General features: G+C 57.3%; 3 protein-coding genes and 1 non-coding gene across 7 annotated transcripts; 3 read left to right on the forward strand and 1 right to left on the reverse strand.

Annotated features, from left to right (window-relative positions):
- Positions 3,862 to 49,903, forward strand: TIMP2 (TIMP metallopeptidase inhibitor 2). Of its 4 annotated transcripts, none has more exon segments than NM_001145985.1 (5): positions 3,862 to 4,008; positions 36,392 to 36,492; positions 38,674 to 38,782; positions 45,343 to 45,467; positions 47,073 to 47,376. In NM_001145985.1, coding segments are annotated over 5 exon segments (666 nt in total). In that variant the 5' UTR covers positions 3,862 to 3,875; the 3' UTR covers positions 47,271 to 47,376.
- On the forward strand, positions 21,866 to 23,866 carry CEP295NL (CEP295 N-terminal like). Its single transcript, XM_021066520.1, has one exon. The coding sequence runs from the start codon at positions 22,026 to 22,028 to the stop codon at positions 23,685 to 23,687; it is 1,662 nt and encodes a 553-aa protein (XP_020922179.1). The 5' UTR covers positions 21,866 to 22,025; the 3' UTR covers positions 23,688 to 23,866.
- On the reverse strand, positions 29,637 to 29,708 carry TRNAE-UUC. Its single transcript has one exon. It is a non-coding gene; the product is annotated as a tRNA-Glu (tRNA).
- Positions 58,244 to 97,599, forward strand: USP36 (ubiquitin specific peptidase 36). The gene is given in 22 exon segments (XM_021066521.1): positions 58,244 to 58,363; positions 60,919 to 61,079; positions 63,026 to 63,263; positions 63,672 to 63,893; positions 69,881 to 69,991; positions 70,693 to 70,795; positions 74,548 to 74,615; positions 74,901 to 74,971; positions 75,534 to 75,616; positions 76,900 to 77,011; positions 81,034 to 81,174; positions 82,017 to 82,117; positions 83,678 to 83,816; positions 86,554 to 87,216; positions 87,755 to 87,885; positions 89,618 to 89,814; positions 89,817 to 90,216; positions 90,559 to 90,758; positions 93,478 to 93,579; positions 94,257 to 94,372; positions 94,727 to 94,878; positions 95,308 to 97,599. Coding segments are annotated over 19 exon segments (3,321 nt in total). The 5' UTR covers positions 58,244 to 58,363; positions 60,919 to 61,079; positions 63,026 to 63,034; the 3' UTR covers positions 94,859 to 94,878; positions 95,308 to 97,599.

The following is a 105,122-nucleotide window of genomic DNA, read 5'->3' on the forward strand; positions in this document are numbered from 1 at the left end:
CCCCGCCCGAGAAGCTCGGGATGGATGCCAAGATTGGGCGTCACTGTCCGCCTGCTGTGGCCTGAATCTGCTGCCCAGAGTTGACAGGGGGCCCATCGTGACCCAGAGGCCCGCTGCCCGCTCCCCTCTGCCACGCATCACTTGAACGCACCCCCAGCCTCAAAAGCCACGTGCTCCCAGGGCCCCAGACCTGCCCTAGACACACCCACTCTCTCGGGTCCAGATTCTTGAGTTTTGGGGCCGATGGCAGCTCCTGGCTCCTAGGACCCTGCCTGCAGAGTGTGGGGGCTTCAGCTCCACTCCAGCTGTCTCTAGGGAGCAGACAGTCCCTGCTCAGGAGGAAATGGATCTTATCCAAACCAGGCAAGCGGATCTAGTGAGAGGGGGCGTCCACCCACCCTCCTGCAGGGGACGATGCCTGGTTCAGCAGGGCCTCCGGCCAAGGCTGCTGAGGTCATTCTGACTCTGTTTACCTGAGAGGAGGGAAAGAGGTGGCGCTGGCATTTCCTCCTGGCCCTGGACGATGACTGCGCTGCCAAGCCTGGCCTGGACCTGTTTGCTGGGTGTGCTCCCGGCGGGGTGGGACCGGCAGCCCGCTCTGCTGGGCTGTGCCTTGAGAAAGTCCCTCTGGGAGGGAGGCAGGAGAGTTCCTGGTGGGAAGCAGCGGCCCCTCGGGTGGGATCTGCCGGTCCTAGAAGGCCCCTCCCCGACTGGCCTGGCAGGTGCGGCCTCCTCCAGTCCACCCCTGCAGGAGCCACAGTCAGAAGCCAAGGTCCATTCGGCTGTGGTCAGAATACACACGGGGTGCTGGTTGGGGTCTCCTGTGTGGCTCCCCCATTAACCTGTCCCCTAATATCAAGGTTGGGGAGGCTGGTGAGGAGGAAAGCTGCGGAGGGAGCTGTCAGCCCTGGGGTCCTCTTCTTTCTGGGCACGGGGCGTCCTCTTCGGGCAGAGGGCAGAGCTGCGGCCCCCTCCTGGCCCTCGTTCAGCACTCATCACGTGTGGCTGAACCCTCTTGGCGGTGGTGCAGGCAGCCTGGGAACGGCATCCATTGACCCTCAGCCAGATCATAATCTGCTTCCTGTTCTCTACGGATTCCTAATCCGAAGCCTCAGGTCCCATGGTTTTGAGATGGGAAGATTCTAACTGGGAGCCCAGGCAGAGGCTGATGGGGAGGAATGAGAGGCCAGGGGAAGGAGGCTGGGCGCCCAGGAGCCAAGGCCACCACGAGCACCGGACAGCTGTAAAATGCTGGGCTTGGGGTGGGGTGAGCATTTTTTTTTTCTTGCTTTTTTTAGGGCCGAATCTGTGGCACATGGAGTTTCCCAGGCTAGGGGTCCAGTCGGAGACGCAGCTGCCCGCCTACACCACAGCCACAGCAACGCCAAATCGGAGCCACGTCTGCCACCTACACCGTAGCCCACGGCAATGCTGGATCCTTAACCCACTGAGCGAGGCCAGGGATCGAACCCACAACCTCATGGTTCCTAGTCGGATTCGTTTCCGCTGCGCCACGATGGGAACTCCCTAACCTTCTACACTTAAAAAAAATTAAAGTATAGGTGGAGTTCCCATTGTGGCTTAGCAGTAACGAACCCAACTAGTATCCATGAGGATGCGGGTTCAATCCCTGGCCTTGCTCAGTGGGTTAAGGATCCAGCATGTCCGTGAGCTGTGGCATAGGTCACGGATGCGGCTCAGATCCTGCATTGCTGTGGCTGGGGTGTAGGCCTGCGGCTCCAGCTCCAATTCGACTCTTAGCCTGGGAACTTCCATATGCCATGGTTCGGCCCTAAAAAGACCAAAAAGATAAATAAATAAATAAAATTATAGTTGATTTACAATGTTTTGTTCTAACATATTTCTCACCCTCATGTATGTTTAACTGTTTATGCGTCTATCTTGCTTGAAAGGCTGAGAGCCCCCGAGTTACCTGTTTCATAAACTCACAAATTGATTTTAGCTTCTGTAAAGTTCAACAGCATTTTGCTCTACTTGTAATAACAAAGAAAGAGAGAGAAGAAACTGAAAAGGCAGCCAACGTGTCATAATTTCCCGAATTCACTGTACTTAAGAAGTTAGCATCAAACACCATTTCACGAATGACACGGCTCTATTTTACAGAAACAAAAGCCGAAAAAGTGACTTTGGATTTGTCAGGGTGCTAAAAATAACTGCTCTGCCTATTTGACTTGGTTCCAAGTTGTCTGTTGCAAAGCACGCATAAACAGAAAGAAACTGTTTTTCCATTCTTTCAATATTTTCCAGTTTCATATCTCGAGTCAGCATCACACAGCTTAGCGGGTGATTATTCTTTAATTATGTCTTTATTCTTCGGTTTACAGCTCTGCAGCTCGATTACAAACATCCTGCGGGCAAGAATGAAGCTCTCTGTGCAACAGTGCCCACCACAGAAGGGGCTCATAGGCAGACGGGGTGGGGGGGGGTGTCACATTTCCTGATGGATGCCTCCTAAGACCCTCTGCCTTTCTTGGAACCCAGAATTGTTTTGGGAAAAGTCCTTCAGCTCCCACGCTTGTGGGCTAAGGGAGGAACCATGAGCAGGGCCCAGAAAATGCCTTCATCCAGTCCTTCAGGCTCCTGGGCTTCTGGGCCCAACCACCCCCCTTGCTGGCTGGTTAAAAATATGGCCAGTTTATGAATCCCGTTTTGGAGTTCCCTTTGTGGCTCAGCGGTAACAAACCCGAGTAGCAGCCATGACGACGCCGGTTTGGTCCCTGGCCCTGTTCAGTGGGTTAAGGATCCAGCCTTGCGTTGTGGTGTATGTGGCAGACCCTACTCAGATCCCCTGTGTGGCTGTGGCTGTGGTGTAGACTGGCAGCTGTAGCTCTAATTTGACCCCTAGCCTGGGAACTTCCCCGTGCCTCGGGTGCGGCCCTAAACAAACAAACAAACAAACAAACAAAACCCTGGTTTGCTCCTGGTAACCACTCTGCCTCTCCCTCTAACTCCGCTGGCTAAGCGCACTTAAAATTCTAAGGCCTCCATTTGAAAAGGAGTCCTTGGTAAGTTTCAGGCCACCCAGCCACAGGGAGCAGGGGGCGGGGGCAGGGCGAGGGGCGGCCGAGAACGACCCCTGTTCCAAAGCGCACATCCTTTTTCTCTTTCAGTCTCTGGCTAGAATCTCAGCGCCCCCCGGGGTGGAAGGGAATCAGGCAGTGTACACCTCCTGTGCCCAGCTGGAGGGGAAGGGCTGGTGGGTGTGCCGCCTGATGCCCTGGAGGGGTGGGCTGCGAGTCCCAGGTGCTGAGTCAGGCTGTGTGGGGCGCTGTCCGCGCCGCAGCACCCCCTCCCCCAACCCCTGGCGATTCGGGAGCCTGCAGGGTGCGGTCCCGGGCGGGGGGAAGCCAGGTGCGCAGCGGCGGGCCGGGGGCCGGGCCGGGCTGGGAACAACAAAAGCCGGGCTTGGGGGAGGGCCGGGAGGCGCGGGAGGCGCGCGGGGAGGGGAGCTCCCGGGGCCGTCATTGGCCGCCCGCCACCGGGGGGCGGAGCCAAGGAGCTAAGTATCGCAATAAAAGGCCGGCTCGGCCCGCGCCCGCGGCGCACACATCCATAGAAGGCAGTGGAGCCGCCGGGACCCAGGCCGCGGCGCGCCCGCCTGCTCGTTCGCCCGCCGCCCGCCGCCCGCCGCCCCCGCCCGCTCTCTCCTCCGCGCCGCGGGCCGCACCCCGCGCCCCTCGCCGCGCCCGCGACCAAGAGCCGAGAAAGTTTGTGCGGCAAGTGCGGGCCAGAGCGGAGGGCGCGCCCGCGGAGCGCCGCCGAGACCCGCGCGGCCCCGGCCGGCGAGAGGGGAGCTCCCCGAGCCCAGGCGGCGGCGGCGAGCCCGAGCCCGCGCCCCCCGCCCCCCGCCCGCCATGGGCGCCGCGGCCCGCAGCCTGCGGCTCGCGCTCGGCCTCCTGCTGCTGCTGGGGACACTGCTCCGCCCGGCCGACGCCTGCAGCTGCTCCCCCGTGCACCCGCAACAGGCGTTTTGCAATGCAGACGTAGGTAAGGACCGCGACCCCGCCCCGGCCCGGTGCCCACCGCCCCCGCGGGCCGCGCGGGACCCCCGAGGTTTCGCCGGCGCCCCGCCCGCCCGGCCGCATCTTGCAGAGGGACCCAGCGCCCGCCTCCTGGGCCTCGGTGCCTTCTAGAATCCTGCAAGTTGACGCCAAAATCGTACTTTCTTTTCCCCCTTCCTTCTCTCCCTTTCTTTTCCTCTCTGCCGAGATGCTTCTCAACCTCAAAATTCCACCGAAATTCCGCTGCAGCTCCAGCCCCAGAAAAGGGAGCCAGGGAACGGATCGGGTTTTGGCAGGCGGAGGGCCCTGGGATGCCAGCGCGGGGGTGGGGAGAGTGGGGGACACGGCGTGGGGGTGGGAGGACTGGGGACCCCGGGAGGAAACTTTCACAGGTGAAATGAAATGGGAGTTGGGCTCCTCTGGGCTTGGAGCTGGGTGGGGAAGGGCTGCACCAGCGGGGCCTCTCCCACCAGCCCCATTTGGGGCTGGTCAGATCAGGCTGGCCAGGACGGAAGCTTCCCTCTCCTGGGCAGGCTCCCCTGGCCTCCGAGGGGTAGGGAGAAAGATGGGCAGAGCTCCAGGGCGGGCTCCTTGCTCCATACCCTGCATCCAGGGACAGGCAGGAGCGTCCTTGAGTGGTGACTGCTTTTTCAGGACATTCACACAAATTGGGGGCTCTGGTGACTGGAGGCTGAGATAGGGCTGTATGGCTGCTTAGAGGCCCCAGCAAGTATCTGTTCCCCTCAGGGCCCCTTGCCCCCCCAGAGATGGGAGCTCTCCAGGGAAGGAGAGCTTGGTTATTTGTTGATCCCCAGAGGGGCAGGAGACAGAAGCAGGGAGAATGCAGCAAAAACGGGAGGAACCACCTGGGCCCCAGCGGTTCCCAGCCAGCTCTGGTGCTCGCAGGCCCCCTGTGCCCTGGTGATGGTCAGGCGGTTTTTCCCGAGGCACGCTGCCTTTAACCAGAAGGACAGATGCACAGCAGGTGGGCCTCTGCGGCTGCTTCCAACAGGTTTTTTTCAGCTTCTAAGTGTCAGCCAGCAGAGCATCTTGTTGCCAGGCCAGGTGTGGTGAGGCTGGGCCACACTCACGTGGGCCGACTCAAAGCCAGGGTCTGTGGGTTTCTCCTCCTGTCAGCCATGCCCCTCTGATCTCCCCACACTCCCCTGCCTCCTCCCCGGCTCCTGGCCACACCCCAGTTGGCCCCTGGAACTGCCACCACCGCCTGGCTTGGGAGGTCTTCAGGCACAACACGTAGCTCAGGCCACCTGCGCGTGGGGCGAGGTGTGTGCTTGCCTTCCGCAGAACTCGAATTGGGGCAAGTCGAGTCTGTCCTCCAGTTTGGAGAAGATTTGCAGGAGGAGGAGAGGCTCCTCCCAGTGGGGGGGCCGGGACTGGCCCTCCCGTGGGATGTCATGTCGCCTGGGGGTCCAGGCCTGGGCAGGCCCCTCGCTGAGAGAGAGGCTGCGGTCGGGGCAGAATCAGGCCCAGGCCCCGAGGGAACCCATGGCTCGGAAGACACTGGGGTCGAGGGGGCCAAGAGGGAAGGGGCTGGGCCTGGGGACCACCTTACACCCCTCAGCTGCGCGGAGACAGTGTCCAGCCAGCCGCTCCCATCCTTGTCCAGCATCAGCCAAGGTTTCTGCTTTGGGTTTGGATCAAGGGCAGCAAAGGTCAGGGTCCAGGAGACTCCGTGAGTCTGCAGGCTCCTTCTTGCTTGGCGCGTCACCCTCTCTTCCACCTGCACCTCCTGACATTTGTGTCCAAATCATTTGCAGCAAAATCATAGCCGAGCCCACACTTTTAACCCCAGCCCAGCCCAGCGGTCCAGCCAGGCCAGCCGAGGCCAGACTCGTGCTGCAGAGCCCAGTACATGAGATTCCTGTGGCTGCTGCAACAAGTGACGGCAGACCGGGAGCCCTAGACCATAGGCACTGATTCTCTCTCAGTCTGCAGGGCCTAAGGGCCAAGGTGAAGGTGCTGGCAGGGGACGTCCCTTTGGAGGCTCTGAGGGGGTCTGTTCCCAGTCTCTCTCCTGGTGGCTCCGGGCCACCCTTGGTGTCCCTTGGCTTATGGACACGTCGCTCCAGTCGCTGCTCCATTCCCTCGTGGCCCTCTTCTCTGCCTGCCCGTGTCTTCTCCTCTTGTACCAGTCATTGGATTCTGGGCCTGCCCTAGTCCCCTGTGACCTCGTCTTGTTCACATCTGCAATCCCCTACTTCCAAATAAGGCCACATCCCCAGGTTCTGGGTGGACGTGAAGTTGAGGGGGATGCTGCCCAGGCTCGTTCCACACGCAGCCCTTCTGTGCTCGTTCCACCCCGGATATGCTGCTGAGACCTCCCAGGGTGTGGGCCCCGGATGGCCGTGGAGCAAGCCCTGCAGAAAAAGCAGTGGCCTTTCCATGCCTGCTTCTCCTTTAGGTGCTGCAGGCTCGGTGATGATTCCCGCTCCGGCCGAGAGCGGCGTTGCCTGGGGTCTGGATCTCTTTGCAGATACCGAAGGTCTGGTTCAGATCTTGGCTTTTGTAATTTTAAAGCCCTCCAGGTGACTGTGCCATCGAGGCAGTGGCCCAGGAGTCTGGGAAAGGCAATGGCCTGTTGCACGTTGGGGTCCTTGAAGACTGGCCTTCTGCAGTGTGCTGGCTCCTTTCATTGTTGGCTGGATGCGGGCTTGTTAAATGGCTTGGTGTCTGCAGGAGGCAGTCGGCCTAGGAAACAGTCATATTTCTGTCTGCCTGTGTGAGGGTTTCTGGGAGGCATCTCCTTAGCTCTCGCAGCCTGTGGGAGTGGAACCCTGGTTGGCAAAAAGAGTTTAAGATTAGGTTGTGAGGTTTAGGGTGAAGGGGGGAGGAGGGGAGCGGGGCTCCTCCTGGAAGGCTCCTTGTCCTTTCCAGGAAAGCGAGGCCAGGCGGGAAGCATTTCAGTTCAGAGCCCTGCTCGATGTGCTGCTGGCCGGCTTCCCTCTCACCTAAGGGAGCCCTTCTTATCTCCTGCTGGCCTCGCAGCTCCAGTCATCTGGCTGGAAACCAGCTCTGGGGCAGAGCCTGGAGGTCCTCAGCCAGCTGAGCCCCTCGGCAGACCTGGGCTGCTTGGGCCGGTCTCTGGCGTCTCCCCTCCGGCCTGGGTGGCGGGGCTCAGAGCCGCCGTCTCCCAAGAGCGCCTTGCTCAGGACGCTCCCGTCTCCAGACGCTGCTTCCGCAGACCCTCCGAGAGTCTCTAGCACCCAGTGGAGCAGGGACCGCAGCCCAGGCCACGTGGTTGCCAGGGCAGACGGGCTGGCCTTGGGCACCCTGTGATGGGGGCCAGAGAGTGGCCTCTGGGGAGAATATCGAGCAGAGCGCTCAGAAATGGCAGCGCCCTCACCAGACACCTGCTGGGACAGGCGGGCAGAGGAGCTTCCTGTAGCTGCGTGAGGCCCCGTGAAAGACACTGTTGGCGACTCCTTTTGCAGAGGAGTGTGCTAATGTAACCCTCTCGCATAATCCGTCTGTGTTGGGTTCATCCCGATTTTCACATCAGACTCGCCTGCGTTTCAACCCACAGCTGTGGAGTGGCCGGCTGCGCCCCAGGGCACGGAAGGGAGCAGCAAGCGTCGTCCCTGCGCCGGGGGTGGGGGGGGGGGTGGGGGGGGGTGGGGGTGAGCACCGTAGACACTGGTGCCAGGCGGTGTGGAAGCGGGTTTAAGACGGTGGCTGAGGGTGGGCCGCAGACCCCCACACGGCCAGCGGCCAGAGCGAGGTCTAAAGTAAGTCGGAGTCCGAGGGCTTCGGGCAGCTCATTCGCAAAGTAACTGAGCCCCAGGTGAAATGCCTTGTGCATCTGAGGAGAGATTCTAGGTTCCGATGGGAGGATGGGGAGGGGGCTGGGGCGGGGGCACTCGAGTTCCTGGGCTTGGTTTTGGGCAGTGTCCCCAGAAGGCCGTGTTCTCCAGGGCAGTGACGACAACCTGGCGAGGGACACCAGAAGATGTGCCAGGGCTTGGGGGCTGCGCTGCGGGCCGGGCACGTGGCTGGAGGGCGCTCTCCCAACGCCCCGGGTTCCTCCCGCTCTGGGATGTGAGGACACAGCACCAGCCTGCCCCGAGACCCGCTCAGTGCTCTGGAGTCTGGAGTGCTGGCCGCTGGTCCTTGAGGCGCGGATGGGCCTGGGTCCTGCCTCTCCTTCGCCATCTCAGCTTGGTTGTCAGGTGCCTCCCACTGGTGCGGGTATAGACGACCCCCAGGCTTATGGAGGGGCACACAGCCCCCTTATCCTGATGCAGAGCCACTGATCCAGGGCCCAGGGGGCCGTGGGAGCAGCAGAGCCCTTTGGGTTCCAGAATGGCTAGGAGATGTGCCTAGAGGACTCTGGAAGCCTGGAGGATGGGAAGAAACAGCGGGACAGGGGAGAAACGCGGAAGGAGATTAAGAGAAGGCAGGAGTTCCCGTCGTGGCGCAGTGGTTAACGAATCCGACTAGGAAACATGAGGTGGTGGGTTCGATCCCTGCCCTTGCTCAGTGGGTTAAGGATCCAGCGTTGCCGTCAGCTGTGGTGTAGGTCGCAGACGTGGCTCAGATCCTGCATTGCTGTGGCTCTGGCGTAGGCCGGTGACTACAGCTCCGATTAGACCCCTAGCCTGGGAACCTCATATGCCGTGGGAGTGGCCCAAGAAATGGCAAAAAGACAAAAAAAAAAAAAAAGAGAGAGAGAAGGCAGAGTCTGGGGGCGGGGTGCAAGTGCCACCGACGCCTCTCCCCTGGCTGGGACTCGGGGACTCGGGGCCTGCCCCGGACAGCCCTCCACCCTGCAGTGCACACACACAGGTGGGGGGTGAAGGGCAGGGGCCTTGTGGTTAGGATGGTCTTTCTGGGACGGGAGAGGCAGCCGTGGGAAAGCAGGGTTGGAGGCACCAAGAACCCCTACCCTACATCAGAGGACGGAGCCGGGGGAGCGCGCATCCCGGCAGCGTTAAGTGTGCCGTTTCCTGGTGGCGGCCGTCGGTGCTCAGGCAGGTGGACGGGCTGCCTGGGAAAGGCCAGTGGGCTCTGGGTACAGAGCAGGCTCGGGGCGGGAGGGCCCGAGGGGAGGCGAGGAGGCTGCGCGCCCGTGGGTGACAGCCGGCCTCGCCCCGGTGGCGTCCGTGCTGGACCTTCGGGGCCCGGGCCGTGGGCACTGGTGTTTCTCCGACTCTCCAGGTGATTCCGCCGCCCGCCACAATGTGCGGTTTGGTGGGAGGAGAGAACATTGTAGAAACCTCCCATGCGGTGCGATTGACAGCTGCGCTTGTGCGTGGTTTGAAACCAACAGACTCTGAGAGCGCCTGGCCAGGCTTCTGTGCCGTTGCTTTGGGGTCCGGAGCCCGTGAGGACCACGGGGACTCGGGTGGGGGGTGGGGGGTGAGATGCCCCAGGATGTTGGGAGGACAGGCAACCGAGGGAGGGGCAGGGAGGAGGACTTCCGGGCTGGGGTTGGGGGGCGGACGGGGCGCTGGTACCTCAGAGCAGAGCCGGGACCCCTGAGGCCCCAGGCAAACTGGAGTCCTGAGCCCTTGGTGCCTCTGTTGCCGCCTGGATGTGCACCTCAAGGGGAAAGTGACAGAGACCCAGGGGAGTCCCACGTTGCAGCCGAAAGAACTGAGCCGCTCCCTGGGTCAGCTGTGACAGTTAGTGTCCTGGGTTAAGCTTCAGAGATACAGCCAGGTGGCCTGAGCGGGTGTTTGCTGTAAAAATCAAGTTGAGGTGTAATCTCAATAAAGAAGGGTCCCGGCCTGGTGTGTCCCAGCCTGGGTGTGTGAAGCTGTGTCCGGAGATGGGCTGGCGGCGGGGGGCGGGGGGGGGGAGGCGCTTGAGTCCTGAGACTGGAAGGAAAGCTGTGTGTGTGAGAGAGAGAGAGAGTGACACGCGTGTGTATACGTCTGTTTTTCTGTGGACAGAGGCCGCGGCTTCCACCAGCTTCTCAAAGGGGCGTGTGTCCCCTGCAAGGTCAGTCACTGCCCCTCGAGGACACATCATGGCCTGGAGAGGAGTCTGGGAGATGTGGTGGGAGGGGGCTTCGGAACCAAGGTGCAGGCAGCCTCGTGCCTGGGTGCCGCAGCCGAGCCGGGGTCCAGTGGTGGGAACCCCGAGGTCTTTGCTGTCCCCTGAGAGCTGTTAGACACGGCGGGGTCGGGGGCAGGGGAAGGAAGGAAGAAGCTGCAGGCAGGAAGGCGGTGTGAGGGCCATTGACCTCCAGGGGAGGGGAGCGGGCACCTGCATGGGGGGAGGGCTCAGGAGGCAGGTGGGAGGGTGACAGGATGGGGGGTGGGAGCCCAGTGCCAGGGGACAGGCATCCCCTAGCAAGGTCTGGTGGTCAGCGGGCTTGCGTGCCCTGCGGCGTTCTGCTGGGATTCGGAGACCCTGGGGACTGGGTGGACTGAGGGCAGGGTCTGGTGTCGGGGGGCCCTTGGGTTCAGAGCAGCGTGGTTGGGGTGGCCACTCTGCAGCCCCGTGGCTCAGTCCAGGGGCGAGACCTTGGGCAGGTGCCCCCTGCCTCCGTTTCTCCATCTCCAAAGAGGAGACCAGAGATTCTGTACCTCGGTCGTGGGCAAGAATCACAGGAAAGGGTGGAGGGAGAATGCCCGGGGCAGGGCCCGCTCGGGGCTGGGGCCGGACGTTAGCTTTTCTGTGCTGGACGCCCTGCTGGACGTGTAACCCTCCCAACCCTGAGGGCTGGCCGTGGTTTTCACACAGGTCCGGGAGCTCGGAGACGCACAGTTGGCTTCTGGTGCCTCCAGGAGGGTGGCCAGAGAGCTAGAAGGGACACGGTGATGGTTCAGGGAAGGGAAAGTGACCGTGACAAATGACAGTCACAGCAGCAGTCATGATCAGGTGCTCAGCGCTTGCTACCGAATTGCACACACTCCTGGAATGAATGTAATTCACAATTATCCCCATGTTACAGATGAGCAGACTGAGGCACAGGCTGATGAAGTAGCTTGCTCGGGGTCACGTGACCCGCAAATAGCCACGTGAGGAGACAGGGTTTTAAAACAAGAGATCTGACCCAGAGAGGAGGCTGAACACAGCAACCAAGACTCGCGTTGGCTTGAAAGGAGCGAAAGGAAGGACCCCTGAGAGCTGCTTGGTCCCGAGGCTTGCCCAGCAGTTGGAGATGAGCTACGTAAATTCAGCTCTATCCTGACAGCAGAATAGGAAGCAGTCATTTTATTAAACAGTATTATAGATTCGTGTTTATGACCTAGAAAAATGTTCAGAGTGCATTAAATTTAAAAGCCTAGCGATAGTCTGTAGGCTTTCACATTTTAAACACTATCCAATGTAATGTTTTAAATGCAGAATAGGTAACTGTACATTGTAACAAAAGTCATCCAGCAAAGACCCAGATTGAGAAACAAGTCAGTGCCACCCCCCAAACCTCCGAACCTCTGTGAACCCCTCCGGCCCCAGTTCCCTCCTTTTCCTTAGGGGAACCACTGTCCTGGCTTTTATGGTGAAAATTCCCTGGCTTTTCTTTATGCGGTTTTACTGCTTCTGTATGTACCTCTGTCTTGTTTTTTTAATTGTGCATACGCACGCACATGTAGGGAAAAGTCTGGAAAGATGTCTCTCAGAACTCTAGGCAGTGGGTGAGACCCAGGGTGATTTTCCTTTTTGTTTACGTGCATTTTGTAAATTTTCTGTGATGAGCCTGTATTCATTGTGTAATGAAAGTTAAAAGGCAGTGGGGGGCAGGTGGGGGTTCCTTCAGGATGGGAGGGGCGGGGAGGAGGCCGCAGGGGCGAGGGTGAGAGGCCTGAGCCTGGACGGTGGGACCACGTCCCAGGCTGCTGCTTTGTTCCTCCGAGAGGCAGATGAGGGAAGGGTTTATTGCTCCTTGAAGACTGATCATTTTTCTTATGCTCTTTATCAGCTCTGTTCACAATGTTTTTCACCTCCTCTTCACCCACTCGAAGTGTGCCGTTGGGTGGTTTTGAGCGCAGCCGCAGAGCTGTGCAGCCGCCCTACCATCTGATTTTGCAGCAGCCCTCAGACCCCTGCGCTGGGGTCGCCTGGCGTTCCCTGGAGGAGACGTGGCTGCTGCGTTTCTGCCTGGTGCTGCAGCAGCAAGGCTGGGCCCTGCAGTAGGAGGCCTGTGATGCAGTCCGTCTCCTAAGACTCTGCCGGCCTTTCAGGGCTTAGCACCCCCCCCTCAGCTCCCATCACCTGTTTTCCTGGGATGTGGCCACACCCGGTGGCAATACAAAGTCTGCAGCTGCTTTTGAGCTACGAGGCAGATTCCTTGGTGGTGGCAACAGAGTCTTGTTTGTTACCATCTGGCTCTTGATGGAAACTTCCCCACCCGGGGCCTGGGTGTCCTGGGGCTGGCTCACCTCTCACCTGGTGGCCTGCTCCCTGCTTTCCAGAAGAAGTGATGCTCGCAGGGTGTCCTTCTCCAAACTGACCCCAGAGATGTGGCGAATCTGGAACCTGTAGGCAGAGTTCCCTAAAAGAGGGAGAGATGGGCTTCAAGGCCACGACCTGGCCTTCGGTTGTGGAATGTTCGGGGTGAGGAGTCCCTGGGAACAGAGTCCCTGGGACCTCACTCGGCCCTTTCTGATCTGTGCTCCCGAGGTCTTGGATAGTTTTTCTGGGAGGCCCCATAGGGTCAGGCGTCTTCGTCCACAGCTCTGCCCCCAGGCTCTGCCCCAGGCTCTGCCAGGGCCCCCGAGGATGGTTGGAGGCTCTGCCTAGAAGGCTCTTCAGCAGCTGACTCCTAACAAGGACAAAATGAGGACATGGACCAGCACCTTAGAGGAAAAAGGAAAAATTGGAAAGTATCGGGAGAAAAAGCCCAGGCTTTGGACACAGCTCGAGCTGGTTCTGAGTCCTGACGGTACCGCTGGCAGTCTCGGCTGCTTCTTCTGTAAAAGCAGGATTAGAGCTCCCATTGTGGCTCAGCGGTAAGGAACCTGACCAGTATCCATGAGGACACAGGTTTGATCTCTGGCCTCGCTTGATGAGTTAAGGATCTGGCATTGCTGTGAGCTGTGGTGTAGGTTGCAGGTGCTGCTCGTATCCTGCGTGGCTGTGGCTGTGGTGTAGGCTGGCAGCTGCAGTCCCCACCTCTAGCCTAGGAACCTCCATACACCGTGGGTGTGGCCCTAAAAAAACAACAACAAAGAAAAAAAAAGGATTGCTCTTCTTGGGCTGTGCCAGAGCAGATCTGAGTGAGTTTCTGGTGAATGAGTCAGGTCTGCAAAGGCAAGGGAAGGACCCCGTGGAGGCCAGCCTCGCCCACCCCATCTGGAGTTCTGAGACCCTGTGTGATGCTTCTGTGACATTTTGTGGCCTCTGTCCCCAGAGAAGAAAGTCACGCATGTGCAACCGGGACATAACCTCCCCTGACCTTCCCGGGCGCCTCTGTTTTCCGTGCTCCTCCTGCAGCGGGTGGAACTTGGCCTGGCTTCCCTCTGTGGCCCCGCTCTCTCGTGCGGCCCCCCGCCTTTGGCCCAGATCAGGAGTCGAGGGCGTGCGCAGGGGTTTCGGTGCAGCCCACATGTCTCTGTGCTCAGGGCTCCTGGCGCTGAACAGAAACTGCTCCAACCGGCTGCTCCCCTCCTCCGGGCCCCGCCCCTGGTCACTCCAGGGAGTGGAGAAGTCACTGTGCTGAGCGGGTGGACCCTCCTAGGCCACTGTGTCCTCGCCTGGGTCCCCTGGCATGGGAAGGAGTGGAGAGCGAGGACAGGGGCGGGAAGGATGCCAGGAGCGCGTGAGCCGTGGCGACGTGCAGGAAGGAGCCTCTGGGGCTGCGTGTTGGGAGTGTTGGCACACACGCAGTGACCCTGGGACACGGCAGACTCGCCTCACCACCAGGCTCCGACGCCAGGAAGGTCACCTAACCCGGCTGCCCATGGTCTCGCGGCTGCGGGTGTCCCCTTTGCAGAAGGACTCTTGACCCTGTGGCCGGGCGGCTTTGGGGACACTAAGAGTTGTCTCCCGGGGCTTTTCGCTGCAGCCCTTAAGCATTTAACTCCACTGTCCGAAGCCCCTGGGGGAGGAGGACTGGCCCAGTCTGCCCAGGTAGGACGCAGGCATCCTGGGCGGGGTGGCTTTGGAGCAGGGCCATGATGGGACGTGCACTCCCGGTCCCCGATTCTCAGTTGTGACATTCTGGGCCCCTTGGTCCCGTTGGCTCCAGAACAGGGAACTGGAAAATAGGTCTGAGGGGCTGTTTGTTTCCTGCCACCGGTTCTGGAAGGCAGGGTAAAGCTCCAGGCAGGGAGTCACCAGTTGCCTGGGGCTTTTCAGTGCAAAAGGACTTCACCTCTTCCTGCTCCTGGGAGGTGGGCGGCGGGTCAGGCAGGCGTCTCTGCCTCTCTGGATGGGGAGCAGTCAGTAACCGGCCCTAGGTCATTGCCGCCAAGGGCCGGCGCTGGTCCCAGGAGTCGGATCGTGGCTCACGTCTCCAGAAATGGGTCGGACGTCACAGCTTCGGCCTGTCTGTGGCCCTGTTCTGTGTGGTCCTTAGAAGAGCTGACTCTAGGTAGGTGTGTTTAAGGAGTTCCCTGGCACCTGGCAAGTTAAGGATCCGGTGTTGTCACAGCTGTGGCTCTGGCCTTCGCAGTGGCACGGGTTCAGCCCTTGACCCAGGAACTTCTTCATGCTGTGGGTGCAGCCAAAAAAAAAAAAAATATAGGTTTGTTTTGTCTTAACCTGAGCAGTTTTGAAGCTTTTAGAAGGGCATTTTAAAAATCACCTTCTGTTAAGAAACTCTAAATCTAGGGATTTTTCTGTAAGAAATAAAGAAGAAGGCACGTGGCATCTTGTCACCAGGGTACCCACGTCCGTCTTGTTTATCTCGGGGACATGTTAGAAACACTTAGCTACAGCGGCAGGGCGGCGGTCAAAGAAATCACAGCCTTGGATGCCCAGTGGTTCCAGTGGGTGTAGAATTTGTTACTGAAATGTAGAATGTTCAGATACGGGAGGGAAATTAGACTTTCTTTTGCAAGTGTGTGTGTTCTACTTTTTCTGTGTTGAACTTGAGTGATACATGTCATTTTTAAAGTCAGAGTGTGCTGAAGTATGGGTCTGATTGTGGTCAACAGTGAGATGAGCCCAGACTTTTATTTTATTTTATTTTGTCTTTTTGTCTTTTTAGGGCCGCACCCGCAGCATATGGAGGTTCCCAGGCTGGCGGTCGAATTGGAGCTACAGCTGCCGGCCTACACCACAGCCACAGCAACGCGGGATCCGAGCCGCGTCTGCAACCTACACCACAGCTCACGGCAACGCCAGATCCTTAACCCACTGAGCAAGGCCAGGGATCGAACCTGCAACCTCATGGTTCCTAGTCGGATTCCTTAACCACTGAGCCACGACAGGAACTCCGAGCCCAGACTTTTAAGGCAGGGTGGGCCTGGTTCAGTGCTGGGACCCGTGGAGGGGAGAGACCCTTGAGCAGAACAAGTCCATCGGGGGGATGGGAGCTGCGTTCTAGGATTGAGCCCCAAGGTGCTGTCGGGGCACCCCAGGCTTGCGAAAAATGTCTTCAATCCAAAAACAGCCTGGAGAGGACGGCAGTGGTGGCCGTGCTGGGAGGTTCTGGAATGCCGTCACAGGATCCCCAAGCTGTAGTTTTTGTCAACCATGTTCCCTGCCCCCAAGCTGGCCGTCCCTCTGCTGTCCGGGCCAAATCTTTGTGAGCGGTGTCCTGACAGGTGCTCACCCTCTGGCTGGTCACTGTCCCTGACTTCACCCCTGCTCTGATGTCACAGCACAACAGCTCTGTCGTTCCCGTGACAGCGGCTGCCAGAGTTCACCAGTGGGAGCTGGGGCTGGGCTGCTGGCAGAGGTGGGAGCTGCAATTCCAGCCAGCTTTGTGGTCAGTGGCCCCAGAGACCCCACGCAGATTCCTCTTACCCAGTGTGGGACTGGAGATCTTTCTGTGCCCCACTGCTTGGTGAGGCCCCTAAGGGGGCCTTGGGAAGTGGGCCAGGGAGGGAGCCTAGGCCCCAGTCCCAAAGGCTGATTTGGAAGTTCTCGCGCCTGCAGTCTGATCTGGGGGATGGGCATGGAAGCTGCTGGGACGGGGGTGGGGGAGAAGGTGGTAGTTTGGGGAAGTGGGGGTGGGGAGGTCCGGGTACCGCAAGAACCGTTCTTGGCCTCGGGGACCCCTGACCTAGGCGGGCATCTGCCATCGTAAAGTTGGGGGAAAGCGACTGCTATCGTTGGGAGAGACCAAGGCGCGGTGGCATTGGCCGTAAGCAGCCCCCGGGCCGGCCTGGTGTCGCCCGTAAGTTTAGAAGAGTCTCTTCCTCCCGCTGTCTTTGTGAAGCTGGTCGGGGAAGCAGCGGAGATGCAACCTGGGCTTGTTCTCCCGGAGGCTGGCTGCCGGGCCGTCTCATCCTTCTAGAACTGCCCTGGGCCTCAGGGAGACGGTTAAACCTACAGAGTCACAAACACCACCCAGTTTTCGGGTGGAAAAGCCTAGAGTGGCACCTGGCCAGGACTCAGTCTAGCTCAGCCGCCCACCTGCTAGGTGATTGTGATAGAGCTGGTCTAACACCCAGCCGGCCTTAAGAACTGACATTCTGGAACTTAGCCGAGGGAGAGCCAGAAGTAAGCAAAACTGGAGCTTCTGGGCAAGTTGCTGGGTGTCACAAGTGTGTTTTTAGAGGCTACGGTTCAGAGAAATGGAGTTTAAAATATTCCTCATGTTCGTTTTATCCGGGCTGGTCTTGGATGCCTCCAGTGATGGGTGTCTCACTACCTACCAAGTCAGCTCAATGATTTCAAGACAACCCTGTAAAAAAGTGCTTCTTTCCACGCGGCCACTTGCTGACTCCCTGTAATGCGTTCTCAGTGGTCTAGTCCAGGCATCTGGAGACACACACGGTGAGTATCGCCCGCCCTCTCCCCGCACAGCCCCCCAAGCATGTTTCTAATGGTGATGCGTGTTAGTCTTTACATGGACAGGTGCCGCTGTCATGATCCCCAGCTATCTTACAGGTGAGCATGCCGAGGCACCCAGAGTCAGAAACTTGCCCCGGGTCCCACAGTTAGTCCGTGCCTGAACCACCAGAGCAAACCTCCCTCCAGACACTCTTGGTTCCTTAGGACTTTTTTCCCTGTTTTTTTTCATTCTCCTCCTGAACCAAGGCTACAGCCCTTCTTCCTGTCCTTACCCACTGTCTCCTTTCTGAGCCCATCTGGGGAGACACACCGCCCCCTTTCTCAGATTTTCCCCTGATTTCTTAGCAGGTGAATTCTTTTATTTTTTTATTTTTTTTTTTGGTCTTTTCTAGGGCTGCACCCGTGGCACATGGAGGTTCCCAGGCTAGGGGTCTAATTGGAGCTGTTGCTGCCAGCCTACACCAGAGCCACAGCCATGCGGGATCCGAGCTACACCACAGCTCACGGCATCGCCGGATCCTTAACCCACGGAGCGAGGCCAGGGATCGAACCTGCAACCTCATGCGTTCCTAGGTCGGATTCGTTTCCACTGCCCACGACGGGAACTCCCCAGGTGATTCTTTAAGCATTCACTACTTCGGTTTGGGTTTTGAGCTTTGCCCCCCATGGCTTCGTCTTAATGAGACATCGCTGGATGAGCACACGTCGTACGTCTACCGTTAGGTTGACACACATCCGACGGTCCGCTCCTCATGAGCAGGACTGACTGTCTGCGTCTCTGGTGCTCAGACGTTCACTGGCCTTTCTGGGAGCTAGAGGAGTTCTGCAAGGGCGTCGTGTGCAGTGTGTGGTGTGTGTTGCGCGGCTTGCGCTCGGCCTGTGTGTGTGTGTGTGTGTGTGTGTGCGTGCGCGCGCGTGCGCTCAGACATTCACTGGCCTTTCTGGGAGCTAGAGGAGGTTCTCAAGAGTGGGTGTGTGTGTGTGTGTGTGTGTGTGTGTGTGTGTGCGCGCTCAGACGTTCACTGGCCTTTCTGGGAGCTAGAGGAGGTTCTCAAGAGCGTCGTGTGTGTGTGTGTGTGTGTGCGCGTGCGTGGTGAAGTCCTTTATATCTAAAAGCCCTGGAGACTCTCTCTCTATTATAGTCCTGAAGACTATCCGGAATTCTCATAAAATGGTCAAACTATACCTGTGTTATGTACTCTCAGAAGAAAGAGAAATGTTGACAGATGAAAGAGCAAGCTTAAATTGTGTGGAAATGTTCTCTCTGGCCACGCCAGCTAATTGGGAGCCCTTTTATATCTGTTTTTCAAGATTTCAAGGAAAACGTGCTGAACCGTGTCTCCCACCCCCCGGGGCTCTGACTCTGGGCCTTTGGAGAGAGAAGGGTGGGGTGGGGTGGAATTAGGTGGGTGACAGGAAGCCTGGTCAGGAGGTTCACATGAGACCTTTTGACTGGATCCCAGCCCGCCTGGCATCAGAGCTCCTGGTTTGGGTGCTGCACAGCCCCCATGCTGATGAGGTTGCCCTGCCTCCTCATCAGCGGGCATGGGGTGCCCTGGCGTCTCCTTTGGGGGAGTCAGAAGGCAGCGGAGCTGTGGTCCTTCCCGCTGCCCATGAGGAGCGTCCCTCCCCGGTGGCCTGGGAGGGGTCTGTCTCTGCTGAAAGGTTGTCTGAGCCACTGCCCAGGTGACCGCCAGGGCTGGCTCTGTGCACCGCGGGTGCCAAGGGTGAGAGAGGAGAATGGACCCAGTGTCCTTCCCTCTGACTGGGCTTCTGTAAGGACGGGCATTGGGGCAGCACAGGCCAGCCCCTCCCGCCCTGGGGCAGCGGGATCAGGAGACACGAGGGAGAACTCGGATGCCCAGGACACGCTGGTCCAGTCCAGGAGTGGGGAAGGGCTTGGGGTGAGGATGTGGGGGAGCTGGGGGCGCGGGCGGAGGATGAGGGTGCATCTGCCGGTTGGTACAGGGTTCTCAGTTCCTGCACTGAGGAGCTGACTAATTCCCGGGCTCGATCCCCAGATACTGTTTCCATCCATTTGTGTGTCTCCAGGAGAACCAACTGGGCAGCGGGCCTGGCTCTGGGTGTGGCCGAGGGGCCGAGTGGGCGGAGCCTCGCAGTGGGCGGGGCTCCAGCTTCCGCTCACCTTCCGGGGTAGCGCCAGATCTCCAGGCGGTCTTCCCCATTCTCTCCAGCTGCCTTACAACACAGACCGGGGCAGTCACAGCTCCTTCCCTCCCCACCTGTTTGGACACCCCTGTGGCCCTTCCCAGGCGTGGGAAAAGCTCGGTGTCTGGCATCTGGCACCCAGATTCAAAGGCAGCCCCTCCCAGGCAGCTGGGATGGTTATTCGGTCGCTGTGCTTCTCTTTCTTGTTGTGGGACGTGTTTTCACTTCTCTCGGGTGCACACCTGGGAGGGTACCCCCAACCGGGTCACGCGGTAAATCTACGTTTTTGACCTTTTTATAAAACTGCCAACTGTCTTCCAGAATGGCGGCACCACGTGTGTCCGTGTGAGGGTGCCAGGGTCCCTACATCCTCGCCACCGCCTGTCACTGCCTGGCTTTTTCATGGCAGCCATCTCACTGGGTGTGAAGTGGTAGCGCGTTGTCACTTCGCATTTTGCATTTCCCTAATGACTGCTGATGTTGAATGGACCTTATTAGCCATACATAAATCTTATTTGGTGACGCGGGTGTCCCGTCTTTGGCCCGTGTTTAAATTGGATTGCTACCTTCTCCCGGAGTCACTAGAGCTGTTTATGCAAACTGGTTCCAGTCTTTTGTTGCTCGTGTGATTTGCAGATGTTTCCTCGCAGTCCGTGTCTTGTGTTTTCACTTATTAATGATGTCTTTGAAAAGCAAAGGTTTTTAATATGGACGCCTCCAAACGTATCACGTGCTTGGATGGCTTGTGCTTGTTGGTGTTGCAGCTAAGGAATCTTTGTTAAGCCAACGTCATGAAGACACACGTCTGTTTCTTTCTAAGCATCTGTGGTTTTAAACCTTACGTTAAGGCCTAGGATCCACATTGAGTTAATTTTGGACAGGGTGCGTGGGGTGAGGTAAGGGTCTAAATGCGTCTTTTCCGCATGTGGCTAGCCGTCTGCCCCAGGAACACTTGTTGAGATCAAACAAAAAACTATTCTTTTCCCTATTGAATTGCTGTGGCGCTTTTTGTTGGAAATCTCAACCCTTGTGTTAATGACCCAAGCTTCTCTTTCTTCTTGCTCATCGCGGTGGTTGGCAGATTGGTGGAATATGGTATGAACCACTTCCACATGCATAGCTGCCTGATCACGTATATCAGAAGCAGCAGCCGTGTGACCAACGGATGCTGATCAAAGACACGCTGTCTCCCAGCTGCCCCGTGCCAGCTGTGTGATCTGGGTCAAGTTTCTTTTCCTTTCCTTTTTTTTTTTTTTGTCGTTTTAGGGCTGCTCCCACAGCATATGGAAGTTCCCAGGTGCTAGGGGTCAAATCAGAGCTGTAGCTACCGGCCTGCACCCCAGTCACAACAACGTGGGATCGGAGCCGCATCTGCGACCTACGCCACAGCTCACGGCAACGCTGGATCCTTAACCCACTGAATGAGGCCAGGGATCAAACCCCCGTCCTTATGGTCACTGGTCAGGTTCGTTACCACTGAGCCATAACGGGAACTGCCTGGGTCAAGTTTCTTAATGGCTCCCTGCCTCGGTTTCCCCACCTGTGAACCAGAGGTGCTAACAGCTCCTTACTTCAGGGGTTCCTATGGAAAGATGTGCAAAAGGGGGAGCCTGTGCTGTTCACATCAGCCGTTCCGTTGGTGCAGTGGTGTCCTGGCGATTGCCATTACTTTGGGCTAAAATCGCTTGGCCTGGCTCTGCATGTTCTAAAATGAAAGAAGGGAAAGAGTGCCCACACAGTTGATGGGCTCCCCTGCGGAGCCCAGGACCCAGCTCCTTTTTTTTTTTTTTTTTTGGTCTTTTTTCCATTTCTTGGGCCACACCCGCAGCATATGGAGGTTCCCAGGCTAGGGGTCTAATCAGAGCTACAGCTGTCGGCTTACACCACAGCCACAGCAACACAGGATCCGAGCTGCGTCTGCAACCTACACCACAGCTCACGACAACGCTGGATCCTTAACCCACTGAGCGAGGCCAGGGATCAAACCTGCAACCTCATGGTTCCTGGTCGGATTCGTTAGCCACTGCGCCACGACGGGAACTCCAGGACCCAGCTCCTTAGCCCGCAAATCAGGCCATTTTTAACACCAGCTGCAGTCAACCGACTTAACACTCTTTTGGTGTAAATGCACCTCCTTTTGGAAGGCCCAGGGGAGCACACGTGCCTGCCTAATGCCAGAGAGCCACGAGAAAAGAAATACCACCAGCACACCCCCCTCTCTGGTTCGCATTGGATCCTAGTACAAACGTGCAGGTCAGCACGCTCACCCACACACGCCTCCTCCCAGACACCCATACGAGCACACACATGCATACACACAGGATGTGCACACACATACACGTGCACCCACCCCCTTCCCAGCAGGTCCCTCCTCCTCCTCCTCCCCTCCTCCTCTTGTTTGTCAGTAGCTCCCTCCAAGGGCCAGGCGTTTGCAGCCCTGCACCTGAACCCTCGCTTGTCTCCTGCGGTGGGATCTTAACTTCCTCAGCACTGTTGGCGTTTGGGCCCGTCCTCTGTGTTGCATGATGTCTTGCAGCCTCCGGGCCCCCACCCGCCAGAAGCCTGAAGCACCCCTCTCTCCAGTTGTGACAACCAAAATGTCCCCAGACGTGGCCACATGGCCCTCGGGGCGGCAAAACCACACCCTATGGGGAACAGCTGCCCCTCGGGTGTTGTTGAAGAGAGTGAGGCAGAAATTGGGAGCCTGGGGACAGGCGTCTGGGGTGGGCACCAGGAGAGTGGTCCAGAAGGACGAGTCTTGGCGCCCGTCCGGCGCTTAGCACCCTGTGCCTTGTCTCCAGGGCTCGCGCTCCTCCGGACGCTCCCGGCAGCGCCTGCATCTTCCTGCCTGGGGGGCTTGACGTGGAAGAGCCGTGGCTCCCCGGCCCCCAGTGTCCTTGAAGTCCGCTCGTGGCTCCCACCACCTTCCCCCCAAAACCAGTGTCTGCAAAGGCCCCCAACATGAAGAGGAACGCGGAGAGCGCTGCTCCGCGGAGCCCCGGTCCTGACAACGAAGCCCTGCTTTTGAGGCAGAAGCAGAAATTGCTGCAGGCCCGAGAGGAAGATCAGCCGCTGCAGAGAGGACAGGACCTCGAGCAGCCGCAGAGCCAGCTGCTGTGGCGCTTGGCCGAGGAGTTGAAGGCAGGGTGGCGGGAGGCCCCAGACCAGCGAGGCCGAGGCCTGGAGAGGCTGTGCGTAGCCTGTCTGTCGGGGCTCGGGGGCGGATGGGCCGAGGACCGTGCCCCTGACTCGGAGGGCTCGGCCCCGCACAGGGCAGCCGGGCCGCCCAGGGCCAGGAGGAAGCACAGAGCAGCCGTGCAGCAAGAGAAGGGTCCCAGGAAAGGGCTGGCGCCTCGGCAGCCTTGGTGCGCCACGTCCCGGAGGAGAGCAGGGGACCAGGAGTGGGAGGGAGCCTCCAGGCCTGCGGGCCCAATTCCTCCTCCCCCAAGCCCCCCAGAGAGAAATAAAGGAAAACGAGTGCTTTCCGTGAAGACTGGAGGGGGCCGCCGCCCCCCGGACCCTGGGCTGAGCAGGCGGACGGACATGGGGGAGATCAGACGCCTGGAGGAGAGGGAGAAGGAGGCGGCCCAGGGGGGCAGGAGGCAGCCGGGGAAGGCGGCTTGTCTAGTTCAAGGCCCGAAGCACAACGGTCTGGATCAGAGTCCCAAGGGCAAAGCTGACGACCAGGAACAGCTGTGGCCAGTTGGCGCCAACCCCAGAAGGGGGGCCTCGCCGCCCGGGAAGCTCAGTGACAAGAGCAGGTGGCAGAGAGAGCTGGAGTTTGCCTTCGAAGCGTTGTTTAATACAAACAGGAAGCTGAAAAGACACCTGAACTTGCACCTGGACCCCAAGCCTGGGACGAACCGGAGCCCCAGTGAAGAGCAGGGCTTCTTGGAGATGCAGACACCAAGAAGGGAGAGCCAGAGAGAGAAGGACGCAAGAGATGCCCAGACAGACGTGGTGCCTGCCGGGGAACCCACGAGTCCAGTGGCGCTGGACGCCCACCTGTTGCCATCCAGAACCAGCCTGGAGAAGTTACTAAGCAAGCTGGAGAGCCAGGAGTACCACAGGATGGCCAAGGGCCTGATGAAGAATGAGAGGAGACTCTGGTCTCCCGGGGCAGGCACGTGTACCGGCGAGAAGACCCTGCTCTCCTGCAGCCCGGAATCTGGACAGGCGCCCCCGAGACCAGACGTGCTGGCACAGGGCCCCCTGCAGCCTCAGCCGCAAGAACAGGCAGGCAGAGTGAGCTCGATGGCATCGAGGCAGGGGCAGGAGATGCAGACGGGGCAGAGAAGACCAGAGCAGCTGGACTGGCTCGAGCAAATCCAACACCCCAAGCCAAGCTTGGGGGCCGCCGACCTCCAGACAGAGCTGGAAGACGAGACAGAGCAGAGACCAGCTCGTCTGGTTCACCTGAAGCCTGACTCCCCTGCGGACGGGGAGACAGAAGGAGACTATGACTGCAGCCCCGTTTCTCCCTCGGCCAGCATCGTCGATGGTGACAGCCACAGTCAGGTGATCCGTGACCTTCAACAGCAAATTCTAGAGCAAAACAAGTTGCACAAGCAATTTCTTGAAGAAGCCAGGAAACGCTTGCAAGCGTTCCAGGGACTGTGTTAAAAGCGAGAGTCCTGCCTGTGGTAAATACATCACTGATGCCTGGGTGTTCTGCCGGAACTGATACCCAAATCTGTGTGGTTGAATTGGCGTCGTCTGCTCAGAAACCAGTGGCCTCTTTAAAAGGTCCACCAGGCGTCATCCTGTCCTTTGGAGGGAGTCCCTTTGCAGGAATTGTACCTTTTCCCAATCTTGCTTTTAAAACTCAGTCCCGTCCAGGGAGGCACCTCAGCAGGAAAACAGGAACCCGTGTGGGGCCCGGGACAGGGCCTGGCCAGGGTCGCGCAGAGGTGCGTCCTGGAGCTGAGGCGGCATTCGTGTGCCACAGGCCTAGATGGAAACTCCAGGTGCATGTAAGTCCTTCAGATGTTTCAGCCAAGTAAGCCCTGGACTTTTAGGGGTATCCAGGGTCAGACAGGCACGATTTCAAAAGATACATCATTTGTTGCTGAGCCACCGGCTGAGACATTAAATGGCGAGGTTGAGGGAAAAATCTCCCAGTCCTTCAAAGCAACATCATTTAATAGGCTATCCCTTAGTGACATTCTTGTAACTTTAACGTTAAAAAGCGGGGAGGGAGGGGGCGGGGGAGGGAGGGGGTGGGAGCAAGAAGAGGGAAGAGAAGAAAGGGGAAGTGGTTCTGGGGACCCAGCCCTGCAGACAGGGTTCCTTCTGGGGCTGGGGGTGGGGACGTGGGGTCTGGGTGGCCTCCTAACCCTTCGGCTTTACTTAGGACCCAGCACGCCCTGCAGCTGGGGAGACTCTGGACTGGGTGGGTTTTTATCTGGCAGTTGTACACTTAAGGATTGGGATGGGGGGACCAGTCGTTCTGCAAAGAGCTGCAGTAAACACGTCAGGCTTTTCCGGCCACACGGGAGCTGGAGAGCAGCCGCGGACAGCACGTCACGCCTGGATGCGACCGACCGAGTTCCAGCAAGACTTTATGTACAAAGATGGGTGGTAGGCAGGCTTCGGCCGGATGTCAGCCGACACCTGGACCAGCACTTCAAGGAGAGGCTCCCTCCCTCCCTCCAAGGACCTCAGCTGCACTGAGTGGAGTCTACCCTCTTTGGTCATGACACGCAGCCATCATGGGTCCGTTAGTGGCTTTTTTTAGGATATGGTTTGTAGACAATACAGCGAACAATTCACCACCCAAACCTAAAGTCTGGGAGATGTGCTGCAAACCAGCTTTATCTGTGCCACTTCCCTCTTCTTTTCTTTCCTTCCTTTTTTTTAGGGCCGCACCCACAGCAGATGCAAGTTCCCAGGCTGGGGGGGTATCGGAGCTGGAGCTGCCAGCCTACACCACAGCCACAGGCATGGCAACAGGGGATCCAGCCATATCTGTGACCTACACCGCAGCTCATGGCAACGCTGGATCCCCAACCCACTGAGCAAGGCCAGGGATCAAACCCTCGTCCTCATGGATACTGGTCGGTTTCCTTAACCGCTGGGCCACGCGGGGGAACTGCCTGCCGTTCCTCCTTAGCTGTGTTGAGTACCTGCTCAACCTGGGGACTGTCCCTGCGGTCACAACAGAGCCAGACACACCCCATATTGTTGGGTTTTACTTGTGCTTGAACCTTATAAAAAGGATATTATGTCACGTGAAGTCTTTTGGAAGCTGGTTTGGACCCAGTTAACTCATCCGTGGCACAGGTAGGTGTCATTTTTGCCACCGTGTCCTATTGAAACTGACAGTACTAGCAGCCTGAACTGAGCCCAAACCCACACTGGGACTTGAACCCACAGTTTTAAATTAGAATCATTCCCTCTGTGTCTGGACTCAACCGAGGTTCAGGTTCTTTATGTCGCCGTGCAGAAGGAATTCAGCGAGAGACTAAGTGATAGGCAAGAAATACATGTATTTGGATAGGACGCTTGTGAGAGATGCCAGCGGGCAGGCACAGAAGCTCTGCCCCAAGGAAGATCCTGTGGGCTACCGTTTTATCATCCAGGGGGCGTGGGCGTGGGAAAAGCCCGCCTCTTCCTTTCTGGGAGTAGTGGCTCCGCCTTGGTATCCAGAAAGGTGTGTGTGCAGACCAGCAGAAGGGCGGTCCTCAAACTCCTGCCCTTGGTCTGAACCTGGATGCAGGCCTCGTCCCATCCCCACCCGGCGACCTGAGGCAGTGCTCGCACTTCCACTAGTCTGGCAAGCCTGCCTTGTGCTGATGGCTCTTTTGAGCAACCTGTCCACTTACAGCGGACTCCCAGGTCCCCCAGGTTTCCCCCTCTAGCTGGGATCCGTCACTGGGACGTCTCCAACTGCTGTGCCTACTCCATCCCTGTCACTGTCAGGTGACTCCCTGAGCCTCGCTTCTGTCGCTGCTTCTGTTTCGTGCCTGTTCCCAAAAGGAGGAGCACGCCCCTGACGCGCGCGGGTCAGAGGCTGTGCGTCCGGAGGTGCTCTGGCCGCACGACAGCTCGGACGTGGCCTGGGAATGCCAATCCTCCCTTCCCATTTCCGGTTTTTTTTTTTTTTTTTTTGGTCCTGGAAAATGTTGAGCTGATATTATACTCTTTTTCCTTTGCAAGTACTGAGCGGCAGGCACTGCTGCCCTGGCTGGAGGTGAGCAGCGAACACACGTGGGAACCGTAGTGCACTCTCTGGTGGAGGTGACAGGTGGCCTGGGTGGCAGGCAGTGATGGAAGGGTGCTGATGAAGGTGGAGTGGCTGCTGGACACGGGTCCCACGCATCCAGACCACACCCCCCAAACAAGCCCGTTTGTGGGGGTGGTGACGCCATCCCCCAGGTTTTCTTGGTCTTGTTTTGCAATCAGTAGCTCAGGGCAGGAACCTCACACCGTCTCCATCTCCCTGCTGCAGGTGTCTGCTGTCTGGCTTTTCCATCAGAAAAAGTCCTGGGGGAGAGGTCCCATCGTGGCTCAGCAGTTAACGAATCTGGCTAGCATCCATGAGGACACAGGTTCCGTCCCTGGCCTTGCTCAGTGGGTTAGGGAGCTGGCATTGCCGTGAGCTGCGGCGTAGGTCGCAGACGCGGCTCGGATGCTGCGTAGCTGTGGCTCTGGTGGAGGCCGACAGCTGTAGCTCTGATTAGACCCCTGGCCTGGGAATCTCCATATGCTGTGGGTGTGGCCCTAGAAAACAAACAAAAGCAAAAAAGTCCTGGGGCCAGGAGTGCTCTGTCACCCCCAGGCCGGGTGAGGGTTCTCTGCAGGGAAGGGTCCCAGCCCTTGGCGTAGGTGCTCAGCAGGAACTCCTGCTGTAGCAGAGGGATCACCCGGCCTGAGAGGGTGGAGGGGGTGCTGCAGGGTCACCAGGTTTTAGCTGTGGCCACGAGGGGACCCCGACCCTGAGTGATGGATGAGGGCTTCCCGCCTTGGCCTGAAAGCCAGGCTGATGAAGGGACGGACAAGCCTGCCTCTGAGAGTGTTGTTTTTGTTTCCACTTTCAAAGGTTGTGTCTGTGGCCCTGTGTGTTCTGGGCGAGGACCGTCCCTTCTTGGCCACCCTGGCGCTCAGAGTAGGTGTGGGGGAGGGGCGGTGAGCCAGGGTGGAGGGTGACTCATCTCTGCCCGGATGGCCACTCCCACACCGTCCCCTGGCAGCAGGGTGAGACCCTGCCCTTCCCCACCTGTCCCGCACAAGGCCACAGGGGCGCCCGGGGTGCTCCCTTGCCCAGGGAGAATTCTCGAATTTTCCCCTGGTTTTGTGCTTCTGCCCCTGTTCCTATTTCACTCTGCATCGCCCGGCCACTACTTCCCTTCAGCCCCGCCTGTGAGCCCTGGGCCCACTGGGGGCAGGCCCCTGTTTGCCCCCGGGGTCTGCGAGGGGAAAGGCACCAGCACTGGTGACAGGTCCACCGTGCTCAGGCAGGCACAGGCTGGCCAGGTGTGACCAGGGCCGGGGCCATAGCAGCAGGGGCCGCTTCTGCCCGGCCTGCGCCAGTGGCCATCACTGGTTCTGGATGCGTGCGATCCCGTGTTCCACGTGTGCCCCGAGGGCCATCACGCTTGTCCCCTCCCCTGCCCAGCCAGTTGTGAGGTCCTAGTGTGTGTGTGAGAACATCGGATACATAAAAGAAGGGGAAGACAGGTTTTTAAAGTTGTTGGGGGGTGGGCAGGGGCCCCTCTGCCAGTGAGTGACAACGGCCCCCACAAGCTCTGGGTGGCTTCTTGTCCCACCACTTGGTGTCATGCTGGAGAGTTGTTGATGGCACAGCCCACCTGCGTCCCAGGCTGGGGACGGAGCCTGGGTCGACTGCACCCCCCACCCCACCCCCGCGCTGCCACCGGGGTCTTACTATCAAGGCAGGTCCTGGGACTAACTGAGGGGTGGGCCCCCCAGCCTGCCCTCCCAGCTTCCCCCCACCTTGGAAGCTGGGCATGTGGGTCGTGGCTTCCAGCCTTTCCATCCCGACTCTGTGGGTTGGGGGTCAGCCCACGGGCCCCGGGCCTCAGCGTCCCACGCCAGGGCCACTGCTACTGCATGTCCCTGCGGACTGGGCCTGAGCCACCCCCCAGCATGTGCTCCTCGGCCTGGACAGGGAGAGCTGGCCCAGGTCCCAGCCCCCCAGCAGCAGCGGGAGGACAGGAGCCCTTGGCCTCTGAGCCGGTAGCCCGTCCTCAGCCTGTGGGCGGGGAGGGGGTCTCAGGGCGGCTGGACGTCCTGTCTGTGTCTCTCCCGGCTCCCCCTGCCCCTGGCCCTGCTCCTGCCCCCCGCTCGGGCTCTGGGCTCCAGGCTGCAGGCTTGGGGTTTGCAGGCTGGGCTTGGCTCCTCCTCGGGGTCTTGGCGGAGAAAGTGCCGAGCAGCAGCTCCCTCCACAAAGCCGCACTGTTCTCAGCAAATCCTCCCAGGAGCGGGATGCGTTTTTTTCAAATGATTCAGCAGCACGTGAATGGGAAGGGCCCGAGCCCATGGCTTCGGAAGACCGTGACCAAGGCCTCTGGCATGAGATCCCGCTGGGCCTGCGGGGAGAAGGGAGGGAGGGTGGCTGGGTGTGGGGCAGGGGTCCTGGGGGCTCGGGAGGCAGCGTGGGAGCCGGACAGCTGCAGCCCCTCTCTGCGCTGCCAGGCGGCTTAGAGACAGCGCCCTCCTGCTCCCGAGGGAGCCCAAGCAAACCGAAGCAAACGGCCGGGAAATGGAGATGGGAGAGCCGGTCTCCATGGAGACGGGGCATCCAGTGGACAGCAGCTCACGTGTATGTGCTAGAATCTTGCACAGCGCTGGGCGGGCCTGGCAGATCCCCAGGTACCGGGCTCGTGGGCAGCGTGGCCCAGGGCGGGAGCTGCGCTGCTGTTTCCTGTCGTCTGCCCTGCGCCCGTCACCCTCCCCCCACCACCCCCAGCTCCCTAAAAAACACTTCTGCTCTGAGCAGTTGTCATTCCAGGCATTTTTGAGCCTGGCCTGAGTTGCAGTGGCCAAGTCTTGCCCTCACTCTGGACAGCACAGCCCTGCTCTGGACATCTGTTGGCTCCTGGGGTTGGGGAGGTTTGGGGGACCTGGGGGGTGGGTCTGCTCTCTCCCAGCTGCTGAGGGACGGAAGAAGCCCTCGGTTCGCTGCGGCATCACGGGGCTGTTTTTAATTACTTCATTTCCCTGAAAGCGGAGAGCTTGGAGGTCTGCTCCGCCCCTGACCGAAAGGGGCCTGGCCTTGAGGCTGGGGACAGCAGAGCGGGGAGCCTGGGGACTACCCCCGAGGGTGTCCACCAAGGGGCAGCCGGGAAGGGGAGGGCTGGGTGGACAGTGAGGCCAGAGGGCCAGGTGGGGCTGGATGCTCCCTCGGCCTCCCGGGCACCAGGCCAGCGCTGACGCCATGCATTCCTTGTGACATCTCCCAGGCTGCTCAGCCAAACCCATTCCCACGTGCAGTTCGGCAGGGAGGGGCGTGGCCCGGAAACCTGGGGCGACAGTGTGGTCTGCAGGCCGTGTGAGCACGGCCCACCCCCCTTTTCGGCTGCAATGCAGCGACTTGATGTGAAATCTCAGTTCCCAGACCAGGGATTGAACCCGGGCCCCAGTGGTGAAAGCACTGAGTCCTAACCACTAGACTACCAGGGAGCTCCCACAACCCGTTTCCAAATCACCGCTCATGCACCCCCTGCCCCTCTAGCTGGTGAGGTCTCGCGCTCACCCCCAAAGAAGCAGACGCAGCCCCATTGCAAAAGTCGTGTCTTGACTGTGCTCCTCGCAGCCCTCTGAGCTGACTGAGTCACATGCAGGCAGATAGGAGTGCCCCAGTCGTCCAGGACCAGGCTCTGAAAAATACAGTCACTTCCTTACAGCTTTCATAGGGCAGAGCGCAGGCTGTGTGTCTGGGGTGTAGACGCAGGCAACGGGACGCCCCTTGCTTTCCTGACTCCACACTTGGGTTCATGGTGTCTGGGGTGGAGGCACCACAGTCCATCCTCAACCGGGACTTGGGACAACTTCACCAGAAGTCAAAGGAGAGGAGTTCCCGTGGTGGCTCAGTGGTTAATGTCCATGAGGATTGGGTTCGATCCCTGGTCTCACTCAGGGGGTTAAGGCTACGGCATTGCTGTGAGCCGTGGCATAGGTCGCAGATGCAGCTCGGATCCGGCGTTGCTCTGGCTGTGGTGTAGGCTGGCGGCTACAGCTCCGATTTGACTCCTAGTCTGGGAACCTCCATATGCCTTCGGTGCGGCCCTAAAAAAAAAAAAAAAAAAAAGAATTCCAAAGGTAGTGGCCTCGGCCAGGTCAACCAGCCAGAGTGTCACTGTGTCCACCGGAAAGGGGACAAGAGACCCTCATCCCTAGCAGCAGCCTCGGGATGTAGCTGCAGGCATTAAGCGAGGACTTGGGTCGCTCTGAGATTTGAAGGCGTACTTGTCTACACCTGTGGCACCCCTTTCTCCAGAAAGTGCGGACGAAAGTGTGGAAACCTCCAGCCCTCCCCACATTACCCAGCGGAACAGAGCACACCTGGAGGGTGCGGGTCAGAAGCCGGGCCTGGAGGAAGCGGGGCTGGGTTTCCTCTGCGACAAAGTTGTTACTTTTTAATTCTTCTGAAATGATTGGTTGGTGTGTAATTCCTCCCAGAGACAAGGAAATGGACCCAGGGCCCTTGGAGGACGTTTGCAGCTCAGGCTGCAGTAGTCTCCTTTGCATCTGAGCCCTGCCAGTGCGCCTCTGGGGCTGCCCCCCCATAACTGTATGGGGGCTACTGCTCTCAAATGGGGCTCCGACTGCAGGCAGAGCGCCCCCACAATTCTTGATGGGGCCAGGAAAGACTTTGGCGAATGTGCTGGCCCGTCAGAGGTCCCCCAAGCCCTCCCCCGCAGTGAGTGACTCTGGGATCTTGTCCCCTAAAGGGACTAGGTACTTTCCCAGAGACGTGCACAAGATTGAAGAGCGGGTGGCACAGTCCCTGCTGACGGCCCTCTCCCTGGGCAGCCCTCCCAGAGCTGAGCTGGAGGCTGCTCCTGGGCTGGGCTGGGAGGGGGCAGTGGCCTCTGGTGACACCGAGCCAGCCTTGCCAGCCTGAGTCAGGGCATACACGTAAGACTCAGATGGTTCGGGGCCAGCTTTTGACCTTGTATTTAGATGGATGTTTTTCCAAGTCCTGAGGACTCCAGGCAGACCTGTGATTGTCCCGAAGCTAGGAGCTCTGCCCGGGCGGACCCTGAGGGCTGGGGAAGAGGCCTGGAGCGTCTGGAAGTCCTGATGGCTGCGGGTTTACCCAGCTCCAAGTGGCCCCGTCGGGGAAGGTCCCTTAGGCTATATTCATACGTGCGGCTATGGGACCCCTCCAGAGAGCAGCTGGGCCATGGCAGGTGGTCAGTTTATTTCACTGTGAGAGGCGGTCTCTTTCAGGGCCTGGCTAGGCTCGCTTTCTTCCCGTTGCTTCCCCCGTAAAGCCCGCAGGCGCAGGCGGGCTCCGGGGTCGGTGGGGTGTGGGAGACGGGCTTGAGTCCGCCTGGGCTGGTGCGTGTGCTGCTCCTCCCGACCAGCCCTGGCCCTGACCTCGGCCTCGGTGTGTGCCGACGACCCCCGAGGTCTCCTGCAGGCCCCCGCCCCCCGGGACGGAGGTGCGGTCCTCGGGCTCTGCTGGGCTGTCGTCATCGCTCCGGGTCTGAACGCAGCCTGTGTTCCTTGGCTCATCGGCCACGACCTCGACTTTCCACCCACCCCGTTCTTTTCCATCCCAGATCTGGCTGGGCGGACCGAGGGTTGTTTTTGCAGGCTCCGAGCAGGGGAAGTGACATCGACGTCGTGTGGTGTCCACGGCCTGGGGGGCGGGGGCGGGGGCCCTGCGGTTGCGTGTGCTTTGAATTAAGTCCATGGTTGTACGTTCCAGTAGCCAACATCTGGCGGTGAATTCATCAGCCAGTGTATCACCCTGGATCTCAAACCCAGATGTCGCGTTAACGGCAGAAAAGAAGGGAGAAAAAACAAAATCTGAGCGGCCCAGGGAGAGGCCGTCATTTTTTGGGTGCCAAGTGGTTACAACAGGCATCTTTCTACAGACTCTCCCTCCCTCTGTCGCCTCTGGTTCCCGAGGGGCGGGGTGGTGGAGCAGGGCTGCCCACTCGTGGGGGTGGACGGGACGCGGGCCAACCCCCCACCCCAGGACCAGACACCAGGCCCAGCATGTTGGGCTGTTGCTACACACGAGCCCGGGTCTCGAGTTTAATTTCTTCCTGGATTCTTTGGGTCTCTTTCTTCTCCCCAGCCCTGTCCTTTTTTTTTTTTTTTTTTTGGCTTCCCCACACATGGAGTTTCCAGGCCAGGAAACAGATCCGAGCTGCAGTTGCAACCTAAGCCGCAGTTGCGGCAATGCCAGATGTTCGACCCACTGTGACATGCTGGGCGGGGGATCAGACCTGCGGCCTAGCGCTCCTAAGACCCGCCATCCCATTGCACCACAGCGGGAACTCCGGCAGCCCAGTCCAGTGGCCTCCAGCAAGGAGCTGGGGCTGAGGCCCATCGCGCCGGGAGCAGGACATGCATTTCTGGAGACCTCTGCTTGCCGCCTCCTCTGCCCGCCGCTGGCGCTGGGAAACAGTGTGTGTCTCCGTTTTCCTGTCCGTCGTCTGTCTTGCCCAGGTTGGGTGCTCCTTGGAGGCTTCAAGCTCTGTTGCTGAAGGCCCTCCACCCCTTGCCCCTCTCCGCCTTTGGGCAACAGGAGGGTTTGAACTTGAAAGGCGGCCCCATTTGGAGCGCTGAGCTCGGCCTGGCAGGCAGTCCCCACTCAGGCTGTGCCGGGCAGAAAGCTGAGGGTCGGGATGCGGAGCCGGCTGGGCTCCACCGCGATGCTGCCCCGGCGCGCCCTCCCTCGCGGGGCCCCCGCACCTGTCTCCTCTCTGTCGCTTGCCCGTGGGATCCATTGGCTGTGATGAATGCCTTTGCTGCTGTCCCCTCCCCGCTTCCCGGTCAGCAGAGCGGCTCCCTCCCACCCACGCAGACAGGTGTGTGGACAGCACCTCCAAGGCTGGAGGAGGGGGACGCTTTGGGGAAGGTTTCCATAGGACTGGTCCTTCTTTTCTGTCTTCTCACTTCTTCCTTCACATTCTGTCTCATTTTATAAAACGTTGAGATTCCTTCCCAGAGTTCAAAGACCCCCAAAGAATCTGAACGCCTGTCCTGTGTGGACGAGCCCAGCTGGAGAGTCTCCCCCACCCCATCCCCCACTCCCCTGTAGGCAGCTGGGAGCCCAGGGCCAGTGAACCTTCTCGTCTTAACTCTGGACCCTGGATTCCACCAATCTCTTCTGTCCTGGCAAGCGTGTGGTCTGTAGCCCCAAGCACTCACGTCAGACTCGGACCCGGGATCCATGCTGCCTGGGATGGGCTCTCTGGGCCTGAGCGGTGGACGTGGGGCAGCTTCCTAAGGCCTTGCCTTGAGGAGTGGGAGAATTCACCCCACCCCTCTCCTTTTGTTCTGCCCTGAGCTCATGTGCGTGGTGAACCAGAAACTGCATGTCACATGTCCCAGCCTCTTAATCCCCCCACACCCCGACGCGGGGCAGGTACTGGCCGGGTGTCTCCACTTCAGACGTGAGCAACTGAGTCCCAGGAACTTCCCTGAGACCCACAGCGGGGAGGGGCTCCAGCAGGATGCAGCCCTCATGCTGCCCCTCGGAATAAGGACCCGGACTGCCTGGGAGCCTCAGCAGCCTTTATAGCTGGACCTTAATGCGGGGAACGGAATGGAGACTTGGCTGTTTGGGGGCGGTGTTTGCTGCTTTTCGGAGACCATCAGTGTGTTTACCGAGCGCCTATTACACGGTAATGTTGTGCAGAGTGCTGGCCCTCTGAAAAGCAGTGCCAAAAGTCCCCAAAAGAGGGGTTCCCATCGTGGCGCAGTGGTTAACGAATCCGACTAGGAACCATGAGGTTGCGGGTTCGGTCCCTGGCTTTGCTCAGTGGGTTAATGATCTGGCGTTGCCGTGAGCTGTGGTGTAGGTGGCAGACGCGGCTCGGATCCTGCGTTGCTGTGGCTCTGGCGTAGGCCGGTGGCAGCAGCTCCAATTCGACCCCCTCCATATGCCTCGGGAACCTATGCCACGGGAGCAGCCCTAGGAGAGGCAAAAAGACGGGGGAAAAAAAAAAGTCCCCAAAAGAATGCAGAATTGGGTGTCTTGTAGTAAAATCTGGCAGCATTGCTGCTTCCAGAACTGTTTTCTCTTTGGAGTTACTGCTTCGTTGGAGAGCCTGAGCTGAGTCCACACTGTGAAGAGCAGACTTATGACGGGGCTATTCTGATGTCTACTGATTTGCAGAAACACTTATTTGTACAGCATTGCAATGAGGTACGGATCAGGTAGGTCGTAAGAGGGGCCAAAGACCAACCTCACCTGTGCTGCCATCCAGGTAGCTCAGGTTCAGCTCAGCAAACAGCACCAACTCTTCTGTGCTTAGAACGTAGCTGCTGCCTGTTAGAAGCTCCCAGGGCCCTGAGCACACAGGGCGCAGCTGTTTACAGCGGAATGGGCCAGAAGTGCGGAATATACCGAGGGCTGCAGGGGCGGGGCAGGATTTCCCAGAGGGAAGATAGGGAAGGGCTGTTTCAGCTGGGTCTTGAAGGATGAATAGAAGTTCTCTAGGCAGAGAGGGGGAGGTGACATTCAGATCGGAAGAAGCTTGCCTGCCTAGGGGTATGGACACCTTTGGGCAGGTTCAGGGAGGATTATGGACTGGGCGGAACAGCAAGAGCGGCGTGGGGCAGGCACCAGGGCAGCTGAAAAAGTCACTGGCTGGTGCCAGGTTGCAAAGGGTCTTGTGTTCTAGACAAGGTCAGTGGGCTGCTAGGGACGATGTCTGAGCTGGAAGGGACGTGACCATGAAAAGATAACGTGTGGGGGTAGGGGTGGGGGAGATGGGGGGTGGGGAGAGAGGCTGGGAACAGGTTGACCTACCTGGGGCAAGGCCCTCTGTTCTGGGGTGGTCTACCAGCTGGCATTTCCTAGATGTGGCTTTGTCACCCGGGGCCTGGCTCAGCCTGGGAAACAGGAACCTGCGGCCTCGGCCTGTCATGACTCAGCTCCGACGGAAGAAGAAATAGGATGGGTTTGGGCCTGGGTGGAGCGCCGGGGCTGTGGTGTGAGACTCTGGGGCCAGGTTGGGGTCCAGAGGCCATCCTGGGGTCCAGGGGATGGGTGCAGGTGGGGAGCCTCGTGCCCGGGCCCCCTTGCCTTCTGGGGAAGGCCAGCCAGGAGCTCTGATTTGAGCTGCCCCTGGGGGGTGGAGGAGGGAGGCTCCTCCGGCCGGTGGCTGTCTGCTTCTTATTTCTCTATTTTGCTCACACCCGCACTCACGTGATGCTCTTCTAGCTGGACCCTGAACTGCTGAATCTTGGAGGACAAAGCTTTTAAAGCCATTAAAACAGGCCCTGCCACCAGCTGATAAGCCTTGAAATGGAAAAAGGGAGGGTGCTGCCCTGGTGACAGCCTGAATGGCTGGTTCACAACCGCAGGTCACGGGGTGGAGCAGAGTCCCAGCTTAATTGCCAGCAGGAAGCCCTGGGCGCATGGCCCGCGAGCAGCCTCAGGCCTCAGGGACCATTCCGGAACCTTCCCAGCCTGACTTCTTTCCCTTTCCTTCACCTCATGTCAAGGTCTGGGATCATGCTTCTTTCTGCTTGTCCTCTTTCCAAGGCCTCTTGCCCTGCCCCGCCGTTGGCCGGCGGTGTCCTTGGACGGCTCCCCCCATCCGATGCCCCGCCCCTTCCTCTGCCGAGCCCCTGACGTGTGGCACTGCAAAGGGTCCACAGGGTGTGTCCTCAGGGACACAATTTGGACAGATCAGGAGGCAGGCAGGGTAGACCTTTTAGGTGTGAGACCCCCTCTTGTAGGAGGGTAACTCCCCCGCTGCCTTCAGCCTGAAAAAGCCCAGTGGGCGCTGGCGGTGGGGGTCGGGGGACTCGACGTCCTTAACCGCGGGATTGGGATTGCAGGGCGGTCAGCTCGCTTATCTGCTTCCCCAGCGACCGCTCCATACACATTGGAGAGAAAGAAGAAAAGCCCCGAAGGACCCAAGCCTGCCCTCAGCAGCAAGCTTGGTTCAAGCCCGGGAGGCCTCAGCAGCCCCCGTCTGGGCCCTGTCAGCTGAGGGTTCTGGCTTCGCTGCCGGTCCCCCGGCCTCTGCATCTCAGTGGATGGGTCCGCCCGTGCCCGGGCTGGGGCATCCCGCCTCTGGCCTCCCACCCCCTGCTGCCCCCGCTTCTCCCCAGCGCCAGGCCGGCCTCTCTGGGACCCAGCTCACTGCCGTGTCTTTGCTTCGCAGTGATCAGGGCCAAGGCCGTCAGCGAGAAGGAGGTGGACTCCGGGAACGACATCTACGGCAACCCCATCAAACGGATCCAGTACGAAATCAAGCAGATAAAGGTAAAGTGACCCACCGTCCAGGTGGCTTCGGCGGAGCTGCGGGTGGTCCGGCAGCCGGGAGGCCTCTGGAGGCCAGGGGCCAGGCAGAGGTGTCCCAGCACCACCACACGCCACTGGGTCCATGCAACACGGTCCAGCCACGAGTGGGGCAGACAGCAGGGGTGTCAAGCTGGCAGCCGGGAGGCCTCCGGAGGCCAGGGGCCAGGCAGAGGTGTCCCAGCACCGCCACACGCCACTGGGTCCATGCAACACGGTCCAGCCACGAGTGGGGCAGACAGCAGGGGTGTCAAGCCTCAAGTGGATCTGATCTTCCTTCACCTCTAAGGGCCTGAGATGCTGTGTGGACAGGGCTTGTTCCTATCAGCCAGGTTTTTTGAGAAGAGTGTTATCTTCACTCTGCTGTGAATCAGTGGCAGAGCCTCAGCGTTCAGTTACCAAGTTCACAGCGTCTGGAACGTTCCACCAGTGCCTCTCCATGTCTCCTTGGGGGTTTCGAAGGCAGTGGAGACTCGGCCCACGACCGGCGAGAGGGCAGTGGAACTGACTCCCCCAAACTGCGGGTGGGCACCAGTCAGACCCGGTCGCTCTGCCTTCTGGGGGGTGGGGTGGGTTTGGAGAGAGGAGGCCTGTGGACAGGGGCGCCAGGGCAGCGTCTGAGGAAGAGGTGGACGCGGCAGCCTGGCCGGTGGTGGAGAAGGTGCTTCCCCGGGTTGGGGAGGGTCGGGGCAGACGTTGGGGGCTGCAGACGGAGAGGAATGGGTGGCCAGGAGCCCGGGTTTGGGAGGGAGGGAGGGAGGACGGGACCCGCGCTGGTGGAGGCTCGTCGTCGTTGACAGGAACTAACTTGATCTACAAGAGGGAAGAAAGTTCTAGGCTCCAGCTGCAGGGACGGTTTTTGACCTGATTCGTAGTGTGGCCATCCATATTTCATTTTGCTACAAAAATAAAAAGTAGCAAATGAATGTTACCAGAAGGTCTACAAAATGCTCGGTCATCGCCTCTGTGTCCCTTCAAGGGTGACCCGGTCTCTCGGTGCCTAAATCTCTCTGAAGCGGGGAAGACAGGGCTCTTCTCCTGCGACGCGTTGAGGGGCCGTGAAAAGGCAGGTGTTGACGCCAAGAAGGAAGCAGGCTGAGCCCTTTGGTGAACTTTTTTTGCTGTGCTCTTGGGTCGGAGTGGGGCAAAGCTGGTTCATCATGACGTGAGGATGAGCCGAATCCGTTTGGGTTTCTTTTTTTGTCTTTTTTTTTTTGTCTTTTTGTCTTTTAGGGCCGGACCTGCGGCATATGGCATATGGAGGTTCCCAGGCTAGGGGTCGAATTGGAGCTGTAGCTGCTGGCCTACACCACAGCCACGGCAACGCGGGATCGCAGGATCCGAGCCGCGTCTGTGACCCACATCACAGCTCATGGCCACGCTGGATCCTCAACCCACTGAGCGAGGCCAGGGATCGAACCCATGTCCTCATGGATGCTAGTTGAGTTCGTTTACTGGGTTTCTTATTGAAACGTTGCCCCCCAAACAAATGACACTGTTAACCTTGGTCGCGCCACAGCGGGAGTCCTGATGTGGTTGGTGTGGCATCTCGGAGCCCGTGGAGTCTGCTGTGTGGTCCTGGGGGGGGGTCCCTTTCCATCACCCCCCACCCCCACTGTCCCGGGTGGGGCGGTAGGGGCACCCCGCCATGGCTTCCCCACTTCCTGCCCAGGCCCCAGGACAGTGCACCCCTCACCCGGGCAGCAGGGCTGTTGGCAGAGGCCGTAGGGAAATCAGGAATTGAAAAGTCAGACTCCACCTGCCCAGGCGTCACATCCTCCCGGGAGGGGCGCCTCTGTGCTCTGGTCCCCGTCCCCGTCAGGACGCCAGTGCTTGACCAGAATTCCTGGAAGCAGACAAACGCGGCGGTCCTCACAGGTACACAGCCGCCCCCCCACCAGGGATGCTGAGATGACCTCAGCGGCGTAGGGGGAGCAGACGTGTTGTCTGAGCTGCGTCCCTCCAGGTGACAGCTGCCACGCTAAGCAGTGAATCCGAGCGGCTCAGAGAGCCCTGTGCGTGGGGGGTGGTCATTGTCCACTCTGCCTCACGGGGACATCCCGCCCCCTTTTCTGCAGGGCCGCTGGGTCGGGGTGGGGCCGTGCCGTCCATCTTTGCCTACAGCCCTCCTCTTCCTCTTTCCAGATGTTCAAGGGACCTGACAAGGACATAGAGTTTATCTACACGGCCCCCTCCTCCGCGGTGTGCGGCGTCTCGCTGGACATCGGAGGAAAGAAGGAGTACCTCATCGCAGGTGAGGAGGAGGATACGGGTGGGGAGGCGGGGGTGGAGCCCCTGGCGGGCGGGGCGGGGGTGGCGTCTCGGGGATTCCCTGCCTTTTCCCATCAGAGAATTCCTGGAACCTGTGTCCTCGCGGATGCTTGTCGGGTTCATTTCCACTAAGCCCTGACGGGCGCTCCTGGAGCATCTATTTTTTTAACAGTGTTATTGAGCTGTGTGATTCACACAGCATACAACGCCCCCACTTAAAATGTATAATTCAAGGCTCTAGGCCTGTGAGCCTTGCTTGCCTTGCTTGCCTGCCTTTTTTTTTTTGTCTTTTTAGGGCCACACCCGTGGCATATGGAAGTTCCCTGGCTAGGGGTCAAATCAAAGCTGGAGCTGCCAGCCTATGCCACAGCCACAGCAATACCAGATCCGAGCCGTGTCTAGCCGTGTCTGCGACCTACACCACAGCTCACAGCAACGCTGGATCCTTAACCCACTGAGGGAGGCCAGGGATCGAACCTGCGTCCTCAGGGGTACTGGTCAGATTTGTCTCCCCTGTGCCACGACGGTCTCTGTACAGAGGTGCGCAGGCATCACCAGAGTCAAAAAGAAACCCTGTACCGTTAGCTATTACCTTCCTAACCCCACAGTCGCCTCCCACCCCCAGCTCTCAGCAGCCACTAATCTTCCTGTCTCTGTATCATTCTTTACTCGGAGCTTTCTTATGCATGGAATCAGGTAATATATGGTCCTTGGTGGCTGGCTTCTTTCAGTGTAATGTTTTAAAAGGTGTAATGTTTCATCCATGTTGTGACGTGTATCAGAACTTCACTGCTTTGTGTGGCTAATACTCCGTTGGATGGATTTTTGTCTATCCATTCAGCATTTTGTTGGGGTTGTTCCCACCTTTTGGCTGCTGGGAACAGTGTTGCTCTGAACACATGTGCAAGCTTTTGCCTGGACGTGTGTTTTCATCTCTATTGAGTAGATGCCTAGGAGTGGAATTGCAGGTGACCCTGTGTTTGACCGTTTGAGGAAATACCGGGCTGTTTTCCAAAGCAGCGGCACCGTTTCGCATTTGCAGCACCTACTGTTTCTATAACAGAAACAATAATACCAAGTGGGGAGAAAAGGGACAAGGACACAGTCACAAAGCTGAGAGCTGACCTGCCTGGGACATGCACAGGTGGAGACACAGCCTCCCACGGTGCAGGGACCGGATGGCCCCAACAAATCAACAGCTTCTAGTTTCCTGTGTCCCTTTTTTGTGCTGGACTGTAGCACCCTTTTCAGGGAGAGCCTCGGCTGTCCTGCTGGGTCTCCTCACACTGCCCTCTAGGGGCTGCCTGGCCAAACTGCAGAGCTGCCGAAGCGCTTCCTCAAGGAGGGAGAGCCTGCACCCCGTCGCCGGGCAGCTCCTGGGGGGAAAGTGACCGTGTCCGGGCCACCACCTGCTGCCAGACACACCCAGCGGAATCCTCGCCCGTGCGGAGGCTCTGTCTTAAATGCTCCCACATCAGGCTTCACCACCTCGCAGCTCCTAGCAATAGGAGTGCAGCTTTCCTGGCACCGTTGTTCTCCAAATGTGTTTCATGTGGGTTCTGTTTAATCCTCACCACCCCCGATTGTGACCCCCCATTTTATAGATGAGGAAAACTGAGGAAGAGAGAGATGGAGCCGTGTGCCCGGGACTGGCGCGAACCCTCTTCTACTTTCAAGCCGATTGTTCTGTTGGGGTTGATGTCCGTGTCGGTAGCTTGAAATTGGCCAGGGTGGGAGTATTCACACCATAGAATTCGGCAGATGCTACACACCAGAGCTTTTCCTCCCAGAAGAGCTGGTGGTTAGGTGTTGCTCTCAGCACAGCCCTGCTGGCATCACACTGCCGGCAAGTGAGTGGTGCTGTGGTGTGGCCAGAATTTAGACCCTGGGGGGCCTGACACCCGGGTCTGTCGCACTCGGCTTCTTCCGTCACCCGTCCAGGTGTAAAAGTCCCACTGTCCCAACGCCTACCCTGCACAGCTCGTTGGAGTATCACGGGGAGGTGGCAGAAATCCCGATGCCCAGGCAGCACCCTAGATCAACTCGAGCAGAGTCTCGAGGGATGGGGCCCAGGCTTCAGCATTGGTAAAGCTCTCCTGGAGAGACCAGTGTGCAGCCAGGGCTGAGAACCCTCCCTGCTCTGGGTCAGAGGCAGATCCTTCGTTCCAGAGGTGCCAGCTAGCCCGCTGCACAGTCTCAGGAGGGCTGAGCCGCAGCAGCCAAGGGGATCGCCCCCTGCACACAGGTAGCCTCTGGGCGTTATTTCATCTCCTGGGGCCCTTTGCGGTCGGTCAGAGCTGCCTCTCGTCCGGAGACCTGGAGGAGTGTGGCACTGCCTTTATTCCGTGGCGTGGGCAGGCCAGACCACAGCCCTTTGGCTGGATCCCGGCGCAGGTGAGGGCGGTGGCTTATGTCCAGCAGTCAGGAGCCCAGCATGCAGTGTCCCTGCTGAGTGTCCCATCCCTGTGCCACTCACCCCAGAGGAAACGGGTCCAGGACAAAGGTGGAGGCCAGCGGTTCTGCGTGGCGGCCTCGTGTGATTGTTTCGCTAGTTGCTGCTTTTCCTCCTTTGTGGGACGCGGGTAGGACCATCAGCTGTGCCCCGGCCCTTCTCTGACGGGGAGAGGCTTCTTGTCCAGAGGGGGCGCCGTGGGTCGGTCTCAGGAAGCCCGATGACTCCAGTTACTTTCTGCCGACCCGGCTCTTCCCCTGTGCGAGTGCAGCCGCCCATGGTCACTGTCAAAGGCTGTTTACCATGTCCCATGTATGTGACCTGCGCGGCTCCCGCACTGGCCCCTTAACTTGTCCCCAGGCCGAATGAGAAGACAGTTGATGCGGGTGAGGGCAGCACCCTTTCAGAGGCTGCCCATGACCCGTCCACCCTGTAGCTCTGCTTGTAATAAAGACGTGAGACCGTCAAAGACATCCTGACTGGGTGGCCGTGTGCCTGGCGCCCGAGACGAACCCACGTTTCATCTGGAAGCAAACAAGTCACATGAGGTGCTTTTCAGTTTCCTAAGCGGCCGCGGAGCGTGAGGTTAGTAAAAGGCCCTTCCGCTGGCGGCTGACTCACCCCGTCGCCGAGGGGCCTCTCTCGGCCGACGTGTTCCTGGCTCGTCGAGACAGCGCTGGAGGAAATCTGGTGTTTACCTTCTGGAGCCCAGACTCTCCGTCCTGCTCTCCCAGAGTCAGAACGGGCTCCCCCCAGACCGCGGGGCCCAGCACGCCGCGCAGCCGGCCCTGGCTGCAGCCCCGCCAGTGACCGCACCGCCCGGGGCAGCCCCTCCCCTGGGCTGGTGACTCAGCTTCACGTGCTCAGCCGGGCTCCACGAGACGCCGTGTTCAGGAACTGCTGTGGAGCGGGCCCTGTAATTTTCTTCCGCAGCCCTCTCCTCCTCCAGAAGGAACAAAACAACAGACAACCCTCAGTTACAAATTTTAATTCATTCCTGTCCTGCTGTATCCAAGAAAGACTCCGCTTTCTTTCCGAGGCAGACAGATGCCCAGCCAAGGCCTAATTATCTCTACTGAGAGGAGTCTCCTTTTAACATCTCTGAGATGCTGCGCCCGTCGTCCTTAACACTTAAAATTCAGGCGTTCCCGTCGTGGCGCAGCGGTTAACGAACCCGACTAGGAACCATGAGGTTGCGGGTTCGATCCCTGGCCTTGCTCAGTGGGTTAAGGATCCGGCATTGCCCTGAGCGTGGTGTAGGTTGCAGACGCGGCTCGGATCCCACATTGCTGTGGCTGTGGTGTAGGCCGGCAGCTACAGCTCCCGATTCGACCCCTAGCCTGGGACCCTCCATATGCTGCGGGAGCGGCCCAAGAAATCGTAAGAAGACACAAAAAACAAAAATAAATAAAAATAAAATAAAATAAAATTCACATTAGCCCAGTGACTGGAGCCCCTGAAGACACAGTTTCCATTTCTCCCCTGGGTCTGGCCTTGGCCTGCTCTCTGCAGAAGCTTGAATCGGTGGTGAAAAGGTTAGAAAAAAAGAAGACAGCAAGGAGAAGATAAAGAAGGGAGTTCCTGTTGTGGCTCAGTGGGTTAAGAACCTGACTAGAATCCATGAGGATGTGGGTTCAACCCCTGGCCTCGCTCAGTGGGTTAAAGTTCTGGTGTTGCTGCAAGCTGTGGTGTAGGTTGCAAGCTGCAGGTCGAAGGTGTGGCTCGAATCTGGTGTGGCTGTGTCTGTGGCCAGGCTGGCAGCTGCAGCTCCATTTGACCCCTAGCCTGGGAATCTCCATATGCCGCCGGCGCAGCCCTGAAAAGGGAGGAGGGAAGGAAGGGAGGAAAGAAAGAATGAAGCACATGGTTAGAACTGATGGTGTCACCATCAGTGAACTCTTTGGGGTTTTTTGGTTGAACCTGTGGCGTGTGAAAGTTTCCAAGCCACAGCAGTGACAATGCCACATCCTTGGTCACTAGGCCACCAGGGAACTCCCATCATCAGAAACCTTTTATCGGGCGGGGCAGGGAGGGGCCGCGCGCCACCAGGCAGGTGGTAAATGCAGAGGAAACGGGAAGGAGTTACTTGCCATCTGCCCATTTTGCGCCTCGTCTGTTTGGAACTCCCAGAAAATGGCTACAGGTTTGGGAAAATATATATCTGTTTTTGAGGTTTAAGGCCACCTGGACACATGCTTTTTTTTTTTTTTTTTTTAATGATTGCACCCAAGGCATATGGAAGTTCCGGGCCAGGGATTGAACCTGTGCTTCCGCAGCAACCTGGGCCACTGCAGTCAGATTCTTAACCCACTGTGCCACAGTGGGAACTCCGCAGACCCATCTTTTTTTCGTTATTCGGAGCAGAATGAATGCTCCGGTAGCCATCCTGCTCCTTGATCCTTTTCCTATACCTGGAACGCCGTGCAAGTCCAAAGAGATACGAGGAAAAATAGAGCCCCCGAGGTAAGAGGCATGGTTAAAACAGAAGGCAGAGTGGGCGAGTTCGCAGCAGGTGCTTCCTGCAGCCCACCCAGCACCCAGCCCAGCGGAAGGGACGCTGCTCCCAGCCTCAGGCACGCCGATGCTCACCTGTCCTGGCCGGAGGCTTCTCTTTCGCTTCTTCCTGACAGGGCGCCGTCCACGAGCTGCAGCCTCGCTTCCCTGAGCCACGGTTCCATTAGCGGATTCTGCGTGGCCGGGGCTGTGCCTGAGATCATTAGGCCGGATGCCCTGGGGCTCTGCGAAGCGGGGCTGCTCAAGTATAGCCCGGGGCACCTGTCTGCCTCTCAGGGATGGCGCGTTGCTCTCTGCCAGGCTCCGGTGCCATCGCTGGGCATCTGTGTCTCTTGACAAGGCGCCGTTGTAGCGGGAGGGACCAGACTCGAGACGACGTCCTGGCCCTCGTCGGGTTCTGTCCTCCGTCCGAACACAATTGCCTGTCTTTTTCCCTGTGTGGCCAGTGCCCGGGCTGTCACAGTGAGAACCCGTCAGCAAAGGGCGGAAGGGGGCTGAGTCAGGAGCCTGAGGTACCGACGGTGTCGGTATCCCCCGTGTAGGGCATTCGGGGCGGATTTCCAATCGTATAAGACTCTGTTTTTACTCTTTATGAAAAACCCAGGGTTATAAGGTCCACGCCAAATAGAAGAAATGCTTATGAATAAATATTTGGTGGAAAAAACGGGAAACAATACATGATCTTTTGTGTCTGAATACGTGTGCATAAAGTAATATTGGAAGGACACGCATCAAAATGTTAGCTCCAGGTAATGAGAATAGAGGAGTGAAAAAATCATTTCCTACATTCTCTAACTTTAATACAGTGAGCTTTTTTCTTTCTTGCTTTCTTTCTTTTTTTTATTTTTTGTCCTTTTAGAGCCACACCCACAGCACATAGAGGTTCCCAGACTAAGGTCGAATCCAAGCTATAGCTGCCGGCCTACACCACAGCCACAGCAATGCCGGGGTTCGAGCTGCGTCTTCAACCTACACCACAGCGCACAGCAATGCCAGATCCTTAACCCACTGAGCGAGGCTAAGGATCGAACCTGCATCCTCATGGATACTAGTTGGGTTCGTTACCACTGAGCCACGACGGGAACACCTGAGCTTGCTTTCTTTTTATACTCAGAATAAATAACCCATGAGGTATGTGTCCGCTCAGGCTGCTGTAACAAAACAGCCTGGGGGGTTAAGTGACAGAAATTCACTTTGTCACAGTTCTGAAGCCTGGAAGTCCAAGATCAAGGTGCTGGCAGGCTTGGTGTCTTCTGAGGCCTCTCTCGTGGCTTGTACACGGCTACTTTCTCCCTGTGTCCCCTCGTGGTCGTTCCTCTGCACCTGTGTCCCAGTCTCTCCCTTTCATGAGGGCACCAGTCCTGTTGGCTTCACTTTATTCAGTTTCCTAAAGACCTGCTTTCCAAATACGGTCTCGTGCTGCGATGCTGGGAGTCGGGGCTTCGGCATCTGGATCTCGGAGGGGATGCGGCATCGCACACGGTCCTGTCGGAACGGACCCTCCCCGCCCGAGCCGTATGCAGATGCAGAGGAAGAGCCGAAACGCGTCCTGAGCTTGGCGATTCCTGTCTCCCCAGGAAAGGCCGAGGGGCACGGCAAGATGCACATCACGCTCTGTGACTTCATCGTGCCCTGGGACACCCTGAGCACCACCCAGAAGAAGAGCCTGAACCACAGGTACCAGATGGGCTGTGAGTGCAAGGTAAGCCTCTCCTCCTGGGCGTCACCTCATCACCTCCTCCAGGTGGACTGCCGGGGTTTGATCCCTGGCTTTCCTGACTTAGGGCAGGGCTCTGGGGGTGTGGCCTGCCCACCCGTGCGATGTCGGCAGGGGACATTTGGGAGGTAAGGGGACTCTGGCCATGTGGCCAGTGGCTTCTAGGAAGAAAGCCTCCTTGGAGGAGTTGGCTGAGCAGAACGTGGTCCTAGGAGTATTTTTCTACAAATGTGCACATGCAGAGACCCGTGTGCCTGGTGAAAGGGTGGCCCAGCGTACCAGCCATCTCCGTGCATGAGGCCACATTAAACGTAGGGTCTCTGTTGAGAACCCCCAAAGCCCCAGCTTCTCTTCCTAAAAGCAGCCCAGAGGTTGTGCCAAGCAGTTGCAGCGGCGCTAGCACGTCCCTGGTCCACGGGCTCCTCTCACCCTTCCATCACCACCGCCCCGCTCCCCACTCCCAGCAAAGGCAGCACTCCTGGGTGCCAGGCGCCCTTCTGCGTCACCAGAAGTGAGTCTGGGTCCAGAAGGTGCTGGACCAAGCAGGGCTGCAGGGCTTGGCCGTCTGGTTGGCACCGCTTGTGGGGCTCCCCTCCCCATCCTGGCAGATCCTCGCCAGCCCACCCCTTAGCTTGCCCAGAGTGTGAATTCTGACCTGCAGCTTCATGTGTGTCCAGTAAACGCCTCTGCGCCCCACATGAACTCAAGAAACAATTCCTGGAGTTCCTGTTGTGGTGCAGTGGGTTAAGGACCTGGCATTGTCTGAGGTGGTGTGGGTTCGATCCCCGGCCCGGCGCAGTGGGTTAAGGATCCATTGCTGCCACAGCTGTGGCCTCGGTTATGGCTGCAGCTTGGATTCAATCCCTGGCCTACGAACTTCCATATGCTGTGGGTACGGCCCAAAAAAACCCCAAAACAAAACCCAAGTTCCTTCTTTTTCTTTACGAGGCCTGAGGTTTTCACCCTCCTGCGGATCCAGGTTCTTTTCCCAGGATGCTCCTTGCGGAGCCCTCTGAGCCTGAGCGTAACTGAAAGCAAGACACCGTCCTTCTCATTCGCCTTGACCCGATCCCCGAGATCCAAGACCCTTTATTGTTTTTGTTACTCTTATTATTTGGGGGCCTATGCCCACAGCATGTGCGGGTTCACAAGCCAGGAATCAAACCTGCTCCACAGCAGTGACCGTGTCGGGTCCTTAACCCCCTGCGCCACCAGGGAACTCTGTATCGTTACTACGTTATACTCCCAGGGGGGTGGGGCTCCGCTGAGGCCCTGTTGTGCTCAGAGAAGGTAGACCAGATGGCCCAAAGTGGAGGCGCGCCTATAGCAGCTGGGGGAGCAGAGGTGGTGCACAGTGCCCCCTGCAGGCCTGTCCTGCTGTTTGGAGAGCGTGGGGCTTAGGAAGGGCTGCTGATGGAGCAGGTTCCACTCCAGTCCCAGCTCTCTCCCTCCCTGCTGCACTTAGCGCGGTCATTCATTCTGCACACTGCCCTGGACCGCCTTCGCCAGGTGCAGCGCCAGGCTCTGGAGAGGCCCCCCCGAGTGGCCTTGGTGCCCCGCTGAGTCCACCTCCGTGTCCCCCCCTCCTAGATCACGCGCTGTCCCATGATCCCCTGCTACATCTCCTCTCCGGACGAGTGTCTCTGGATGGACTGGGTCACGGAGAAGAACATCAACGGGCACCAGGCCAAGTTCTTCGCCTGCATCAAGAGAAGCGACGGCTCCTGCGCGTGGTACCGCGGAGCGGCACCCCCCAAGCAGGAGTTTCTCGACATCGAGGACCCCTAAGCAGGCCACCGGCACCCCTGTGGCCAACAGAGAGCCTCCGAGAGTCCAGACTGGTCCAGCTCCGACATCCCTCCCTGGAAACAGCATGAATAAAACAGTCATCCAAGCGGGTCTACATTAGTGTGATTCTCCCGCCCGCCCCCATTTTCCTTTTCAATGTGCTTGTGGGTCTGGAGGCAGAGGTGGGTCCTGCACCCCATCCCCCACCCTGGGCGCCGTGCGGCGTGGTCTCCCACCCTTCGGTGTGGCCAGGGGCCGAACACACGGGCTTGCCTCCCAGGCCCGCCCCGGCACTGTCACACACGCTGAGCAGACTGCCTTCAGGGGTCCCCCAGCCTGGTCAGGGCAGAGCCCGTAAATATGCTTTTTGCAGAAACTTTTGAGGGTCGTTGCCAGACTGTGTAGCAGGCCTACCAGGTCCCTTTCCTCTCGAGAGGGGCATGTCCCTCAGTTCCTGCAGCCTCCACCCCTCTGGCCCTAGGGTGGCAGTCCCTGCCCCTTGTGAGTACCCTGTGCCCGCCACGGACTCCCAGCACCCGTGACCTCTGTGTGTCCAGGAGCAGCCCTGGACCCAGGGCTTGTTCTCGAAGGAGCCCCGATCGATTGTATTAATCTGCAGAATTTCCGTGGGAGCCTCCCTCCCGGGCCTCGTAGAACTATGACAGCGACAAGCTTCAGCCCAGCCAAGCCCCCAGCACACACCCCAGGCCTTGAGGGAATCTGCACCGTTCTGCCCTGGGGCAGACGTTCGGGGGGATGCTTGGCTGCCCTTGTAGTTCATTGCGGAGCCTCTGAGCCCCCCCGTCTCTCCAGCTCCCTCCTGCTCTTCTGGCCTGGGACCCCCAGGAACAGGCTTTGCCAGGGGTTGTGTGTGGCCAGTGGCATGAGCTGGCTGTGCCCTTTGCACACCCTGAGGACATCAGGAGCTGGGTGCCGCCCTGTCCCCCAGGACGCCTCAGAGCGCCCTGAGAGCTTTGTGACCTCCCTGTGCTGGGCGGGCTCCTGCGAGTGAAGCTGTTAGCTCAGTGTAGGGTGCAGTCCTTCCAACGGTGGCATCAATAAGACTGCCATCGCTTTGTGGCCCTCCGGGACACTGTGGCCGGCTTTTCGAGACATCTCATTCTTCTGAAGATGAATTCTCAGATGATATGTGAGCCCAAATCACGGGGGTACCCCCCTCGGCTTGACTTTCTTGTATCACAAAGATCACCCAGTTAAGAAACTTCATAGGGAGCTGGAGAACAGATCTGTCCCCCGAGGATGGTTTTCTGGTGCAAGTTTCCCAATAACAGTAAAGATAATCTCCTTTTTCTTCCCACCCACTCGCGGTGTATAAATCGGCTGTTCCGAGTTTATGGTGTATATTAGGCAAACACACACACACACACACAGAGTGAAAGTGAAGTCTGTCGGCCTGGGCGTGGTTCTCCTGCAGAGTTCTCCCAAAGTCAGCTTCTAAGCCTGCGCTATTCTGCGTTGACCCCAAAGCACCTTTCAGACGCCTGACCCCCCCCTGTGGCGTGCAGCCCCCGTGCCCACCGGGACCCGGTCAGCACAGATTTTGATGACTCCCTTTCTAGGGCAGAGTCGGGGAATCTGGCCCGCTCCGAGGGCCTCTTCATGCTGTGCAGTGATAGGAAGTTATAAGATGTCATGATGGACCAGTCCGTGTGAATCCAGTATATACGAGAACACCAGACCCTCCAATCAATATAACACCCCCCCCCCGTCTGCTTCCTGTATGGTGTTATCATATGTAACATTTACTCCTGTTTCTGCTGATCTTTTTTAATGTTTGGGGTTTGTTTCTGGCATCCGTTGTAATCATTCCTGTGCTGTGTTTTTATGACTCTCAGTAGGGGTTAGACGTGCACCTTCTCTTCCCAAAGGTTTCTGCCTCGTGGAAGCATCGGACCCAGAGTGGACGCGGCGTGGTCACCAGCCTCGGATGGGGACCCCCTCAGACCTTTCCTTCGGTCCCTTGAGTCCCATTGCCTTTCCACCTCCCACCTTTTGTTCTTCGGTTCCAATTATTACGAAGCGAAGGATCTGTGAGTAGGTGGGTTCCAAAACGTGGCCTCCTTGTAGTCAATCCATGTACATGGGGCTTGTAGCCGTGCCGAGGAGGAGAACAAAAGTCAGGACGAAGGATGCGGGGGCCGCCGAGGAAGGCCACTCATACCCTCGCGGTGAATCGCTGCCGTCGAGAGGGAGGTTAAGAAGGCTCTCCACTTGGCGTTGTTTAATTTATATGTTACATCCTAAGCGCTGCCCTTTCCTTCCTCTCTTCTGGTTTCCGTGCAAGCAGCTCACAGTATTTAAGATCAAGTTTACATCGTAATCCTCTCCAAATCTTTGCTTGATGAGTACTCAGAAATATCGGACTCGCCGCCGTAATTTAAAGCTTTGTTGACCTTGTTCGTTTTTGTTTGGATTTCTTCGTTGTTGTTGTTGTCGTTTAAATTTTGGGGCAATGTGATTTTGCTGGGATATGAAGTCTGAGACCTCCCTGTGCTGGGAACACATGAGAGTTGTTGAAAGTCGACAAGCAGACAGCGCATGTCTCCGATGCCTTGTATCCTTCTCGAGTGATCGCTCGGTCCGTGGACAATAAACAGTATTATCAACGAGAACGCTGCCTCTCTCCGTGTGCTTGTGTCTGACAGCCGCTTTCTAGCTTAGGAGCAGGGGAGGGTGCGGGCCTGGGGGCTCGGAGACCTGTGTGGGATGAGACGGGGGGCAGGCGACAGCAGGCGTGCTTTTCCTTTCGCTGTTGTCGTTTGGGTGTGTTTCTGGCTGCACCACCGCATGTGAAAGTTCCCAGGCCAGGGATCAGACCCCAGCCACAGCAGGACAGCACTGGATCCTCAACCCACTGAGCTACCAGGGAACTCCACAAACGTGCTTTTCGTGCTAAGTTGGCCAAGAGGCAGGATGGGGCCCCTGCATTCAGCACGTGCGTCTCCCTTTCTGTTACGGAGTAGGACGGGTGCGTGCATGCGCACACGCACACAGGAGATCAGAGCTGTGTGTCCATCCTGTGTCTTGAACAGTGAGCCCACCGTCTTCCCTCTCTGCCTGCATCCTCCCCCGCAGCCACCCTGCCTGAGCCGATCGGCAAGGGAAGATGCCAGACGCCAACCATGTTCACCTGTAAATGTTTCAGTACTTATCTCTGAAAATAGCTACTTTAAAAAACACTTCCCGAAATCCTTTTATCCCACCCCGAAAAAGTAATTAGAATCCATTAATATCATGGAATGCCCAGTCAGTGTTCACGTATCTCCGATGGTCTCCTAGGTGCTTTTTTATGGCCTGTTGGTTTGAGTCAGGATCCAGATAAGGTCTGTACGGTGGCGTTACTCCCTCAGGCCTCCCTTGTTTGCCGTGCCCCCCCCTTCTCCCCTCCCCCCTCCCCCTCAAGCTTGGAAAGATGGTCCCCTCACAATTGAAACTTTAGCGGAGTCTCCTATTACTGCACGTCATCATGGGAACACTTGTTCACGGTGTGTTTGAACCCGTGCCCGCCCTCTGGCCCGCACGGAGAATCTGTTACTCCAGGACACGCTGGAAGATTGGGTCTACCACTTTCTGCAGCTGCTCCCCAGTCAGCAAGAATAAGCTCACTGCTGCTTTGCGAAGCGGCAAAGAGTTAGCGGGACAATGTTTGCCCCAATGTCTGTGCCCCAGAACATTAAAGGCGGTCCGTCCACCGCAGACAGATTTTGGATTTTTTTTCCATATGATGAGATGTATGGGGAAAATGGTTCAGCCGCGTATTTGGATAATAAAAACTTTCTGGAGTTTCTTGGTGGCCTATTGGTTAAGGATCTGGCATTGTCACTGCTGTGGTGAGGGTTCAGCCCCTGGTCCGGGAAGTTTCACACGCAGAGGTGACATGTATCCATGATCCAGTTTCAACAATTATCTCAGCTTTCTTTATCTTTGCCGTTTTATTTCTTACTTTTTAGTTTGGTTTTTTTAGGGCCACACCTGCAGCATATGGAAGTTCCAGCTTAGGAGTTGAATTGGAGCTGTAGCTGCCGACCTACACCACAGCCACAGCAACACCAGATCCAAGCCACTTCTGCCACCTACACGACAGCTCACAGCAATGCCAGATCCTTAACCCCCTGAGCAAGGCCAGCGATTGAACCCATGTCCTCATGGATACTAGTCGGGTCCATTACCTCTGAGCCACGACGGGAACTCCCGATCTTGCAGGTTTAAATCGGTCTGAAGAGCCACACATGGGGTAGCCAGATTGTTCAAGATTCTACCAGACCCCACTCTTTCCCCTTCAGCCTTGCTCTTTCTGTGAAAGAAATCCAAGGGGGGCCACTGGTCAGAACCCCCAACAGACACAAGCAGCGCTGAGCTACAAGGAATAACCAGCACCACCTGAGGGGAAGGAACAGGTCAAGCCCTACCTGGGAGGGTGGTGGGAGCCGCACCCAGCGGGATGAAGTGAGTGGAGGTGGGGGGTCGGCAGGGAGTGGGGGGTCGGCAGGGAGTGGGGGGCTGGCGGGCACTGGGGACCGCGAACTTCTGCAAGGCTTCAAGCAGGGCCTCAGTCTTACCAGGGGTGGGTAGTTACTCCCAGACACAGGGAAAGCACACACCTGCGGCCTTGACGGCAGTGAGTTTTCTTAGCTCCACCTGGGAGGGGACAGGAGGCGGGCCAGCGGCCGAGGCCAGCCCAGGGATTTAAGGCCTCTTGGCTACTTTTGGCCAAAGCACCCAACACAGGCCCCAGTCCATCCGCATGCAGGGGAGAGAAGGCCTCAAACCCTGCTCCGCTCCGCGAGCCCTGCCACGGGGCTTTTCCTTGGTGAGTTCAACTAGCCCCGGGTGTGGATCTAATTTGGCAGGTTCTAAAAACTGGCAATTGTTAGCTGTGTGGGCCCAGCGGGAGTGGCTCACAGGAACCAGACCTCACAGTGGTCGATGTGAGAGTCAGAACAATGAGTGGTTTACGATGAGAAGTGTGCTCGAGGTCTTTCCAGAAATGAGCACGGCTCTGGTCATCCAGGCCGAGGGACCCGGGGAGGGCGCAGTCCCTTTTGCCTTGACCTCCAAGGTAAGGAGCCCCCAGGTGACTTCTGAGTGACGATACGCTGAATTTGCTAACGTGGTTTTTGAAAGGCAAGTTCTCATTCGATTCATTTTGGTTCCAGCTTTTTTTGAAAATTGAGATGATTGTGTTCTTGCATCTCCCATGTGCCTTGTTTTCTCTTTCAGGATTTAGGGATTATTCAACTGTCTCATCGCTAGCATGTGGATTTCACCTTTATCCACAGTGTCCCTCCGGTGTCCCAGGCCCAGGGAGACAGAGATGAAATGAGATATGGCTGGGGGGAGGGGAGGAGAAGTCCAGAGAACATTCCGGTTGAATGTATAAGTGGAATTTGCTGCCAGCCCAAGGCAACACCAACCCACTAGCAGGGATGGAAGGAATCTAGGGCAACGTCTTGGAGGAGGTGGCACCAGGGGGGTGGCTGAAGGACCAGGGGGAGAGACCAGCCTGAGGAATTTCCGTTGTGGCGCAGTGGTTAACGAATCCGACTAGGAACCACGAGGTGGTGGGTTCGATCCCTGGCCTCGCTCAGTGGGTTAAGGATCCGGCATTGCCGTGAGCTGTGGTGTAGGTCGCAGACGCGGCTCGGATCCCGAGTTGCTGTGACTCTGGTGTAGGCTGGTGGCTACAGGTCCGATTGGACCTCTAGCCTGGGAACCTCCATGTGCCGCAGGCTCAGCCCCAAAAAAGACCAACCTGAGCCTGGAGTAGAGACTGTCTAATTGGATCTGGGAACACTTGCATTTAGCTCCGCTGAAGGATCCAGGGTAGGGAGTGGCTGGGGAGTGGGGAGAGGCAGGCAGGAGCCAGCCCCCGGGGGCTTTCAGAGACTCTGCTAAGGAGCTTGGCTTTCCCATCAGCACCAGGGACAGGGAAGGGTTTCAGACAGGAGAGACCTGGGCTCAGGTAAGCTTTTGAAGTATGTTATTCTATTTGGCAAAGGGTTTGGCTATATCCCAGGAGAAAGCAGAGAAGGGCTTCACCTTAGCCATTGGCTGGACGGAGGGGAAGGAATGGCTTGAGGAATATTTGAAAAGCAAAATTAGCATAATTTGGGAGTTCCTGATGTGGCTCAGTGGTGACAAACTTAATTAGTATCCATGAGGATGTGGGTTCAATCCCTGGCCTTGCTCAGTGGGTTAAGGATCCAGTGTTGCCATGAGCCGTGGTGTGTGGGTTGCAGGCACTGCTCGAATCTGACGTTGCAGTGGCTATGATGTGGGCTGGCAGCTGCAGCTCCAATTCAACCCCTAGCCTGGGAAACCTCCATATGCTGTGGGTGCAGCCCCCCGAAAAAGACCACCAGCAACAAAAAAATAGCATCATTTGTTGACTGACAATTTACATGGGGTGAGGGAGAGAGAGGAGCCCAGGATGCTGGCTGGGCAGGTGGACGTTGGGGTCGCTGTATGAGTCCAGGTCCAGCCAGGAACACCGACACCACTCAGAGCAGCCTGTCAAAGAGCAGGGATTGGGGTAGGGATGGGTTACATTCTAATGGAAGAAACTCCCTGGGGAGTCAAGGAGCGGCAGCAGGAAGCGGTGAGCACCTCGAGGATGGAGGGGCAGAGCAGGAGGCTGCCCTGCAAGAGCCCGGGGAGAGGACAGACCATGGCCTCTCTGGACCGAGCTGGAGCCACTGCCCGAAACTCTATTCAAAGCAGAGGGAGGGGGAGTTCCTGTTGTGGCTCAGCAGCAATGAACCCAACTAGTATCCCTGAGGATGCGGGTTCGATCCCTGGTCTTGCTCAGATCCTGGTCTTGCTGTGAGCTGTAGTATAGGTCACAGACGTGGCTCCGATCCCCGTGGCTGTGGCTGTGGTATAGGCCGGCAGCTACAGCTCCGATTGGACCCCTAGCCTGGGAACCTCCGTATGCCATGGGTGTGGCCCTAAAACAACAAGAAAAAAACAAAACAAAACAAAGCTGGGGGGGAGGGAGAGGCCTGCTTCTCCTTTCCTCTGCCCTCCAGTCTCAGCAGTGCCCCCCAGCGGCTCACCCCCAGGAAAGCAGCTGAAAAGGGCAAGGATTTGGTCTGCCCTCCACACACCAGCCCAGTGAGCAGCAGCTTGCCCGGAGTGTGTGTTGGAAGGGGGTACATTCGGGGGCATGATGAGTTTCCAGGTGCTCATGGGGCCTTCGGGGGTGTCCAGGAGGCACTGGCCGCCCCATCCGGAGGTCAAGGGGAAGGAGGTCGGCCTCTGCACAATTGGGACTCCCGCCTACAAGCTCAAGGTGGTTGCAGTGGTGACAGCAATGGATGTGCTCCTAAGCTAAGTTCAAGTTATTTTCCTCACTGATTGCATCATTTTACATTCCTGGCAGTTTTACAATCTGCTTCTCCACGTTCTCTCCAACATGTAGTCATGTGGTCCTTTAACTTCTAGCCGTTCCAGAAAGTGTGGAATATCAACTCATGGTGGTTTTCATTTGCATTTCTCTGGTGACCTCTGAGATTGAGCATTTTAGGCAAGGCTTTTATATTGGCCCTGTGAACGTGCTTCTAGAGATGCTACTCTGAAGGCTTCTAGGAGGGAATAAGATAGTGGGGTAAGGTGGGAGTGGGGGCGCCCCAAAATTTCAGAGTTACCTCTGAGGGCCTGAGGGAACTTAGAGCCTGACAGACCTGGGTGTAAACCACCACTTGCATGCTGGGATCTTGCACATTCAATTTTTTCATCTGCAAAACGAGGACACTATCTTTTTGTAGGGCTGCCATGACAATTAAATCAGATAGTGTTGGTAAGTGGCCAGCCTGGTATCTGGCACATAGTATGAACTCAGCAGTAGCAGCAAATATCATCAATATTGTTATTAAAATCAAAGATCTGCTGGAAATCATCTTTATTTCACAGATGATCACAAGGAGGCCCGGGGGGTTAGTTGAAAGAAGTGTCCAAAACAACCTTTTTTTCCTTCTTTTTTGGCTGTCACGAAGCATATGGTCTTGACGGCAGATCCTCGCCACAGTTAGTTGCAACCTCTGCCATGGGGCAACGGCAGATCCTCGACCCAGTGTCAGGCTGGGGATTGAACCTGTGTCACAGTGCTCCCGAGATGCCACTGATCCCGCCACAGCATGTCCCATTTTTTTTTTTTTTTTTTTTTTTTTTTTTTTTTGCTATTTATGGCCACACCTGCAGCATATGGAGGTTCCCAGGCTAGGGGCCAAATAGGAGCTACAGCTGCCGGCCTACACCACAGCCACAGCAACGCAGGATCGAGTTGTCTGTGACCTACACCACAGCTCAAGGCAACGCTGGATCCTTACCCACTGAGCGAGACCAGGGGTTGAACCCGCAACCTCATGGTTCCTAGTCAGATTCATTTTGCTGTGCCAGGACAGGAACTCATGTCCCCACATTTTTATTTTTATTTATTTATTTTTGCTGTTTTCAAAAGTAATTTATTTTCCATTAATTTTGAACAAACAACTTTACAAACATAAAAACATGTCTTATCTCTGGAGTAAATATATTCCTACATAGTAATGTTGACATCTTTTTTTTATTATATTCCCTTTTTATTTTTATTTTATTTTTTTTGTCTTTTGCTATTTCTTGGGCCGCTCCCGCCGCATATGGAGGTTCCCAGGCTAGGGGTCTAATTGGAGCTGTAGCCACCGGCCTACTCCAGAGCCACAGCAATGCGGGATCTGAGCCACGTCTGCAACCTACACCACAGCTCACGCCAACGCCGGATCCTTAACCCACCGAGCAAGGGCAGGGACCGAACCCGCAACCTCATGGTTCCTAGTCGGATTCGTTAACCACTGCGCCACGACGGGAACTCCTATTCCCTTTTTAATAGACTATTTTTTTATTGTTACTTTCCCAACACAATTTTTTTTTTCATTGTACAGCATGGAGACCCAGTTACACATACATGCGTACATACTTTTTTCTCCCATTGTCGTGCTCCGTGGTATCCAGCCATAGTTCTCAGTGCTACACAGCAGGATCTCATTGTTAATCCATTCCTTAACCCCAAGCTCCCACTCCCTCCCACTTTCTCCCCTCCCCCGGGGCAACCACAAGTCTATTCTCCAAGTCCATGATTTTCTTTTCTGTGGAAAGATTCCTTTGTGCTGTGTATTAGATTCCAGTTACGGAGTTCCCGTCGTGGCGCAGTGGTTAACGAATCCGACTGGGAACCATGAGGTTGTGGGTTCGATCCCTGCCCTTGCTCAGTGGGTTAACGACCCGGCGTGGCCGTGACCTGTGGTGTAGGTTGCAGATGCGGTTCGGATCCCACGTTGCTGTGGCTCTGGCGTAGGGGGGTGGCTACAGTTCCGATTCGACCCTTAGCCTGGGAACCTCCATATGCCGAGGGAGCGGCCCAAGAAATGGCAAAAGGACAAAAAAAAAAAAAAAATTCCAGTTATAAGTGATATCATACAGTATTTGTCTCTTTCTGACTTACTTCACTCAGTATGAGTCCCTAGTTCCATCCATGTTGCTGCAAATGACATTACTTCGTTCTTTTTTATGGCTAGGTAGTATGTCTCCATATTTTTAATCACTCATTTATGCATTGTATCAGGACTGGAATAATGAGAAAGCCTTGAGTCGTTGTTTTAGGGCACAGAGAGGACTCAGGGACAAATCCCAATCTGAATCTCTGTAGTTGAGGATTCTCAGAGACAGGGTAGAGCGTAAACTCAGGCTCCTGTGAGTTTGTTTATGCTTGTCTGCTTTTTCAACACCCCCCACACCAAGTAATAACTACCGGTGGATTTTGTTTCTTTTTCTTTTTTTTTTTTTGCTATTTCTTTGGGCCGCTCCCGCGGCACATGGAGGTTCCCAGGCTAGGGGTTGAATCGGAGCTGTAGCCACCGGCCTACGCCAGAGCCACAGCAACGCGGGATCCGAGCCGCGTCTGCAACCTACACCACAGCTCACGGCAACGCCGGATCGTTAACCCACTGAGCAAGGGCAGGGATCGAACCCGCAACCTCATGGTTCCTAGTCGGATTCGCCAACCACTGCGCCACGACGGGAACTCCGATTTTGTTTCAATTATACCCATCCTCTCCCACCATCCCTGCTTGAAGGACTGTGCGGAAAGGGGGCATGACAACTAGGTCTGGGTTTCTAGTTGGTTCACCCAGGAACCCGCCCAGCCCACCCTTCACACTTGTCAGCAGTTGGGTCGTGTACTCCTTCTAGGAAACGTCGTTTACTGTGAAATAACAATCATCTTTTGCTTCTATGAGAGTATCTGGAGGTCAGGCCACGAGCAGCGCTCTCTTCACGTGCTCTGGGGAACCCGACGGAAGGCAATCCGGCGGATTCAGGTGAAAGACATTTTTAAAAATACTGTAAAAGCAAAACGTGTTTGCAAACATTCAACCAATTCAAACCTTAACTGTAGTCAGGAAGACTCTTTTGGAGGAAGGGAGTGGAGTCTGGGAATTGCGCGAGGCCCCGCACTCTGTAAAGGTCATTCGCCCTCACTTCCGACCCCTTCATCCCAAGAGCTCTTTGCTCCGCCACACCAGGCTTTACTGGGCCTGTAGCCCTCTTCTCGCCCGGCAAGTGTCTTGGTTATTAAAGGCCTCAGAGGGTGCGAGCCAGGGCCACGCGCGCCCGTCCGGACAGTGCGCAAGAAGGAAGGTCGGACGCCGCCACAGGTGCGCCCAGCGCGCCAGACCCGGAAGCAGGCGCCTCACGTGCTTTTCCGGAACTCGCCCGGCAAGGGCCTAGAGGGCGGGACGACTCCCGCTCTACGTGCTTGCGTCACCGCGTAGGCTCGCGGAGCGCGGATAGGGGAGATGACGTACAGGGTGCGTATAGCGGCTGTGGGCGGGCCCAGGGAATGGGGTCCAAGCTAGCCCCGCCTCTTAAAGCTGCAGAGGGCTTTAGGGGTTCCGCCGCCCGGGCTGCGAGTCGCTGGCGCCTTTAAGCGTCATCGTGACACGTGTGTGAGGCGCCGGAGGCCCGGATGGTGCGTGTGCGGGGCCGTGCAGAGTAGACGCCAGCGCCGCGGGCCTGCTTCCCGGCCTGCCGAGGGCCAGGTAGGTTGGGGCTGGGTCGGGGCAGCGCGCAGACCGGGTGGAGGGCTTCAGGCAGGCGGGGCGTGGGAAGGTGCAGTCCGATGCGGCGTGCGCTGGGAGGGTTCTGGGGACACTTGAGTGCTCGTCTGCGAGGGACTGTGGGTTCCACGGGGAGGTCGTGAAGCTGCGCAGTCCCCACAGGCTGCGCGTCCACGAGCGGTTCCGGAGCCCACGGAGAGGCCCCAGGGTTGCGCGTCCGCGAGGGGCTCCGGGGTCTAGAGGAAGGCCTCGGGCTACGCGGTCCGCGAGGAGCTCCAGGGCCGACGGGGAGACTTGTCCAGGACTGCTCTCTGCTCTTCTCCGCACACCTGGGCCGACCCTTGGTGGAAGGGAGAGCAGCCCTGGCCAGGAGCCCACGCTGCTGTCGATGTTGGGCTCAGTCGTTACATGCAGAAGCGTCTTTTATGCAGGATTCAGACTTCCAATGGAGTGACCTAAGTCAGAATCATGGGAAGGGCGTTCATTTGGTAGTTGAGCTGAGTTCTGTCTGTTTCCTTTTAGTAAGAGATGTGGAGAAAGTAGCTTTCCTCATGGTCGTGGTGGACGTGAGGACTCGGTACAAGATGTGTTTCTTAAATACTCATTTCTTTGGTCACGTAGCATTGGGTCTCCCCTGGGGTTCCAGGAGCGAGACTAGCATCCTCAAACCAAGACAGATGAGAGAGGAAAGCATCGTGGTCCTGACACAGTCCACTGTCTCCGAGGGATGCAGACAATCAGGCCTCCGAGGAGAGGGGAGCTCAGCTTGCTCCCTCCTGGCTGCGGCCTGCTGTTTGCTCTGCAGAAGAGCCCTCCGAAAGAGCCCCAGGGAGGCCCCAGCCCCTGGTCCGGAGCTCCTCCCTGCCAGCACGTGGTTGACGCTGCCAGTCTTGGGTGCAGTTTATACTGGAAAAGTGCATTTAAAGGGAGGGAAGGGAAAATGTGCTTGAATGGCGACTGTTTGGAGGAAGCTTTTGAGTCGAGGTAGAAACAAGCAGGGGTAAGTGTGAGATGTTTATGAACCACAGGAAACGGACAGGAGAGGGTATCCTTTCTGAATTTTGAAGAGCCTCTTATCCAGTGTTGCATCAGAGGCTTTGCCGACGGCGTTCCCATTGTGGTTCATTGGGTTACAAACCCAGCTGGTATCCATGAGGACGTGGGTTCGATCCCTGGCCTCGCTCGGTAGGTTGAGGATGTGGGGTTGCCGTGAGCTGTGGTGTAGGTCCCAGATGCACCTCCGATCCCGCGTGCCTGTGGCCGCGGTGTAGGCCGGCAGCTGCAGCTCTTATTCAGCCCCTAGCCTGGGAACCTCCACGTGCCTTGGGTGTGGCTCTGAAAATGGGGGGAAAAAAGACCTTGCTGACGATGACAAGGACCTTTTTCTCTCGCATGCTGTACCTCAGAGGTCCCATTCGGGTTGTCGCTTAATGTTTCCGGTGGAACTGGTGATGTAGAGGTTTGATCTCTGTGTCAAAACTTGGAAAATTGTGTTTGCTCAAAGTCTCTGCGTCCACACTGAGGAGGGGACTGTGTGGAACTTGGGTGTTCTTTAAGGTATTTATCTCAAATTGGGTTAAATCTCCCAAGTGCTGTTTAATCCTCTGCCTTCCCCCGCCCACAAGCCCACGCCCACAACGGAGTCCTCCCCTGTCCTCTGCAATGTGTGATCTTGTAGGGGTTTTCCTAAGACCGAAACGGGTTGTCTGCACTCTGAGATCGTGTCAGTTACGCCCTTTTGGGGGCGGGAGGGGCCCTGCCCTTGGTATGCAGAAAGTTCCTGGACCAGGGATCAAACTCCAGCCACAGATTGAAATCCTTAATTTACTGAGCCACCAGGGAGCTCCACTGTGTCTTTTTTGTTTGTCTGTGCTAATGTGCTTTGATGTAGGGACCTCAGATGTGATGTGTCGGAAACTGGTGGCAGAGTGGTGTGGGGCAGGAAAGGGGTCAGGGCTGGTCCTGGTGGTCAGTCCTGAGGCTGAAGGAGGGAGGGAAGCTCGGCTCGTCCCTGCACTGTTCTGGTTACATTGTGTCTGGATGTTTTCACAGTGAAGAGTTTGAAGTACTTTCATTTTCTGGAATCATAGTGGTTGTGGATGGTAACTAAAGAAGAAGAACAAAACCCGGGATTTAGCAGAGTGAAGATTTGGCCGCTCTCGTTGTGCCTTTGATTGTTTGGGGCGGGGGGAATCTTACTGGCTCGTGACACCTGAAGGTTGGAGAGGGTCTGTTATCTCGGGCTCTCAGCGAATGTGAGAAAGACTGGCGTTGACTGGCGAGTGTTGGTGTCCACGGGCCTTGTCGCTGGCGGGTGGTTAAGATGGAGAGAAAAGAGCAAGTCTCTCGTGTCCTGTCCGTGGAAATCCTCGGTAGCTGGTCAGCAGCTCACCTCTCTGCTCTTCCTGAGTCCCGCGCTATCCATCCTGTTCCCGGTGGGGTAGGTGCTGGGCCTTCGTGCTCTGTGGCCAGGGAGTGGGGCTGATGAGACCGTGGGAAGAGAGCCGGCCTCGTGTGATGCTCTGTTCATCCCACAGATTCTGCTACTCATTCTGGACCACATGCTTGTGGCTTTGGTGATTTAACGGCCAAAGCCGGGGAGGACGTGGGCCTGAGGGCCCAGCACCGCACCTGCCCGTCTGGCCGAGCACCTGACCCTGTGCTGCAAGAACAGTGCACCCACGTCCCGACACCCCAGGTAAGGCCTCTTGGGCTTCTGCCTGTTGTCATCCCCCCAGGGGACTCACGTGTGGTCCAGCAGTCATGGTTCCATTGGTGAGACACTCAGAAAATTCCCCATAGCACTGGAAACTGTGTCCAGTCACATAAGACGAGGCATGATAACGTGCGAAAATAGAATGTGTACACGTAACCGGTTCCCGCGCTGTGCAGTAAAAAAAAAACGAATTGGGGAAATAACTATTAAAAAAAAGAAAAGAAAATCCCCCACAGGAAACGTCTTTCGTTTGTTTCATGTCAAAGAACCTGTGCTTGCTTTCAAAAAAATTAATTTCTTACATTTCTGTTTTTTACAGACATTTTTAACAGGAAAATAAATTTCATCCACACACAGGATTAGATGCCCCGTGACCATACGTTTGGATGGTTTATTACTAAGAGGCACTGGAGGCGGTGCTTTCACTCGAGCAGAGTCCCAGCTACACCTGCCCAGTCAGGTGTCCTGGGTCAGGCCAGAGACCTCGTACCAGAGGCAGCCACCGTCCCAGTGGCAGTGAGCGGTGCGAGGGACCTGGTTTTTCTAAGCGTGACTCAGATAGTCCTTGAGCTTGGCCCCGATGCTTGAGGGTGGTGGGAGGGAAGACAAGTGGGAGGTGCAGTGTAGCGGGCAGAGGTGACAAGGTTCTGGTTTGTCGCAGTTGCTACACGGAGGCTTGGGGAGCTCTCACCCAGGGCCTGTCTCCCATTAACCTCACAGGCCCTCTGAGGCTATCCTGTTCCTGTTTCACGAAGCATCATCTCCAGCAGTCACCGTGAGTGTCCCTGGAGTTTATAGCTAACCGGTGACAGAATAACCTGGGCCTGTCAGGTTCCAGGGCCCAGATCTGCTGCCGCACCCCCGCGTGCTCCGCCTCCCCAAGTTCAGGTGTCTGGTGTGTGCCGTGCTGGTCCTGGTACTGTCTTGTCTCCTCTCTCACTTTCCAAAAGATAGTCTGTGATGCAGGGCTTAAGAGTCTGACTGTAGCGGCTCGCGTCGCTGGGAGAGGGAGAGTGGGTTCCTCCTGTGCGAACACCGTCCAGTAACGCAAGCCACCGGGCTAACTGAGTTTTATGGTAGCCATGTTAAAACGTAAAAAGAAGCGGGTGAAAATAATTTTTGCAGAATGGTTTATGTAACCCAATAAATGTAAAATATCATCATTGTGGCATATGAACAATCTTAAAAGGACACTTTTTTTTTTTTTCAATCTTTTTAGGGCCGCACCCGCAGCATATGGAGGTTCCCAGGCTAGGGGTCAAATTGGAGCTGTAGCCACAGCCACAGCCAGATCCTCAACCCACTGAACGAGACCAGGGATCGAACTGCGTCCTCATGGATGCCAGTCAGATTCGTTTCCGCTGCGCCACGACGGAAGTCCAGACCGTGATATTTGCATTCTCAAACGGAGTCTTGAAATCCATGGTGTACCTTGCACTGAGCTCTTCCCGGTGGGACCAGCCTCATCTCTCCTGTTTGTTGGCCCATGAGGCTTGGGGCCTTGGTTCGGGGAGGACAGGTCTGGAGAGAGAAGTGTGCTTAGGAGTCTCCGGGCAGGTTCCTTTGTCACTTGGATGCACGTGTGGGACCGGCGTGTCTTGCTAGAACCGGTGTGTCCCTGCTTTTGAGGGAACCTGCCCTAAGCATGACACCCAGAGTAACCTGATGGGGCTCGTTGAAGAAGGGCTTGTCCTTTTAGCGCTGTTTGCAGAGGCGCTTTGTCTTTTTGAGGGAGGGGCGTGGGCGCCGCTGTGTCCGAGTGGTCAGCTCCGTCTCATGTCGGATGCATCCTCTGTGGGGTGGGCAGCCGATCCAGAGCCGCCTTTCTGGTGGGTGGCATCCGGTGACCCGGAGGGAGCAGCCAGAGGAGGAACACCTGTTCCCGGGACCTGCTCACTGTCGCTCTGTGTCCCTTCTTGCCCCCGCAGTGATGCGCCATGCCCATAGTGGACAAGCTGAAGGAAGCCCTCAAGCCGGGCCGCAGGGACTCGGCTGACGATGGGGAGCTGGGGAGGCTTCTGGCCTCCTCCGCCAAGAAGGTCCTTCTGCAGAAGCTGGAGTTCGAGCCGGCCAGCAAGAGTTTCTCCTACCAGCTGGAGTCGCTGAAAAGCAAATATGTGCTGCTGAACCCCCGGCCGGAGGGAGCCGGCTGCCCCAAGAGTGGGGGTGAGCCCCCCGGTGCGGGCAGTGGGTGCCACAGGAGTTGGGGTGAGCCACCGGCCATCAGGCAGGGTTGGGGTGCAGGGCGTGCTGGCAGAGGCCTGCTGTGGGCCGACCCCAGGAGCGGAACAGAGTGTGGGCGGTGGTGAATGCTGCGCATGGGGTGGGGAGGTCGTAGGGTCAGCCGTAGGGAGACGGGGCTGGTCCAGAAAGAGATCCGTGTCCTTAGAGCTTCAGAGCAGGGCTTGGAAACCGGGAGAAGCGGGGTGGCTCCGGGTCCCGGCTGGCTTCCTCCAGCTGCTCCTTCTCGGAACCTCGTCCCGTCCCCGAGGGGCCCTGGGCTTCAGCAGCGGGAACCCAGCACTTTGCGGGCTCGGCTGTAAGGCGGCCTCCTCTCCCCATCCCTCCCCGCAGGTGGCGAGCTCGCATCCGACGGGGATGGGGACGGGGTCCCCGCGCCCCAGAAGGTGCTCTTCCCCGGAGAGCGGCTGTCCCTGCGCTGGGGACGCGTCTACCGCGTGGGCGCAGGGCTGCACAACCTCGGCAACACCTGCTTCCTCAACTCCACCGTGCAGTGCTTGACCTACACGCCACCCCTGGCCAACTACCTGCTCTCCAGGGAGCACACTCGGGGCTGTGAGTGAGCGCGCGGCCGGGTGGGCCGGGCTGGGCCGGGGGGCTCCTAACGGGACAGCCCTGAGTGCTCGTGGCGCCGCCGTTTTCAGCCTGGGTGGAACTCGGAGGGGAAGTTCACGGTTCGTAGTTACTGATAAATCCTACATTTTCAATGGTGCCCGCTGCAGGATGGGCCTTGCCAGAGAACCAGGGCAGAGTAATGGTCTCTAAACTTGTCTGAACATAGTTACCTGAACAAAAAAAGGAGTTTGGAGTTCCCATTGTGGTGCAGTGGTTAACGAATCCAACTAGGAACCATGAGGTTGCGGGTTCGATCCCTGGCCTTACTCGGTTAAGGATCCGCGTTGCTGTGGCTCTGGTGTAGGCCAGTGGCAACAGCTCCGATTTGACCGCTCGCCTGGGAACCTCCATATGCTGCGGAAGCGGCCCAAGAAATCAAAAAAAAAAAAGGGGGGGGGTTATCTGGATCATAAAACATCCCAAGTAGAACTGGGATACGGGTGAGACGAGGAAAATGTGACTCTCACCAAAACCGAAGCAAAAGCAGAAAGGCTGACCAGCCCCTCAGCTATTACAGGACGAAATCAGGGGCCAGCATTTTCCCCATGACGGAAACGCCAGGTGGAGACGGTGTATGCGCACCTCTCCTGCAACTTGCAAGAAACGGATCATCTGAGCGCCTCACCAGCGCTTCTCGAGAGAAGAGGGTGACAGACTGCTCCCGAGCTCGTGCCGTGGGGTCCCTTAACTTGGGCAAAGCAAAATCACACAGCATAATGTGAGAAAGATAAACTATAGCCGCAGCTCGTTCACGAATATACATGTAAAAATTCTGTGAGTTCCCATCATGGCGCAGTGGTTAATGCATCCGACTAGGAACCATGAGGTGGTGGGTTTGATCCCTGGCCTTGCTCAGTGGGTTAATGATCCGTTGTTGCCATGAGCTGTGGTGTAGGCCGGCAGCTACAGCTCCGATTCGACCCCTAGCCTGGGAACCTTCATATGCTGTGGGAGTGGCCCTAGAAAAAGCAAAAAGAAGAAAAAAAAAATTCTAGATAAAATACTAGCAAATTCAATAGTCTTTTTTTTTTTTTTTTGGAAGTTCCTGGGGCCAAGGATTGAACCTGCACCACAGCAGTGACGGTGCTGTATCCTTAACCCACTGAGCCATCAGGGAACTCTAGGAGCACACCTTTTTGTTTGTTTTTTTTAGAGCCGCACACGCGGCACATGGAAGTTCCCAGGCTCTCGCTCCAGTTGGAGCTACAGCAGCTGGCCTACACCACAGCCACAGCAACGCCAAATCATAGCTGTGTCTGCAACCTACACCACAGCTCACGGCAACGCCGGATCCTTCACCCACTGAGCGAGGCCAGGGATTGAACCCGCAACCCCATGGTTCCTAGTCGGATTCGTTTCCGCTGCACCACGATAGGAACTCCTAGAGGCACACCTTTTAAAATAAGGAGGGAAGCCAGGGTGGCCATTGATAATGCTGCCAAAGCAAAGGTGTCAGAAGAGGAGGAATAATGCTTTGTTAGTTGAAAATGATATTCCTGTGTAGAAAAGCAAAAGAACCCAGAGCCAAGCTAGAAATTTGGCAATATGACTAGATAATAGCATCTGCACACAAAACATTGGTTGAATTTCTCTCCACCAGACAAGGAATTATTTAAAAAACATTTGCTCTTATAGGAGTTCCCATGATGGCTCAGTGGAAACAAATCCGACTTGGAACCATGAGGTTGTGGGTTTGATCCCTGGCTTTGCTCAGTGGGTTAAGGATGTAGTGTTGCCGTGAGCTGTGGTGTGGGTCGCAGATGCAGCTCCGATCTGGCATGGCTGTGGGTGTGGTGTAGGCTGGCGGCTACAGCTCCGATTGGACCCCTAGCCTGGGAACCTCCATATGCCTCAGGTGTGGCCCTAAAAAGAGCCCCAAAAAAGGCCTGGAGTTGAGTCAGGGAGGGAAGTGCTGACCAGTGGGGAGAACCCAGAAGAGACCCACACGTGTGGGGGCGTGGCACTATACATCGGTTTTCATGTAGACATGTGCTTCCGACTTTAAATAAGTGGAATTTAAAGAAGCCCCAGGAGTTCCCGTCGTGGCGCAGTGGTTAACGAATCCGACTAGGAACCATGAGGTTGCGGGCTCAGTCCCTGCCCTTGCTCAGTGGGTTAAGGATCGGCGTTGCCGTGAGCTGTGGTGTAGGTCATAGACGCGGCTCGGATCTTGTGCTGCTGTGGCTCTGGCGTAGGCCAGCCGCTACAGCTCCGATTGGACTCCTAGCCTGGGAACCTCCATATGCCGCGGGAGCGGCCCAAGAAATGGCAAAAAAAGACAAAAAAATAAAAAAAATTAAAAAGTCCAAACAACCTAGGCTTTAGGGAGTTCTTTTGTGGCACAGCAGTTTAAGCATCCTGTGTTGTCACTGCAGTGGCTTGGGTCTCTGCTGTGCTGTGGGTTTGATCCGTGGCCCGGGAACTTCAAAAAACTAGGGTTTACATGTGGGTAAAAAGAGACAGAATCCTCACTTCACAGCACACACCAACAAATGGGTTTAGCAAAAGTCAAAACAATGCTTTCGTAACAGATGTGAGCAAATAACTTTCTGACCTCGGGTTGGGCGATTTCCTTAGACAAGACGCAAGAAGCACTAACTATTAAAGAAAAAAGTGGATAAATTCGCTTTGGGAGGGAGGGTTAATGTAGGTGGGAGTGAGTAACAGCTGTCCTTGTGACCCGGCCCAGCTGAACTGTGGCATTTGGTGGCCAGGGCATGAGTTGGAGCAGCTCCCCCCCTGCCCGGGTGGGGGCCGTGCCAGTGTCTCCCTGTGCAATGTCAGCCTTAATTTCCTAGCATCTTTAGAGTAAGGCATGTTAGGAGAGTTTTAGAGTTTTTCACTCCCTGGCACCTGACCAGATCCCCAAGTGACCCCTCCGTGTGCTGGGCTGGCCTCTCTTCCACCTCGAATTCGCTGTTTGAAGGTTCTCAAGGATCCGGGGGAGTATGGTGCAACTGGGGGGTGTCACAGAGCCCAGTCCTGCCGCGTGCCTGGACCGCTTCTGCACCAGATCTGTCCAGAAAACAAACAGAAAACATCCAAGAGGATTAAAGCCCATCTTTTCGTGCAGTGCTCCCGTGTTCAAGTAGCAGTGTCCCAAAGTCGTCGATACGACCCTTGTGCTACATTCGTCTAATTACCTGAAGAAAGTGTCCTTGTGCTACTTAAACTAATCCTGTGTGTTGCCAGGGATTTGGGGATCCTGTTGCAGATATTTCTGGCTTAAGCTGTTCTTGCCCTATTTAAGAGTCATGATTTCTCAGGCTAACAGTCTCAGCATTTTACGTAATAATTAGAGGCTTAATTTCCACACAGCTTTCATAGTGACATCTTAATATGAGTTAGATTTTTTTTTTTCTTTTTTTTCTTTTTTTTTTTTTTTTTAGGACCGTCCCACAGCATATGGAGGTTCCAGGCTAGGGGTTGAATCGGAGCTGCACCTGCTGGCCTACACCACAGCCACCGCAACGTGGGATCCCAGCCGAGTCTGCGACCTACACCCCGGCTCACGGCAACGCCGGATCCTTAACCTACTCAGCGAGGCCAGGCACGAACCCAAGTCCTCATGGATCCTGGTCGGGTTCGTTAACCGTTGAGCCACGATGGGACCTCCGAATGAGATGTTCTAAGTGGGAGTTTCTGGAGTTCCGATGTGGCTCAGCAGTAACGAACCCAACTAATATCCCTGAGGTCTGGGGTTCAATCCCTGGCCTCGCTCAGTGGGTAAAGGGTCTGGTGGGGCCGTGAGCTGTGGTGTAGGTCGCAGACTTGGCGCAAATCTGCTGTTGCTGCGGCTGTGCTGTAGGCCGGCAGCTATAGCTCCGATTAGACCCCTAGCCCGGGAACCTCCACGTGCTGCGGGTGTGGCCCTAAAGGCAAAAAAAGGGAGTTTTTTTGTTTCTGTTTTTTTTTTTTTTTTTTTGGTCTGTTGTTTTTGCTACTTCTTTGGGCCGCTCCCGCGGCATATGGAGGTTCCCAGGCTAGGGGTCCAATCAGAGCTGTAGCCACCGGCCTATGCCAGAGCCACAGCAACGCAGGATCTGAGCCTCGTCTGCGACCTACACCACAGCTCACGGCAACGCCAGATCGTTAACCCACTGAGCAAGGGCAGGGACCGAACCCGCAACCTCATGGTTCCTAGTCGGATTCGTTAACCACTGCGCCACGACAGGAACTCCGGTTTGACATTTGTTAAGGGTTATGTTTGTTATCTTAAATAAATAGCATTAGTTTTTTGCTTAAGTTCGGCCCCCTCCACAGTTACTGTCATTTAAAAACCAACAGTAATGACTGGATATGGGACGAGTTGAGAAACCTCTGCTCACCTGAAAATTGAAAGCTGAGCAGCGTTACGCAGCAGCCGTCACTGCCATCATCTCCGGAGCTTTGTCAAGCTGAAGCCCTGTCTCCATTCACAGCTGACTCCTAGAGTTCTTTTTTTTTTGCCTTTCGTCTTTTTAGGGCCGCACCCGCGGCATATGGAGGGTCCCAGGCTAGGGTTCGAATCGGAGCTGTACCTGCCAACCTCCACCACAGCCACAGCCATGCCAGATCCTTAACCCACAGAGCGAGACCAGGGATCAAACCCACATCCTCGTGCATATTAGTTGGGCTCATTCCAGTGAGCCACAATGGGAACTCCTCATTTTTTATTCTGAGATAGGTCTAAGTTCCTGGGTGATGGCAGGTGTCGAGGGGAGGCTGATGGGTTGGTGCTGAATTTGGGGTGTGAGCTGGGTCTCTTTGGGAAGGCAGTGCCGCTGTATATGAGCCCACAGCATCTTGGACCTGGACGTGTCCCTTGCAGCTGTGGGCCATAGAGGAACTCCCACACAGGGAGGCGGTAGCTGGCCGTCCGCCGGGGCATTGGCGGCAGCAGGGAAAGGCACTGTGAGCAGGGAGCCGTGTGCATGGACTGTGACCTGGAGCACAGATTAAAGAGCAGGAAGTGAGCTTAAACGCACGGCTGCGGCATCCTCGTGCCTGCCACGTGTGTGATACAGTCAGTACGGGAGTGGAACAGCAGCCACCCAGTCGGGGAGCGTGGTTACTGCTGCCAGAGGGTGCGGGGTGCGGAGGAGGGGGTTGTGAGAGGTTGGGGGAGTTCAGCTGTCACGCGGTACTTAAAGATCGCCTAATGTGGGGTGTAGTCGTTGCTCTCCTCTCTGTGTGTGAGGCAGTTCATGGCAGTAGGTAAAGGTTGAAATTGGCGCTGTCGCCCTAATGCCTGGGGAGACAGTTTACCTGGGGTGTGGGGTGGGGCGAGGTGGCCTCTGGTCTGTGTGGATGGTCCTGGTGTCCTGGGGTGGCCAAGCTGCAGAGCTGGGGGCGGGGGTGGCTCCCCAGAGCTGGCTGAGCCTGGTGTCTCCTGGGAGCAGCAGGGCAGAGGTCCCCCCGCTGGAGACAGACGAAGGAGGTGTCGGAAAGCCTGAGTTCTCCAGGCTGTTGACCAGGAGCTACAGCTTGGCGGCCCGAGGAAGCGTTGTTCTCGCCTGCATTTGGGAACAGACTTCTTGGGCTGCGTGGCGGCCGCGCGCCCTCCCTGGGGCTGCAGGCTCAGGGGTCGGCCCAGGCTGCACAGCCCTCTCTGTGGGGTGGGGGCGTGTTGTCTGCATGTCCTCACCAGGACCCCGTGTCGCTGCCCGCAGGTCACCAGGGCAGCTTCTGCATGTCCTCACCAGGACCCCGTGTCGCTGCCCCGCAGGTCACCAGGGCAGCTTCTGCATGTCCTCACCAGGACCCCCGTGTCGCTGCCCGCAGGTCACCAGGGCAGCTTCTGCATGTCCTCACCAGGACCCCGTGTCGCTGCCCGCAGGTCACCAGGGCAGCTTCTGCATGTCCTCACCAGGACCCCGTGTCGCTGCCCGCAGGTCACCAGGGCAGCTTCTGCATGTCCTCACCAGGACCCCTGTCACTGCCCGCAGGTCACCAGGGCAGCTTCTGCATGCTGTGCGTGATGCAGAACCACATCGTCCAGGCCTTCGCCAACAGCGGCAACGCCATCAAGCCCGTGTCCTTCATCCGGGACCTGAGGAGTAAGAGCGGCCGCCTGCCCCGGGGGCCGGGGAGGGGGGCACCGAGAGGCGGGTGCTCAGAGCCCCAGCTACGTGTCCCAGCATCTCGGTGCACAGGCCACAGCAGACCAGAGCCCGTCCTGGGGCTGGACATGGGGCGGCCCACGCAGGGTGGTGGAGACCCCCACTGGCAGGTGCCGCTGGGCGGAGGCCGTGTGTTTTGGGCAGGTGGTGGAGCAGGAACGAGGGCAGGAGGTGAGAAGTGGGTAAGGGTGGGCGGCCAGGCCTTTTCTCAAAGCCAGAGGACCCCGTGTCCATGGGCCACGAAGGTCAGATTTCCTTTGCTCTGGCCGAAAAGCTGGGCCCGTTGGGTTTTGAAGTCTGTAGCTTGCCTTGCGATGCGATGGTGATGCCCCACCGTGGTCCGTGGTGCTCCTGGGAAAGCAGCTGCATCGTCAGTGGGGGGCCCGTCCCTCGGCGCTCGGAGTGGGAGGCGTCCGTGCTTCCTGTTAGCGCGGGGGCTTCCAGGCCCGGGTCTCACTGAGGTCACTGCTGTGAGGCCTGGCGGGACCGCGGGGCGTCAGGCGGGGCTCCTTTTGCTTCACTCGCCCTCTAGTCCTGGGCCCACTCGCCCTTGGCGGGGAGACCGACGGCAGTGGGACGTGGAGGCGAAGGCGAGAGCCCTTCCCTGCCGGCCTGAGGCTTCTTCCTTCCCTCCTTAGAGATCGCCCGGCATTTCCGCTTTGGGAACCAGGAGGACGCGCACGAGTTTCTGCGCTACACCATCGATGCCATGCAGAAGGCCTGCCTGAGCGGCTGTGCCAAGTACGTGCCCCCCTTCCCCCCACCCGCGTGCGGCTGCCCTCAGGCGGGCACGTGGCCCCATCGCCGCCGGCTCAGCCGCTCATGGAGGGAAGTGCTTTGCTCAATCTCTTCGAGGCCTTCTGCTGCCAGCGGGGACTTTTCCTGTCTCTCACAAAGCTCGTCGTTATCTTTGTGCCAAGGGCGGGGTGATAGGAATTCCGTCTTTCTGGAGGAACCTGAAGCCCGCAGGAAAGCTGGGGGGCAGAAGAGGGCGGGCTTCAGCCGCCTCCCCGACTCCTCTCACGGCCTCTCTCTGCAGAGGCGGCCGTGGCGGGATGTACACGACATTTCTGCGGTCCTCGAGAGCTGGAGGCTTTAGCGTTAGGGTGTCCTTCTTTGTCACATCTGATGCCGTTTGGTTTGAAAACGCTGCTGTGCCCGTGGAGCATGAGCCCCGCTTCCCAAAGCTTCCCGTCAGCCCCTTCCTCCTGTGTCTCTCACGCCCGGTCCCTTTGAGGTGGCTGCTTTGCAAGACTGTTAAAAAACTGCTTCTTGGAGTTCCCGTCGTGGCGCAGTGGTTAACGAATCCGACTAGGAACCATGAGGTTGCGGGTTTGGTCCCTGCCCTTGCTCAGTGGGTTAACGATCTGGCATTGCCGTGAGCTGTGGTATAAGCTGCAGACGCGGCTTGGATCCTGTGTTGCTGTGGCCCTAGCATAGGCTGGTGGCTACAGCTCCGATTAGACCCCTGGCCTGGGAACCTCCATATGCCGCGGGAGCGGCCCAAGAAATGCCAAAGAGACAAAAAAAAAAAAAAAAAAACTGCTTCTTTTACCCTTAAGTCCAGCTCCTTCATCTTTTATTGTTGGGATTGAAGTGTGGTCGGTCAGATTTTATTGTTATCATTACTATTTTTTTTGTTGTTGTTGTTGTTGTTGTTGTTGCTGTTTCTTGGGCCGCTCCCGCGGCATATGGAGGTTCCCAGGCTAGGGGTTGAATCGGAGCTGTAGCCACCGGCCTACGCCAGAGCCACAGCAATGCGGGATCCGAGCCGCGTCTGCAACCTACACCACAGCTCACGGCAACCCACTGAGCAAGGGCAGGGACCAAACCCGCAACCTCATGGCTCCTAGTCGGATTCGTTAACCACTGTGCCACGACAGGAACTCCTCATTACTATTTTTTAATGGCCACCCCCATGGCATCTGGAAGTTCCTGGGCCAGGGATTGAATCTGAGCCCTAGCTGTGACCTACACCACAGCTGCAGCCACACCAGATCCCTAACCCACTGTGCCAGGTCAGGGATCAAACCCACATTGCCACAGAGACACCCCGGATCCTTAACCCATTGCATGGCAGGAACGCCCAGATGTATCATTATTAGCTGGGCCGTCTTCACTGTGCCTGTCTCTCTGTCGGGTGTCTTTCTGCTTGTTCATTTTTAAACTTTCTTTTGGAATTCAGGAAGACCTGTGTCTTTGTTCCAGTGACAGCTCGGCCCTGTCCCCTGGTGCCCTGCTCCTCTTTTGGGGACTTTGGTTGCCGGCTGTTAATGTGTCCTTCACTGCCCTCTCCTCCCTCCTGCCCAAGTCCTAGTGCGTGAGGAGCACATCAGACTTAATATCCTCCTCCCACATTCGTCCCCACCTTTGCCGCTTCAGTCTTAACTCCCAGTTAAGGAGTTCCCTGGTCGCCTAGGGGTTAAGGGTTTGGCATTGTCACTGCTGTGGCCCTGTTGGATGCCTGGCCCAGGAACCTCCGTATACCATGGGTGCAGCCCCAAATAAAAATAAATAAACAGGGAATTCCTGCTGTGGCTCAGTGGAAAGGAACCCGACTCATATCCATGGGATATGGGTTCGATCCCTGGCCTCACTCTGGGGTTAAGGATCTGGCGTTGCTGTGAGCTGTGGTGTAGGTCTCAGACGGGGCTCAGATTTGGTGTGGCTGCGACCGGTGGCCACAGCTCTGATTTCAACCCCTGTCCTGGGAACTTCCATATGCCATGGGCATGGCCCCCAAAAGACGAAAATAAATAAATGTGAATACGTGCATATGCAGGGACCCCAGACCACCCAGGCTGAGATGCAGGGTCTGGAAGCCTAGGGCTGGTCCCACTCTCCAAGTCGTTTGGTCTTTATTTTCTTTGGAGTCTGGCAGTTTCACAGCCATGTTCTGGAGCTGAGCATCATGGCCAGTTTTCCCAGATAGCAGGGACTGGACCAGTGGGAGCTGGAGGCTGACTGACCCTGGACGCTTGGACAGGAAAATGTCCCTACGTGTCTGCCTTCAGCACCATCGCTTCTGGATCAGCCCTGTTCTAGGTGTCACGGTGTAAAGATCTGTGGAATAACTTAGACCTGGTGAATCGGGGTGCCACCCCCAGGTGGGCTGTCTCCTTTGTGACTGTGCAGGGTCACCACCACGGCCTGGGAAAGCGGTCCGCCTTTGCGCTGCTGGGAAGGGCCTCTGCCCCAGGGAGCGCGCTGGCGTTGCTTTGTCTTAATTCCTGGGAATGTTTTTTGGTTCCTGGTTTGCACATTTGATGGTTTCTGTTTCCAGGGGCCTGGTGTTGGGGTCTGGGGTCTCAGCCAACCCCTCCCCGCGGTCCCCATGCTCTCGCCGCTTCCCGAGCCCCTCCCATGGGCACCTCCAAGTTCAGTTCTGAGTTCAGGGACTTTTCTCTCCTGTTGGTCACTTTCTCTTGGTTTTAAGGCCTCCTGTTCCCAGTGGGCGTCCACCTCTCTGACTGATTTTTTTTGGGTCTCAGTTCAGCCTCTCTGGCTTCCTGCTGCTCCCAGGGGCTGCCCCTCACCAGTTTTTACTGGCAGCGCCTGGCTTTCCTTTACCCAGGGATCTGGAGGTCAGCTCGCTCTTGCCTCGGGCGCCCCCTTCAGGCCGCACAGTGGAGCACAGGCTGATGGGGCGGCTTTTCCTGCAGGGGCACGAGGGGTTCCTGCCTCGCTATTTTACGTTTCTTGTTCAGGACCCTCGTTTTCCCCTTTGGTCTCCTGCCCTGCACCCCTGGTGACTGAGGAGGCGGGGGGGCTCAGGGGCAGGAGGCAGAGAGTGGGCGGGCGGGTGGAGGAGGTGCTCGTCGGGCAAGTGTGCAGTGGTGCGCCCGCCGAGAGACCAGGAGGTCAGCTGCCTTTGTGTCCCGGAGGCTTTGGACAGTCTCAGAGGAGCGAGTCTGAGCCAGATTCAGTGCATTGCAAACGAAACCAGGAGCAGAGGCTAGATGTAGAGCGTTTTTTCCAGAATCTTCCTCACATGAGTAGCCGCAGCTGCAGGCGCAGTAGGACTCTTTAGTGGCTCTGGGGCTGGGGGATTGAATCCAGGTCTGCCTGACCCCAGGCTGTCTTGCTGAGAGAGTTCAAGGGTGGGGCTGTTCCTGCTTGCCCTCCTGCTCTCCCCAGATAGACAGCGTGTACGTGCACCCTCCGGAAGGAGCGGGGTGCTGGCAGGACGAGGGGCTTGTGGGGGCGCATCTGTTCGTTGAGACGAGGTGACGCACAGGTCCTTTCTGTGCTGTCAGAGGTGAGGCTGTCTCCCGCGGGGGCAGGAGGGTGTCAAAGGCCCAAGGCGGCCTCTGGGGAGCGGGCCACGTGGGTGAGAACACAACGGGAGACCTGTGGCTGGAGCTGCTGCTGAGCGGGTGGGACTCGGTGGTGTGGCCGCCTTGCCCAGCCTCACACTGAGCAGGTGACAAGATGGGGGCTGGCAGGGTGCCGGCGGCCTGCCCTCCTCCTGACGGGTTGCGGGCTTTCTCCAGGTTGGATCGTCAGACGCAGGCTACAACTTTGGTCCATCAGATCTTTGGAGGCTATCTCAGATCGCGGGGTAAGTGGGGGACCTTCTCTGCCCCTTCTGGCCGGGGACTCAAGTATTAACCGGAAATGCCCAGCTCGACCCACCGGGCCCCGGAGGCCTGCAGCCTGGTCTGCGTGCTGCAGCCCTGCCCGCTGCTTTGCTGGGGGTCTTGTTCCCGGGAGGGGTTCCCCGAGCAAAGCTGCTGGCCAGGCTGGGAAGTGGTCTGCCCTCCTCCCCTCTTGAGCTCTCTCCATCCCCGGGGTGGGGCTGGGGGGCCCCTCTGCACCCGCCCACCGCCGCCTTGTTCCCCCGCAGTGAAGTGCTCCGTGTGCAAGAGCGTCTCGGACACCTACGACCCCTACTTGGATGTGGCCCTGGAGATCCGGGTACAGACCCCGCCCTGCTCTTCCCGTTGCACTGGGACAGGGAGGGAGAGGGCAGGACCCGATAAAGCGTGTTATCCAGAAGGTCAGGAAGGAGCCTCAGAGTCCTGCTGCCTCAACGTAGCCGTCATGTTGCATATTTCCTTCCAGCCTCTTCCCTCTGCGTGTTCCTTTTTTTAAAAGAGGGAAAAGCGCAGCTTTGTGCTCTGAGGGGTGACCAGGAACAGCTCTGAGTGCAGGGTTTGAGAAGGAGCCTGAGCGAGCTGGGGCAGCTCTCTGGTGATGCCGCGTGTCCGGGCCCAGCGCTCCCATCTCAGCGCGCTCTGAGCCGGACGCTTAGCTGGGACCTGACCTGCTGTGGCCTTGAGACCCCGGGGCTCAGCCTCGTCCGCAGAGCAGAGTGACGGCCCGGCTCCGTTCCCCTGCGATGTTCTGACTCCCAGAAGGTGGCGGCCAGCAGTGCTGGGATTTGCTGCCTCAGCCCGAAAAAGGCCTTCCATGTGGCATTTCTGGAGTCAGCCCTTTTCTTCTGCTGTGTATTCCTGTTTCTGTCCTTCTGTCGCAGCAAGCCGCGAACATCGTGCGTGCTCTGGAGCTGTTCGTGAAACCAGATGTCCTAAGTGGCGAGAACGCCTACATGTGCGCAAAGTAAGTTTCATCTTGCTCATGGCAAGAAGATCGAGCTGTCCCGAACGACAGAATATGTCACCTAACCTGGCGTCCCCTCCCTCCCTCTCGCCCTTGGAGGTGACCACTGTCCCCCTTCTTGAAGGGCGTCGATGTGGCTTAAAACTAGAGCCCTCGACACAACGAATGAAGGGCTCTAGCCGCGGCCGTCCTGGCAGATGCTGCACGGCGCTTGTTCCGCGCTGGTCCCCGTGTTCTGTGCCTCTTGTGCCCTCGCGTGTGAAGCAGGGACTGTGCTCACCCCATTGCACGGGAGGAGGAAACCGAGGCGCGCCAGGGGCCGCCTGGGTGTGGCGTCCGCTCCTGCGTGAGCGCGCTCCGCGGCGTCTCTGTCCGCCTGGGGCCGTCACCGGGAGTTTTTCCATCTCAGTGGACGTGACCCTGACCTGCCTTTGCGGGCTGCGCAGTCTCCGTGTGTGGGCGTTTCACTTCATAGCCGTGGCGCTGAAAAGCGGCGAGGGCCAGAGACGGCTTCCTCCGCTGTGCGCTTCAGGTTTAGGGTTTAGGATGCTGTGCGTAAAGCTTGCTTTTTACGCCCTCAGCTCGCCTCCCGTAGCTCTAGAAGCTCTTCACCTTTGCCTGGATCGTCTCCCCTTTCATTTCCTTGTCTCCTGGCTCTGCTTTCAGTGATTTCCTGCCGGCCTGTTTATCGCTCAGTCCCATCTGCCTGAATTTGCTTTTCCTGCTTTAGCCCAAAGTTCCTCATCTGCTCATCTCATTCAGCCCCCCGGGGGGAAAGCGCTTCGTTTTTGCTTTCGAATCTCCACCTTTCTCCAGGGCTTGTTGCCCTGGCACAGCCTTCCTTCCCCGAGGTGGTGTCGATTGCCTTGTTACGGCTGCAAAGGCGCACAGTTCATTTGAGAAGACCCCTGGAGTTCCCGTTGTGGCACAGCGGAGGCAAATCTGACTAGGAACCATGAGGTTGCGGGTTCAGTCCCTGGCCTCGCTCAGTGGGTTAAGGATCTGGCGTTGCCATGAGTTGGGGTGTAGGTCGCAGACGTAGCTCAGATCTGGCATGGCTGTGGCTCTGGCGTAGGCCAGTGGCTATAGCTCTGATTGGACCCCTAGCCTGAGAACCTCCATAGGCTGCAGGTGCGGCCCTAAAATAAGACCAAAAAAGAAAGGGAAAAAAAAAGGACCCCTTATGAAAGAGCGGTTGTTCCTGATGTTGCGACCTTAACCCAGCATGGGGACAACACCCGTGAGAGCCTCAGCTGACAGCTCCCCTGTCCCCTTCCTCGCAGATGCAAGAAGAAGGTTCCAGCCAGCAAGCGCTTCACCATCCACAGGACCTCCAACGTCCTGACGCTCTCGCTCAAGCGCTTTGCCAACTTCAGCGGGGGCAAGATCACCAAGGTGAGCGCTGGCAGCCGCGCCTGCGCCAGGCTGCCTGGGAGCCGCTTGGTTAAGATAGAGGCAGTGACGTGGTGCGGCCACGATGGAGAGCAGAAGGGAGGGTCCTTGAAACCCTGTGCGATCCAGCAGCCCCACTCCTGGGTGCGTGTCTGGAGAAAACTCGTTAAAAACAGATCCACGCACCCTGGTGTTCACAGCAGCACTGTTTACAGAAGTCAGGACGCGGGAGCCGTCTGAATGCCCGTGACAGAGGAACGGAGAAGGCGGACGCGGTGTGTGTCCACACACAGTGGGGTGTTGCTTAGCTCTGCGAGGGAATGAATGAACGCCATTTGTAGCAACTCGGATAGACCTAGAGACGGTCATTCTGAGTAAGTCAGACAAAGGCAGGTGTCAAGATAGCACTTATTTGTGGACTCTAAATAGTTACAGATGAACTTAGTTATCTTTTTTTTGGTCTTTTCTGGGCCGCACCTGCGCCATATGGAGATTTCCAGGCTAGGGGTCCAATCGGAGCTGTAGCTGCGGCCTACCCCACAGCCACAGCAACACCAGATCCGAGCCGTGTCTGCGACCTACACCACAGCTCACGGCAACACCGGATCCTTAACCACTGAGCAAGGCCGGGGATTGAACCTGTTCGTTACCACTGAGCCATGAGAGGAACTCCCAAATGAACTTATTTAAAGAACAGAGTAGACTCACAGACATAGAAAACGAATGTATGATTACCAAAGGGGAGCAGAGAGAGAAGTTCGAGGCTTGGGGTTAGCAAACTACTGTATGTAGATAAGGAACCAGGAGCTGCTATACAGCACAGGGAACCATGCTCAGTATCCTGTAATAACCTATAATGGAAAAGAATCTGCAAACAAATGTATACGTAACTTAATCACTTTGCTGTATGCTCGAAACTAGCACAACATTGAAAATCAACTGTAGGAGTTCCCATCGTGGCTCAGTGGTTAACGAATCCGACCAGGAACCATGAGGTTCCAGGTTCAATCCCTGGGCTTGCTCATTGGGTTAAGGATCCGGCGTTGCCGTAAGCTGTGGTGTAGATCAAAGATGCGGCTCCATATGCTGTGGGAGCAGCCCTAGAAAGGCAAAAAAAAAAAAAAAAATCAACTGTAGTTTAATTTATTTGGCTGCACCTGTGGCATGCAAAAATTCCTGGGCCAGGGATTGAGTCTGAGCCACAGCAGTAACAATGCTGGATCCTCAACCCACTAGGCTGCCAGGGAACTCCCTATAATTCAATTTAAATTTTTTTTTATTATTATTTTTTGGTCATACTTGTGACCTGTGGAAGTTCCTGGGCCAGGTATCAAACGCACACTGTAGTTGTGGCAGTGCCACAACCACCAAATCCTTAACCTGCTGCCCTATGAGAGAACATCCTGCAGCCCAAGTTGTTTTTCTTTTTTTTTGGCCACTCCACAGCATATGGAAGTTCCTGGCCAGGGATAGATCGGAGGCACAGTTGCAGCTTAGACTGCATCTGCCACAGCGCTGCATCGTTTAACCCACTGTGCTGGTTGGGGATCAAACTTGCGTCCTGGCACTGCAGAGATGTTGCCGATCCCATTGTGCCACAATAAGAACTGGCTATTTTTTATTTTTTATGTTTTTTTGTCTTTTTGCCTTTTCTTGAGCTGCTCCCGTGGCATATGGAGGTTCCCAGGCTAGGGGTCGAATCAGAGCTCTAGCCGCCAGCCTCCACTAGAGCCACAGCCACGCGAGATCTGAGCCGCATCTGTGACCTACACCACAGCTCACGGCAACGCCAGATCCTTAACCCACTGAGCAAGGCCAGGGATGAACCCGCAACCTCATGGTTCCTAGTCGGATTTGTTATCCACTGTGCCACAACAGGAACTCCCCACATGGCAATTTAATAGAAGATGCTTTGCTTCCTAAGAGCCTGTTGATCTGCTCTCAGTTGTCAGTGGCAGGGACCTTGCTTGGGTTGGCACTTCCCAAACTGGTGTCTGCAGACAGCAGTGTGGTACTTGGAAAGAAGATGTGCTGTATTGCACTGAGCTGGGAAACACCAAGCCAAAGTTACATAGCTTTGTTTTGGTTTTTGGAGCATGGGAAGTTCTGGGATCAAGCATGTGCCACAGCAGTGACAATGCTGGATCCTTAACCACTAGGCCATTAGGGAGCTCCTAAATAGTTCTTTTTTTTTTTTTTTTTTTTTTTTTTTCATTTTAAGGCCTCACCTGAGACATGTGGATGTTCCCAGGCAGGGGTCAGATTGGAGCTACAGTTGCAGGCCTACACCGCAATGCTGGATTCAAGCCAAATCTGAGGCCTATGCGCAGCTTGTGGCAACGCCAGATCCTTTTCCACTGAGTGAGGCCGGGGATCAAACCTTCATCCTCATGGAGACTGTGTCAGGTTCTTAACCTGCTGAGCCACAACAGGAACTCCCAGTAATTCTTTTTACTTGCAGACCTTCTCAGAGCCTTTATTAAGCTGCCTTGCATTTTGAATCTCGAAGGGGAATTTGTTTGAAGAATTTTCTCAGCTTAGGTGTTGTGGGAATCATTCATTCCTCACATTGCACCATACCGTGTGAGGTGCTGGGACACCAGTGGGAGTTCATCACTGGTGACAGGTCACCATGCTGCTGCCCTGAGGAGCTCGCGTTTCACCGTGATGTCTCCTGGAGCCACCTTCCATTAGAACGCAGTTTGAGAGACACCGGTCTGTTTGGTTTCAGCCCCTGTCTCACAGGATGAGACGGGGCTCCTGAGCCTGTTGAGCACAGTGGCTCTTGAGACCGAGATTGCCGATAGAAGACAAAAAAATTCGCAGGTGAATATCATGACATTCTGTTGATCAAAAGAAGATAAGTACCAAATGACAGGAAGCCCAGGAACAGGCAGAAGTAACCGCTGGCCACGGGACTTGAAGGGTGGTGCTTACGCGGAGGGGAGGGCCTCTCAGGGTCAGCATCTGTCCCTTGATGGGAGGGTGGTTGCTGCCAGCAGCCACTGGTCAGCACTCCCTCACCTGCGCTCAGAGCTGTGCTTTGCACTCTGTGTGAATTACACTTGGGTTTTAGAAGTCGGTGTGTGGACAGGCAGAAGTGCAGGTGTGTTATATCCCTGTGGTTAAAAGATCACATTCGATAGTATTTTCTTTTGCAAGATGGTTGATTTCTGAAATTAACTTTGGCGTGGCCTTTATCCCGATCCACCAGGTTAAAAATTTTAACCTACTGTTTCACTGTGTGGAGTCAGCACCTTTTTTCCTGACCAGCCAAATCCCAGCCCTGTCCCCTTTCCTCCTCCTCCAGTGTTCCCGCCTGGTGGCAGGGGAGAGACTGGACAAGCCTCATTTCACACATGGGACCCAGGTGGTGAGAGAGCTAGTAGCTTGAATGCACAGCAGAGACGGGAGTGCACCAAGTCCCCCAACCGGGCAGTGAAAAGACAAACACCTCTCCGCTGCTTTTTCTTTCTTTTTTTTTTTAAGCTGCGCCACTGTCGCCTGCGGAAGTTCCTGGGCCAGGGATTGAACCCTGCTGCAGCTGTAACCAGAGCCACAGCAGTGACAACACCGGGTCCTTAACTCACTGCATTGTGAGGGATCCCTTCGCTGCTGCTTTTTCTTGTCACTTTTTTGGGGCCACCCCCGTGGCATGTGGAAATTCCCAGGCTAGGGGTCGAATCAGAGCTGCAGCTGCCACCCTAAGCCACAGCCACAGCACCGAGGGATCCGAGCTGCGTTTGCAACGTGCACCACAGCTCACGGCCACGCTGGATTCTTAACCCACTGAGTGAGGCCAGGGATTGAACCCACATCCTCATAGATACTCGTCGGGTGGGTTGCCACTGAGCCACAGCGGGAACGCCTCTGCTTCTTTCTTACTCATTGACTAGAAGGCTCCCAGCCTCAGCCTTGCCCTGGGCCCCTTGCCCGCGCTGGTGAAGACCGGCTGACCGTGCCTTTGGCGTGGCCCTTGGGCTCAGGGATGGATCGTAATTGCCTGTTCCCTGGTTTTCACGCAGGAGGTCGGCTATCCGGAGTTCCTGAACATCCGTCCCTACATGTCCCAGAGTAACGGCGAGCCCGTCCTGTACGGGCTCTACGCCGTCCTGGTCCACTCGGGCTACAGCTGCCATGCCGGCCACTATTACTGCTACGTGAAGGTCCGTGGCTCCTGCATCCGTGTCCGGCCCCTTAGCTGGCCGAATGCCTGCTGCCTCTGGGGGACGGGTCCAGCGCCCACGTGCGCACGTGCGGCTGTGGCCTCTGCGGAACGTTTGTTCCCTGGAAAGCGGCCGTGTTCTGCAGTTGTGCTGCTTCGTGGGGCGCAGGGATGTCTTTAGAACTGTTCCCCTCCTGCCCCTGCGATGAGACCCTGGAGGGGGCTGCTCCCAGGGCCCCGTCCTTAGATCCCTGGAGAGGTCTCAGGAAGGCCAGGAATTGGGGTGGGGGGGTGCTGTGCCCACCAGACCTCCTGCCCAGATAGCCTTCCAGAGGGAAAGCGTGCATCTTTTGGGGTGCCAGGGAAGAGGGGGGACTCCAGGACACTTGGGGGCACGTTCAGAGTTGGACGCATATGTGACGTTTTAATATGTATCATTGCTGGCTAGTCAGCACTTGGGTATATGTGACAACAGAAATTTCTTTCTTCTCTCTCTTTTTTTTGTTTTTTGTTTTTTGCCTTTTCTAGGGCCGCTCCCGTGGCTTATGGAGGTTCCCAGGCTAGGGGTCCAGTTGGAGCTGTAGCTGCGGGCCTACGCCAGAGCCACAGCAACGCAGGATCCGAGCCGCGTCTGCGACCTACACCACAGCTCATGGCAAGGCCGGATCCTTAACCCCTGAGCGAGGCCAGGGATCGAACCCGCAACCTCATGGTTCCCAGTCGGCTTCATTAACCACTGCGCCACGGCGGGAACTCCTCTTTTTAAAAGGAAGGAACTTCTCTTTTTAAAAGAAGGCTCACGGGTGTTGATTGTTTTGTTTTCGTCCACACCCTGTGCTTCAGGCCAGCAGCGGACAGTGGTACCAGATGAACGACTCCTTGGTCCACGCCAGCAACATCAAGGTGGTTCTGAACCAGCAGGCCTACGTGCTCTTCTACCTGCGGTAACAGGCTCGCCCCCAGCTTGCGCCTCTGGGCCCTTCCCGCGCGGCAGTAATAGGGAGCCCCCGGGAGTGGGCTCTTGAGCAGCCCGCCAGCCCCGTGTCCCCAGCCCTGTGTCGTGGAGCGTGGCCGCGGGGAAGGGCATTTTCAACCATGTCTGCCTGGCCGCCGAGGCCAAGTCAGGGCCTCTGGGAAGGTCAGAGCAGGAGTCCATCCGTGGGCCCCGTTGAGACGGCTCGGAACGCAGATGGCAAGCTGGCCTGGTATTCTCTGTTGTTGCCCCAAGTGAGACGAGACCGTCTGGATGTTGGCTTGCCCACGTGCCTTCCTCGGTGGGGGGAGCGGTCATGTGGGCAGCGAAGTGGCCTGTCGGAAGGCAGAGGCTGTGTAGCCAGAGGGTGGAGCCTCCAGAAGGTGCCTTTTCTGTTCTTTTTTTTTTTTTTTAAATGGCTGCACCGACGGCATATGGAAGTTCCTAGGCCCCAAGGATTGAATCCCAGCCACAGCTGCAACTTGCACCACAGCTTTAATCCACTGCGTTGGGCCAGGGCTCAAACCCACACCTCTGTAGTGACCCAAGCTGCTGCAGTTGGACTCTTAACACAGTGGGAACTCCCAGAAGATACCTTTTTTTTTTTTAGGATCACACCCACGGCATATGGAGGTTCCCAGGCTAGGGGTCAAGTTGGAGCTGCAGCTGCCAGCCTACACCACAGCCACAGCAATGCGGGATCTGTGACCTATACTACAGCTCACAGTGAGGCCAGGGATCGAACCCGCAACCTCATGGTTCCCGGTCAGATTCGTTTCCACTGCGCCACGACGGGAGCTCCTGAGGTACCTTTTCTTATCACTGACCTGGAGGATGAGGACATGCGAACTAGAGCAGTTTTTTTTTTTTTTTTTTTTTTTTTTTTGTCTTCTTGCTATTTCTTGGGCCTCTCCCGCGGCATATGGAGGTTCCCAGGCTAGAGGTCCAGTCGGAGCCATAGCCACCAGCCTACGCCAGAGCCACAGCAAAGGGGGATCCGAGCCGTGTCTGCAACCTACACCACAGCTCACGGCAACGCCAGATCCTTAACCCACTGAGCAAGGGCAGGGACTGAACCCGCAACCTCATGGTTCCTAGTTGGATTCGTTAACCACTGCGCCACGACGGGAACTCCCGAACTAGAGCAGTTTTGCTGCTTCATCGACGTTCGGATGAAGTCAGATGACTCGTTCGAGGGGTCTCTTTGGCTTTCTGATAAACCGAGACTCTCATCTCGGAAGAACTCTGACTGTAATTTGCTGTCTGCTGTTTTGAGCAGAATCCAGGGCTGTGTGGGACATTCCCACGGCGTAAGGGCAAGACGCGGCTTCGGAGGAGCCCGAGGGGACAGTCACAGTTCCTTTTGGCTTTTTGTTCTTTTGCCTTTGCCAGGCCTTTTTTTTTTTTTTTTTTTTTTTTAATGGGCTTGTAAGCTTGACTTCGAAATTCCGGCTCCTTCTCCCACTCAGTTTTGGAAATGCCCCCGCAGCTTTAGCAAGACAGCCCCTGACGTGTTCTGTTTCCTCCACAGAATTCCAGGCTCTAAGAAGAGTCCGCAGGGCTCCATCTCCAGGACGGCCTCATCCCTTCCCGGCTGCCCTGGGGCGGCTCTGGACCACGTCAAAAAGAGTGTCAGCAACGGGCCCGCATCCTCCCCACCGGCTGGAAAGGTACGTGTTTGGGAGCGTCCCGTAGACACTGCGGGTCCTCCTGCCCAAGCCTCTCGGGGGATCGAGGCGCCCCCCGCCCTCTTCACGCTGGGGCGCGCGGCCCAGGGGCAGAGGCGTGCAGACCGCGGTCCTGGTCTGTGCCGCCTTCTCCCTGAGGGGGTCGCCAGCCTCCACGGGTGAGGAGCAGGAGGGGACGGGGTGAGAAAGCCCGCCTCGGCACATCTAGACCGTAGCTCCCGGTGTGTTGCCGTCTGAGACCAGCTGCCACGCAGAAGCAGGGACAGGTGCCCCCGGCCAGGCTTTGACCACAAGCATCCCAAGGGGGAGAGTGTGTGTGTATTTTTTAGCCGCCGTGTGCTCCGCCTTGGTGTGTGAGTTCAGCTCCCAGAGTGGGCACTGAAGGCTGGCCACAGCAGCGAAAGCACCAAGTGCTAACCGCCAGGCCACCAGGGCACTCCCAGCATCTAGGAAAAACTATTTTTGTCTTCACGTTTTAGTAGTTTGTACCGACGTTAATTTCCAGATTTGGTCATCATGCCATGGTTACGTTAAGAGAACATCCCTTGTTTTGGGGGATACACGTGGGCGTATATAGAGGTGGAAGGCTGTCCTGTCTAGAGTTTACTCAGACTGTGAGGAAAGATACACGGACACGGGCATTGTATGTACGTGTGCGGAGGGAGAGGCGAGCACGCGGTAAGATGCGCTAAAGCGTTCGCAGTCAGGAAGTACCCTGGGAGTTATTTTTGTGTGCATTTGAAATGTTGAAAAAAGTTAACGCAGCTTTAGTAACAGTGTCATTGCGATTTCCTTACTGCGGAATAATTCATGATTCACAAGTAGATCGGCCCTCCCTCTCCCGCCTCTGTGGTCCTTTCCCTCAAAGACCAAGTCCACACGTGGGCTGCCGGGCCCTCCACCCTCCGCAGGGGTTTTAGTCCCTTAGGGACGTCTGTTTTCTTCCACCGTTCAAGAAAACAAAGCCAGAGAGCGTTGGCGCTGGCTCGCAGCAACAAGCCGTGACCCAGTTGTGATCGTGCCTGTGGCCACACCGGGGAGGCCTGAGCCTCGGGGCAGCTCAGCGAAACAGCGGGGACGTGGGGGTGCCTGAGGGCGGGCGAGGCCAGGGACGCCCCCGGCCCAAACCACCCGCAAGGCCGCCGCACTGATCCTGCGTGTGGTTGTTAGGAAAGTAACATTCCGAATACACCGCGGTTGCACAAAAGTCATTTTACTTTTTTTTGTTTGCTTTTTTGTCTTTTGCTTTTTAGGGCCACACCCGAGGCATATGGAGGTTCCCAGGTTAGGGGTCAGATCGGAGTTACAGCTGCCGGCCTACCCCACAGCCACAGCAGTGCAGGATCCGAGCCGCGTCTGCGACCTACACCACAGCTCAGGGCAACGCTGGATCCTTCACCCACTGTGAGGCCAGGCATCGAACCCGTGTCCTCATGGATGCGTGTCGGGTTTGTTAACCACTGAGTCACGACGGGATCGCCTCATTTTACTTTAAATAATGTTGCATCAGTTCCCTGTACTTAAATGCTCAACAAGTGAACAGGTTTTGTGATGGAATAGAAAGATGTGTCCCCTTAGTAGGAATGTTAATGAGGAAATACTTAAATGGGAGTTCCCGTCGTGGCTCAGCCGTAAAGAACTCAACTAGTATCCATGAGGACGCATGTTCGATCCCTGGCCTCGCTCAGTGGGTGAAGGATGCAGCATTGCCGTGAGCTGTGGTGTAGGTCGCAGACACAGCTCGGATCCCAGCGTTGCTGTGGCTATGGTGTCGGCTGGCAGCCACAGCTCTGATTCGACCCCTAGCCTGGGAACTTCCGTGGGTGTGGCCCTAAAAAGACAAAAAATAAAATTGAAAAATAAAAAGAAATGCTTTTATGACGTCGAGTCACTGTTTTTTGTGTGCAAAGGATGTGGCCATTTACATGATTCCAAATGGCATCAAATCAGCAAATGTTTTGGAAAAAACCTCCTGCTGGAAGAGGCCAGTAAATGGACTTTGGCAACATGCCTCCTAATTTATGAAAGTCTTAACAGCCTTGTTTCATTTCTAAAAAATCAGCATGGAATTCTAAGTATAGAAGAAAGTTTAGGCTTCTGTTTGTTCACTCGGCAGTTCTGGGGCACAGGACCTTGGCCTGCGTGGGGGTGCTGTCCTGGCGACCGGCACTGCTGCAGGCCTCGGGGAGCATTTGAGTGAGTGGTTTAGACGCGGCTGTGGTGAGAGAAGGAGGGCCCCTTGGCATCGCGTCGCTAATCTTGAGGGTGCCTGGAGCCCGGCTGGCGGATGAACTGCACACAGTGAGGTGGCTGCTGTTCAGACATCAGGGACTTTGGTGGAGGGTGTAGCACAGGGGATGCTGACAGCCTGTGCTGGGCCTGGGGGGCCCCAGGCACCCGTGTCCGAAGCAAAGACCAAAAGGAGAAAACACCGGCGCCTTAACCCGTGGCCGTGTTTAGGTCGCGGAACTTGACCCGTTTTTCTTTCGCTTTTATACTTCTTTCTGCTTCTCAAATCCTGATGGGAACGACCTGCTTTGTAGTAAAGGTGATTGTAAAGATACACACCCGTATATCCCCAACTCGAGACCTGCCGAAAAGAAGTGACGGTGTCTGTATGGTGTATCGTGTAAGCGATTGGTCTGGACCTGCCCCCTGGCGCCCTGCCGGCCAGGCTCCCTCCGGTTCTGAACACATCCTCTGCTTTGCTTCTCCTCAGAGACCAGACCCTGCGATGATGAAGAAGCCACAGACCCCCGAAGAGCTTGGGGTGCCCGTTGCCAGGAATGGTTCCGTGTCGGGCCTGAAGCCTCAGAATGGATACGCGCCCCCAAAGCCACCTGTGGGGTCCCCCTCCCCCAAACTCTCCAAAACGCCCACCCACGCGCCCACCCTTCTGGAGGAGCCTGGAAAGAAAGTCAAGAAACCAGCCCCGCCTCCGCCCCTCTCCCCGCCACCCAGACCCTCTCAGGGGCCCCGAGGGGCTGGCGAGCCTGGAGGCAGCAGGGGTGAGGGCCGAGGGCCGGGCCCCTGGGGCGGCAAGGCCAGCCTCTCCCCCTCGCCCCGGCCCCTGGCCCCCGGGACCGCCAACGGGCTTGGGCCCCAGGCGGGCGATGGGGGCTCCGCTGCTGAGAGGAGGGGATCCGGCGGCTCCAGCCCTGAGCGCTCAGCCGGCAGTGGCCCCGCCAGGAACCCCCAGGCCCCCCAGGGCGGAAGCACCCACCTCTGCGAGTCTCAGGGAACTCCCTCCAGGGGGCCGCCAGCCCAAGAGGATGCCAGGCTGGCCAAGGCCAAGTGCCCCATCCTGAGCGGCGCTGCGCCCGAGCCCGCCAACACCATGTCTCCTCCACCGGCCAAAAAGCTGGCCCTTTCCGCCAAGAAGGTGGGTATGGGGAGGCGGGCCCGCACGTGTGTCACCGGGGGTGCGGGAGGGGGGTTGACGTTAGTTTGGGGGTGCGACAGTGGCGTGGAGGCATCTGGCCACCCGAGGGGCCGAGCTGTAGGGGCTGCCCGGCGAGGGCGGGATTCGGAGGCTCGTCCTCTGACAGGGCCAGGGCCGCACAGGTCCGCCGTTGGTGAGTGGGTGTCCTAGGGCGGCAGGGACAGGCGCCTGGCAGGGACGCACGGGGTCCGGGCTGGCTGCACCTCTGTGCACAGCTCGGAGCTCTGGGGTGGAATCGCAGTGCTGAGGTTTTTGTTCAAACTTCCTTCTTTTTCTCCTTTTTGTTTCTAACCAAAACCACTTCTGATTCTTCTCCCGCCGTTCTCCCGCCCTCACTCCCCTGTCTGTTCTCCTTCTGTCCTCATCCCTTCTGGGCTCTTTTGTTTTTTATGTTACGTTATGTTATTTTCGTTTTCCCTCTTCTCTCACGGCAACCTTTTTTAGACCACCAAGCTTTTATTTATGTCAATAACTGCAGGCCAGCACCCTGCGGAGGGCAGCCAGCAGTGACCTCCGTCCACCTCCCCTCTCTCCGTCCTCCGACCTCACCCACCCCCGGAAACCCGCTCACCCCGCGGCCGCCTCCACCTGGCCTCGCAGCACAATCAGGTGAGCGGGCGCTGGACCGCGCGCAGCTCTGCCTGCCCCTCCTCTGTCCTGCTCCAGGGGCTTCGGCGGGTCAGAGGCAGCTCGGCCTCGGCAGTCCTGGCTTTGTTCGTTTGTCTTCATCTTCCATTCATCTGCCACGTGCCTGTGGTGACAGGTGGGCTGTGATCTGGTCTGCCGGTGTCCCCCCGGCCCCATGACAGGGAGAGAAGGAGGGGTCTGCCCCGTCTGGGTGGGGTGGGGTCTGTCTCCCTGGCCCTCAGAGCACCCCCGGCTGGTTCCGTGGGGGCTTCTCCCGCTCCTGGGTAGACGCCCCTCTGGAGGTTTGGGCTGTCGCCGCCTGGCCTGCAGGGTGCCATGTCCCTCGGTGCACCCAGGCAGAAAGCCTAGAACCACCAAGAGGCGAGGGCTGGGGGCTGAGGCTGGCAAGGCCTGTGGCAGCTAGGGACGGGGAAGAAAGAGGAGAGGGTTTCTTGGCTGTCGTTTCTTTGACACAGAATCTCTAGTGGGTTTTTTTTTTTTTTTTTTTTTGCCTTTTTGTCTTTTTAGAGCCGCACTCGCGGCATATGAAGGTTCCCAGGCTAGGGGTCGAATCGGAGCTGTAGCCGCCGGCCTCCACCACAGCCACAGCAGTGCCAGATCCTTAACCCACTGAGCGAGGCCAGGGATTGAACCAGAGACCTCATGGTTCCCAGTCGGATTCGTTAACCACTGAGCCACAACGGGAACTCTTCTAGTGTTTTATTGATTCTAGAAAATGCGGGGTAACATGACGTAGTGGCGCGGTTGGGATGTGCCGTCAGAGTCTGTCCTGGTTTCAATGCGGCTGCAGCAGTCCTGTCCAGTTCCGCAGCCCTTGGACATGGGCGTTGTGGTCACTCCTTGGCAGATGAGAAAGTCACGGCTCTGAGTGGAAAGTTGGCCTTTCCACGGTCACAGGGCAGCCAGGAGCGAGCACTGAGCGTCTGGCCTGGCTCCTCACTCCTCGTGCTGTGTAACCTGGGAGGGAAGTCTACCTTCCCCATTTTCCTGAACCCCATTTCGGGAGAAAGTCCTAGGAGAGTCCTAGCAGAGGGTGTGTGGGCTTGGCCGTCCTGGCCAGGCTCACTGCCTGGGCTCCATCCCCTGGAGACTTGTGGAGGCTGCACCGTCAGGGCCCAGCAGAACTTGCCTCTCTGAATGCATTTTTATTGCCAGCTGTCAGTGCTGGGCTTTGCAGAGGTGCTCGGAGCTGCCTGAGGACAAGGGACTGAGAGATACGTGGCAGTTCTTGTTAACTTTGATCTTAACATTTGAATTTTGTCATTGGCTTGTTTTCTTTTTTTTTTCTTTCTTTCTTTCTTTTTTTTTTTTTTTTTTTTTTTTTTTGCTTTTCAGGGCTGCACCCCTGGCATATGGAGGTTCCCAGGCTAGGGGTCTAATCGGAGCTGTAGCCACCGGCCTACACCACAGCCCCAGCAACGCAGGATCGGAGCTGCATCTGCGACCTACACCACAGCTCACGGCAATGCCGATCCTTAACCCAGTGAGCGAGGCCAGGGATCAAACCCGCCACCTCATGGTTCCTAGTCGGATTCATTGACCCCGGAGCCATGGCAGGAACGCCTTGTTTTCTGACTTGGATGCAGTAATGGGTCTCTCAGGTTCACGGGGAGGACCATTTAAAGTCCTCGCCTGAAAGGGAAGGGGCTGCGGGAGGGCCCAGCCTGTCCTCACTGCCTGACTGTCCCCACAGGGCTGTTTCACCTGCTCCCAGACCATCCAGCCATCTGAAGCCCCCCCTCGGCCCCCGGCCCCCGTCACTGCCCAGCAGCCCCCAGCCTCTCAGGACATCAGACCCACAGAGCTGCTCGTCCGCCTCTGCGCCCCTGCCTCAGGTCAATGGGGGCTTCCAGGCCCCTCCCCACCAGCCGCCAGAGGCCAGCGAGCCCCCCAGAGCCCCTGTAAGAAGAAGCGGAAGCCCTGCATGGCTGAGACCGAGGACCAGGGCTGCGAGACCTGCACGGCCGCGGCGGCCCCACCCGGGAAGCGGCGAAGGAGGAAGAGGAAGCACACGGGGGACGTGGCCGCCTCCTCCCCGGCCCCGCAGGAGGGGCTGCTACAGGGACAGCCGTGGAGTCCCAAGCGCAGGAAGGAGGGCCGGCCGGAGCCGCCAGCGGACAGATGGGAGGAAGAGGGCGGACAGCAGCAAGGAAAGCGCTGGCGCCTGGGGAGCAGCGGTTGGCCCGGGGGATGTGTGAGCGACAGCCACCAAGTGAATAGCAGGAAGAGGAGGCGGAAGGGAGCCGAGGGCCTGGGCGGAGAAGCCTTGGCCAGGGACCCGCCTCGGCGCGGGTAAGTGCGAGGAGGCCTGCCCCTCCACTGGCCGCTCTCCGTCCCCGCCCAGTGGGGACCTCTGGGACGTGACCATGTCATCGGGTGTCCCGGGGGATGGGGACGGGTCCAGACCCGCCAGCCCTGGCCGTGCCGGGAGGTCACGTGGGCCAGGCCAGGCTCAGGCTTGAGAACACACAAGCGCCTCTCTGGACAGTGGCCAGGCACAGCTCGCCCGCTCGGTCCTGGTCCGGTTCGGGCGTGTCCCTCGGGCTCTTCTACAGCGCCAGGGCACATGCCATCCAGGTTTGCGGGGTGCGGGTCTCGGTGTGCTTGGAGCTGACGGTTGGCCCTGACCTCTAGGAATTGCTCTCTCTCGGATGCGGTCCTGCCAGAGACCACAGCAGCATCACCCAGGAAAAAGAAGAAGAAAAAAAGGAAGGAGGAGTCCCAGCAGCACACAGACGAGAACCAGTCCACAGGCCAGAGGGGCAGGAGCGCTGCCGTCCCTGGGAGCCTGCTCCTGCTGGCTATGAACGGCCAGGGCCCCGGGGAGCCCACAGGTGTGCACTGGGTGGAAGCGGGGGGTCGGGGAGCAGGGCTGGGGCCTGCCGGGGGCCTAGAGGCAGGTGCAGTGCAGTGGGAGGGCCTGCAGGGGAGCGCCTACCTCTGCCCACGTGCAGCTGTCTGCCCATTTGGGCCACAGCCTCCTCCCCTGGCAGGTCGTTCAGCTGAAAGTGCCAGCAGACCGGGGGTGTGCCCGGCAGCTCTACAGGTCCTGACGCAGGGCTGTTCCATCTAAACCTTGCCGCTTAAATGACTCTTGGGCCACACAGCCTGGAGTTTTTCTGTGCCACGTGGACTCGGAGCATTGGGTTCGGAAGCCAGCCTCCCTCTGCCTCTCCTTGCACTGGGCTTTTCTGAGGCTCACTGGCCTCCTGCTGCTGGGCTCTGTGTGCTGTGGCCCTGCCCAGGCCGAGCCCCCCAGGTGACTTGTTCATGTTCTTTCATCTCTCCTGCCTTCCTGGCTGCCTGGGCTGACCAGGCGCCCCGACGGGCCATGTCTTTTGGACCCAGGTAGGGAGGTCAGCTCCTCAGGAAGGGCCCCCAGGTCCTGGGTGGCTCTGCCGTGTGGGAATCCAGCTGTCTTAGTGCTTCCAGGGCGCACAGGCCCCTGGGGATTGGCTTATGTTTTATTAAACTCTTGAGAAACGAATTCGTGAACTAACGTAGAGTTTAATTACATTGCAAAGCACTGAGTGCTGGACACTGAGGAATAACCATGTCAGGTGGCCAGGGTGTCACTGGGCAAAAGGTCAGACGGAGTGGTCATCAGACCAGGGGGTCACTTTGTGAGCATGTTGGCCAAGCGGGAGATGCTGCGGGGCCGCGGGGCTGAGGCTACCCCCCTCCCCCAGTGCAAAGCCGCAGGTGCCGGTGGACAGGTGCTGGGGCTGCAGGGACCCCCAACAGCCTGCTCACAGTCCCCAAATGGGGGTGGGCATTCATGGCCAAGACGGTTGCAGGTGGCTTTGGGTGACCACCAGGCCTGAGCCGAGCTAAGGAGCAGCTGGAGAAGGCGGCGGGGCAGGCTGCGGGCAGGCGAGCACTGTCCTGCTCAGGGCCCTGAACCCGAGGGGCGGGCACCAGGTCATTGCCAGATTGGCCACTGGGAGAGGGGCAGGCAGTGCTGTCTGCAGGTGTCCTGGGTGGCCAGGCTCTCCCGGGACGGGCCTGGGAGTCGGGCTGCCCTGAAGCTGCAGCGGGCGGGGGTGGGGGCCTTGCTGCCCTGGCCGTTCCGAGTCCATGCCCTGCTGGTGAGGGGCCGCCGTGTGGGGCTCCTTCTCTCCCTTCCTCCGTTAGAGCCAGGGCTCCCTGCTGCCTGTAGCTTTTCTGTTTGGGTTTGGGTTTTCTTTTTTGTCTTATTTCATGGCCATACCTGTAGGGTATGGAAATTCCCAGGCCCAGGATTGAATCTAAGCCACAGCTGTAGCAATGCCACATCCTTTAACCCACTGTGCTGGGCCGGGTATCGAACCCACACCTCCGGAGCCACTACAGTCGGATTATCATTATTTTTCTTTCTCTAATAGCCACACCTGTGGCATGTGGAAGTTCTGGGCGAGGGGTCTAAACGGAGCTGTGGCCGCCAGCCTACACCACAGCCACAGCAAAGCCAGATCTGAACTGGTCTGTGACCTTCACCATAGCTCCTGGCAACACTGGATCCTTAACCTACTGAGCAATGCCAGGGATCGAACCCACATGCTTCTGGATACTAGTCAGGTTCTTAACGCCTGAGCCACAATGGGAACTCCCTGCAGTAGGATTCTTAACCACTGGAGGGAATTTCATCGTCTGTCTCAGAGTTGATTTGGACTAATAGCCTATTCTCTTGATAAAGAATAGTCATTAGCTTCCTTGCCACAGGCAGAAGAGCTTGCTTTTCACATCCCTTAGAGAATTTATCATTAGCGAGATTTGTGCTGCTGTTGTAAACATAAGGTGTGTGACCGTTTCCCTGGTGGTTTATTTACTTGTCTATTTATTTATTTTTGTCTTTTTTTCTAGGGCCACACCTGTAGCATTTGAAGGTTCCCAGGTTAGCGGTCAAATCGGAGTTATAGCTGCCGGCCTACACCGCAGCCACAGCAATGCAGGATCCGAGGCGCGTTTGCAACATACACCACAGCTCATGGCAACACTGGATCCTTAACCCACTGAGTGAGGCCAGGGATTGAACCCGCAACCTCATGGTTCCTAGTTGGATTCGTTAACCACTGAGCCGTGACAGAAACTCCTATTTTATTTATTTTTTATGGTTATCTCATTTTTTATTTTTTACTTATTTTTTATTTTTTGTCTCTTTGCCTTTTTTTGAGCCGCTCCCACAGTGTATGGAGGTTCCCAGGCTAGGGGTCTAATCAGAGCTGTAGCCACCAGCCTACACCAGAGCCACAGCAATGTGGGATCCGAGCCGTGTCAGCAACCCACACCACAGCTCGCAGCAACGCCAGATCCTTAACCCAATGAGCAAGGCCAGGGATCGAACCTGCAACCTCATGGTTCCTGGTCGGATTCGTTAAGCACTGAGCCACGACGGGAACTCCTGGTTATTTCATTGTTTAAATTGAAGTATAGTTGATTTACAGTGTTGTGTTCATTTCTGCTGTACAGCAAAGGGACTCAGTTGTATATACCTGTGCATTCCTTTTTTTGTGTGTATTCTTTTCTGTTATGGTGATTTATTTTAGGTTTATATAAATGTTCCTCTGATTACAGGGCTGGGACAGACTCCTCTTGTATCTTGGGACGGAGAGAAGGAATCTGATGTGGTCCAGGAATTGCTGAAGTACTCATCAGATAAAGCTTACGGGAGGAGAGGTACTGGTTTTAGGCCTGGACTTCTGGCTTATTTAGGTGGTAGAGACCCTGGGAATGGACCTGTGGCTTCAGGCTTGTGCTCAGGGGTCTCTCGGCTCTAAAGATGGGGAGAGGAGTGCGAGGGCCCCTCGTACCCTCCGACCCCCACAGCCACTACACAAAGGTCAGGACCCCGAAGGCGGGTTTTGTCCAGGGAGGGGTCCAGAAAAGCTTGTCCTGGGGCCGGGGCTGGGGGGGGGGTGCGGGCGGGTGGGCCTCAGAGGCCCTGAGTCGGGGTGGGAGGGGGGGACGTAGATGGAACAGCTCGTCCAGCGCTCGTGCTCTGAGTTCCTATTCAGACGTATTTCTTCTCTAATTCAGACTCGGAGAGAAAGCACGAGAGCTTTGTTTCTCAGTGAGGGCGTGGCTTTAAAAAGAGCTCCACGTTGTAGGTAGGTGGTTCGGAGAGTTAGCGGTGTCTGCGTTTAAGTGACAGGATCCGGACGGTCGCCCACCGGAGACCGCGCTGACCCTCCCCCGGGCCTTCTCTGCGGGTCCATGTTCGCCAAGAGGAGGCCGTCACACACGTGGAATGGTCAGGATAGAGCAGCCTAGTTTGTGCAGCTTGGTTCTGGAAGGGCAGCCGCGGGGCCACGGGGACCCACCCGGGTCCCGACGTGGCCGTGTCTGGTTTGCAGTTTTGACGTGGGACGGCGAGGTGTCCGCTGTCAGTCGGGACGCCGTTCAGGACAGCAGGCTGGCCCGTGCGGCCACGGTCATCGATGACTGGGATGAAGCGTTCGACCGGGGCAAGGTGACATGTGGTGGCGCTTGGCGGGGGCAGGGTTGGGGGAGCACGGGGGGATCGCTCTGCTCCGGAGGCGCCAGGAGGCTGGGAATTTGGGGGCCATCTGAAGTGGCAGCAGTTTTGCGAAGCGGCCAAGGGGGCGGCTGGAGGCAGGCGGCCGGGCTCGGGTGCCGTGGGCCACAGGCAGGACCTCTGTCCTCCCGTCACCCTTGCTCCTCCGACAGTGAAGTGGGGCCGTGGGAGGCTGAGCCTGCAGGTGTAGGTTGCATGTGGCTGGCACATAGCAGACACCTGGAAAAGAGCAACCCACGTTGGGGGAGCGCTTTCAGGGAGTTGTGACACCTGCGATTCTTGACGTAGGAAAAGAAAGTGAAAAAATTCAAGAGAGAAAAGAAAAGAAACTTCAACGCCTTCCAGAAACTTCAGAGTAGACGGAACTTTTGGTCCGTGACTCACCCAGCCAAGGCTGCCAGCCTCAGCCATCGCCGCTGAATTCGCTGCTGTCGAGATAGGTGAGTTTGGGGCGTGCGCTGTGGGCTCTGGTGTGTGTGTGTGTGCATGTCTGGTGGGGTGGTGTGTGAGTGTGGAAGGGGTGTGGGCTGTGTGTGTGCACCTGTGTGTTACGGGGGGCATGTGTGGCCTGGGCTGTGTGTGGCATGGCGTGGGAGGGTGTCTGTGTGTCTCGTGGGGTGGCATGTGGAAGGGACGTGGGCTGTGTGGGGGGGTGTGTGTGTCACGGGGGAGGTGTGGCATGGCGTGGGAGGGTGTCTGGGGCGTGTGTGGTGTGGCATGCACACACGGGTCCCTGGCAGAGGCGGACCAGGCCGTGTTTCCAGGCTCCACCTGGCGTCCCCCATCGTCGCCCGTGTTGGACGCGCACTTGGGCGGCGGGATCCCAGGGTCTCGTTTGTCTCATCAGGAACCACGCTCTCTGCCCACAGCCTGCAGGGACGCAGCGTCCCTTCCTGGGACTGTCCATCTGGACTGAAGAGCCGCTGGCTATGGACTCCGGCCCGGCCGGCTCCAGCCCTGCAGCGGGGCCTGCTGTGGGGGCGGCCTGCAGAGGCCCGGCCTGCTGTGGATCAGGACCTCTGGTGACACGACACGCACTGTGACAAAACCGCACGATGACAGGGGGAGCAGGGGCCGTGTGGTGACGGGGAGCCCGGGATGGGCTGCTGGCCAGCGGCGTCTGGTCAGGGGCCTGGGGGTGGGAAGGCAGTGGCCCCGCCTGCCCGGTGTGTCCCGAGCACCGGAGGTGACAGCGTGCTGTCATTTGCTCTTCTTGGTGGCCACCCATCCCCTACTCCTGGCGGCAGCTGCTGCCGTCTGTCCTGCGCCTCCTGCTTCCTCAGGCGGGGGCTCCATATGCCTTACCTGTCCCCCCCGGGCCCCACCCAGCTGCCTCTCCCTGTGTGGAGTCGGGGCACCCCCCCCCCCAGCAAGAAACCCTGGACTGTCTGCCGGGCAGGTGGCTGTGGCGGGGCGGGGGCTGAAATGACATGGGCCCCGCCGCTTTCCAGGCCTCTTGTCAGTCCGCGCCGTCTCTGCTGGGCCTCGCTTGCAGCTGCAGGGGCCCGCGGGTCCGTATTGAGGCGGTGGCCTTGGGGTAGACGCCTCCTTTTATTTTACTACTTGATATAAAACATTTATTTTTGACCAGGCCTGTGGCTTCCATTAGCAATATGTTTCCTTCCTCTAATGTGCACGTACTGGCTCCGTTGGCTCCGTCTCGTGAGTGCTTTTGAATTGAGAGGATTGTGTAACTCAGCAAGATCACGCTCACTTTTTTCTTGCCCAGGCTGCGCCTGCGAACTTGTCCTTCGATAGAGACGGGGAGTCCTCAGTGAGGGCGATACTGTCCAGGAGGAGCCCAGGCATCCCAGCGGTGGGGGTACAGAGGCAGTCTGAAGACTACCCTTGGCACAGCCCGCGCTTCCTGTCCTCTGGGGACCGGCAGGCGGGGAGATGGCCCTGGGTCTGACCGGCTCCTGTCCTTCCAGTGGCGTCCTCGGCCTGAGGCCCGATGCCCTGCCTGCCCCCGCTTTCTTCCTCACGGAGCTTTGCCCTTTGCTCTGCAGCTCGTCCTGCGCCTGGAGGGATCCTAGTGGTATCGAAAAAGTGTCACACACTTTTTGTTTTTTGTTTGTTTAGTTAGGCACATGGAGGTTCCCAGGCTAGGGGTCGAATCAGAGGTGCAGCCACCAGCCTACCCCACAGCCACAGCAACTCGGGATCCGAGCCTTGTCCGTGACCTACACCACAGCTCTCGGCGATGCCGGATCCCCGACCCACTGATACGAGTCAGATTCGCTTCCATGGAGCCACGACGGGAACTCCGAAGGCTGCTTTTCGTTACATGCTTTTTGTGCGAGGAGACACATTAATTTTTTCGTGTGGGTCATTTTTGGTTTTTCTCCCTGTTTTTGTATTTCCCTTTAAAAAGCTGTAGAGAATAATTCCAGCGCCCTGAGCTGAGGCTGTTCTGGTCCCAGTGGAGGGAAACTGAGCCCTGCCTGGGCTGGTCCAGGAACCTTTTCCCAGAGGACTGATTCCTGCACGTCAGCCACACCTTGTTCAAAGATGAGGGGCCCACCCCACTGCTCGGTGGCTTTGTCACTTGTCTTGAGAGGGAAGGCAGGTGCCTCTGCGGGCGAGGTTTTTTTCCCTCCTGAGATGTTGGCATTCATTCCAGTAGGCACTGTTTCCCCGGCCGTATTTTTGTCACATTCTCTAGTTGAAAAAAGGAACCTTCAAGTGTTTGCTGCCACCGAATTTCCCCTCTCTTCCTTTCTCCACCGCGCGATCACGAGACCGTCTCGGAGGACCGCATACCCGTGGTCTCCTGGGCAGTGACGCGCGCCAGCCCGCATCTGTGCCCTTCGTCACTGGTAGGAAGAGGCCAGGCCTCCCCTCCCACCAGGAATCCTTGGCCAAACTGCGAGGGAAAGGACAGGCCCAGAAAACCAGCCCCCACATCCTAGGTGTCCCTATAGAAGTCATCAGAACCTTTGTAACAGCGTCACGCGGCTGACTTAGAATACAGGTTTAATTTAACTTTGTGTTTGGGGGCACCTCCCGGGGGTCCCCAGCCCTCTCACTCCCTGCCTCGCAGCCGGGGTCCCGGTCGCGTGCGTAGAGCCTGTGTCCCGGCACCTGCTGCCCTGCTCCAGGGGCCGAGGGGCCCCCGTCGCCAAGATCTCTCGGTGCAATAAAATAACGAGTTTTTGTGAGTCCTGCCTGTCTTTGTTTTTTCCCTTTGACTTTGAAAGGGTCACCCCAAGCCCAGGCTGCTGCCTCGGTTCACCTGCGAACTCAGCCTTGGTCACCTTCTGGTCACCCGTCCACGAAGGGGTGTCGGGCGCTTTCAGCTGTCTGTGCGGAAAGCCAGGAGCAGATCTTCGTTACAGATAAAGGGGAGTCAGGAGGTTTGTTTGAATGTTTAAATGCATACATTTATTTGAATTTTAAGAAGACGGAATCCTTAGAAGTGGCTCCCTGAGCTTCGTAGCTGATTTTCCACGAGCACTAAATCGCAACCTGGAAACTATATCGTTCCACTGGGGTTTGTCGTTTGACAGTTTTTTGAACTGAGTGATGTGTGGATTTCTGCAGGGAAAGATGAGGGAGAAATCAGAGGTTTTACTAAACTGACTTGTCCTCACGGCCGGCAGGGGCGACCCGGGCCTCGGTTTGGGTCCGGGAGGCCGTGGTGCGGAAGCCTCGCCTCCTGTGTGGGCTGCACCAGCGTTGGTGCAGGAGCGCGGTCTGGGCTCACGCGGACAGTGCCAGTCCCGTCAGGCGGGCCGTCTGTGCTGAGCAGGAGGGTCAGGGTCTGGCTGATAACGTGTCTTGCACGTCAAGGTGATGCCGGGGGGCACTGATCCCTGCAGACTCCTGTGACGGGGTGACGTATGGCAAAAGCAGCACCTATGAGCAGGTGACAGAAACTAGCGTGGTCCTGGGCGGATGCAGGCTTCTGGTGAGTGGGTTCTGGTGCCAAGCCCCCCCTCTGCCTTCCCTCCAGTGATGCTCCAGAACTCCTGCCCAGACGTGCTCCTCACACATGGGGACCCTCTGCCCCGTTGCCATGGGGCTTTGGCCAGACCGCTCAGAGTGAGGACAGCAAGGTGTGAACAGGGGCCGAGACATGACCTAGACCCCAGCCAGAGCGGCTGCCCTGCAGCTGGGAGAGCTTGGGAGACGGATGCAGCTCACAGGCCTCTCTGCCCAGCCCACCTTGTGTCTAGAGGCTCGTGTCACAGTGGCTGGAGTGGTCCCGAGGTGCTGCAGACCTGGGCACAGGGCTCATACAGGCAAGCCCCTAGCTCTTCTGCGTTGCTCTTTCCCAGCTGGTGGTTCTGGGTGCAAAGGCCACATTTCCTCCAGGCAGCCTGTGGTCTCCAGCGCAGAGCTGGTGGCCCCAGTGGCACCAGGAAGATGGCGTGCCAGCTCCACCTGATGCAGCCTCGGGGACAAGGGGAGGCTTGGAACAGAGTGTGGCCAGGTGGGTGGGCTGCGGCCTGCAGGGCCAAAGCCCAGGGTACATCCTGGTTGACACACGTGCACGTGAACGTCGCCACGCCGGCCTCTGTGTGTCTTTCGGGTGAGAGAGCCTGCGGTATTCTCAGCAAAAGTCCGCAGGTCTGATTGGCTCCTCAGGCCCCCCGGGGCTAACGGCTGGTGCGTGCAGCGGGGCTGGGGTGGAGGAGCCGGTGAGGATGACCCGTCCAACAGGCTGGCCCAGAAGAGGTCGGGTCTGGAGCCAAGACGTGGTGGGGACAGGGTGGGGCCCTTGGGCGTTTGGAGGTGGACTCAACCAAGAGCAGAGGTGACAGAAAAAGTGGGAGGTTCCGGGTGGGAGGAAGACCTCTGGCTTGGGAGGTCAGGTAAGTGGTAGGGCCACATTGTGCCAGAGAGGCAGGTGGGTGACAGGTCCGAGGCCGTAAGGCAGCTGAGGCTGCTGTACGTGCCTGTTATCAGACGGGGACAGGGCGGGGGATCCATGGGCCACAGGGGGGGCGGGCGTGGAGTCTCCAATTAAGAAAAAGCACAGGGGTCTGCAGGCCTGCCCTCAGGAGCAGGCAGTGGAAGGCTGGCTGGTGTGGTGAGGAAGGCCAGGGTGGGAGTCCTGGCCAGCCTTGGTCGCGGGGACAGCCTCGGTGTAGCTGGGACCTGGGTAAAACCAGGTTCTGCTGATTCTCTCCCTCGGGCGGCTTGAGGACATGTGTGACGCCCGATGCATGGTAGGTGTCTGCAGTGCCCTTCGCCCTTGGCCTTCAGGGCCTTGGGTAGGTCACTGCCCTGGCTCCTCTTTAGCCTCCCCTCATGCCGGGGTGGGGGGTGGGGCTCGTGTTTAGAGGGGCCCCTGCCTCGGCCGCACAGGCCCTGCTCGGCCGGCCGTCAGCCCCTTCCTTCCCCGCTCCTGCCTTGGGACCCGCTGGTCCCCTCGGGAGGACCCTTCTGCCCCTGGCTGGATGCTGCCCTTAGGCTCTGTCTCCGGCGGCCCCCCTCCGCCCTCAGTGCTTATTCCACACGTGTGCCCTCCCGCTGCCTGTGTGCCCCTTGCTCTTGGCAAATGACTTCATCTCACTGCAAGGGCTCCCCTCCCACTCCACTTTCAACAGCGAAACACGGGGAAACCAAAAGCGAAACCAAGCCCCTCCCTCTCCACCTGCTCTGTTCTCCCTCTTGCCGAGTGGCAGCGGATCACCTGGGAGTTTCTCAACACTCGTGTAACATGACCGTGAAGGAAACGGGACTCTCGGCCGTGAGGTTTGAGCATTGACAATGAAGCTCTTCCTGAGTGATGCTAGTTCACTGCTCTTCTAGCCCTCGGTCTGGGGTTTGAGCAAGCCTCAGAGTCCCCGGGGTTTGTTACAACACAGGTCGCTGGACCCCATCTCTGAGGTTCCGATTCAGCTGGTCTGGGGGGGGGTGCTGAGAGTTTGCATTGCTAACATCCCCCTGAGCAGCCATCCTCTGAGCCCCAGCCCCGCCCCCCACCCCCTCCCCCTTTGTTCTTTTTTTTTTTTACAAGTGGAAACATCTTGCCAGGTCTGGCAGGAACTGGAGCACTGGCTCCTCTCTTGGACTCTTGTGGCACGTGGCCAGCTGTCTTTCGGGTGGCGGGGGACGGTTGGTGACAGCTGGATACAATCAAGTTCCATTACAGACAGATTTGAAGAGCTGTTCACACACAGAAGAAATTGCAGGCTTTAGCAAAATAGAATCTGCAGGTTTTCAAAGCAAGACGATGCCCCAGCCTTGGCGCGTGTGAGCGGCTCGGTTTGCGTCTCTGCCCACGGGAAGCGCCCTCTTCCCCAGCACCTCCTCCCTCCCGAGCGCAGGCTGGCGAGGCTGGCAGGGCTGGCGAGGGCTGCCCAGGCCCCTGTCTTATATCATGGAGGACTCCTGAATGGGGAATGCCCGTTGAAACCTGGGTGGAGTGGGGTCAGGGGCTGGCTTCTAGAAGGACCGCTGCCCTGCCTCAGTTGACCCCCCTCTCACCGTGGCCTCAAGGGGGGCGAAGCGTTCACAGGGTGGTCGGGTAGACCCTCGGTGACCTACCCGGGCTGTGGCCTCAGCAGAGCTCTGGGCAATGGCTCAGTGAAGGGAGGCCTTGGATGCAGTGGTTCCTGTGGGTCTGTTGGTCTCAGCAGACCATGGACCTGAGTCTCTGTGCTTTGTCCTCGGCCCTTCCTTCCTCTGTCCCTTTTGCATGTGGACAGGGTGTCAGGGCTCATACGCAGAGGGACCCTGCCCTCCCTCTTCTCCCTAGACCCTCCAGCCTGTACCTCCCATTTGGCCTCCTGCTGCCTCGCTCGGCTTGATGGGAGAAGAGAAAGGCAAGAAATAGAATCATTTCATTCAGTAGAAGGAGCCACTAAAATGTGGGCATGAGGAAGAGCAGAAAGGTCACATGGGGAGTCCCCGTCGTGGCGCAGCAGAAACGAAACCAGCGGGGATCCATGGGGACACAGGTTAAATCCCTGGCCTCACTCAGTGGGTTAAGGATCCAGGGTTGCGGTGAGCTGTGGTGTAGGTCGCAGACCAGCTGGGATTCTGTGTGGCTGTGGCTGTGGTGGAGACCAGCAGCTGTAGCTCCGATTCGACCCCTAGCCTGGGAACCTCCACATGCCACAGGTGAGGCCCTAAAAAAGCAAAAATAAATTAATTAAATAAAATTCGTATTTAAAACATTATTTTAAGGTGTGCCTGTTGTGGTTCAGCGGGTTAAGGACCCAACATTGGCTGTGAGAATACAGGTGCAGTCCTTGGCCTCATTCAGTGAATTAAGGATCCAGTTTTGTTGCAAGCTGTGCCATAGGTCGCAGGTGTGGCTTAGCTACGATCCCTGGCCTGGGAATTTCTATGTGCCTCTAATGGAGCCAAAAACAAAAACAGAATCCATGTATATATATTCACAACTGAATCACTTTGCTGTACACCAGACACTAACACAACCTTGTAAATCCACCATACTTCAATTGAAGAAGCAGAAAATGGGTGATACATGCATACGGTAAATAATTTAGCAGCAGGATCGGCGGTGTGTCTGGAGCCCTGGGATGCAGGTGAGATCCCCGGCCTGGCGTAGCGGGTTAAGGATCCAGTGTTGCCCCAGGTGCAGCTCAGATCTGATCCCTGGCCTGGGAACTCCACAGGCCGTGGGGCAGCCAAGTAACTACATAAATAGCAAGCTATGAATTTTCTAGGGCCGCCATAGCAAAGTCCCACAGACAGAGTGGCTTAAAACAACAGAAGTTTATCCCCTCACAGTCTGGAGGCTGGAAGTCTGGAATCAGTGTTGGCAGGGCCGTGCTCTCTCTGAGGAATCCTCTACCTCTTCCAGTTTCTGGTAACCCGGGCGCCACTTGGCTTGTGGCAGTGCCTCTCCAGTGTCTGCCTTCATCTTCACGTGGCCTTCCCTGTGTATCTGTGTCCTCATCTCTTTTCATAAGGACACTAGTCATTGGGTTGGGACCATCCTAATGATCTCATCTTCACTCGATTACATCTGCAAAGACCCTGTTTCCAGACTAGCTCACAATTCACAGGTACTGGGGTTAGGGCTTCAACGTATCCTTCTGGATTCACAGTTCGACTCCTAAGAGGATGGAGGGTCTGTACTGAAGAGTCTCCTGCTTCTGTTGCCCTGGCAACGGACTCCTCTCCCCGAGGCAGGGTGGTCTCCAGGCTCCCGTGTGACCTGCCAGCCACAGTCCACACTCATCCTCTATGGTGGAATCCTCAAGAGGGCACGGCTTTGTGGCCACTTCCTTTGTGCTGTGCCCCCAGCATGTTGAACAGTGGCTGGCACAGTCCAGGCCGCTCCCAATGTTTGTCAAATGGCTAAATGTACGAGTGAACACACGTCACATGTATGTGTATTTTTGTTAGAGATGGAAATATACACACCTGTCTGTCCTCCTTTTCCCACTTAATACAGCTTGGCACTCGGCTCACGTGGGTGAAGGTGGCAATCAGCCTCCATCTTTTAAAAGCCTGTGGGTGCTCCCTTGTGTGAAAGTATCGGAAGCCGGGAACCTGCTCCCTTTTGAACACTGTTTCTAAAGAAGTTTGAAACACCATCGTATATGCACAGGAAAGAATGCATCTGGGGTTACCTCGGCTCACAAAACTTGCTCTGAAATTCTAATGTTTGAAGAGATCTGGGGGAAGCAGCAGACAACTAGACTCCCTGCCTCCAGCTCTGCCCTTTGAGGTCTCGCTGTGCTCCAGGGGCTGAGGACACAAGCGGCAGGTGAAGCTGAACTGGTGGCTCCTATTCTACACTGTGAGCTCTGTGAGCCTCAGTTTCCAAATCTGTAGTGGGCGATAGCAGTTCAACGAACCCTCCCAGCCATGAGCTGATAGAGGGTCTTACGACAGTGACCCTCAGTCACGTCCATTTTACATCCCTACCAGCGCCAAACATCATCCTTATGATGTGTGATGGACGTGGATTCTATTTTATTCTGTCTTCTCTTCAGTCCATGGTGACTGGTTTCTCAGCCTTTCAGCGTCAGGACCTGCCTTTTGAACACTCCGTTAAAATGAAACAATGTAAGTTAAGGGAATTTGTAAAGAGTCCATTCTATGCTAATCGAAGTGATTAACATTCAGGCCCCGTATCCCTTTCCATCTCCAGGGACCGGGTTTGGGAGTTGAGATCAGATCTTAGAACTACCTTGTTACCTGAATTGCTTTCCTCCCAAGTTTTGGTCATTGAGCAAGAGTTAGGTGAAACCAGTGACGACTAAACTCCTAGGTCCACCAGAATCAACCTTTGAGAAGTAAGAGAACAAACACTCTGTACAGCGGAAGTGTCTGACTTCTGGAATGACTCGCAAGCAGCACGGAATCTAAGGAAAAGGAGACCACCTTCTCGGACGCTCAGGAGCCATCAAGCTTCTCCACCACAGGCTGGTCAGACAACTCAGGGGAGTCAGAGGGTGTCTGTGAACACATGATTGTCTCAGCCACCCAAGGGTGGGCCAGAGCTGCACCCTGATGGGATGTAACAATTAGGATTCCTCAGGCTGATGTGTTGAAATCCATCTCATCTAACAAAAATATTGTCCGCGGTGGAGAAGCCGAGTGCACGGTGACAGATCTGTCACTTCGGAGATCAATATTGGGCAGAAGCCCGGATTTTACAGGCAGAGGCTGTGTTCTAGGAGTGGGAAACAGGTCCGGGGAGTCGAGCTGTTTGCCCAGGTCATAAGGCAAATAGGAAGCAGATGCAGAAAGTTTCCTCATTCATTTATTCCTTCTGCATGAGAGGAATTACTTTTCTTTGTTGTCTCCTGGGAGGCATATTTTAGGGCTGTCTGGCCAGTAAGGAAACAGGCTGCTGAGACAGGTATTGCAATCCAGGTCTTGTGACCTTTAAGGGACATTTCTGGGGATTTGGGTTGTGCTTTCCTCCAGCAGCTCCGGGGTGCAGCACGTCATGCTGCGTGTCCAGAGCTGTGCACACCAGGAGGAGCCTGGACCTCCCTGTGCGATGAGTGATTTTGATGTCCCTTCCAGCTGAGGCACTTGTAATTTTTATGGGTAACACCAAACCAAGGAAGAGTGACTGCAACTGGGAGTGGCTGGAAAAATGGCGTTTTTCTTCACTTTTCTAAATTAAAAATTGCAGAGGTCCCCACCCCCAGGTGCAGAGCTCAGGCCCATGCTCAGCAAAGGGGGGCAGCTCAGTTTACTGGTGGGAGGGGACTGGTCTGCAAAGTGCAGGCAAATGAAACATGCAGGGAACAGTCTAGAAACTCGTGAATTTAAGAGGCACAGGAATCAAGGTCTCCGAAAGCCTTCATGGCTCAGAGACGAGGTGCTTCCCTTTGAAACTAGATCTGGTAAATAAAGACAAGTAAAAGAAAGTATGAGACTGGGATCTCATGACAGTCACAGTACTAAGATTCAGACCACAGTAATAGTGAATTCAAATATTCTGGTCTTTGGCCAAGGGCCAGGCTCCTCTGGCAATCTGGGCGGGCCTGACCTGCGAAGCTGACGTCAGCGAGGGCCACCCTGCCCTTCAGTGGCCGGACACGACCTTGGGCCTTTGTGGGCGGCCTGGCTTGGGTTGTGTCGCTGGGGCCAGCTCTGCCCTTGCGAAAGCCGAAACCTGCGGGGCCTCCGGAGGCGGCCGGGGCGGGGCTGGGGCTGGGGCGTGGTCGGGGCGGGGCCTCTGGCCAAGGGGCGCGCCGGGGGCGGGGCCTGGGTGGGCGAGCCTACGCAGGAGCGG

The sequence above is a fragment of the Sus scrofa genome, chromosome 12 (genome assembly GCF_000003025.6).
Source record: "Sus scrofa isolate TJ Tabasco breed Duroc chromosome 12, Sscrofa11.1, whole genome shotgun sequence".
NCBI classification, from domain to species: Eukaryota; Metazoa; Chordata; class Mammalia; order Artiodactyla; family Suidae; genus Sus; species Sus scrofa.

Bases quoted from the DNA above. Each gene is read 5' to 3' on its own strand.
- CEP295NL (XM_021066520.1), top strand. From the start codon at position 22,026: ATGAAGAGGAACGCGGAGAGCGCTGCTCCGCGGAGCCCCGGTCCTGAC.
- TIMP2 (XM_021066201.1), top strand. From the start codon at position 32,471: ATGCTGGGCGGGGGATCAGACCTGCGGCCTAGCGCTCCTAAGACCCGC. The intron at 32,673-36,391 runs GTGTGTGTCTCC...TTTGCTTCGCAG, and splicing joins GCCGCTGGCGCTGGGAAACA to TGATCAGGGCCAAGGCCGTC. The intron at 36,493-38,673 runs GTAAAGTGACCC...TCCTCTTTCCAG, and splicing joins ACGAAATCAAGCAGATAAAG to ATGTTCAAGGGACCTGACAA.